Here is a 139,332-nt window from a genome sequence, read left to right as displayed (position 1 = left end):
TATCTATACACATGTGGCTCTATAAATAGGATGCGTGTATAAATAAACCCTTTGCATGCTGGGAAAAGTGTCGTCTGCTAAAATGTCGTCTGCTTAATTATTTTTCTTTTCGTCCATTTTTTTCAAGAAAGTAAAAGAAGTAAATTATGACAATCAAACAGTTCCCTGACAAGACACTGGAGTATTTGTCGTCTGGTCTGGAGTTATATTGTTTGCAATGTCTATTTTGATCACTTTAGGAAGGATATGGGTTAAAAATAAGCTTTAAAAAAGAAACAAAAAAGTCATAATAATTATTCATACATCAGTGAACGTAAATTAACAGCTGATAATATGCAGGTAAATTTATCGTTTTATTTCATTTTTCCGCCAAAGTTTAGTTTGAAAGAAGTTTATTGATAACAAAAAAAAAAAAAAAAGATCGTATATCTTCGGCATATTACGTAAGATATGAATACAGAGAGGAATAACGGAATTTGCCGACTTCATTCGAACACTTGAAATATTTTCAAAATATTCATAAGAATAGCATAAATCTGGAGGCACATTGCTTGAAATTTCAAAGAAATGATAACAATTAAGAAGCCGTATACAAATGAGTATTCTAAAATGACTATTTACAACTTATATACATGAATTGTACTTTTAAAGTACTGGATTATTATGCTATAAATTACATATTTAAATAAGAAATACAGTAGATATCTCGGAAAACCATCCCGATATTAAGACCACTTTGGTCCAGTCAGTTTGGAGGTCTCAAGAGAGGGATTTTTAACTGTAATTCGAATGAATGTTTCTTGGTACAGCCGCTTTAAAACAGTACAGAAATATGCCGACCACTAGCTTATTCAACTAACGAATTTCATTTTGAGATTAAGGAAAATAAATCTTATAACATTATCAAAAAGTTCGCTACTGAACGTTACTGGGATTGAAATTGATTTGCCGTTACATGTTCGAATCCAGAGAAAGGGTTATATTGTCATAACCCCACAGCCTGGGACTTTACTACATTGTGGAACACCTATATCATTTGGATATTATTCGTACGTTTTGAGCGTCAATCTTGGGGCAAAATTGTGACTTACGGATCCTTCTAGAATAGTAGTAACATGTCAATACTCTTTGGAATATATGTTGTATCTTGTTGAAATTGTGAAGCCCATTCTTATCAATAATTCTGGATCAGCGCCGACGTTGCCACATCAATGCAGACTGTCTGGAAAAGTTCAGTTTTACAAAGTCAGCAGGTGAATGTATTGTTTCTGTTTCATGTATTTCTTTATCGTGTTGTTGACGACCAATTTCGACGTCTTGCGTATTTATTCATCATATGGGAAAATTGGTTCCTCACATGACCCTGTCGTGAGAGGAACACTCGTCCTCTTAACTGAGGGTATTTTCTCAATAAATGTTGTGCAACCGCCATTGTGTGCACCTCGATTCGCCTTGGTAGGCGTGGTCTTCTTCTAGACATTTGGCGCATGCGCTGTCGTTGCATTAGAACGTGAGATCCCGGGAACCAGTTTTCGCGCGTATTCGTTGCGTCTGGGTAAAATCGTCTATCGATATCTTGGCGCGGACCAATGTTTACTGGTAAAGAAGGCACTAACTGTCTTATTTCATCAACTGAAAAATCGTGAGTGTCTACTGGAGGGGCGTGTCTAACAGCATTTCTTGCTGATGCCATTCCATCGCCCCGCCTCCACTGCCGACTATTTGGAAATGCTTGCCGAAGTTCGTTCATTTGATTCACGAAGTGTCTTGGAATGTGGCCCAAGCGTGAATTCGCACCTGTTTGTCCATTGTGACGGTTATTCGCTAGACTTCCTGCAACACCAGCCACAGAACCAAGAAGGCTTGTATGAGACCCTTTATCTGTTAACGTTTGTTCCCGATGTCTGTTAATAGCTTGATCATTATCTACATGTTGAAAAGTAACTTCTGAAGGCGGTGGTACACTATTTGACCAAAATCTGCTCATTTGAGATGGATCCATTTGAAATGGAGGTAAGAAGATACCATTGAACGATCCAGGATGTCTTGGACCAAAATTACTCAAACCAATAAATCTTCCTTCGCCATTCCAGTCCCAATTCATACCAGTTCTTTCCTGGCCGTCCAAAGAGGAGCCTAGACGATCATCTCTTGATAGTCCGGGTGTATCTGAGTTCTGCAGATTCGCTAAACGTTGATTCAATTCATTTACTAAAGGTACTCTTGTCCATTGACCTCCATCATTATTCCACCGAGATCTTGGCGTTGACTGACGATTTATTACAGATTCCTTGTTTCTCATTCCGCTATTTTCCCCGCGAGCGTGGTCATGATGATTTAAACCAGGTGTGTCAGGAAATCCATTAGGCATTGCATGAGAGTGGCCTGACAATGCTGTCAGAACTTCTCTCACAGCATCGGGGGATGCATGGTCAATAATGCTGGTCAGGTTCGGCTGCTGTCCAATCACGACAACAGAGCCATCGTTCGGTTGTGAACTTTTGACCGGGACTCGATCTAAGGTTCCACCAATACTTATATCTGCGCAGTTTACAAACGTTTCTTGTACATCTCTCCCAATATTGTTACCTGGACAAAGAGCAAAAAATCCATTATTTTAGGGATGCCAAATAAAACGGGTAAACGTTAAAATTATTAAATCATAAAATATTGAAATATTTTTTTTATTTGTAGGCATTATTTGTTGTAATAATTAACTGCTTTCTCTACAATTAATGCTCTTAAGAAATGGAGATATTTGTTTGTCCTAAGGGAATATGATACAAATATATCAGAAAAAAACCCAGAAGTCACATGCCAACAACATTTCGGTAGTGTTTTTATCTCATCCACAGTGTATTGTCACAAGTGGAACGCCCTATTTTGATTGTTTGCATTAAATAGATATTGTACAAAAATAGCCACTTTTTCTCGTTAGTTTGCATTTTTTGTTGTATTTTTCAAAATGCATGACTAAATAATATTTCTTCAGAATATTAAACTATGCAAAGCCATGAAGCCAAACTATGCATTTGTACCATTAACATTATTAAAGGCACCTCACTGAGGTAAAAAATACGACACTTATTTTAAGCATAAAAATTTAAATTCTTTTATGAATTCTTTTATGCACTAAAAATGAAAAAATGTCTGCAAATAATAATAAAGAATTATGCTCAATTAACTTGAAAATAGATTTTTAATCGAATGTAAGCTATTAGCGTTGCAACTCTTTATACTCATTTTAAAAGTCATTTTGAATAATAAAAATTATGGGAAGAAGAAACGATCACAAAAAAAAATGCAAAAATGCACACAATTTATTGGACTAGAGATACAGCTCATTGGTATACAAACCTCGAAAAATATTTCAAGTCCCGTTCTGTAAAAAACCGTCAGTGGACTCCATTGAGATGTCTTGTTTAGACGGGACTGGAAATAAGTTTTCGAGATTTAAGTTCCATTTGATGTAGGTCTAGTCCAGTAAATTGTGTGCAAAATTTCAGATCATTCGCTCACTTCGCTTTTCCAGAATAATTGTGCTAATTATGAAAATGACCAACATTTTTAAGCGTTACAACGCTTTTCAATCAAATCGGGCTAAGAATAGCACCAACATACTACATTCAATTTATTTTTGAGTATATTTCTTATTTATTGTTTCCATCGTTTTGTTTTAAGTGCCCCAGCTGATCTATGTAAGAAATTCGTTTATTTATTTATTTTTTTTTTCTAACCTCAGTGGAGTTCCTTTAAAAGAAAAGGATACGTGCAAACTGCTCTTAGGAAATTTTTAACATGCTAAATATAGAAGCGGTGTCTCGTAAAATTATATTCGTGTGAAACCGACACGACACTAATTGTCAATCCATTATTTATACGATAAACTACCGTGACGTTCTATATATATGAAATATCAATGATAATTTACTGCCAGTTTACGAGAAATCTGTCAATATGATTGAAGCAAGCATGTTTTATAATATTTGTATTGTTTTTCTGTATTATGATATAGGCGATAACTTATATGATTTTGAATGTGATTATTAATTACGTAAATGCAATACCATTGAAAATTTGATTAATTTCATTAGATTCGTCATCCCTGAATTACCACTTTATTAGTTTAGTCATAACACGTAACATTTGAAGTTTAACAAGAATTTAATTAGACTGGTATTATTTCCCTTGATTAATGCGACGCATTGTTTCAAAAAAGTTGTCTCTCTTTGAACAGATTTGACAAAAACATTTTATCAATCATATATTTAACGTGTGTTTGCTAGTCGGTTTGTTTTCCGGAAGGCCGTCTAAAATCAGTTTGTCTTCCAGTAAAATATACAAGGAAAAACTGAACATAAAAAGAGTTATTATCGGTCATTTTAAAATTACAAACTGAAATCTTGGAATCTCATTGGCCAGTTTAAAAATAAAATGTAAAGGATAGTTCTCGTCATTCTAATATAAGATTTCAAGGATAGTTCTTAAATAAATTATAAAAGATAGTTCTTGCCATATGTTCATGCTATATGTATGTTTATGAGTTTTACTTCGGCCGTGTATCATTTTTAAAGATAATTCTTGTATTATTTTGCGTTTGTCTGAATGTTACTCCTATTTCAACACAATTTGGCTCATATATCGCCTGTGTTGGTCCGTCTAAACATATTTTGTTAAGATTTTTATAGTTTCATACCTGCGGTGTAAGTCCACTGTAATACGCATCGATCACAAGTGACCCCCTGTGGAAGAAGAACGTGGACCTCGCTCAGTTTCGGGTCTTTAGGGGGGAAATATCGAGTAGGGTCACCTTGAAGCCGTCCCTCTCGAATCAGCAATGGATATCTTTAACATAAAACAATGATAAGTATGTAGATCTACTATGATCCTTATTATTTCAGTGATCATTATTTTTGGTTTACTTCCTTTAAATCAATCAGAATTCTTGACAGTAGGATATGACGTAACTCATGAAACCATACATTCTAGATATGTCTTTAAAGTATTCAAAAAGACGGTATTAAATTAACAGACATGTAGATAAACATTTGTACAGAGCTGATGCTGTGTTTATGGGAGTGATGTAATTTTTGTTTCTCACATTTATGGACTTGGCAGTTTTACCTTCATGACCTCTATACTATCTTAAACTTACCTGTCCAAACATGACTGTGTCAGCTCCTCGGCGTTATTCGGGCAGAGTTTAAACTGGAAGTATCCCTTGTGATGAGCGGTAATTTCGACCTTGACCTCTATTTCCCGTAAATCGGCCGGATAATGCCGTACAATAATTCCGGTGTCGTAAATCCCGCCTTTATCGTTCTCATAAGGGCCATCATAGGGGTCGCCACATAGACCACATGTTCCATTGTTCTTTGTAAAGTTCTGTAAATAAAGAGCACAAAAAGGTTGATCTTCATATTCACCAAATTCTTGCATAGCAGTGACCTTGACAGTTACCTAATTCAGAAGTAGCAGTGACCTTCACCTTCACCTAAACAAGTTCTTTATAGTGTCTGCAACCGTAAATCGTCAACTAAAATCATTTTGCTTTGACGTTTATTAATTCACGTTTATTCATGTAATTTCAATGGTTGTTGTTGTTCTTCTTCTTCTTTTTCAGTATTTAAACAGTTAACTTTATGTTATTTCCTGAATAAACTTTTTTATGTTTATCAAGTAAACAGTTACTGTTTACTTTATAACAGTCATTGTTCACTTTATGTAACTTCACCTCGAAATGCATTGCAAATATATATCTTTGTAGTGGCAGCAAGGTCGAGTGGCTAGTAATTTAAGGATTACTGACCGCGTGGGTTCAAACCCCGCTAGAGATAGCCGTTGTCTCATTGAGCAATAAACTTAACACTGATCGTTCAATGCTTGTTGGTTGCAGGAACAGATTCGAAACTGTTTCTATAAGCTTTTAGCTTCCTACACCATCGTACAAAGATAAATTCTGTATAAACGAGTTTAAAAATGTTGCTTCACATTTGACAAGAGTCGGAAATTAATGTATAACCCGACTTTTAAAAATAATTGTCTAATAAACATTTACATGTTTTAGGTTAAAGTGACCTTTACTCCAAAACCGCCGGTTGATTTATCATAGTAATGACACTGCTTTTCATGTACTTTTGGTTCGACCTATTATTGTTAATTTATTACTTAAGATGTCACGATGGGTTTTTTTACGACATTCTGAACACTTCCTGTCTATCATTGAATCAGACGATTGATTTAATACAAAGCGCGAGAGCACGTGCATCAGTTCTAAAAATATGTCTTGTTTACGTCATCCTGAATGATCAAATCGGTGTAAGGAATTAAATTCTCCCATAGAGAAAAAAATTTAAGATATGATACTAGAGAAATAGTTTAGTTGTATTTGCTGTTGCTGCTTTTGTGATAATGCTGTTTAAAATTAGACATTTTATTTTTGAAAATTAGATATCATTATTTTTAAAATAAGATATTTTATTTATCAAATTGAAAATATACTCACATTTAATCCCCCGCAATACAGTGACATCCAGTCGTAGTTAATCGGGGCGTCGAATCCATACTTCCATGCTACACTCCTCATTGGAGGTTCGAGTAACCCTCCGTGGCCATGTCCGACCTCCGTATAAACTACCAGGATAAAAACAGACGTCAGGAATATTGCTTTGTATATATCCATATCTTTTTTGTAAAATTGCAATTCAATTAGAGAAACGTTAAGCCAGCGTATATTAATTTATTTTATCATTTAACTCTGTATTATAACTGGTTAATGAAAGGTATAATTTTGCAAACAATTAATGTTTTATCCAAAGGTTATAGATTAAAACAATTCAAACAACAGCGTCTTCAAAACACGTTGTAGAGTTTAACGTAACGTAAAGTTATAGCACTTTACAACGTTACAGTTCTCTAAGACTCTCTGACAAGCGTGAAAACAGCTACGTTATTTTATACAACATCTGACGGTATTCTGAGTCAGCGTTTAATGCATTATTAGGTTAACGTTATTACCACGTTAAGCGTTCAGCAACAGCGTTAACGAGACGTGAACGCTGTTAACGTCGGGAGAAAAAGGTGCGTCCAAGTATAATCTATCACTCGTTAATTCGATACTGTGATCTTTTTATACTGGCCAATAAATACACTGCCCTTATCATATTCATGAATGTAAAAATAGCAAAAAATCGTTTATATGCGTTAGGTTCATTTTTGTACTTTAGTTTTGTATGTTACCTTACGACATAGAAAATACACTATTTCACTTTGCTTTTTTCATTTATGTCTGAAATTGTTTCGATCTGGATTCTACACCAGTTTGACAACTCTTCCCCGCAAGTATACCCCAACTTCTCTACATATATGTACATATGTACATAATTTAGAGCGACTTTGACCACGAGCTTTAGATAAATTGCGCATGTCAAGTCATGTAGTTGATCAAACGTACTTTTGCTTCTATGTCGCTTGCAACATGGCGAACGAAGATCAAAATAACTTCATAACAATCATTTTCCCGCAGCCATCTCTAAACCAGAAAGTTAGACAATATATTACATTATATATGTGCCAAATTCAGTGCAACAACTGGCCAATCAGACAGATGTGCCTTTGCTTAGCATCTGCCATGTACGTCGATTTAAACACATTTGTATTTATTTGTCGGCCGTCGGTCAATCTAACTGGCATTCCTAATAATGTAACCAGCATTTACCAAATTTTCTGCGAGAGACCGACCACTTCCGTATAAGTGGTAAGACAATTAACCATTACAATCAGACAAACTTGGAAATTGTGACATTCCTTATGCTACTATTTTCTTAATTGTATTAGTCTGATGTTTTATTGTCCTTGTTGCTTGCTTGCTTGCATGCTTGTAGAAATTGCGGAGGGTTTACTTCCTTGTTTTTCACCCAAAATATGTGTGTAGTTGGTGGAACGTTCTTGAAGTACATGTTCCGGAAGTATGCCTGTTAATATGTACACAAATAGCTTTGCAAAAACGGGATGGGAAAGGGTGGGATCTTCTCGGAGCAAATAAGCTGAAAATTCACTATGAAAACATTATACAATGTATAATACTATCAAAATAAATTGATAAAGTAAATATTATTACAAGGCCGTGGTTTTAAATCATTCCGGGAAACAACAAACGTTATTGGGAAAAGTGATTGAATATTTGGTTTTCTACGACGACATGAAACAAGATAGATTACACCATGTTTACCAATTTACATGCAAAAAAATCACTGATGATCGATAACGCGTGAAATGATGAATTGCTCGTGTACTTTCCGCATTTATTGGCACTTTCCGTGTTTTATTGTAATCAAACAAGCGTCTGTATGATCAGGATCAACAACATTTATCGTCTGCTTTTTTTATGTAAGAATAGTACATCGAGCTACTTTCACTATAGCCGGGTGTTTACGACCGCTGACTTCAACTCGCAGTTTGTGGTTTGAGTCTCGGCAGAAATTTAGGCTAATTTGATGTCAGAAAACTAAGGGCGGACTGTTCTTCCCGGAAGCTCCAAGGGGCAATTGAGGCCATTCTCCGTGATTACTTCTGGTTGAATAAAAAACTTGAATTAAACCAAAGTCACGACACCGATGTGATAACAATAATTGTGCAAAACATGATTATATGTAAAATGAATTAATGAATTTTGTTTACTCGTGCTTATTATTTTGTTTAAGAAAAATACCAATATGGCGGCACGGATTTATATTACATTGTAATATAAATCCGTGATGGTGGTTAGTAAGCATACGTGCTCAAAACCTGAGACATTTGTCAATAAAACTACAAATTGCATTGCATAAAAATGATTTATCAAGCAAAATTGTGTGAAAATGCAAACGACAACTGAATAAGAATAAGAACACAATATAACATTCCTGTATTTACATTTACATGTATTTTTAGTTTCAAATCTTTCGCAATCATTTTGCTTTTTTTAATCGACTTGACCTGTTGTCAAGAAAAAAAAAACTAAATTTATTTTCAAGCAAAAACTAAATTTATTTTCAAGCAAAAACTAAAGTTATTTACAAGCAAAAACGAATTACTTTAAAACAAAAAACAATAACTTTCACATTACATTTATTATGAATTCTCGTCACATTTGCATTAATTGCATTGAAAGTTTCAAAAATGAAAATTGAAAGTGAAAAAAAAACTTCATTATTTAAATAAGATTTGATGGTGATGTTAATTAGCGATGTTTATCATTGGGGACATGTATAATTGAAGTATATTTTATGTTTTAAATCATTGTTTTTATTTCAATTGCTGTAATCAGTAAACAAATTAAACATATTGTTTATATGTTTACTTGATTTGCAAGTTCGTCCGTCTGTCTTTCCGTCCATCTGGGCATTTTTGAGCTTCATTCTGACCCTAATCTTAGTTAAAAAATAGTGTTAGAAAAAGCCAAATAAAATAACAAAAAAAAGAAGAAAAAAAACCTTACGAAATCATAATGCTGGCACAACTGTCCGTCCGTTCGTTCGTCCCTTCAATTTATCATTATTTCGCTGACTTTAGATTGAAATTTTTAAAAATAAATCTCTGGTGTAAAAATATCAAATTGACTGATACCCAACTGATTGGAATAAAAGCGCTTCTTTGAAAGGAAAACATCAAAGGAAATCAACAGTTTACTGGCTCATTTAAATAAAAATAAAAACCTTTCTGATTTGGGGTAGTTAAACTTACTATCAGGTTTATAAAAGCGGGTAGTTGACCTTTTTATTTTGAATCGTATTTAACAAAAATGAAAATACCCCGTTGGAGCGTGCGAGATATGGGGTTAGCGGAGTGGGGAATTATTATTACTTCATTATGTCATGGCTGTATTACAGCGGACAATCTTGCACAAGTCACCGTTGCGTCCCCGCTATTTCCACCGAGTTTTTGGGAGGGGAGTACCGGGGATAACTTTACGATTGACCAATGCCCTTTAATATAATGCTACAGTAGTAACCGATGAACTAGATAACCTTTTTTCTAAATATATAAACGAACGTGACAATTAAAATTGAACGCGTTACGTATAGTTCACTTACGTAGAACGCGCGTCCCAATTAGCAGTCAACGTTCGAAACAGGTTTTCACTGACTAGGTGAACAGTTAGTATATAAAAATAACGTCATGTTAAGCGATATGCTCTTATAAATAGTATATTGTTTACATGTAAAGAGGGGTCTTTTTGTTTCTGATGTATTGTTTACAGTAGGGAAATTGTTTATTTAGTTATATCACTTCCTTGACCTGACGTCATTGTGGTATAAATATTTCCATATTTTCAAACATTACGCCTCATTAATAATAAATCTAACCACTTTTCTCATAATATTATACAAAGAATTGTTTTATTTCAAATATAATTCATTTAATCAAACCAGAGTTTCCTTTTTAAACTGGGTCGAATTTAATATGTTCAGTACGATAAAATTAAACCACAAATACTACGGAAACATGGGGAGGACACGCGATTTTGGGTTGTTTCCTTTTCCCCACAGGACCATACAAACTGGTTTTGAGGTATTTCATTTTTACAAATTCTTTACCGACGAAAACATGACGGATGGCAAGCCCAATAGGCTCCCCTTTTTGAGATCTTTTGTCGTTCATGTTGTTATCAGGTGGCACTGATACTCCATTCTGATTGGCTTACGGCATACGGTGTACGAAAGAAAAATATTAATTAAATATGATTAATGCTTAAGCCGGTGCTAGAAGGTATGCGTATACGGTAGCTAGCTTTGGGGCGTTCTCTTTAGTTCTGTTTTTTTCCCCGACCGAAGTCCGTTTTAAAATCAGTTTCACTTCAGGAAAGAACTGAATATAAGAAGAATTTTCATTCTTCACTTCAAAATTACAAAATGATATCTGGGAATTTCATTGGCCGTTCTGAAATTAATATAAAGGATAGTTCTTGTCATTCTATTTAAATGTAAATGATACTTCTTGCCATTATAATAAAATACAAGGTTAGCTTTTAAAAAAGCTAGTAGCGACTCGCTTCGTAATTTTTTTCAAGAGGTGTGTTTAAATGTAAAAATGACAGTTCTGTTAGCTGAAGAGACTTCAGCGAACATCAAAATAAAAGTGAAGTCAACACTGGCCCGGTGCCCGATGGCCAGTGTATATAAGTTCAGGCCAGTGTAAATTTAAGAAAACTTTGTTAATTATTTAGTAGAATAAATTCAAAACTGGAATTCGGGCCAGTAAATTCAAACTCTTAAACTCATTGACTGAAAGTGACATATAAAGTTCTCTCAGTTTAACCAAGATGAGTATGAGTATATATGAAGGTGCATGTAAACAGATTGAATGAAGAACCTATGTCTATGCACATTTACTATATGGCCTGTTGACCTTGACCACAAAATGTTAGATAGGTAGATTTCATAAAGATGTCTTTTTATACAAAATTAAGTTGTAATACATGTATGTTATTTAGTATTGGAATGAGATGCACAAGTCCTAAAGTAAACACAAGTTGTCAATCAATTCAGCCAGAAAAGCCGGGATCCTATTAAAAAATAAAGGGATCCCAGAAATTGACCAGTCTAAGAAGATGTTTTTAAGATAAGCCGGGATCCTATTAAAACATATAGGGATCCCGGGAATTGACCAGTTCAAGAATATAGTTTTCAGAAAAGCCGGGATCGTATTAAAATGTAAATAGATCTCACGGATTGGCCAGTTCAAGTATATAGTTTTCAGAAAAGCTGGGATCGTTTTAAAACATATAGGGATCCCGGGATTTGACCAATTCAAGAAAATAGTCTTTGATTTTTCCAATTAATTAGGCATATAATTATAAGTATTGTGGTTTCCCCATTTTAAGTTTGTTAATAAATAGCTCTAAATATATCTATATTCTAAGTAAATTAATTTAACGTTCATTATATACAATAAAAAAATTAACGTTTAATGGCCTTTCATTACGACAACAATTTAGACAAAGGGCAGGTAATCCAGACTAAAATAAAAAATGCACAGAACCAGATGTACACTTATGTTAATTAACCAAACGAAAACTTACTACAGAGAAAACAGGTGAAATCGCTAAATCAGAAGTCAGTGTAAATATGATTTATTGAAAAGAATTCATAAAGACAAACATTTTAATCATCATTATATCTTTGCGCTCAAAACAATACTTGCTGATTTTTAAAAATGGCGTGAAAATTGAAGGTTTTTTGACGCTATGTAAGATTAAATTTGATTGGCTATATAATTTTGGATCCTAGCCCTGATAGATAAATTTTGTAGAAAGCTGGAAGCCAAGCTTCGATTAAATTTTTGGATAGCTTCGGAGTTTTAGGTTGTTTCCTAGTAAAATCCTACCGTAATACCGGCTCGCCGTGGCGAGCCGGCAAAATGTAAAAGGATAGTTCTAAATTAAAATGTACAGCATAGTTCTTTAACTTTCTAGTTAAATTGCTCTGTTAACCAGTACTTCCTACCGCAAAACAGCCACTTTCAGATCTCATGTAAGAACTTACCGTGTTTATTTTACACAAGGTCAGAGTTTTATATGTTGGCCAAAATAACGAGATTAATATTAGGACCCTTAGTTTATGATGTTCAATAAGTGTCTAATATATTATATGATTATGATTATTGTTGTGATCAATTGATGTAATGTTTATAATTTTCATATATTTTTGCATATTAATCAAGTATCTTTATAAAAAAAAAGTTATCTACCGACTGTATAAATGTTGGTGTTAGACATTGAGTTTACTTACCGAAACACGACAGTTTCGTTTGAAACACAAACTATTTAATGTGCTCCATCAATAGCCCTACAAGAAATTATTATGTAATTTTTATGTTAGCTATGCTAACATTTTCATATGACTTTGCATGGAAAACTTTACTTTAGCCGAGTATCTTTTTTTTAAAGATACTTTTTGTTTTCTTTTTTTCTCTTGTAATGGGAGTGAATATGAGTAAAACGGTTTTCATAAATAATTAAAAATTACGCATGGGGACAATGAGTAGCACATTCGGAACTGCCTCGGCTATTATCTAAAATAACCTTATCCGAAGACTGTCGGAAAGGGCCGAGTAGTTGCGATTGTGAGCAGCAAAACATGACGTATGTTTTCTATGTATAGAATTAATTGATCAAGGTATGTAAATGCTCTAAAATGCACGCGAAAGAAATATGAGGTTGACCTTTTAAAACTTATGTCAATTAAGTATGATGTTTTTGATTATGTAAATTAATAGTGAGCAAACAATAAATATTTGTTGAATTGTTATAAATAGAATCCAATAGCTGATCTGTGATTGGTTACCGGTATGAACTATAATTACATTACCATGACGTAATTATGACGTATTTTGAATCCCTAAATATCAAAACACAGGGAACATTTGATTTAGCAGGTGCCATGTAATTGATTTGTGCATGACTTAACTTGTGTCAGCGTATGTGAGTTTTGTTTGAACTAGCCGGTGCCTAGGTCTTACCAAGGTTTGTAAATTCTGTTTGATTTAGTCGGCGCCAGGGTGTGTGAGTTTAGTTAAATTGAAATGGTGTTCCTAGGTTTGTAAGTTCTGTTTGATTTAACCGTAACTTTGTTTTTATTTACCGGTGCTAGAGTGTGTGAGCGGTGGAAGGTTAAGCTAGGGTGTTGGAATGGTATTAAACTAAACGATTAACATAAAAATGATTTCTAAAATATGATACCATTAATATATGCCAACCATAATTTTATGTCATGATATGTATAAAATATAATATTTTACTAACTTTTAATAGGTAAATAATTTCATTGTGAATATACAAATAACTTTATTGACAACCCTTATCAAGTTGAAATAAGTAAAATATTACTTGTTATGTATATGTTAGTGTTCATCCGTGCTGTTCTACAGAAATTAGAAACTTCGACGGGAGCGATAGCGACAGGAGAATGTTTCTAATTTCTGTAGAACAGCACGGATGAATACTAACATATTTAGTGTCAAGCTTTATTTGGCCTCATTATCATTCACTTTATTACGTCACTATGCGGTTTTATGAAGTACTATGAAAAATAGAACTCGACTATGACGGAATTCGATATAGTATCAACTTTTGTTCGTCTATGAAATTTAATACAGAGTTTTCATTGCATGACAAATAACGTTTGACACTAATGCACATTGCCGTCCAGTCACACTTGCTTCGAAATTTTAACTTATTTGAATAATGCAAACATAAATCAATATAAAAAAGAACTGATTTGATAATTAATTCATTTAATAAATTTATGTATTGACATCTAACAACAAAGATCTCTCAGAATGTCTTCCGCGTTCTGTTAAAATAAATGAGCCGCCAACATAATGGGTTTGCGACCAGCATGGATCCAGACCAGCCTGCGCATCCGCGCAGTCTGATCAGGATCCATGCTGTTCGCTTACCAACCCTATTACAAGTAGAGAAACTGATAGCGAACAGCATGGATCCTGATCAGACTGCGCGGGTGCGCAGGCTGGTCTGGATCCATGCTGGTCGCAAACCCATTATGTTGGTTTTGTCGTGACGCGGCTCAAATTATGTTTGGTATGCGACGCATATTAATTGGAACAAAAAGTGTGTCCGAGAATGTTTAGTTATTTCATTTAATCATGAAATAGCCATCATACGTTCAATAAATATTAAATTAATATGTGAATAAAATTTTATCAAATAATTAGATTGACAGCAAAGGTATTTTGTGGTTAAAATTCAAAAATAGAAATTCGCAACATTTCTCTGCTATTGTCTTCCTTATGAACAGAACAGAACAGAACATATTTTATAACACGTGATCTGTACATTTTCTAGTTATTATAGATATTAACATATCTCAACGATACATATAAAATGAAAATGCATGAGATAAATGATTATTAATTAATGTATTATATAATAATTTATTATATACTTATAAATGAAATATTGAGAAATGTTTTTTGAAATAAAATGCGTATTTAATTTTCTGTATTTTCAGTGTAAAAAAAATATTTTTTCACCGCAGTAAAATACATTTTCCGTATTTCACTGGTATCTTGCCGGACTACTTCTTTCTAATTTCAGCCAATAAACAAAATTAAAGGAAATGTCTTTCGAATCGTAAGGTCAAAAAAGATGAAAGGTATATAATAAACAGAAAATTCAAGTTTTTTTCTCTATAAATACAGGATTTACTTTATCTCATAGTATGAAAATTATCATATTTCACTCGTGGCTACTGCCACTCATAAAATATTTATTTTCATACCACTCGATGAAAATAAATCCTGTATTCATAGAAAAGAAATGAGCGTGAAGACAATAAATATAAAATATTATTATATAAAAACATTACATTACGACTAACGCTTTAGCTTTAAGAATTTGATAGAATTCCTTCTTTTTTATCTGAAAAATCTCAAAAATATATTTACTAAACATATTAATGAAGAGTATTATGTTATTTTTTAAGCAAATATTAAGCAAAATATGATTTCGCTAATGCAAAATATTATTAAACTAATACAAAATATGATTTAACTAATGTAGAATATGATTTAACTAATACAAAATATAATTTAACTAATGCAAAATATGATTTAACTGATGCAAAGCAAGATTTCATTAATGCAAATTAGGATTTAACTACTGCCAAAAAACAACAACGTGATTTAGCTAATGTAATTTATGATTTAACTAATACAGAAAATGATACATAACTGAAGCAAAATATCATTCAACTATTGTAAAATAAATATTTACTGAGACCTGTTTTTTTACGCAAAACATTATTTAGCTGGTGATAAACATGATTTAACTCATGCAAAAACATGTCTTAATTCTTGTAAAAACATGATTTAACTAAACACATGTATACTACGTTCTCTCTGCCATGAGATGATATATTGGGCGATTTTTACGACCGCAACACAGCCCTAATCACCGTTAACCTGCCAATACCTTTGTCACCAGTATAGCACCAGGCCTGCCTTCGCATTATTACCTGTTAAACTTTGAATAGACTACAGGGTTCAGCCATTACTTAAGGGTTTTTAAATTTAATAGTGCATCGGAAACAGGATCAATGAGAATAAAGGTTGTCAGGCATTTTAAAAGCCATTATAATAAGTAATTATATACGCTAAAAGACTTCTTAAAATAGGTTAATTTGCATGAATTCACAATACATTTTCATATATATATAAAAACAACTCTAAATCCCTTTCCGCGTACTTTAAATATTAATTATGATTAACTTGCTAATCTGTTTTAAGAAGAAGTACTTTGCACGCAATTTCATTAAGTAATTAATAGGTCAGATTAAAATTTAAGTAAATAATTCTCTATTTTTATCTTTGAAGATTGAAGATTGATCGTCATTTTGTATTAGATATTAATTATACTATATTATCTCAATTGAGACGTTTTATATGATAATGCACTTACCCTGTTGCAACCGGAAGTGATTTGTCTTGCAACTAGCGTATAGAACCAGACTTATCCGAATATAACGAAGCTTTAAATAGTTGCTACGTTAATGTCAATCGCAACTTTTCGGCCCTTTCTGTCAGTCTTCGGATAGGGCCTCCGCAATCGCAACTACTCGGCCCTTTCCGCCAGTCTTCGAACACAATAGTATGAATGCGGTATTTCGGTCTAACCTACGCTAAGAAACAAATTGTAATTTAATGTTGGAAGTTGTTGCAAAGTTTATTACAAATATTTATTGTAAAAGTCCACCTAAAATAAGCGAATTCATAGCTACGAAAGCAAAAAATACATTATTTCTATATTTATTATTATGGTTGTAGAAACCGAAAGTACATAAAAACAACCTTTTGACATTTAGTCGGATTTGTTTAAAATTGTACACCAGTGGGCATTTTTAAATTACAAAGTGTTGTCAGACATACATGTATTTTCAATCATAAGTGTACCGAAACAGACTTTACTTTTCTTTTGGATGTCAAATTTATACATTCGTTTTACATTATCTCAGTTTCTGTTTACCTCTGAAACCACGTGGTAGAACTACTTTCAATCCGTATTGTTTCCGATGTTATTATAGACACGGATTTATATTACAAATCCGTGTTATAGATAATAGCCGAGGCAGTTCCGAATGGGGCCTCCGACGTTATTATTGATAATAGCCGAGATGGTCCGATTACATAACATGTAAGAAATTAAAAAGTAGATATGAACTTTAAGTCCAATTGAAAGCCAGTTAAGCCTACAAATCCGTACTCTGTTCCATTGGTGGCACGATTGCAGAACATTGCGTTCAGTCGGAACATCTCGACTATAATTCATCCGAAGTTTGACGGAAAGGGCCGAGATGTTGCGATTGCTTTGTGTAACACAGATACACATGATGCAGCAATCAAAAGGCACATGACATTTTGTAGGAAGAGCAAATTAATAATAATGTTGTGAACATGCAAGATGCTCATCACCTGAATAAAATAGTTTTGATTGTGAGATAAATTGTAAGGGTAACAAAATGTAAATTAAGTGGTATTTTGACTTCCTTACAAAATACTAATTCATTATAATTCAAAATAAATTGCACTTATTACCAACACGCAAAATAAATAAAAGTTGGCTAAGAAATATGATCAATGAGTAACGTTTTTGGAACATAAAACAGGACACCAAAAAAGGAGCTTTTGAAAAATGATATTATTCATGAGGCTTAATGGGCCTTTAATACTCGGTATTCAAAAACAAATGAAATTTCCAACAATAAAATGCAATCATTAAAAAAAAGATTTACGATTTGTAATTAAACATTTGAAGCCCGCTTACTTTAACTTATTACTGATGTCATAACAGGAAACACGGTGGTGACCTGGGTGGTGACCTGGGTAGAGCTCGAACCTTTATACAATCTATTCGATTAAAGACCTAAACCTTAACAATTAAGCAACCAATTGCTTTCGAATACATTGAAGTGCACATTGTCTGCTGGTTCTGTCTCGGTGTGATTTTTTATTTTATTTATTTATTTATTTATTTTCTTTTTTCTTTTTTTTTCTTTTTTGTCATTACCACATCTAACAATCTAACCAACCATAAGAACCAATAAAATACCGGGAAAAATGATAAAGAAAACTATCACATATAATATTGGTTGATACCATCAAAATATTAACTAGAAAATAATATTAACTGATTGATTATCTGGTTTCATTAATCGATAAAAGAGGGTAAACTCTTATATCATGGTAAGCCTCAATGACGTCATAAAACAGCGACATCTCGTGGTTTATCAAAATGTATATTCTTGCACGAGACTAGTTCTTTGACGTCATATTGTAGCGGCCTTTATTTGCAGCCAGGGTTATCTTAATCTGGAAGTGGTCTTTAACCCAGGTTTGTAGGTAAATACCATTTTATAAACGAACCGTACGGCAATCATGTTTGGAATATATAGATCTACATGTATGTTGTAATATTTGAGGTATTAATTCGTTGTCTGTTTGGCTTGGTAGAAAGAGAAGAAAGAGCATTCAATTTGGATTTGAAATCCAAGTTGAATGCTCTTTCTGCTCTTTCTACCAAGCCAAACGGACAACGGGTCGCCCGTTCGATTTCCGTAAAAATAATTTTATCCGTAACAATAGATTATGGACATAAAGTCTAATTGACATTAATATTTTGTCTATCGCCGCTGATTCTGAAATCATGTTGGATCAGTAATTTGTCTTTTGCGGAGAAATCGGTAAATACTGGTTAGTTATATAAAGAAAGGCTGATTAGGTGGAGCGGAGGCCGATATATGACAAAAAAGTACATGTACTAGATCTAGTACTATAAAGTATTGACGTAAAAAGTAAAAAAAAAATCAGACAAAAAAGTTAGAATCTAGATCTACTTTTAAAACATGTTTAAAGTAAATTTAAACGATAAATGTAGACACAACAGTGGTATGAATATGATTAAATGACAAAAGATACAATTAAAGATGTGTTCATGATGAAAACAGTGCTGACCATGACCAGACGACACTTGTTGCATGGCATGATGGGTAGATGTGACGTCACTGGTCGCATGATGCAGGCTACAGTGACAGTGTACTAAGTGGTGGTTTTGCCTTCTAAACTTTATTAAGAGATAAATAGAGGATATTTGTTTGTTTTGCATGTAAGATTGAAATATAATTTCACTGAGTGAACACCAGATGCAATATTTTCACGAGTGGCGTAGCCACGAGTGAAAATATAATAGTTGGTGTTCACGAATGAAATATATTTCAATCTTATATGTAAAACAAATAAATTTTCTTTTTATTTCATGCTTTTTAAGTGATTTTAAGTATTTTTACTGATTTTGCTGCGTAACGTCGCGCATTCTCCTTTGTGACGTCATCACATCATGACGTCACATCATCAATTTTGAAATATAGTTCTGTTAAATTTCTCAAATTTTGCTACATCTTTAACATGATGTATGGTGATTTCGACTTTCTTTTCCTAAAGAAGCAAAATTTACGTATGACGGCACTTATTTCAGCCTGTTATTCCATTTAGATTAATTTTCTTTTCATCCGCCTTCAGATATAGTCCGGCTACAGTGAAAATTATATTTTATAAATTTCACTTGTGGTTTATCGGGATATAATCATCTGATATATTAAAATAAAACACTGGAAAGCATGAAATAAAACATATTAAAAAGAAATATTTTCTTTAATTTCTTACCTAGATCAATTATTTAATACAGAAAGGTTTGCAAAAGATAAATAAGAAACATACTCCCAATAAATTGAAGATCATATTTTATGCTATTCTTAGCCCGATTTGAGCGAAAAGCGTTGCAACGCATTTCAATTTGTGTCATTTTTCACAATTAAAATAATTATTCTGGAAAAAAACGGAGTGAACTAACGATCTGAAATTTTGTGCACAAGTTATAAGTCTAGACCTTTATCAACTGAAACATTAATCTCGAAAAAATATTTACAGTCCCTTCATGTCAAAAACCCTCCGTGGGGTTTCTTTAATGGCTCAAATGCAAAAAGATGGTTAAACTTTTTTGATGTTTTTTTAGCCTTTCATTTCTTTAAGTGAATTATCATGTTTTACCTTTATTCGTCATTTTCATTTAGTTCGAAACTTGGTTATAAATTCGCCCAAAATTTTTGTTTCCTTGGACGAAATATTTTCCAATATTTTGAATAAAGATTCCGTTGAAAATAAATGTTTATAGAGAAGAATGCAGAAAAAAATTGTATTCATCATCTTAAAAATAAATTCATTTTTATTTATCACATAAGAGAATAAAACCAACCATTAGCTTCACACCGTATACAAATGTAGTCTGAAATGCGCCTAATTAACATTTGTTTTAATTGTCTTTTTGAATATAGAGTAAGTAACGTACTAATTTAGTTTTTAATGATGTGATTGTGGTTGTTAAATGAATGCAGTTTTCGTGTAACAGTTAATTGATCTAGTTACGTATTTTGTTACGTCAAAAAAAATTATATAAATACGCAATTAACCACTTACAGTAAATAATTCATGTCAATTGTGTGCACTGAATATTTTTTATTTATTACTTTCATAACCAAGTTTAACGACAATACAGATTGACATTTGTTTGGTGAAATTCAAATCTTCAGACAAACAGGAAAGAAAATGAAAAAATATTTAATATAATTATGTCATTAGAAACAAATTAGTCTGTACGAATGAATTGTTTGTAAATGTTAATTTATACAGTATACCAATTTACGGTAATGATCTAAAACTACGGAGATCTGTTTCAGCCATCAAGAATTCTACAAATCTGAACAAAAGAATTAGGTCAAAAAAAAAATGGCTGTTTTATGTCCAATACTTTAAAAATATATCATATAGGTCATATATAATACAGAGAAAGATGAACTCACGATTTCCAATTAAAATCGTTGTTATAAACGTACAGTAGGTATTTAAAAACTCAACAGACGTAAAGCAATGAGAGTAAATATAATGCCTGAAATTTGCTGCCTTGGCAAAAACTCTAATTATGAATATAGTAGCGGTTTTGTATAAAATTTATTTAAAATTCACAATTATCCAATGAGAATCGTCCTTACAAACGGGCAATATTTTAACATAGTTCACCAATGTTTTAGCCGGCAATAAAAGAATACAAAGGCAGTTGTACTTGCAAAAGAAGCAGAATGACATATTTCAGCAAAAATAGGCTTAAAAAAGAGCGGTCGCGTGGATAACTGATGGCTTTGGATTCGGAACTCGCTAGTTATTCTAATTACATTCTTGAGAGGAAATCTATCCGGCCATATTGTGGCCAGCTAAATGAAATATGCAAGGTCTACTCAGATGCCCGCGTATGCTTCATATAGTGAGGTCTTACACTTTTGCCAGCAGCAAACTTCTATAAAAACTGCTATAACCACATAGAGTCGATATGACTTAAAACCCGACTAAATTATTAAAGGGACATCACTGAGGCTTAAAAGTCTTAAAACATAACATTTGAATTTCTTACATAAATGAGCTGGGGCACTTTAAACAGAAATATATGCAAAGATCGTGAAGAACTATACTTTGAAATCAATTGAAACTCGTATGTTAATGCTTTTCTTAGTCCGATTTGAGTGAAAAGCGTTTAAACGCTTTTCATTTTAGGGTCATTTTTTACAATTTGAATAATTATTTTGAAAAAACCAAGTGCGCGAATGATCTGAAATTTTGCACAAAGATTAGTGGTCTAAACCTTTATCAAATGGTACATTTATCTGGAAAAAATATTTTCAGTCCCATCATGTCAAAAAAAACTCAATGGAGTCCCTTTAAGGAAAGTGTTGAATTTAAGTGTCTTTAGAATAAAAAAAAAGCTAATTAAAAAATTATTAGAGCAATGAATGTGCTACTTCAATATTTTAGCATCATCAAAGCCAGCTACTTCCCTGTTTCGGAACACAATAATAAAAACTAATCTAAAATAAATTAAAAACACGCGTGTCGTGAATAATAAATCTAACGTTAATTTTCTGTGTGTACATCAGTCTTAATTAGAAAAAAGCAAGCATCTATCTGTCATAAAAACAGCTTCGTCCTTGTCACAAGACGCTCTTACAAACACGTTGGTTCTGCACGTTCGTTTGCAACACGGTCGGATGAACGTCTGATATTAACAATAACCTGACTTTGTGATTCATGAAACTTTTGCAGTGGTCCGTTAGACAGTGCTACATGCAAAAATGTTAGCCTTTCTTCCATGCGTCACATAATAAGCCCTAAACGTGTGATCCAGTATACTTAGGTTCTCGACTTTGGAGTTTCCGATAAAAAGACTTAAAATTTACATTTTTATCCAAGTATTTTTTTAGCCCTTGTGACCTACTTGTGCACTGGACTGGAACCAAATATATAACTTCTGTAGAGGGACACCAAAGGATTATTCCTGTGAAGTTTCGTCAAATCTCAAAATCTACCTTGTGATTTACGACAACGAGAGACACCAGACAAAACCTAATCCACAAGAATTATGAGGTCCAGTGAGCTAAAATAAATGATTCTTTCCTGCACATGCAAGTAATAAAACAATTTTACAAACCGCTCGAATAACCACGGTTATATATTTGCACTTATAGATAAAATATTGAGAAATAATGATGAAATAAAAAGCGTATTTTTATTTTCCGTATTTTCACTGCAGTGTGCAGTGAAACAAACTTTCCGTATTTTCACTGGTGTCTTGTCGGACTACTTTCTTCTAAATTCAGCCAATATACAAATTTAAAAGAAAATTATTTCGATATATGAGGTTAAAAAGGGAAAAAGTATATAACAAACAGAAAATTCAAGTTTCTTTCTATCAATACAGGATTTATTTTCATCTTGCAGTATGAAAATGATCATATTTCACTCGTGCCACATTTTTTTTCATATCACTCGAAAAAGATAAATCGTTTATTGTTATTCTCTATTTCTTGTACGTTCACATTTCGACATGTTTTAGAATACACATTTACTAATACGTATTTTACCGCAGCATAGAAATGACAAAAACTAAGTTAACGTTAATTAGATTTATTTAGCAATGTCACCTTCTCCCCGTAGTAAACCGAGTTATAGGACTAAAATAACTAAATAATCAGTAATCATTAACTTCTAAACTCACGTATTTAAGTACAATTATTTTCATAAATTTTAATTATAAACTGGCAATAGCCGTGTGTGATTTATTAGCACAAAATGTCAACGAATTCTAATTACAATTATATATTCAGGACATACATTTGAATCAATTAATATGTTAATGATGTGGGAAAATACGAATTATAAAAAATCGTTTGACAAACGAAAATATATCTAATGCTATTCATCACATAGATTCATTCGCACGAAATAACACTTTATTGTGCGTCCTTCCGTCCGTCACATTATTGTCCGGAGAAGGAAATTTATGCAAACTTGACACGCGCGCGCACACACGCACAAGCACACAGACACTAGAGAGAGGAAGTGCAATATCCAAGAACCATAAATCTATCTTGGTGAGGATTTGAGTTTTCTCATTTGATCGTGAACATAGTGCTTGTCTAGAGCAAAATTTCTTAAAACAGTTAGAGAACTACTTATTTTTCTATCAACTCCCTTTATCAAAGCTTAATTTAAAATGCTCTAAATCTGTCGAGACTGTAGATACCTTTGGCGGTCTACTAACTTTGTGAGGAGTAGGTGGTCACTGGGTACAAGGTCAAGATCACTGGTGCTTAGAAAACGTATTTCTTTAATATCTAGTAGGTAGATATATGGTGTGTTTGTTTGTTTGATTGGGTTTTACGTAACACCGACACAGTAAAGATCATAGTTTCTACAGGTCGAGGAAGACCTCAGGTGCCCTTCCGTGATTTATTTCAGGCACGAACGGGTACCTGAGTAGAACCACCGACGTTCCGTAAGCTAGCTGGATGGCTTCCTCACATGAAAGAATCCAAAGTCCCTGTCGGGATTCGAACCCACAGCGGCGAGGGGCAAGTGGTTTGAAGTCAACGACCTGAACCACTCGGCAACGGACGGCCCAGATACATTGTGTAATCTTATGTAACTTTGAGAGGATAAATTTTAGCACTTGCTCATATAGCCCTCATTTCATCGACATACACTGACACACTGGTTCGGGGACCATACATTGCAATACTATTTCTGTTGTTCCTATTTATCAAATAAGCATTTTGATAACTTGGAGCTAAAATCTAACCTGGTTCCCATCCAAAATAAATTAACTATGAACTATGCAGCAGGGAACCAGTCTCGGGCAAAATTTTGACTATTCGGTGCGCCTCGCCAATTACCCATATTCGAACATGATGAAAAGGGGCTGAACAGTTACAACTGCATCAAAACATTTTTTTAACCAATATTTTATTTTTTTCTTCATAAGAACATGTTAATAATATGCACAGATCTTTTGACTAGTTTTTATATCAGACATAAAACAGTCACATTATTACGTCATTCATGAAACGTTTCAACCATTACATATATACAATTTTAAGAGATAAACAAAAACAATTTCAAAATATTAGAAATATCAACCCTATTCTTTCTCTCTTGAATATTCATTATTTCAAATATAGTAGCATGATGATGACCGTCAAGCAATAATATAGCAATATAAGATAAGCTTTTTCTCATTACGAACCCAAAGGAATAAAATACAGTCAAAGTTGTTACAAAGAACCCAAAGATAAAATTAAGTTTTAAATAAGCTTTTTAAAGCAATGGTTAGCTGAAATCTTGTAGTTGTTTCTTTCTTTTTTAAATTTCAAATAAAACACAAACTGGTCAAAATTGCACTTTTACATAATAGCTTTAAAAGGCCCTTATTTCGCAATTAACAAAGTGTAACATTAGTTACGTTCTGTACACCTAAATGTACATCTTGTAAACATTATGAACACTTTTCTTTTTCGAGCCGGGTAACAAATGAGTTTTCCCCTAGGATAAATATAGTAGTAACATAAGTACTAATATGCTCCAAGTCACGAGAAAAGCTGCCAGTAAAGTGTTCATTATCACATTATAAACTTCGTGAACGTCTTACATGTTTGTAACAACGCTTTTCATTGGATATTTGTAACGTTCTTATAAACTATATGTTGCCATATAACCCTCGCCTAGTGACTCCAGTTATATATGCATACAACTATTTATATTGGGCCATATAACATGTAAAAATCTTTATAAATAATAATATAACCATCAGTATGTACTGATTACCGATCGACGTACTGGCAATTTTTCTCATGACACAGCACATTTACATTTTTTGATTTTTTCAATAACTTTATAATATCAAGATAGTTAACTAACCTACATATATACCTGTCATGGTAACCACGGGTAAACAAAGTAAGGAACTAAATCTGTAACTAAATTTACATCTACATGTACATGTTTATCAAAGCCTACAAAACTATTTAACATTTTTTTAAAAGGCAGTCAAAAAGTTACTGCATGGGGGAAAAGAAAATTCTCATCACACAAGTGGAGAAACATTCTATTAATAGATGAAAAAGAATTCTCCGATTATAAAATAGTATACAATAATAATAATGCCAGCACTAATAAATGATGTAAAAAAAATAAATAAAAGCTAATTAATTAACTAAACATGTTTATAAAAACAGCTATACCACTTCATTTACTAACATTATTCTTTCCTTTCAATTTTGTTTTGTTTGTTTTGGTGGTTATATCTAAGGCTTATCCGCAAATTATTGGCAAAACACTTGACAATATGATGACTCAAGTATTTTCACAGTCATCATAAATATTTTCAACCCCTATACCAGCTGAAGTTCTTAAATACTAAGCCTTGCCCATCTTTCAATCTGAACAAAACCATGATAACATTTTAAGGGAGAATTTCAAAATATGTATTTGACTGAATAAAGAAACAGTTCAGACAATGGGCTGATTTTGGTCTGCACTGGACGTACATATAGAATCTGTTTTTGAAGAGTTACCTCCCATTAAAGGCTTTGCTAACTTGAGTTAAGAGTTATCTTCCATAACACATGGACTGTCCCATTTTTCAACTCATGCCTGAACTTGTGAACAAAATATTTTTCATTCTTTTATATACGCAAGAGAATAAAATATTTCAAAATAAATTTGAACAATTAATTCGAGAATTTTTTCATTTTTCTTTTTAAATCATTCACGCACCTATATCAAACAATGCCTGAGACAATATTCTGTACCCCACCCACTCATTCTACTTATGGCAAAACATGAAATCTTAGAAAATAAATGAAATTGCAATTAAACTTTCTTTTTTGGGTTATATAATTGTTAAATTATGAAAATGTTTTAAAGTAAAAAATAAAATGATTACATATGCTTAAGCACATAAAGAGACGAGTCTCCTCAGATTTTCACAAACAAAGTTAAATCAGATATTTTTTTGTGGCCACAAGTTGGCAAACTCACTTTTTTTGGCTTATTTAGGTTAAATAGAAAATTAAATATTCATGAAATTCATGAAGTTTCCTCATTCATTTCTGTTGAACTTATGTGTTACTTATATACATAAAATTATTTTCACAAAAAATCTTAATTCGCGAAATGAGTGAGATTTTAACCCATTGTGAAAATTTCTGACTTTACAATATATTTACATTTTCCCGGCACTCATTCGAAATCTCTGATAAAACAATGCATAATGGTGTAAAAAAAATATGGCATATTCTATTTGTCAAAACATTTTAGCCCCCTCGAGATCTCCAAATAAACTTTATGTAAATGCCAACATGTACACCATATATACTTCTATATCTTGCTAACTCGGCCATCATTTCATTATTGTCTATTATAATGTTTCACAAATAAACCCTCAGAAATTGACCAGTTATAAAAAATATATACGTAATTATGTATTCCGTAATCATACACAATAGTGGCCAGCTGTCAATTCAAGCATATAATTTTTTCATTGGCTTGTTAAAAACAAATATCGAAAATCAATCGCCTGTCACTCAATACCAAAAAAGTAAAAACTTTCAAAACACAGTTCTAACATTCTCAACGTAACAGATATCTACAAAAAACAAAGCACAATAAATAGGAGAAAAATATACAACACCCTTTACCGCTGTATTTACATATTAAAATCTACACATTATTTTGGTAATAATCCAACTCAAAGATCAAATATAAACTCAATGATAGAAAATTAACACAAAGTTCAGAAAATGACCCCCAAAATGTGAAAGGAACTTATTGACAATAAATAAGCTAAATAAGCTGAAATAAGCCCTAAGATCAAAAAATGACCAAAAGTGAATGAAAAATAGCTCAAAGATAACAAATGAGTCAAATGATCAGAAATGAGACAAATGATCTGAAATGAACTCAATGGACGAAAAAATTGTTATCGCCTTTTGATAACCTCATTCAGAGTTGAAGCTTTAACCACGCTGAAAAGTTTGATACAAATTGATGAAAATAATGCAAAAATCACATTATTTTCAGTATACTATAATTCTCACAACCAAAGTTATAAAATAAATTGTTCAACATCCACTTAATTATTCTAACCTTTATATACATTGTAATAAATTCTTAATAACAAGGAAAAAAACTACAAGAATTACTAATATCAAAAAATATCTCAACTTCGATCCAAATTTTATCCAGTACTGTGTAAAATAATTTCACTTTGTTCCTTCTACATTTTTTAACCGATTTGAAAGAGATATGGTTTTCAGCATAAAACAGATAATTTGTGACCAACAAAATGTGGTAGGACAAAAAAAAAAGGAAAACAGGGGTAGGGAAGAGGGGATACATGCATGAAATACATAAAAAAAATGATACATCCGCGTAACACTACAGACAATCTTTACCTATTTGTTATGTATTCATTCAATATTTCAATATCATAATAATTTCACAAAAAAAAAAAAATCAACAATTTTGCAATAAACTCTCCAAATATAAAATTTCCCAACACATATTGGTGACAGAATCTTCTTTTTAACAATCCTTTGGAACGTAATAATACATTCACACATACTTGTCATTTATACACATAACACATGACACCTTTAATTTCAAACTTACAACTTTAATAATTTATTCCAATAAAATAATCTTAATTCAATATGCACTGCAACATCCTATCTCGTTTTATATTTTTTCAATTTGCGCTGTACGAAAGTGGCATTTCAAACACCGTTATTTCACAGTATAAACATAATAATACATAATTTTGTAAGTGTATGAAATTATGTGATATTCTAAACATTTCTAATCAAATTTGTATAATCATTTTCAAAGAAAATAAGAAAATTGCGTAGATTCTTTAATTCATTTAATAGTGAATTGGTCCGTAGAAGGTCTGTTATACCATAAATAGTTATGGGTGATAGTACTGTGTATAATATGTGGCAACAAACTTTGAAATTAGCCGCGTCACGACAAAACCAACATAATGGGTTTGCGACCAGCATGGATCCAGACCAGCCTGCACATCCGCGCAGTCTGATCTGGATCCATGCTGTTCGCTATCAGTTTCTCTACTAAGCGCTCTCTGAAATTGAGAATTATTTTTTTCTTTCTTAAATCCACATAATTTTCCATAACATATGGCCATCATAGTGTAAAAATTCTTATATATCATCCAATGTGATAACAGGTTTCACCATATCTATAAATATATAACCCTCAATAAAACGTTCCAGAATAAAATATTATTATCCATCATATAAATGTGTAAATTAAAACACTAAGAACTCTATCAACATTTCTTTTTTTCAAGCAATATTGAACAAGAACATCTGAATGATACGTTTCCATTTTTTTATCAATATTTAAAATAGTCATATGGAAAACATGCAAACTACAGACCAATTCACTTTAACTCAGTTCTAATTTTAGAATTTTACCAGTCCAGTCTTTGACTAGACTTAAACTTTTTTTCTTTAGCACTTAAAGATGATAAATAATATTATAATTCACTAAAAGCTTTTTTCTTCTTTTAAATATAAATATTACCTAAATAATTTATATCCCATACTTATATACACTGGACAATATTTTACCACATCATTCCATACATACATTTCATGCAAACTTTTAATAACACATTTTACCAATTCTTATAACAACAACTATTTATCATTAACAAATATCTGATATATTGAGTACCTCTCCTCCGTAAAAGCTAAAAATAGCACATCCATAAATTCTAAAAATAGACTTTCCACATACAATCAATTCTAAAAATAGATTTTCCAAACATCCAGTCTAACACATGTACAATAAAAACCTTCAGCATATATGTAATAATACAATAAGAATGATTTCTTTTTTGGTCCAAAACAACCATTCTTAACATAAAGGAAAGAAAAAAACATAGGAATGGAATGGGTAATGTTATTTGAAATGAAAAATGAAAGCACCTTTGATAAGCAAACCATTCTGCATCTATTTTTGCGGACCACAAATTTAATTAATTTTTTAAATAAATTTAAAATTTAATTTTGGTTTTTACTGAAGACAGTTCATAGAAACATTGTCACTAGATTATACAACTCATTATACCAAATTTAGATACTTACACCCCAAGCTTTCCTGAACATGACATTTACAAGAAAAAAATAAAAGTTATTGAAGATTTTTGTCTATCTCAAATCCACACAATTTTCCTTAACTAACATATGGCCTTCATAGTGTAAAAAATTCTAATATATCATCCAGTGCAAAAACATGCTTCACTATATATATAAAATATATAACCCTAAAATTGCTGAAATAGTGTAACAGATTAGCCCTTTAGCCCTGTTTCAAAATATGAAACTAATGGGATTTCGGTATCAAAACACATACAATTGAAGTAATGACCTTACAGAGCTTGGACAGGGTACACAAGCTGAAGGCTGGCCTGGATTTATATAGTGCTATGGTGCTAGCAAAGCACTTCCTGTTCCAGTAGTTGGTTATATGATCTTAAATATTTGGCTGTAAATTTACTGAGCATTCATCTATGAAAGGCAATATATGGCTTAATACATTGAAGTCTCTCAACAGTAAAAAATGTATATATCTGTCAATAATTTATACTTTTGACACTGTTATGTAAAATACTAACATTTAAGTACTACTAATTGATAATATTAATTACTTCTTTTGTCTGACATATATATATCTGTATTATATCTGTAAAGAAAAAGGCTATTTATTATATATCTGTCTTATAAAATATTTGTGACACAGTCCAACTGTTATCAAACTTAAAACGAAATTTAACACCCTGTCAAAAAGAATTGGAGTAGATCTATCATTGGTCAGATTTAAACCATGACTTAATTTTCAACCAATAGGAGACTTTCAAGTTATATGACTGGTTCACAATGCTTAAATTTTACTATTGTCAGAATGTATGAAAAAATGAAAATTTATGACACAGTCAGCAACTCCTTTAAATGCCATATGTATGTTAATTATGACAAATAACAATAAAAATAATGAAGAAATGTTCATTCATATTAGTATCTGCAACAGTAAAACCGGTACTCCTGTGTCACAAAACAGTGTAGTAACTGTAAACTATATGTGACGACCACACATGGATAGAAGAGGGCTAAATATAGAAATGCCAGTGTGAAATATGTAACATACAACATGTTAATATCTATAATGATTATAATACCCAGTAATTCTAAAGTTAAAGCTAAAAGTAATAAAAAGATGCAAAATAGAGCAGAAACATTTTCTGCAGTAAATCTAAAATAATATACTATGAAAAAAATGTAATCAAAACATAGTTCTTTAGTTATCACCTGATGTTTAGATGTCACATAAAAACTAATGATAACTGTAAAATTGGTATGTCGGTGTCACTTATATGTGCAGCATCTTTTAAAAAGCAAAACATGTGTTTTTTTTCTTCCTAACACAGGGGTACATTTTCCCCATTCGCAAAAGTAACAAATAATGGAATGAACGAAGATATATAAAACTAAGTTGCATCTAGAAGAATTTCTTGGCTTGGTTTTCTTTATTTTGTCTGAAAAGAGAAAAAAATATTTTGGAACTGACATTATGTGACAGCATAAGCTCTAGGAATTGTATGCTAGCTGATAAATTGGCCTAGCCACTAGAATATAAAACCTTTCACTCAAATCTTAGCATTTTCATTGGTCAGTGAACATTCAGAGTACACCTGTAAGACACACAGGGGTGAGAGGCAAGTGGTTTGAAGTCAACGACCTAATTATACATAGAACCACAAACTTTCTATAAACAAACTGTATACAACAAGAGCCCGGTTTGAGCCGGGTGATGCTCCCCGAATAGGTTTTGGACACAGGAAAGTACACCTCTTGTAGTTTCAGAGTTATGTCCGTGGAAAAAGTTCAAAGTGCAATAATTCCAAAATTAGGCAAGGCTGTTACAGTTTTTTGCACTGCACTTCTAATCAATGTGATCTATCAACTTACAAAGTTTCATGATGATATCTCTTATGATTTCTGAGTTATGTCCCGGACAATTCAAAAAGTAAAAATAAACAAAGGGCAATAACTCCAGAATTAGGCAAGGTAGAGTTATGATTCTTGTGCACTGCACATCTACCCATTGAGATTTATCTACCTACAAAGTTTCATGTTGATATCTCTTATAGTTTTACAGCTATGTCCTGGACAAGATTTTTCTAAAAGGGGAGATTATTCAAAAATAAGGCTTAACAGAGTTATGGTTCTTTTGCACTGCACATCTATCCATTGAGATCTATTCACCTACAAAGTTTCATGTTGATATCTCTTATAGTTTTAGAGTTATGCCCCGGACAAGATTTTTCTACAAGGGGAGATAATTCAAAAACCGGGCAAAATAGAGTTATGGTTCTTTGACACTGCACTCCCCCTCGATGCCCTCTACCACTGTATGAAGTTTCAACAAATTATCTCCAAGGGTTTTCAAGTTATGTTCCGGACAAAGTTCGAAGTATTAAAATAAACAAAGGGCAATAACTCCAAAATTAGGACAAAAAGAGTTATTGTTCTTATGCACTGCACATCTACCCATTGAGATCTATTCACCTACAAAGTTTCATGTTGATATCTCTTATAGTTTTAGAGTTATGCCCCGGACAAGATTTTTCTATAAGGGGAGATAATTCAAAAACCGGGCAAAATAGAGTTATGGTTCTTTGACACTGCACTCCCCCTCGATGCCCTCTACCACTGTATGAAGTTTCAACAAATTATCTCCAAGGGTTTTCAAGTTATGCTCCGGACAAGACAACGGACGGACAGACGGACGGACGGACAGACGGAAAAGGCGCCCGAAATTTTTCGGGGAGCATAAAAATGTATTTATTTATTTAGTTGATTTTTAGTAACACTGACACTGTATATGTCATATGGTGACTTTCTAGCAATACTGGTAGAAGGAGACAACCCTGTATTATTCCTTCTACAAGCAGGTATCCAAGCAGATGCAACACCTTTCCATCAGCTAACTGGGTTGCTTCATCACATGAACAAATCTCACAGTTAAGTCAGCAGCTGTATTCAAATGCATTGATTCAAAGTGGTTCAAATTCACCTTATATAACAAATAAATCAACACTTCAAGGGAGGTTATCCAGACTGTTTCTGTATCATTTAACAAACTTTCAATTGGGTTACCTCCCTTGACATGTAAAGTTTCTTATCTTGACATGTAAGGTTTTTCATCTACTAATGAATCTTATTATTTTTTTGTTTTTGTTTCGTTTTTACCTTGCTTTTACACATCTAATTTGATTCTATCTCGACAGTCAATTCACATAACCATTATTCCGGGAAAAAGAAACCAGTAATTACCAATTTCTCACCAAGTGACCAACAAATCAATATAACATGGTTTCCGAATTGGCAGTTAAACACACAAATGACTGTTGGACTCAATGTCCGAGATCATGGAGAGATTACACCCAAACGAGGATCAACATTTGAAATTACACAAAAATTTCTTCAAGTATAGTTTGCTATAAGATCTTACCTATATATCATGTATCCTATTAAAACAACACACTGTAAAGCTATGGCTACAAAGAACAACACCGGTGATAAACATGGTGGTGGTACAGGGCAACCTCCAACTGCAGCCTGGAAAATAAATATTCATTCATGATAATCATAATCATACATTTTTGTGAATGGGAAAATGAATATTCATAAACACAAATATTGAATATTCATAACTGATAATCACAATCATACGCTTTTGTGAATGGGAAAATGAATATTCATAAACACAAATGATAAATATTCATAACTGATAATCACAATCATACGCTTTTGTGAATGGAAAGATGAATATTCATAAACACAAATGATAAATATTCATAAATGATAATCATAATCATACGCTTTTGTGAATGGGAAAATGAATATTCATAAACACAAATGATAAATATTCATAGACACAAGAAATAAATATTCATCAACACAAGTAATAAATATTCATAAACACAGGTTATAAATATTTATTAACACTGCACTAGTACGCAATAAACATAGGAACATATTTAAGGGTTTTTTATTCATTTACAATAATTTATAGGACATGGTTCATACCAAATTCTCAAATCAAAATTCAAGGACTTTTCAAGGACTTTTCAAGGTAAAATTGTAATTTTCAAGGCATTTTTTTCCCGATTGATCTTATTTAAAATTATACTTTTACAACCATATCTGTGATATACATTTTTATTGCAATTGATCTTATTTAAAATTATACTTTTACAACCATATCTGTGATATAAAACATGTAAATAAAACATGTGTATTTCAATTTAAGGTTCAAATGACTAGAATTGCAAAACAGTGACTATATTAAGAAAATCAGCACAGTCAGTAGAATATATGAACACCAAAACTGTAACATATAGGTGATTGAGTAAATTCACACAACTCTATCTAGTTTTTCCTTTCTTTTTTGGATTTCTCTTCCAATTTCCTCAACTTCCAGTTTCGTTTCTTTGAAGCCCTTTCTTAGAATGTTTGATTCAGTCACAAATCAATGATTACTAGAAGTGGGTGGGGGTGGTATTGTCATGTCATGCACAGTTTCCGTTGTGGATTGGGATGGCACAATGTTATTATTTGAATCAGATCTACTGCAATTTTCAGTTTTGACATTTATAGTTCCTTCCTGTCTGACAAATGCAAGGCCACACTTCGTCAATGACGACTTGATGTCTAGATTTTTAGGTGCTTTGCACCCCTCACATGCGATGTAAATGCACTCTCTCCCATTTGCGACAAATCGATGGTTTTCATACACATGGTACATTGTGCTTTTCGTGGGTCTTGTATAACTTGTTTTACCCAACTGTATTGTTGAAGCCATTTGAGCTGAAACGTACATTTCTTAGTGTATTTTCCCATTTTTTACTTCGCAATGGAACTGACATTTTGTACACAATTTGCGATGACGTCATACACAAGTGCTTGTTAAAATCCGTGCCAAAACCGTAACGCTGGCTAAACACTACTAAAACAGATCCAAATGGGTGCACTCGATCGGGCTGCCTTCGTTCACATGTCCGATTTGTAGCGGAAAATTTGCCTGACCTTTACAGCGACAGGTTTTATACCCTTTTGGATTTTCAAGGCATTTTACCGAAATTCAAGGGGGTTTACTGAAATTCAAGGACAATTTTAGTGTTTTTTCAAGGCAACCCTGAATTCAAGGACTTTTCAAGGTTGAAACCAAATTCAAGGACTTTTCAAGGCCCGTGCGAACCATGTAGGAGTAAAATAACTCATCCCAAATTTCAGATTTCAAGTTTTACTCATTCATGAAAAAATCAATGAGTAAATACTCATTGCCCTAGAAAATTATCTGAAGCCCTGATATAAGTAACATGTGAGCAAAATTTTAGATCATTCCCTCACTCAGTTTTTCCAGGATTTTTCTTCCACTTGCAAAAAATGACATAATTCTGAGCATATTTCATTTAAGCATATCTTTCTGTTTTGATTGTCCCTGATGATTTATGTAAGAACTTCAAATTCTATATTTTTAGGCTTTTGAACCTCAGTGGAGTTCCTTTAATTAAACAATTTTTTCAAGATTTAAAAACAAACCAAAGGCAACATTTAGTTGCTGTTTTTTTACCTGTGGCCGATTGAACATTTGACTAACATCTGATTTGACAATTCTTAAATTTTCCTGCACTTCATGCATGGCTAGCTGTAATTGTGGGCTAGCCCCGCCTCCTCCTCCACCTCCTTGTTGTACTTGCCCGCCTCCTTGGGCCAAATTACTTTGGATATAATTAGCTCTCTGCTGGACATCATTGACAACTTGTCTAAAATACAGACAACAATATAGAAGTAAAGTTTAGATGGACCCTTTTTTATAGGAAATGTTCTAATTAAAGCCCCCTCATTTACACGAAAAGTTTGTTCATATCAAACCCCCACAATAACAGGAAATTATTAAATTACAATTTGCCTCGTTGACCGGAAATATTAATATTTTACAGAACATGTTCAAAATAACCCCCTCATTTACAGATAACATTATAAAAGCTTAAGTTGTGGCGGCGTGGCCGAGTGGTTAATGCTAGTAATCTAAGGATTGCTGACCGCGTGGGTTCAAACCCTGTCAGGGGCAAGCCGTTGTTTCCTTGAGCAAGAAACTTTACATTCATTGCTTAGTACTGGTTGGTTCCAGGAACGGATTCGAGAGTGTTTCAATAAGCTTATAGCTTCCAACAAAATCGAACTAAAATAAATTTGTATAAACTAAACTAACTTAAAGCTTAAGTTTAGATTTTTTTTTATATACACAGACCCCTCATTTATGGGAAATGTTCATATTAAACCCACTTTTTTACAAGAAATCATTAAATTACAATTTGCCTCTTTTACTTCATATTAATCCCTCTCATTTACAGGAAATTTTCACATCAAAGCCTCCTCATTTACAGGTATTTTTCATATCAAAGTCCCCTCATTTACAGGAAATTATTATAATTCAATTACTCTCATTTATAGAAAATGTTCATATTAAAGCCCCACATTTACAGAAATTTTTTCTACTTCTTTTTTAATATTCCTCCCATTTACAACAATATAATCTGTCTCAGTTACAATGGACAGCATCAAATTAAACATGTCTCAACTCATTTCAACACCAGCCCTAGTGTGTGTAAAACAAAATTCTTAAACACGGTTACACCATTATTAACCCTTTCGCTGCCAGAGGTTTATTGTTTTATTGTTCACCTATTTGCCAGAGGATTTTCTAAGAAATTACTATATTATTAATTAAAATAATTATTATTATTTGTTATAAGTATTATAATAATTATATATGTTTCCAAATCTGTTAGTATAATAATAATTATTGTCGATGGTATAATTTTCTTAATATTTATTACTATTTTTATTATTATTATTATTATTAATTTATTATTATTACTATTATTATTATAGAAACGGTTAAAGCCGTCCATATGGCAAATACGCCGAAAATAACAGGGACGGCATAAGCCGTCCTTATGGCAATGAAAGGGTTAAAGCTAAAAAATCTGGTCTGGTGTGCAACAAACAAAAATATTTTCCTGGTACCTGATTTGTCTTGCCTCTTGTATAATGTCATTCTGTGTGTTGATCACTCTCTCCACCTCGTGACGCTTGATCGTGTCAATCTGTGGGTACCCACCGCCGCCACCTTGTTGCCCTTGCTGTAACAAAAAAATCATTTATTTTCTGGTCAAACTTTGACAAAGATGTTAAAACTTTTAAATTTTTTTAATTAACCCTTTTTTACTACAAAATTATACCATTTGGGACAAGTGCAGCCCAAAGCAAGTTTGGCATGGAATAAATGGTTGCATTTTCCCCTTTTTAAGTAGTACATTTCTAAATTTTTTCGTAAAAAATGTAGATGCATGGTTTTTTCCAATTGTCGGGATAACCACCCAAATTTAAACGCACAAATAACCTAAAAATGCTAATATCAGGGTGTTCGTTTGCCCTGAGACCTCGGGTCTTGATCCGTGAAAATTCTTAAATGCACTTGTTTGACCAGTCATAAAATCAGCTTGTGTGCCATTTTTGTAATATCTTTATTTTTTAATTCTTTTTATTGTAGGCTTCCGGTTACAGTTTCCAAAATGTCATTTTTTTGCTATAAAGCTAAAATTATAAAAGACATGTTTGTATAAAATTTTTCATTATCAACATTAATGAATATTCAAATATATTTACCCCGCCTTGAGGCACAGCCACGCCCCCTGTTGACATCTGAGTGACCTTGGACAACACAAGTTCCTGTCGACCTAACAACTCGTCAAATCTTTTACTAAGTTCTCTCAATGTTTGATGAATAAAGTTTTGTCCCTCAAATATCATCCTCAACTCTCTGTCTGCCTGGTTCTCGTATGCCTGGAATAAGTTCATGTACACTTACAGTGCTAGGTACCAGTATATGTTTCCTTACCAGTATAATACAGCACTTTTGTAAAGTCACTTTTCATTGGATAATTTTCACTTTTATTTATAATATAACTTATATACACGCATGCTGTCATAAAGTAAAACCCTAAAAAATAAGAAATTTTGGTTTATATAGCTCTAGATTTTTGACAGAGTACCCTAAGTCTTTAACTCTGTTAATGTTTCTCAAAACACGACACCAAAGAATTAATACACCCTTTCATTTACACCTTAGTGAACTAATACAATATAGAGTTAATATCCTGCTTTATGAAAACAGCAGTGTCTGTGTTAGAGCTCGAACCCAGGATATTTTGGTCTTAAAGCGTGTCCTACAACAGAACCACTGCAATACCACTAGCAAAATTACCAAAAGTACAACGATCACATACCTGTTCAAGATTTTCACCTCCTTGTTTATCTGGATGTTGTTCATTGTATCTGGAAATAAAAAAAAAGCAAACAAATAAAAATCACAGTACTGTCATACGATGTGCGCCCAGTCACCTGTATATAACCCCACCTTGTCTGTAACAGTCAGTTTTAAAGTCTGATAGAAAGAACTGCCATTATAATATAAGCTAGATATAGGGGTCACTTGTATAAAGCAGTCATTACAGCTCATGCCCTTGCTGGCCACTTTAAACAGGTTTGACTGTATATACTTATATGTTAACCTTTAAGGAACATGTAATGGAACCAAAAGTGATTTGCCTTTTTCTCTAGCATAGACATCTGTGCAGTCTGACCAGGTTCTTTACTGTAGGCTGACAAACTTATAGAGAAATAACTATAATAACATGATTATATATATTAATCACTTAATGCTGTTACACTCAAAAGTGGTACATCTTCACCACCAGTACCGAAACCCGGCCAGCCAGCAAACCCGTGTAGTTTGACCAGACTCTTATAAAGTTGGCTGACCATCCTAATATCCCCAAAATTGATAATGAACAGTTCCCAAAAAATTGAAGCTGGGCAAGCCCATTTAAAAATTTTAACCAACAATCTTGAGAGCTAATCAGATTTATTACTAGGTCACTACCCCCTCCCCCGATCCCATACTAAGTATATCTTGAGGTAAGTATATTCTTACACCCCTATTCTGCATCATAACAAACAAAACATACTCTTTCTTTGCTTTTTCCAACTGCTCGTAATATTCCTCGAATTCTTTCTCATATTTTGCCCTTTCTGCATCATCAACAGTGGACTTAACTTCCTGTCCTGGGGGAACCAATGAGTGAGTAAGGAATGCCAACACATCATGATCATCTGTAACAAGAAAGCTGATTGGTTACAAATGTATATTTCATCCAATGAGTGAGTGAAGAATTGAAAAACCTCATCACAGTCTGTCACAAGAAAGCTGATTGGTTACACATGTATATATCAACCAATGACCGAGTGAGGAATGCTAATACATCATGATAATCTGTAAAAGGAAAGCTGATTGGTTACAAATGTATATATAAACCAATGAGTGATTGAGGAATGCTAACACATCATGATAATCTGTAACAAGAAAGCTGATTGGTTACAAATGTATAATTCAACCAATGAGTAAGGAATGGGAAAACCTTGTAACATTTTGTAACAAGAAAGCTGACTGGTTATAAATGTATAACAAATGGTTCATACCAGCTAGTCCTCCTGTGGCAGCACTGACACCAAAATATCCGGACTTGGGCAGCTCTACGTTCTCCGCCCGTAAACACAGCTCGAAATCGTCCTTATTATTGGTCAATCCACTGTTGAAAAACACCTGCAATTATAATAGGTGTGTAATTAGGTTTTAAATCATACACACACTATAGTACTGTTTGTTTGTAACATCTCTTTTCATTGGATAAGCATGATGTTTATATAATCTATATACAACGCTGCTGTCAAGTTATAATTTTTTTTTTTTTCGTTTTTCCTCAAACAAAGCAATTTTAATGTATTATAAATTGAAAATAAAGATGTTTGACAATTAACATGGCCATGCATAAATGATAGTTTGCAATATAACCCTGGCCTTACGGCAGTATACAGACAGAATGGTTTATATTGAGCCATCCTATACACATCTTTATAACTAATATTATCAAGGTCAGATGAAAATTTTTTCTAACTATCAGCTAGAGATCAGAGACACAATTAACTTTTTGTGTTTAAAGGTATTTGCTTCATTTTTCTTTTCTGGATTTAAAGGCGATTTAAACACAAATTTTTATCATATATCCCCATGGACAAGCAATCTAAGCAACATTCATGGGTAACTAATATAAGTTCTGGAAAGGGACATCTCTTGAAAACATTACATTGAATTACATTACAAGATTACATCTCTCCAGCGTCATAGATTGAACATCATATTAAATACTTACAGTTAAAACTTTGTTGTAATATTCTATCTTAGCTCGGATCGGGAAAGGTTTGTTCCTGAAATCTCTCATACATCCACCAAGCTGCTGGTTGATTCCATCACTGAAATAGATTACAACAAGATTGCATTTGTGAATATTGACCACCGACAAATGGCTGCCACTTTTTGCTAGAAAGGAAAATATTGTAACTATTTATACAAGAAAATTTCCATAATGATATGACGGCCATATACTTTAAAGAAACTTTGGTTCTTTTTTTGAGAAATCATGAGCCACAGAACACAAAATTTAAATTAATAAATTTTGCAATACTTTAATTTCTGAACATGAGACATCATCCAAAACATAAAAATTAAATACTTATTTCAAAATTTCAAACTGATTTATTTGAAGATATTCAATCACTACTTTTGGTTTACAATTGAAATTGTATAATTGAAATTTTTTTTAATTATTAAAATTTAATTATAATTGAAATTGTAAAAGTCTGTAGGCATAATACTTACTTCTGGTGCTCATACTGTTTTGTTCCATCATTCACCATAGCCATGATATAAGGGTTATTGTGCTGCAAAATAGAAAAACAGAGTTTATAAATACATATGAAAATTTTATATCCTCAAAAAATGTCAGTAGTGAAACCCTTGAGAGCATTTCTTTAAAATATCTTTTACATTATCAACACATTTTGGAAGTGGAAACCTTGACCAGAGCCACAATACATCAATATTTTAAGTTTGAAATTTAGATTTCATGAATGAAAAATCTTGTTTTTGTTTTTCTGTCAGTTTTCTTCAGGTTCCCCTCCATGTATTATTTCAGGCAATAATGGGCACCAGAGTAGAACCCCCAACATTCTATTATTTAGCTGGATAGCTTCCTCACATTCGAAAGAATCCAAAGTCCCTGTCAGAATGATGTTATGTTTATTAATACGCGAAACAGATTTTACATAGAACCTGGTCAGACACTGCACGGATGTCATTTTACCCTGTCTCTATAATACAGACAAAGGCTAATCACATATTTAAGCCGGGTAAAAGTTGGCCAACAGAAAACATAACATTTTAAAGGCTTAAGGTCTAAATTTCAAACTTAAAACATTGAAAGACACAATCATGAAACATTATAATTCAACTTTTATGCACAAAAATTTAATACATAGCTTAATATGTTAAAAATACATAACAGAAAACATATAGTACTAAATTGTTAGCAGTTAGTCATCAAATAAAGGTTTTAAAGACTGAAATAAAACATTACAAACACAATGGTTCAAACACCATGTCTATCAGCATAATAAAATTGTTATTAGAATTTCTTGCGTACTTGTACAATTCCTATGTTGTTAAATAAAAAAAAAACACACTTATGTGACATATTGATTTTGTTTGTTTAGTATGATTTAAAACGCCTGATAATTTTTCAGCACCTGAAAATGAAAATGGATTAATGTTTGTGTATGCAACCTTCCCCTTATATACGGTAGGTGCAGAAAATTATACATCACATGTACATGTATAAAAGCAAAAAAAAAAAAAAAAAAAAAAAAAATTATATTTTTCTTTAGTTGAGTCATTATTTGAACCAAGGTCATATACCAGGGATCACGTTTCTAGGCAACTTGGGCCAAATAGTTGACTTGTCTCTCTCAATTCCGCCCACTTTGCTCAGAAAAGTAAAATCCACACACACACTGACTTTCCAGCTTTCCTAAAGGACATAGGATGCCAAACAATTGATCTTAACAGCTCACAATTGAGCACATAGTGCTCAGATAAGCTTAAAACAAAAGCTATTATATTGAAGAAAAAGAAAAGTAAAGCTCTGTTTTAGCTATCATAATTTGCAAGTCCTACAAGTGTTAAGTAAGCCAAATTGTATAAAACTAGTTAATATACATTTTCTAAAAAGCTAAGCAGAGAGTTAAAGTGTCAATACAGGCACAGCTAAAACTATAAAACAACATGACAAGGTGTCAATAAAGGCGGAGCTATAAAATAAAAAACATGACAAGGTATCAGAAGGCTGGGCTTAGACTATGAAACAATATGATAAAGTATCAATAAAGGCAGAGCTAAAACTTTAAAACATGACAAGCTATCAATAAAGGCGGAGCTCGGACTATGAAACCACATTATTAGTTATCTATAAGGTGGAGCTAAAACTATAAAACATGACAAGGTGTCAATAATGGCAGAGCTTGGACTATGAAACCACGTTATAAGTTATCAATAAAGGCAGAGCTAAAACTTTAAAACATGACAAGCTATCAATAAAGGCGGAGCTTAGACTATGAAAACACATTATGAGTTATCAATAAGGTGGAGCTAAAACTATAAACATGACAAGGTGTCAATAATAGCAGAGCTTGGACTATGAAACCAGGTGATGAGTTATCAATAAAGACAGAGCTAACACTTTAAAACATGACAAGCTATCAATAAAGGCAGAGCTCGGACTATGAAACCATATAATGAGGTATCAATAAAGGCGGAGCTAAATCTATGATATAACATGACAAGATGTTAATAAAGACAGAGCTAAAACTATGGAAGTATTCAAAAGTTAACTATGATTGTACAACAAGAGTATATAAACATCCTTAAACATTATATCCTAAGAATGGAAGAATAGACAAAGATCAGCAAGCACATAAATGCTGTCTGATTCATTCAGTACATTTTTCTGAAAACTTTCCCAAAAATTGATGAATGATTTAGTGGACAAGTCCATTTAAAATATTAATGGTGGTACAGGTTAAGTTTCTGTAATGTAAGAACTGTAAGACATTTTTTTGGCAGCTTATCGAAGGTTGACTGCAAAACTGTTGTTAAGTCCTTCATTTCATAACAGTTACTGTAGGTTTGCAGTCAACCCTTGATATAAAGATATGTCACAAGATATGTCACAAATAATTGTTTTTTTCTTGTAGTATACCATTAACGTATGTGCATATTTTTAATTGTAGAATAATAATAGACAATTTATGGATACAAATAAGGTTTACTTAAGCAATTAATTTGTTTTTTATGGGCTTTTTTGTTGTTTTTTTCTTGTGCAATGTTGTCAATACAATATGATGTTCAATTTTTAGGGGTCAATCTTAAAAACAACAACAACAGCAGGGATATTGGACACACTTTGCTTATCAGCAAAACTAGAAATGCTGATGTGAATAACAGCAATCAAAGTACATTTTTGTACTTCCTGCATAAATATACAAATAAATTTTCACAATAAACACTCCTTGTAAAAATGATGAAATAATTTTTAACCAAACTAGCACAAAGTTTTTACTTTTTAGAGAGAAAAAAAACAACATACAAAATATGCAGATAATTTGCAAAATTTGCAAGAAAATATTGCTTACACAAAAAAACAACAGCAAGAACGTATCTATAGATTGTTGGTGACAAATTGTCTTCTATGCCATTTTGTATATAGATAGTTGATAAGAAACTGTCTATATAGATAGTTGATGAGAAACTGTCTACGTCATTTTGTATATAGATAGTTGATGAGAAACTGTCTACGTCATTTTGTTTATAGATAGTTGATAAGAAACTGTCTATATAGATAGTTGATGAGAAACTGTCTACGTCATTTTGTATATAGATAGTTGATGAGAAACTGTCTACACCATTTTGTTTATAGATAGTTGATGAGAAACTGTCTACGTCATTTTGTATATAGATAGTTGATGAGAAACTGTCTACACCATTTTTGTTAATAGATAGTTGATGAGAAACTGTCTACGTCATTTTGTATATAGATAGTTGATGAAAAACAGTCTACACCATTTTGTATATAGATAGTTTGATTGAGAAACTGTCTACGTCATGTTGTATATAGATAGTTGATAAGAAACTGTCTTACGTCATTTTGTATATAGATAGTTGATAAAGAAACTGTCTACGTCATTTTGTTTATAGATAGTTGATAAGAAACTGTCTATCATAGATTGATGAAGAAACTGTCTACGTCATTTTGTATATAGATAGTTGATGAGAAAACTGTCTACACCATTTTGTTTATAGATAGTTGATGAGAAACTGTCTACGTCATTTTGTATATAGATAGTTTGATGAGAAACAGTCTACATCAGTCATGATAGATAGTTGATGAGAATACTTTGATAGTTGATAGAAACTGTCTTACACGTCATTTTTGTATATAGAATAGTTGTTGATGAGAAACTGTCTACACGTCATAGATAGTTGATGAGAAAATCTAAATACGTTCATTTTGTATATAGATAGTTTGATGAGAAACTGTCTACCAACGTGTCATTAGTTGATGAGAAAAACTGTCTACACGTCATTTTGTATTATAGATAGTTGAATGAGAAACTGTCTACACATTTTGTTTTATAGATAGTTGATGGGAAACTGTCTGTACGTCATTTTTGTATATATAGATAGTTGATGAGAAACTGTCTACGCCATTTTGTATATAGTAGTTGATGAGAAACTGTCTCGTCATTTTGTATATAGATAGTTGATGAGAAACTGTCTACACATTTTGTATATAAGATAGTTGATGAGAAACTGTATCTACTGTCTACGTCATTTTGTATATAGATAGTTGATGAGAAAAACTGTCTACACCATTTTGTTTATAGATAGTTTGATGAGAACTGTCTACAGACATTTTGTTATATAGATAGTTGATAAGAACCATTTTGTATATAGATTAGTTGATGAGAAACTGTCTACGTCATTTTGTATATAGATAGTTGATGAGAAACTGTCTACGACGTCATTTTGTATATAGATAGTTGATAGAAACTGTCTACTCATTTTGATGATAGTTTGATGAAAAACTGTCTACGTCATTTTGTATATAGATAGTGATGAGAAAACTGTCTACACCAATTTTGTTTATAGATAGTTGATGAGAAACTGTCTACTACGTCATTTTGTATATAGATAGTTGATGAGAAACTGTCTACGTCATTTTGTATATAGATAGTTGATGAGAAACTGTCTACGTCATTTTGTATATAGATAGTTGATGAGAAACTGTCTACGTCATTTTGTATATAGATAGTTGATGAGAAACTGTCTACGTCATTTTGTATATAGATAGTTGATGAGAAAGTGTCTACGTCATTTTGTATATAGATAGTTGATGACAAACTGTCTAACAACAACATACACTACAACAGTGACACTACAAAACTTTTCAGAAGATTGCATTCTTGAAATATAATGGCAAAATTTCAGTTTCTGAATAAATCTTTGCAAAATCCAGGCAATTATTTAAACAAATTAGGTCAATGACTATTTTTACCACTGTTACTGCAGTAACAGCTGCAGTTGCTGCAGATAAGGTGGTTGCTGAGAAAATGAAATCTAAACAAAATCAGGTCAATAGCTAATTTTACAACTGTTGCTTTCCTGAGTAACAGGCAGTTGCTATGGTAACAAAGGTTGCTGCAACTAGTAAAGGTCAGCTGCTACAGTAACAAAGGTTTGTTTGCAGCATTTAAAACATTGCTATGGTAATTAAGTTTTTTGAGCTAGTAAAGCGTTGTAGGTAAAAAAGGGTTGCTGCAGCTAGTCACAGTTGCGATATGGTACAGTCCAATCAACACAACAATGATGTATAAATCTGTCAGCTTGCTCGTTATTCTGATATTTGATCTAGGATATTCACAATTGCTGCCATTACGCTTAAAGATATATTAAGCAAATAACAATGAAGTGAACAAGAAAACTGAAGTTAGAACTAAATAACAACACAAACTTACTCTTGGTTTCCCGGAGTGTGCTGCGGCTGCCTATATAGAAATAAATGAAAGGAAATGGTCAGACCTAATGGCTTACTCCTGCAAGCTGTTATCTTAACAATCTTAATACTACCTCTAACATCTGAAATCATGTATAAAACTGAAGGAAAGTTACATTTCCCCTCTTCGGCTTTGAGTTAAGCACTAGTGTGCTCCCAATATCCCTGCTGTGATGCCTTCTACATAATTACTCAGGTATAAGACAATCGCGGTCATAAGACTATGGTTTACTTATAATCAGTAAACTAAATAGCACTTAGACTTTACAAGGTACTTTCCCATGCATAGGACTAAACTAGTTATAAGGCTTTTTCATAAATGCACTAAGGCTTTTTTTTCTCATGCAAAAGACTATTTTGGTATACCAAATAATAACACCACTTGTATAAGCATTTACGTCATTCCATGCATAAGACTAGATTGTTTAGGACCACAAAACTGTTTCACATTTAAGACTTAAGTATCTCTATAAGACTATGTTAAGTTATTATTCAGCCATAACGAGACAAACAGTATGTAAAAAATACAAGACAAGAAACAATTTTATAAAATTTTGCTTGACATTCAACCTCCATGATAAGTAATATGATGTTAAAAAAGTGCATTTTAAATGTAAATAAATAATTTCAAATGAACATCAATATTAGGCTATGAGCATCATTTTACCTGATTGTTCACTGAATTATCTTACTTCTCTTTTTTAAGGACAATATATAGTACAACAAACTGGACACCATTAATAAAATGCTAAACTTACAAAAAGAAAAAAAATTGACTTCCAGAGTGGGATCATTTCACATGAATTATATAACAGTAATAACCAAACAAAAATTTAACAATTTTTTTTTTACAAAATTTGAGAAAATTTTTTTTATAAACACTCAGCCATAGACATGTATCTACTTAACTAGTACATAGCATGTTTTGCAGAGAAATTACTGAAAACTTAATTCAGTCATAAAGGGAAGCAATAGACATAAAGGGAGGTAATAATTAAATGTTCATATGTCATAATGTGTCTACATCATGTAATAATGATGATGACCACTAGATTATAAATCTCTGGTTTTCAAAAATTAATAGGTAACATTTGTAAAAATATTAGGGGGTCAAAGTATCTAAGAATCCCATTTCATACAATTCAATTTGTGACAAAAGTATAACTTCTAAAAATAATGAAACAGAATGGGTTTAACAACTGAACCCTGTATTATACTAGATTATAAAATTATAAATGACCTTTCCAATGATTCAATATATGTATATATACAGGATTGTAAGTATGTTTGTATACATGTACCCTGCCAGCAAGCGTTATCTGATTTAGTTTAACCATGACACAGATGCATTTTCTGCCATGACTAGATACCCCCTGCCAATTATAATATATCTGACAGAACTATAACATATGAAGCCAAATGAAAAATGATTTCAGATTCTTAGTTACATTTATTTCAAACTTTTGGGCAAAATTGCAAATCTAAGACAGAGATTAAAAAGATAAAAAAAAAGCTTCATAGAGCAAAACAATTATTGAAACTCTGGATCAACAATGCTTTGCTTTAGAGATTTAATGTTGGAAGAAAAAGTTTTGCTTTAGAGATTAAATGCAACTTTGTAGATTAAAAAAGAAACAGAAACTTAGAGATTAAAGTATAAATTGCTTTTAGGTTTAATGAAAATTTGTGAACTTTGCTTAAAGAATATTATAATTATGAAATCATGCTTGAATAGGAAATGAAATTTGCCAAGAGATAAAATGAAATTTTGCTTAGAGATTTACACATCTTAATTGTAAGGACCTTATTCAGTCATATGGCTGAGTATTTATAAAATGGCTGAAAATAAGAATCTAGAAACATAATTCAAAATGGCTTTTCATATATTACAGTAGTTTCAGTGACTATATGTACCGGTGCATGAGGGTTGTTCTGTAAACAGTAAAAGATAAACAGTTGTAAAAAACATCAATGAATTTTAGCAAATATTAGTGACATACTGGGGATATTGAAGGAGTGTAGATTTAATAGTAAATTAATTACAGATGAATAAAATCATAATATGCCAGCATAACATTGTGTTGAATAAATTTAGTATTGAAACTACACAAATACAATATTCTATTTATCACATATATACAATAAGAATGGTTTACAGTCAAAAGAGTTGTTTTCCGTTGGCACACCTATAGTATTATGCCAACATCAATGCTATGTGCGTATATATCGCATTATGACATCACATTAAGTGTGATTACACTAGTGTAATATCATTTTTATGAAATGGATTTATTACACTCCTGCGCCTTGGTTTATGTGATAAATTTTAATCAGTAAACTTTTACACACTTTTGTTACATTTGATTTAATCCTGTGTATAAATAAACAGTCATTACTAAGGGTGTAACGGTTTACCGGTATACCGATATATTGCAATATGAAAAAAAAATTTTGTACCGCAGTACGATTTTTGGAAATCCCGTACTTTATAAAATTCATAATTTTCAATAAATTGCCTTCTAATTCTGTACAAATTTCGCATAAAATCTTTAATTGGCGAATTTTATTAGCGCCAACATAAGATAACAAGGAACATCGCAATGCGATGCAACCAGGTTTTCAGCAAAATATTTCACAGAAGCTTTGTCATGAAGGGGCATTTGTTTTTTTAATGAACCTTTTGGAGGAATTTATGGCTTTTTAATATTCCTCAAACAAAAATTATGAGAAATTTATGTTTGTCTATTCTCCTTTTTTTCCAAATGTTTTAGAAAGGTAAACAGTACTTTATTTTTGCTTAATTTGCGCTCTCTTGTCATTTTCTTTTGTCAACAATTATTGGGCGTTGTTGGTGTTTCTGGCGATATCAAGAAAAGTATGTTATCAATTTTAAAAAAAAAATACATTGAATGATGTCTTGGAAGAAAACATGGAATTAAGTGAGCCGCCAGTCGGCACTTGATGACAAAGCTTTCTGTTTGAAAGTTTTGGTCAAAAAAATCCATTGAGAAATGTAGGAGAAGTTGCGCACTGTAGAAATTGTTCACTATATATTCTGTATAAGGAAAATATTACCAAAGGGCCATAATTTCGGTCAAATATTATCCAATCACAAAACCCCGACAATATGTGCCAGGCACTTGATAACAAAGCTTCTAAGAAAGTTTGGTCAAAAATCGTTGAGAAATGTAGGAGAGGAAATTGGCGACAGAAGAAATTGTTCACTATATATTCTATATAAGGAAAAAAAAAACAAAGGGCCATAATTAGGTCAAATATATACCAATTGCAAAACCCTGGCAATATGTTCAGGGCACTTGATGACAAAGCTTCTGAGAAAGTTTGGTCAAAATCCGTTTGAGAAATGTAGGAGGAGTTGCGCACAGAAGAAATTGTTCACTATATATTTTATATAAGGAAAAAAAAAACAAAGGGCCATAATTAGGTCAAATATTATCTAATCGCAAAACCCCGACAATATGCGCCAGGGCACTTGATGACAAAGCTTCTGTGAAAGTTTGGTAAAAAATCCATTGAGAAATGTAGGAGGAGTTGCGCACAGAAGAAATTGTTTACGCCCGCCCGCCCGTCCGCCCATCCGCCCGCCCGCCGCGCCGCCGACATACCTCAATCTAATAACCAAGTTTTTTCCTTCGGAAAACCTGGTTTAAAAATATCTAAAGCGCAACTAGTTTTGTTTATCAAATTGTGTGACACTTTACTTTCTATTTATTCCTTACATTTTCATTAAGTTTCTTATAAGAATATATACATATAATAATAATATATAATGTTACTCCATCAAAACATATACACAACAATATATATTGCAATATATTGCAATACGCTTCGACAGAATGGCAATATATTGCAATATGGTTTTTGCTGTATTGTTACACCCCTAGTCATTACTCTCTGGTTGATAGAAATCATGTAAGGCCAGCCTTAAAATAATCTTTTTTTCTCTCCCTGCTAGATGGATAATGACTGTGTGGGTAGGGTAAGTAAGCCATGTGAGTAAAATTTTCTTTTTCATACAATATTTATTTTTTTTCACTTAACATTTATATTGGATTTATATGAATTTCTAAAATTGTGAATGCTTAGCATCTGTTAAGAGTTTATATAGAACCAATCTTTCAGGTTATTTATAAAGTAATGACATGAAACGGCCAAAAAGATGTGAATTTCATTGCCAGACCTACAAGAACACAGCAGTCAAATAAAATTCTAACCACAGCAAACTCATTAATGTCAGCTATGTATGAACATTGCAGTGGTCAAAGAGTCTTAACTTTCTTATCTCTATGGAACTACGACTTCTTAACTATTTTATGTCCTTATTTATCAGACATATTTTTCCAAATTCAAAGAGGGTCAAAACTCCAGACAGCAGGTCTTTTAAGGGAGAATAAAGCTTGAACAAAAGCCACCCTTTTCAATTTCTTTAAATGCAAAGACTGCAGACTTGAATGAATTATTGCAATCATTGGAGTGGTGGCTTAGTAGTTAAGGTGACCGCCTCTTAACCAAGGGGTCATGGGTTCGAGCCATAATCGGGTAACAACCCGGTTTCTTTATGTGACACCAGTTCTGGTTGATTCCGGGAAGCAGACTCAAAAGTGATTTATATAAGCTGCAAGAACTTGTTTTGCAATCAAGCTTAAATAAATATGTTTAAACCAATTGAAATATTAAGTGGAAAGTGCAAGTAAAAGTACTTCAATATTTCTGTAAAAAAAGTCCTCTTCATGAATGATTGTGCAAATATTTAACCAAAATTAAATAAAAATACGGAGATAAAATTTATATATCAATTTTAATTCAACGAAATTTTTGAAAGAAAAAAAAACACCCAGTCAGTCCGATCACAAACATATTCAATTATAAATACCAATATTTATTCTTAACATTCCAAGTCAAGAGTAATTTCATTTTCCCAAAAGTTCCCATATTTTTCCAAATTCTCAATTAGTAACTTTATATAGCCTTCTTAAAACTTTGTTTTTTTTGGTCATTTTTGCACAAACGAGGATCCTGGAAAAACGGAGTGAGAGAATGATCTGAAAATTTGCACACAAGTTCTTGGTCGAGAGACTTCAGACCTACATCAAATGATAAACAAATCTGAGAAAAATACTTCCATCTTGTCAAATAAATAACCTTTCAAGCATAATAAAAATAGTCAACATTGTGTCATGATTGTTTGTGATCAGATTGGACAATAATTCTGGTCTTGGAAAAAAAAAGGTATAAAATGTGCAGCCAATGTAAAATAAAAATAGTGTTTTCTGAATGTTCGAAAGTGATTGATGTTTACCGCCGAGCCACGAGGGTATTTTGTTGAGCTTTGCCGATTTGTGTCCTAAAAGTTTATCACATTAGATAAACATCAAAGTAAATACTGAACAGATAAACATCCAAGTAAAATACTGAATAGATAAACATCCAAGTAAAATACTGAATAGATAAACATCGAAGTAAAATACTGAATAGATAAACATCCAAGTAAAATACTGAACAAATTGAAGTATTGAAGTAAAATACTGACCAGATAAACATGGAAGTAAAAATAGTTAACCGATTCATAAACACAAAAATTTCCTTATCATTCGTAACAAGATTTTGAATTAAAACAGAAATACCAAACGATGACTTTCTGGCTAGTTAAGGATAATCCATCATTTTTAAAGTTGTTTTTTTAAATATAAATATATAACATGATAATTTTCAAATGTTGAAACAAAGCCTTCATGTAGTCTGACTTTGTTGAATTAGTTTCATTTTCCAACAGAAGTAAAAGCATAAAAAAAATTCAAACATATCTTTACATTTAAGCCACAGTTTACAAGTAGGAAGTCGACAAAATATATCAACATCCTGACGATGTGCACACTATAACAGGTACTCTCTTAACTTCCATTTTATGAAATTGAACAAGAGGGCCATGATGGCCCTGAGGTCGCTCACCTGTATATAGCCCCCCCCCTCCCCCGGCCAATTTTTACCCAAGGGCTTTTATTTGAACAGACTTGGTAGACACCCATAAGAAGATGTTTCATGCTAAACATCTAAGTTCTAGCTCATTGGGTTTTTTAAAAGACGATTTTTTAAGTTTTTACTGTACACATATAGTTAAAAACAATAACACCCCTGGGACAGGGCCACTTTTGACCAATGGGCTTTTATTTGAACAATCTTTGTAGATATTTACTTAAAGATGTTTCATGCTTAATATCTAAACTCTAGCTATTTGGGTTTTTTCAAAGAAGATTTTTAAGTTTTTGCTATACACAAATAAGGAAAATCAATGACCCCTGGGGCGGGGCCAGTTTTGACCCCAGGGCTTTTATTTAAACATACTTGGTAGACACCCATTAGAACATGTTTCATGCTAAATATCTTAGCTCTAGCTTTTTGAGTTCTTTAAAAGAAGATTTTTTAAGTTTTTACTATATGCATATAGGGAAAATCAATGACCCCCTGGGCCGGGGCCAATTTTGACCACAGGGCTTTTATTTGAACAAACTTGGTAGACACTCATTAGAAGATGTTTCATGCTAAATATCTTAGCTCTAGCTCTTTGGGTTCTTATAAAGAAGATTTTTTAAGTTTTTACTATATGCATATAGGGAAAATCAATGACCCCCTGGGGCGGGGCCAATTTTGACCCCAGGGCTTTTATTTGAACAAACTTGGTAGACACTCACTAGAAGATGTTTCATGCCAAATATCTTAGCTCTAGCTCTTACAGTTCTTTAAAAGAAGATTTTTTAAGTTTTTACTATATGCATATAGGGAAAATCAATGACCCCCTGGGGCGGGGCCAATTTTGACCCCAGGGCTTTTATTTGAACAAACTTGGTAGTCACTCATTAGAAGATGTTTCATGCCAAATATCTTAGCTTTAGCTCTTAGGGTTGTTTAAAAGAAGATATTTAAAGATTTTTCTTTCGGTTGCCATGGCAACCAGAATTCTGCATGGAATTAAATTCTTTGAACAATTTTTAAAGGTGACCACCAAAGGAACATTCCTGTGAAGTTTGGATGAAATTGGGTCAGTGGTTTATGAGGAGATGTCATTTAAAGCAAAAGTTTACGGACGGACGACGGACGGACGCCTGACGAAAAGCGATCACAAAAGCTCACCCTGTCACTTTGTGACAGGTGAGCTAAAAATTGCGAGCGAAAGATAAAATCACTCACAATGTTCTAAATTCACTCGCAGTTTGCGAGTATGCGAGCTGAAATTTGAACCCCGTACCATACCTTATATTTCTCAAGTTATTCAAGGTTATGTAACAAATGTGTAAAAAAACAATATAATTATGTATCTCTTTAAGTATGATTAAGACTTGTTTTAATGGTTAAACAGAAGATATATAGTGAAAGGAAAATTTCATGAGTTTGCAATTCTGATAGTTTTGTATCACTGTTGTTGCACATGTTATGTTGTATATACCCTCGCCCTGAGTGTGGGCTTTGTGGGACAAAAACAACTTTGCACAATCAATGTGAGTAATACAACAGATTAGAATAGCAGTGTCTATTCCAGGATTCCAAAAACAGAGGGTATTTTTTATCGAAAGGTGAGAATTTATTACACTTGATGATCTTTTCCCTTCATTCTCTATGTAAAATTTCCCCCTGCCTCTGAAAAAATAGGGGGGAATTCTCAAAAATATGAGCGAATGCCCCCATCCCCCCTCCTAGAACAGACACTGGAATAGCATTGTTACTCATGTCATATTCCTTAGGTTATCTAAATAAATGTTAATATACATGTCTATAGTCAGGACAGTGCTAAAAGAAGAAGAGATTACTTTTCTATAACAGATTTTTACATACAAGTTTGTTTTTTTATACACATATACTTCTGATTACATTACAGTGTTTTCTCCCCTTATCTTAATGATTCCAGTTTGGAAACACATCTACTAAAAGATTAGGAAACCATCCGCTAAAACAGAACCCATCCATTTACATATATGTTTTCTTCTTGTAAAATGTTGGTGTATAAAGAATTATGTTTTATTCCATTGTGTAGAAAGCTAGTGGCTAACAGACACACTTTTAAATCTATTCCTGGAACCAACCAGTACTGAGCGCACTGTGTAAAGTTTCTTCTGCAAGTAAACAACTGCTCAGCCATAACAGGGTTTGAACCCACGCACATAACGCATTAACGGTCCTTAGATTGCTAGTCCGCAACGTTGCTCATAACTATTCAAAATTCACAATTTGACTTTTGTGAATACTTAGTATATTTTTTTCCCAATTTTCAATAACTTTGGTTTAATAAGAATCCGATTGGTTGAAAAAACACTGGATACTAAATCTATATTGCCTATACAGTACTGTTATTTTCTATACAAACTAAAAGTAGTCATTATTTGAATTTCAACACTGTGAGCATATTTACCATACAGGAAGTATACAATATACTTGTCTGGATTTAAATTTGTAGTAGTAGGGATGGCAAAATCATTTGTTTGAGTTGCGAAAGTTGTCCAACAGCCTGTGCAGACTAGTGGAAATTTTCAAGAATTGACTATATAATCATAAATATCATACGGACTAGTTAAGAAATACTTCAGATACAACTGACAATTAAGTCAAAATCTGATTTTGCCATCTTCGTAGAATAATTTCTGAAACTATTCACAAAAGCACAACAGTGTTGATAAATGACTAAACTTTTGTTGTTGTTTTTTTCTTTGTTTTTCAGAGAAAGAGTACAGTTTCTATGGTAACATATAAGTGCTGGTACTGTTACCCCTTTGCTTTGTTTAATAAGCTTGCCTTCCTCAAGGCGCTGGAAAACAATGTTATTTAAAAATCAATTCTATGTCAGTATCTTACAGCAAAATAGTGCCAAGGGAAGCAACTGGATAAGACAGTAATTTAGGAGGGGTTGTCTCCCTTGCACTAAAAGCCTGAATAACAAAGTTTAGTGAGTATAACCTACTCAGAAGTATTAATACATAAACTCATCTAATGCAAACTGCAAAATATGACATTCTGGGGAAAATCTCAAAGATTAATTACCAAGAAACTAACCCATTCTGAATTTGTTTTACAGTCTTAAATATTCAACACAGTCCATGTAACCTCTAAACTCCTTTTTTTACTCCAATATTTGTAAAAAAGAGGGTTGATTCCAAAAATGAATGTTTAGTGAACTAAAAATATTATTATAGTGTTTTTTTTCCTATGGACTATGGCACATAATTTTATTATTAATATTACATTTTGTATCCATATCCATATTAGATATGGGAAGAGCTGGAAATATTTATAATAGGGCTGGAAACATTCATATTCATCACAAGGGCAGATAACAATCATATAATCATTCCTAGCAGGACATCTAGCATATTTCTGGTTATTTATTTTGTGCATGTCACACAAACTTACCTGGCCATCATTGTCGAACGAGTCAAAGAGCACCGCCAGACCCTTCCAATAGTCGTTACTTCCGAAAACTGGACCCTCGATTCCTTTCATCTCTGTAAACCAGACTGCCTGTAACAGAAAATTTATTCATAAGATAGTCATGCTTTTCTTGGCTGATTTTATAGTCAATATCTGGTCTTTTATCTTATTGAAAACAGGATCTAGTTTTTCTATTAAATTCTAATGACAAAAATTATTGCCAGTGACACAGTAGTGCAAAATGGTGGTTGTTTTTATCATGAAATGAGTGAAATGTTTTGCACAAAATTTAAGGAAAATATTATGCTACAATTTTGCTATATTTTAATTATTTGGCACCCACAAATTATAGTGTATATATATAATTATATATATTCTTGTACAAGTAAACTTTCTTTTTCACTTTATTCTCAGATATTTAAAGAGAGTTCAATTTGGAATTGTAAGGATTATTAGGAATTATGATTGTTTACTTTCTCTGCTGGCAATATGATCTTATTTGCTATAAATGACACACCTGCTCCCAATATATGTTGATAAACAACAAATTGAATGATAAAAGAGCTGGTATGTATTCAACATCAATTTTAGCCGAAAATGTGATCTTTTCTCTTATCATTTTACATTTTTTATTTTCTTAGCTTAAGGACTAATACTTATAAAGAACAATGCATTAGTTATTGGGCATTGGTTTTATGAAATGTTATAATTGACAGTTTGACAACGGTCTTCTTTCATGTCAAAACTCCTTAAGGCAGAAAAACCTCAAAATCTATTTTGACTGATGTACCCTTGTCAACAATGTTGACTAGTACAGATAATTTACATTTTTAAATATACTTTCCTCTAGTAAAAAGCAACTGCCCTTTTCATACATTTTAAGGTGTAAAAAGTGGCATATTATTCATTTGTTTTAAGAATTAACCCACTGAAATAAAATTAATGCAAATTACAAAAAAAAATTTTAAATTGATTTTGAGGAGTATAAAAGTCTGTCTTGGAGGACAATTTTTTTTAAATTTTTTTTTTCTTAACTTGGGGAAACATCCTATATTCTGCCATACATTAAAAAATCTTATTCTATTTATTCTATCTGAAATGTTTTAAATACCAAGCCATCGGCTCCCACACGACCACGTCCTGTGACTTTGAAAACAACTTCTATAGAGAAATGCTCGAATGATGCTGCATTCTTTGTCCATACTGATCCTGTAATGCAAGAGAGTAACATATATTTAAAAGCTTTTTTTTTCAAGGATTATCTTTCTAAATAATCTTCTGTTAATACAAAACTCTGCTAGGGACCTACGATTTACTAGGTTATTGTGGGGAAACAGGGGCATAACATGATTTATCTAGTCTGGGGTTGGACAGTACCAACTTTTCCCCCCCTAAATTACACACATTTATCCCTAACAAGAAAACCTTTGAGAAGGTTAGCATACAGCACTCAAAATAAGGCAACTGTGCACATTGACTGAATGAATAATTAAAACTGTGATATTTTAGAATTTTTTTTATACAAAACTAACATATTTAACTCAATGGAAACTTCTGAAATTATTTCTGAAATGTGCATCCTATGAAAAATTAAAAAAAATATTTAAACTAGGATTAGGAAATATTTACATACCTTTTTTACTTCTTAATGATGGAGTTATTCTTATATTATCATCACTGGCAATGGCATCTGAAAAGAAAATACATGTTCATTTAACTGTTTGTTAATGGGTACGTTACGATACCGAAATCAACTTGATTTCGGAAAAGTTACCGAAATCACGGATTTATATAAATCCGTGCCGAAATAAACTTTTCCTTACCGAAATCAACCCTTAAAAACAAACTAGTTAAAATATTGCTATTATTTCTTCGTTATTTGATGAAAAATAGTGAAAAAGACTTTCACTTAAAAAATCTATTGAAAATATTTTATTTTAATGATGTTATTTACAAAAATGTAATTATTGAGTTACTTCCCTTTGTTCTAAACAACCCGTTATGTGTTTAGCATTACCGAAATCAACTCGTAAAAACCAAACTAGTTAAAATATTGCTATTATTTCTTCATTATTTGATGAAAAATAGTGAAATAGACTTTCAGTTAAAAAATCTTTTGAAAACATTTTATTTTAATGATGTTATTACCAAAAATGTAATTATTGAGTTACTAGCCTTTGTTCTAAACAACCCGTTATGTGTTTAGCATTACCGAAATCAGCGGTGAAGTTTAAATTATGTATATAATTAGTAGATAGTAGAATAGATAACTCTAGTAGAGCTCTATTTTATAGACATATTTCTGTTTTTAAGTTTCAACCATATCTAAATATTATCAATGTTGAACGGTTTTGTAAAGATCTCACTAGGTTAAGAGTATCATCTCATAGATTGCACATAGACCCAGGTAGATGGACTAAACCAAATAGTACACCATTAAATGATAGAAAATGTTTTTTATGTAATGTCTTAGAAGACTAATACCATTTCATATTAGAATGCATGTATATAATGATTTAAGAAAAAGTCTGATACCGCCACATTAGCATGTTATATATCTGCACGTGATTGTCGTGCATAACAATTTTCTAAATAAAATCGTATTTTTAAAAAGCTATGATCGGACTATGATGGAAAAATAAAATACTCTGTAATATGAGTTAAAGATAATTATAAATTTTGTACATGTTTATGTTTTATGAAGAAAAATATCCAACTTCAACCGGAAGTTTATGATTTTCTATTATAAATTTGAATACAGATATATAATTCGACTGCTCTAAAAATGTTCCATAAAAATTGTATAATGTATCAGGCAGTAAAATTGGAAATTGGAAAGTTTGTGTCTTTCTTTTATTGAACAGTTCAACTATATATTAACAAATCACTAACATATGTTATGGGGACTCTTTATTATAATATTTTTATATTTTTGTCATTTATTTAAATGTTTAATACGAAATAAACAGATGGTTCATTATAATCTTTTATCTTTAACATACAATATATGTCAACTGTACCTCCTGTCTTAATTACTTCACACCTTACTTAATACAGTAATACACAGCATGTCATATCGTACAAGTTGCAACATTTCATAATTGAAATTTGTCAGTATAAAGTGTTCCATTTTTTTCATCATATAAATATATACCAGTCATTCCATAAATTTATGCTGTTTACAGATATGAAATTTAAAATGATTTTAAATCGATCAACATAAAATCATTACTTAACACTTTTTCAATAAGTAGAATATGTAGTTAAGTATCCGGGACATCAAAAAATTGCATACATTTTTGGAACAACTGATATGCGATTTGGTAATAATAATATCAAAGCACCTTGTCTCATATACCGAAATGTTTTTTTACGGAAACGTTTAGCGACCACCCCTACAAATAATTTAAAACCGGTCTTTTGACAATTTATTTAATATAAAATTATATTTTTACCAGCTTACTAGATCTGAAATATGTATAATATAGAACTATATGCGCCGATGAATATTAAAGGATTGCGGTTAACGAGTATGTTAATTATGTCAACTAACACCTCCATTGTCCGAGCACGTGTATGCTTGCTCCTTATTAGTAATTGTGTTATGATGAATGGCTACCGCTACGTCTTTTTATTTTAATCAAATCATAATCATTGGATTTAAATTAAATACTGTGATAATTTCCAATCAACTATTTTAATAGTGATCTAAATTAGGCGAATAACTTCAAACACAGTTTTGTTTAATCTTGTATTTTGAAATCATTAAGAAACATCAAAGAGATGATACGCTGCAATGTTATCAGACTAAACATTGAAAATAAGCGATATGAATTCAAAGTTTAAAACTCACTCAAATACCTTTTTCATAGACTTCTGAAATTCATGCAAATATTTTAGGGGTTGTTCTCATCTTTGAAATGAAATCTGATTTGATTTCGGTAATGCAACACATTAATAACAAGGGAAGTAATCATGATCAGGGAATTCCCCAGGAATTTTTTTAAGCGCTACATTTTTTGAATTAGACGGGGGTGGGTGCGGGAGGGGGTGTTGACCCCCATACCGCATGTCGAAATTTTTTGCCATTTTAGGTGTCAATATACTGCTGTGGGCTGTTTTAAAACAAATAATGAAAGCTTTTCACTTGATAAACATTTTCTTAATTTTTATTATTTATTTGTTCCATATCCAACAATTCAAATAAATAAACAATTATATATAAACACAAGTTCACAACATGTGATCAACATTTATATGTATGTGTGTGTCCCATTTAAATGAGTATATTTCAGTTTTTTTTTCTTCATTAACATCATTAAAAGTGGGCCTGTCATCTAGGTTTGTTGTCCTTCCATGCCTTGACTGCCTTCTCAAAGTTGAAAGATTCTAATGGGGGTCCTTGAAGGGAGACGGCAAGAAGATAGTTTAGAACTTAAACAGAGAGACAATTCCTGTTTTCAGGCAGCTGAATCCTCGCTCACAATCTGAAATTAATAATCATTTATGTTAACCTCATGTCATTTATTTATTTTGTTTGTTTGCTATGAATTTTTGAAAATTTAAAACTTCTAGCCTGTTTAAACTTAACGAAGTCAAAAAAATTTATATTTGAAATGTTGAAAAACTTCTAGCAAAGTGTTACACATCTGCAACTGTCATTGGAATTTCATTAATGTTCAAGAATTAATCAATTTAATAATAATTACCTGCAGTAGAGGTTGGGAGGAGGAGACCCACAGCAGCAATTCTTTAAAGAGCTGGATGACTGGTAGAAAGGTTGCCAGTAATCCAGATCATGGTCTGGTCGGCTGACTGATCAATCCCCTCTAGACTGGCACGTACCTGGTGCCAGTGGCTGCGGCACTGCTCCATATCTACACCAAAGTGCCTGGCCAGCTCCTGTATGTCCTGACAAACCAATGCTAAGGGGCATGGACAGTTGATTGCACTTCACAAAGCTGTCCATCTGCAAAATTATTTTTTTTCACATTTTGGGGATTCAGTTAACAGAAACAGTTTACAAGATATTTTTACTCTTTTTTTTCAATTAAAAAAGAAAATGACCAATGTCTCTTAGTCTAAGTGGGATTGTTGATGTAAAGTTTTTGTTGTTGTTTTCACTCAGTTGCAAGTTGATAATAAACAGTCGTAAATGTTTTCAATGTTAAAGTAGCCATCAACCAAATTTATTCTGAATATCTATGCAGTTTAATCCAAGTAAAATACGATTATCATGTATATATTAAATAGCAAAATGATCCTGAGACAGTTTCAACGACATTGCTCACAAAAACTCTTTAATTGATAGTGAACTAGGCTTCCCTTATTCATGTTAGACATATTATTTTTTGAAATCTTAATACTACAGTACTGCTTAGACGTTACGGTCGTAAGAAAGTGAAAGATGAAATTAAACATTACACTTATATCAAGACAATTAACCCATTCATCCCTAAATATCAAACTGTTATATCGCAAGTCAATTAATGCCAATTATACTATCAAAACAATAAAATGTATTTCACCTACCTGAAACATGTAAATATCACACATGCCGCGGTTCAATCTCATTAAAATCAGATCATCGTTTTTGCTCCGTTACTCTTCGCTACGAAGCGTAGGGTAGTGAAGCGACAGTTAGGATATGATTTTAATGAGATTGGCCGCGGTTAAATTGCACCCATCTCAATACACGGTAATTGACAACACCTGAAAGTGCACCAACAGTCGTCTGCAGACATCGATGACAGGTGTCTGTGACGTCACACAGTCTCAAGGCAATCAGTGTATCGGGTTGTGTATACGCCTCGGGTAATTATCTACACAGGACATGTATATTGGCTTGTTTATTTGGCTAATTGGGGTTAACTTATAGACACAATAGAAAGGAATATCGGTCATTTTTTAAAGCGCTATGATAATTTTAAGCGCATCGGGATTTCTTGTTCTGAAATTTTAGCGCATCGGTGCCGATGCGCTAAAAGCGTCTGGGGAATTCCCTGATGATATATAATATACATATCCGTCTATACAGGTACGTAAATACGTACCTGGTCTATAACATCATCATTTTTTATAATTAAATATTATTTTCCTATGTTTATGGTTCAGTTTGAATGATTATATATTAATTAATTAAACAAGATCTTTGAAAATGTTTATTTTAACTTTTACAAGCCGATTTCGGTATGGTAACATATATTTCGGTTCGTGACAAATCAGGGAAGTAATCTTGATATATAGGTATTTGTTTCTTATTTCATAATTATTAATTATTCCGAACTGATTTTTTGCATGAATGTCAAACTAAACCTATTGTAATACATTATAATGAAAAAATATAATAGAACTCTTAATTGTGATTTTACAAGTCGATTTCGGTATTGTAACATATATTTCGGTTCGTGACAAATCAGGGAATAATCTTGATATTTAGTTATTTGTTTCTAATATCATTATTAATGATTATTTCGAACTGATTTTTTGCATGAAAGTCAAACTTAACCTATTGTTATATATTATAATGAAAAAAATATAATAAAACGCTTAATTGTGATTTTATAAGTTGATTTCGGTAATGAAAACTTGATTTCGGTAATGAAAAGTTGATTTCGGTAACTTTACCGAAATCAAGTTGATTTCGGTATCGTAACGTACCGTTTGTTAATTATGGAACATGAAATTGAAAGAAAATTTGATAAACTCTTCATTAAAGACAGTAGACATTTTTTTTATATTTAATGAAACTATGCGTTTATGAGCAATAACTGATAAGACGTTGAGCTTGACAAACTATAACAAGCCCGTATCATCTGATATATTGAACTACTAGCTGCATGCAAAAAGTTCAAGATTAAAAATGTTGTCAACATTTATATATATTATTATATCTCTTTAATCACCAGCTAATTCCCTACATTTACCAGTACAAGAAACATTATCAGATCACTAATCATAAAACAAAATTCTTTGCTTAAACATTTTACAAGTCTTAAAATAATTGCCACCAATTAAAATGCATAAAACAAACAATATGAAATATTAATGAAATATCAAATGCTTTATTTGCCATAAATGTTAATTAGACAAAAAACATATGGTTCATGCATACATGTATGTTTTGTTTACACGTGTACTTCCGGCAAATTAAAATTCACTTTACCTCCGTTATATTCCCAAAATGGGATGCTGTGGTCTTTCTGCACTAAATGTGGCCCTTTAAAACTGTATTTGTATTCGAATCTTATCTTTGGAAGCTCTGCATTTACGTAAATACATGCTAAAAACAGGAAAATCACAGAATTCCACATCTTGCAACCGTTCAGATAGAAAGCGGAAGTAATGTAAGCGCCCCCTAAAACTTCAAGGGAGGTAATTGAAGAGTAGTGGAAAGCTAAAAGTCGTTTTATTACCGTATCGTAAAAATGCACGGTTAATTTTCCCAACTCCCGTTCACTTTTAAGTATATTTTGTAATTTACTATTCACTGAACCAGAAAATTTCGTACAAAGTATTATATAAACATATGTTGCAACAATAGCTGAAAGTATGTTGAATAAATCAGGGATTTTTAATACTAATCGAAAGAGCTAAAATGTATGATATACAGTATTGTAAATAAGATATACTACTTAATATGTTACCTTCATGAAATAAAGTGTTTATTATTATATGTGAATTTAAATAGTAATTATACTTTAAATACTTTGTTTTGTTTAATTGGAAAATTATATACAAGTACATGTCGCATAAATTAATGAAAATTACAATAAACCGTTCGTTGTTGGGACACTAATTTAGAAAAAAAGGAGTGAAATGTGTGTTGAAATAAATTGCCCGAATGTTTTATAATAATAATGATGATGATGATAATGATTATCATTAGCATTATTATTATTGTTGTTATATAATAATTGTTCGACCCTCGGGAGATGTTTTGGTAGTTTAGCTCGGAGGAAGGTAGTCTAGCTAGTACTGGTGTAACTCTCCAGGAACGATGGTTAGGAAACTACCCGCCAATATGACTGAAATACTGTTGGGAAAAGGCGTAAAATGAAACAAACAAACAAACAAACAAAATATAATAATTGTTGTGTAGAGAATCTGTCTGCAAGTTTTGAGGATAAACTGTAAACAAAGGCATAAATATTGGAGGATCTAAATTGTTACCAAATTTAAACTATTTATAGAAAAAGAGATCATATTATTGACCAAAATACATACATGTATACTAGATTCAGACCGTCTGCCGGACAGGACCATGTACCGGACGATTTTTTCTATATTGACGTAACGTTCGATAAATTTCATTTGGTTATGAAATCTCATTGTAACATGAGCATTCTTTAGATCTGCCTGTACGTGTACTATATTCACAACATCGATGTATAATGTCAATGTCTTAAGATAATCTTAAGATAATCTTTAAGATAAGATAAGATAACCTTCATTTATAGTTGGATACAATAAAACATAATAACACTAGTCTAGGTATAAAAAGCTATTTCCGACATAACAGACTATCACAGTGTCCTTCACACTCGGCTTCGAACGAACTGCAGCGCATTAAATCACCACCTGTTTTTGAAAAACATTTCTCTTACCCCTTTGTGTAATTGTGGGCAAATTGAAACTACCCAACATTGTTTTTTCGACTGCTGTGCATACGATGCCGTCCGCAGAACACTCCTTCTTAACTTGCAAGACTTCAGCATAAACCTTCATAAACTTCTCTATGGTGACCCATCTCTTACATACCAGGACAACGTTATTATATTTAAAAATGTACAAAATTATATAGAAAAAACGAAAAGATTTACTTAGATCCATTCTAATTGAGACTAAATCCTCTCTCACCCTTTTTCTTCTCTTTTCTACTATTTTGTTTTCTTCTTTTATATATATTCTTACATTTTAGACATCTACTTGTAGTTAATCTATTCTATAAAAGTTTATATATAAATATATATTTTTATGTGTGTATAATTAATGCTTATTCCCTTGTCTAGTATATACTAATTATAAACTTATTTAAGACAAACCATATAGTTCGCCAAAGGAGAAGAATTCTATAAGACTTGTCTTTCATTCTCATCCTTTTCCATTGTGTAAAAATGTTTTGTTTGTTATATATTTGTATGTACATTATATATACTTTCGGGAATAAATATGTTTAAACTAAGAAACACTTTCATATATTTTTCTACATTTTATGACAAACACTTTCATATATTTTGTTACTTTTATGACAAACACTTTCATATATTTTGCTACTTTTATGACAAACACTTTCATATATTTTGCTACTTTTATGACAAACACTTTCATATATTTTGCTACTTTTATGACAAACACTTTCATATATTTTGCTACTTTTATGACAAACACTTTCATATATTTTGCTACTTTTTTGACAAACACTTTCATATATTTTGTTACTTTTATGACAAACTCTTTCATATTCATCTCAGCGCTACTTTCTTTAGGTGATATAACGCCATTTTATAAAACTCACGTTTGCCCTTTCTTAAAGGGAAACATATATATATATATATTCCCTTTCTGCCTTTAAAGTTTATGAACATGTATGAAACTCAAAATAATTGTGTAGGCAAAAAATCAGGCACATCAAATAAGCGTTAATTATTTCAAAAACAACAAGAAGAAACACAAGGAACACATACGAACATACACGCACACACAGTGTGAATATTTCTTGGCGTTTTGTCATATAATTGATATCATGACGTCATCCCACTATAACGACACCCTGTTGAGACTTCATGCAAGGCCATTCCGGCGATCTGGCTAGAATATGAAACCCCTTCGAAATTTGAATATCAAATTATATTTTAGCGAAAATCAATCAAAATCTAGAGGAAATCAGCAAAATTTTGAATCAAGAAAAACTATGAAAATAGCAAAGAGCGTTGTTCTGCAGCTGTTTTAAAGTACCATTCGTCTATGCTACTGAATTCTTTGTGCCTATACTTCAATCAAATGAGACTATAATACAGTGTATTTATATACATGTACGTCATTGTAAGGTTTGACTAAGTTTATGATAGATACTTATATAATTCTATTAATCTATGTATTACGTACAATACATTGCATATGTTAATAAAATGAACCCGCAGCCACAATATTTAGTCGTGTATTAAATAATGTCCGGTCACGTGTTTCCTCCCGCGCGCGCAAAAAAAAAAAGAAACACCAACCGATAAAGGATTACAAAAAATGTTCACTTTAAATGTCAGATGAGTAGCTAGAAGAATATTCTCCAAAAAGACAGACGTCCTTACATCATGGTGCACCACTGGCTTGGATATTGTTGTTTGAAATGCTCCATCGGACCAATATATATCCACTGGATCCAAGGTATTTTGTACGCCATTAATTTTTTCACGGAACACCTTTTTCCTCCTACAATATACATGTAATAAAAGAAGTGTTAATTAGCAGCTAAGCCATTAGGTCAATCAAATATTTGCAGAAATTTCACCAAAATCGGATTTACCTCCTTTTGCAATCAATAATATTTTGGCCAATCAGGACAAAGGAGGCAATCTCTTTTAAACCAATCAAAATAAGCCTTACAAAGGGGTGTTCGGATAGAAATTATAAAAAAACAGATCTTTATTTGCTAATAACAAACTTGTAATAAATCTTATGCAACCCAATGTGTGCGTAATTGATAAATAATAAATGAAAACAAAAAAGTTAAAATCAGTGATTCCACAATGAATTGGAAAATATGTTCCTGACATGCCTTTATCGCATGTGAGTATGAGAATTCTGTACCTATACATGTAAATATTAAGCCTATCTTTTAATTAAATCGTCTGTTATAAAAGACGGTACATCTTATAAACGTCTTGGTCCTTTTGATTTGAAATATCTTAATAGTTTTTTTAGGACATAAAGTCTTATCATGAAAAATTGACCAAAATTGAAAAACGTTTCAGGGTTTGAATAGCACAAAAATACGATTTTCAAATTATTTTTGAGTATTTATTAATTATTATCTTTCTGTTTTATGTGCCCAAGCTGATCCATGTTCGAACTCTAATCTCATGTTTTTAGGCTTTTAGACCTCAATGGAGTCCCTTTAATTAGTGTTATTAGGATTGGGCTAAATAAACCTACCGATAATTAGAGCTTCTGACACAATAAGATTATGCTCTGTGGTGTTGATTTTGTAGAATTTGTTGTCGTCCTGTCCACACAAGGTATCATCCTGAAAAATATACGGTATTCGGTTAGGGTCATTGATGTCTCACATTTTCGATCTATTCATCGAGAAGGGCGATAGAACGAAAAGACGGTAAGAAATGCGAAAACGCAAAAACATGTGTGCCTACAGCCCAGATAGTTTTTGGGTGGAAAAAACCCACAAAAAACAACAAAAACAACAACAACAACAACACGATAAGACGATAAGACGATACGCAATAGCGTCATTTCGATGAAAAAAGCAATGTTAATGACGCCATATCGTTTCGTGGTTTGGGGTCTTTGAAACACAGGCTTGCACATCTAGGCATGGTGTTTTCCCTATCTTTGCCCTTCTTAATGTTTTCGGCGAAACAACTATGGCCTTAACGTAATTCTGTGTAATGTAAACAAATACATGCATGCATAATTATAAAACACATGTCTCCCTGGGTAACAGTACATATTAGCAACAAACAACATTTTAATGTAATTTTTCACCAAACTGATTACTGCGAGGGGAGAGAACTAGTAACGTGTTCTTAAATGACTCACCCCTGGGGAATATTTGAAAAAAAAGAAAGAAAAAGATCGCAATAACACCCTGTAGTACAGTCCCTGGGGACCTTTTGTGTGCTAAAAATGGTCCATGGATAAATGTTATACCAATGTAAAGCTAAATATTTGAAGTTTACAAAAATTTTGGGTAGACATGTCAAATCATGGTACGTTTTGAGAAATCCAAGATGGCCACCAAGATGGCCGCCAAATTATTGAAAAATGGCTAATACGCATTTTATATGATAAAATTAGTTCTTTTTTGTATTTATTTTAGTATATATGACGTCACATATTCGGCGACATAGTAAAAAGTTTACGTGAGGTATAATAGATATGGTAATATATTAGGTTGGTCTATTGGACGTAAAATAATAGCTATGTTATTAAAAGAGAAATAATTATTCCAATTAGAAACAATATAAAGTATTGGATGAAAATTCATATAGAATTCCAGTAATATTATTATTGATGATAAAATTTATACACATATATTTGTTTTTTTATATAATTATAACCACCCCTTTTTCAGCTTTGTTTTTGGTCGAGGTCTCTCATTTAAAGAGATCACCAAAATGTGAAAGAGTAACCTGTTAAGTAGGGGTGATGACTCTCGAAGACTTTCCTCATTCATACATTTTTCATATTATTTTTTATTATCTCCCTTTGTTCCGATTCTACAAATAAGATGGAATTGACTAAAAAAGCATAGTTAAACATCAAGTTGGAAAAGAAGAAACGAAGAGACAAGCGGCGTAATAGATGACATGAAAACAGAAGACATAAAAACAGGCGAACTTACCTGGAATATGACTTTGTTATTAAGCTTATCTGGTGACAGTATTTTACAGAGCTCATATAACTGCTTCGTTTCAGCGTCTGTCAGTCGCTGATGACTTTTGTAATTTCTGTAATAAAGAGGTCTAGGTTAATATTTGACAGAATCCATCTTGTGATAACAAGGTCAAGGTTATTATACATGTATTCCATGTTTAAAATATGATAGTAATGTCTGCAGTATTTTACGTGAAAACAAAGAAGAAACAAAATGGTAATGCATAAATAAATATATAGATAAATATACAGATAAATATACAAACAAACAATAAATAAATAAATAAAAAAAATATATAAATGAAACAAATTATAAAAAAACGAAATGAATACACTATAACCAGATAAGAACAAGACAAATAAACTGACAATACACCCCCGCACTCCACATAGGCCAAACTAAAGCTGGAAATTAATTAAACTTTAGTTTACTGAAAGTAAACTGTATCAAAGTTGTTGTCTTTATACAACATGTACAGTGATTTACAATAAATCAATTAATTTCATTGCTACATTTATGTAATATTATGAACATATTGATATGTATACACGTATTTCTAAAAAATATAAATAAATATTGAAAAGCTCGTTATCTTATTTATCAAATTATATGTAAATATCTTAAAATATAAGTATAATGTCATACAATACAAAATACAAATAAATAAATATATAAATAAATAACATAATAAATAAATAAATAAATAAATAAATAAATAAATAAATAAATAAATAAATAAATAACATAATAAATAAATAAATAAATAACATAACATAATAAATAAATAAATAAATAAATAAATAAATAAATAAATAAATAAATAAATAACAAAAATACATAAACAAATAAGATAGAATGTTACATTCCTCAATTTCTGGATGTTTGGTATCGAGGTCATGTCAAGGACGTTGTAGATACTGTGCACATAGTACATGAGTCGTGCCTTCGGGTCACTGGAAACTTGAACGTCATAACCAAACTCTTCCACATCCGTTTGTCTACTTCCTACGACAGCAGCAGTCATTGTTCTGTTGATATGACAAAGTCATAATTAATGAGGGAATTTACAATATAGTGTGTCAATCTTTACAGCCTGGAAACATTGTATTCATACGCCACCTTTTTTTAACCTTTGTATGTCAATAGCGTGTTACCCTTGCCATAAGACCACAGGCCACAGTTATTTGCCCTTTGTTGCCAGAGGATATTGAATGAGTGTAAGTTCAATACAGAATTTATTGAACGAGTTGTATGAAATTATATTATACGAGCCTCTGGCGAGCTTGATATTATTTTATCAAACGAGTTCAATAAATTCAGTAATAAACTTACGAGAATTTAATATTCTATTTATCACATACCATAAATAAAGACCGTTTTAAGTGAAAAACAGTCATTTCTCATTGACGCGCCTATAGTATAACGCAAACATTTAGCGCGTCTTTACACTATATTTTTATAACGCAAATGACGTCACGTCAAAATATATGCACGGCCGTAAGTCGCAAAAACTGCATAGATGTGTGATAGAGAAATAGTTTCTATGTTTCATTCTGATTATTTAAGAAGTTTGTATTGAAAGACATCGCTAAAAAGTCATAATTTACAGAGTAGATATGAAATGATAGATAAATATGAATGTTGATGATAACATATACACACTGTTCAGTTTAATAGGGGCTTTGCCTGTTTACTAATGTCATGACAAAATATCTTTATACGCTGTTCATAAAGGTGGACATTTTGAAAAAAAGGGTAGCTGGTCAACTAGTCATTTATAGCACATACTCGTAGATCTATATTTGTCTCTCTCATAGTTCTACAAAGTTGAGCTATATGATTTTAGAAAATTGCAATTTCTTTCTTAGGCTATATAGAACGTATAGCAAAAATAACTGTGGTCTTGGGCCTTAAGCATTGGAAAAAGCAGGTAATCCAGCCCTTTTTCTGTGTCTTTGATACTAGTATATCAAATAAGCGTCAATATATTCACGAGCAAAAAACAATAATTTGATAACTTCTGTATCTTTATGATTTGGCATACTTTCCTCATGTTTATATTAGGTTAAAAAACTATGTTCGCATTCGTTATAAAAGCAGGATGTTTAAATTCGTTTATGAAATATTGACTGACAATAGATCATGATATATCAGCCGAAGTTTAAATGTAGAGCTTTTAAACTAAGTATTTACATTATAATACATTTGTACTATGTTCATTGATGTATAGAAAACTGTAAACTAGTGAAATATATTAATGTCCCGAGACTTATATCGTGAAGTAGTAAATATAATTTAACTAGTTTAATGCCCAGGGATTTTCATCACTTGATTTTCCAGGGATCCAATGGATGCCGGTGCTTAAATAATAGGGGTCCAACTACAAAGTCAAGTTTGGTTTATCATTAATTCAAGATGTCAAACATCAAAGTTAACCAGTCTGACTCCTTAATTAACCATGACACCATGATACATACTGACTATATCTTACATGTAGCAAACACGGCAAGAATCGAATGTAAGAAGGATTTTCATTGGTCATTTTAAATTACAAACTGAAATCTGGGAATCTCATTGGCCGTTATGAAATCAAATGAAAAGATAGTTCTTGCCATTCTAAAATAAAATATTAGGATAGCTAATTTTTTTATAGATTCTTCTTGTTTATAATGTTAAGCAATATTTATTAAGCCAGTACGTGTATTATATTCTTATGCACCCACTTAGATATAAGAGGAAAAGAATTGTGCATCCAAGAAGGGATTAAGTGAGTGAATGAATGCTGGACAGATCTGACCTCAGTCATCATTAATTATCATCAAGATACTTATCATCACTTTTATTCATCAAAGTCATTCATTATCATAAACAACAACAACATCATCATCATCATCCATAATTCATCATCATCATCATTATCGTCGTCATCATCATCATCATCATCATCATCATCATTAACAACATCATCATCAACAAAAACAACAACATCATCATCATAATAATATTAGTGATAATAATAAAAAAAAAATATAAATAATAATAATTATAATAATGATGATATTAATAATAATAATAATTATAAAAATGATGATGATAATAATAATAATTATAATAATGACAATAATAATGATAATAAACATCATCATCATCCATAATTTATCATCATCATCATCTCATCCATCATCATCATCATCATCACTACATCATCGTTATATTTATTATATTTTTTGCAGAAATTTAATACTGGCTGAAATGAATACTTCCAAAACAGATAAAGACAATTCTGTTCAAAATTGTAACAACATTTTGGGTGAGAAAAAGAACGAAGAAACGATTAAACAGTGTTATTATACTGTCTGCTTTCCATGTACATGTAGGTAGAACTACTTTATACTCACTCCATGGTTTGCAATTTATTATTCCTGTTAATAAATTCATAAAAATAATAAACAACAACAACACTTCAGATATACATATTGTACCACATCGTGAACCCCTCCCCCCTGTGCATACACCACCCTCTTCCTTCAGAATTTGATACAACAATAATCTTAATATTTTGTTCTATATCATACTTGGCTAAATTATGATTTATCATGAAATAAAAAGTTATGAATTTCTCTCAACAAAATGAAAGTATATGTTTTTCGCCAAATATGTTTATATTTTTTTTTATAAACCTTGACGTCATAGGCATTAGAGGATGATAATTAAAACAATCATAAAAATGTACTGTAACTAGCTATAGATCTAGAGTCAAACTATATTTTTCTACTTACAAAACAAGATCTTCACCACCTATAAAACAGCTTGTCTTCTTTCGGTTTTAAAGTATTTTAGATTTCTATCTAAACTATATATATAATTATGTTAATCACAAATCGAGAACAGGTTTTGCATGAATAACTGTTGGCAATAAATAAACTTCCCGGTTATTATGTCGATAGTGGTAGTAGCAAAACAGTTAGTGGTCTGTAACCGAAATCTTACTTATCACAAAAGTGTTTTTAGCTATTATTTTGCTGTCTGTGGATTGAAATGTTATTGTTTTTTTTAATATTTCAAAATTGATGAAAGAATACTTAGAATTAACGAAATTTATCAGAATATGTTATTGAAATCAAGTGGGGCGTGTGTGAAATCATCTACAAAACCTACTAAAAAATAGAAGCCAGGCCATTTTATTCTGTTTACATACAATATTCTTGTTAATTGTATATTAAATAACATAGACATTCTCTGTTACAAATATGTTAAGAAACGGCCACAAGGTTATGAAAGTAATAAACATGTATATATATTCATTGTTTTCAAAATTTTATAAAATATTCCATCAGGTATAGCTTTATACACTTTAAGGTGCCTGTATGATTCCATAATAAGAGCTCTTATTTAATGATGGTATTTCCCGTTGACACACGGTTATGCCCCTGTATGCCCCGTATGATTTTTTATTTATTTTTTAACTTCTCAAAGGCTTTTTTTATATTTGGTTTCCCGTTATAGTTTCCAAAACGTTACTCACTGTTCGACTGATGTACAGTGTCCATTTTTAGATTTTGGACTATACTTATTATTGTTTCAGACAAATTATGCATTTCTACTGTAAAATTCTACCAATCTGTAATAAGGTCTACTGAGTTATATATATTTTCCTATTAACTCAAAGTCACATATAAAAAGTTGTTGTAGGGAAACGGTTTACTACCATTAATTTTTATATTACATATATATAATAAAGTGTTTCTTATTCCTTTGAAAAATAATAATGTTTCACTTTAAACACGATCCCTGCTCCCGACATCGATCGTTATTCCTTCATCAGCGTACGTGCATGCTCTGGTACTTTATTTAGTTCATTTTGCAGAAAATATAACAATCGTTTACCTACTACACCCCGTACACTCGCTAACAGTTTTCCATCTACACCCCGTAGAAAACCGTGCTAGACAAGGCAAGATTGTATTTCGCATATCTTGCTGAAAGCAGCTCGAGTTGATGGGTCAACATTCAAATACAAGTAGAGGAAAGTCTATAGTTTTTATTAAAGACGGATTTTGATACAGAAAAGGCGTTTCGGGCTTAATTTCATGGTAAATATCAACATTGTTCGCAACAAATACGCTACAATTTATCGCCAACTTAACAAAAAGTATTCAATTTGCAGACAAAAGCAAATACTTCCCTAAAACCAGAAACATTCAGCTTCACAAAATTGTTTAGAAAGGAAAAATCGATAAAAATAAGTTGAAACATTACCTCGGTTGAACTCGACGTAAACCTTTTTACTTTCGTTTTCGACCTTTTGAGGGGCTATTTCCAGAGAACGCTGTACAACAGTGTTGTCACTTACCAACTTTTGCAATTAGTTCAATTATTGTAGTGATTTTGTATGAAAGTCAAAATACTAGTTCCTTATTTACATTTTGCTACTTTTATGACAAACAAATTCTTATTCAGCGCTGCTTTCAATGCTGTAAATTATTATTTTAAGGTCATGATTATTATTTAAACTTGATGCTGGTAAATGTCTTTTTCTCTTCATATGTGGCAATATTGATTATTTATAGTATGGTAGTGTAAAAAGTAATCCAGGCGAAGTATCTAGGGAAAATCAAAATTATAACAACACTCAAAATTTTCGTCTGACCATTTTATTCAAGGTAATTAAGTAATAAAAGTCCTTGGTCTATGCTACAGAATTCATTATGCCTATACTTCAATCAAATAGGGCCACAATACGTATATATACACCATAAAGCATTGCAAGGTTTGACTTAATCAAAGATAGATACATATATAATTTCATTATATACTTATGAATGAAAAATTGAAAAATATTGATGAAATAAAATCCATTTTTTTTATTTTCCGTATTTTCACTGTAAAAAATTTTTTTTCACTACAGTGAAACATATTTTCCGTAATTTTCAAATCTGTCTTGCCGGACTACTTTCTTCTAAATTCAGTCAATTTACAAAATTTAAGGAAAAGTCTTTCAAATTGTTGCTTTAAAAAAGAAGAGAAAAATGTATTTAATAAACAGAAAATTCAAGTTTTTTTCTATTAATACAGGATTTATTTTCATCTTGTGATATTAAAATTATCATATTTACTCGTGGCTACCGCCACTCATGAAATATTTATTTTCATACCACTCGATGAAAATAAATCATGTATTTATAGCAAAAAAAACAACAAAAAAACAACTAGTATATCCTCTATTTGTAAATCTATGTATAAATAATCGAAACCGCATTTTTTTGGTGAAATAGATTATGTCCGGTCACATGCTTCCTCCCGCGCAAAAGACCACCAACCAATACAAGATTACAAAAATTGTTCAGATAGGTAGCTACAAGAATATTCTCCACAAAGTCAGACGTCTTTACATCATGCTTCATCACTGGCTTGGATATTGTTGTTTGAAATGCTCCATTGGACCAATATAAATCCATTGGATCCAAGGTATTTTATACGCCATTAATTGTTTCACGGAACACCGTTTTCCTCCTGTAAGATAAAGAAGTGTTAATTTATTCTTATTATTTTATTCAGATAGAAGTGTTATATCTTATATACTTAGGATCAGTAGCCATTAGCCGACTTATCAGAGCAATAACCATAGCCTTTTAAAGTACCAGGAAAGTACCAGGAAAGACGCTGAGTACCGTATAATAAAGCCTCATGTAAGAGTTGTTCACAACCGTTTGTCATTTACCATTTTTAAAGATTTCGACAACATTTAAACAGGTTCGTTTTTTTCCTGGCATGCAATGGGGTTATTCATTGTGAAAGTTTTTTTTAATTCAGATAAACAAATTAACAAAGTGGTGTTTTCCATGGGAGGACCCGTTTATGTGTTTTTAAGAAGCTGAGGGTTCGAATCCCGCTCTTTCATGTGAGGAAGCTATCTAGTCGGCTTACGAAAGGTCGGTGGTTCTACCAATGCAGGTTTCCCTCTCGTGCCTAGTCTACAGTGCAAACCTTTTCCCAGTATCTTCAGTGGTCAAATTATCAGACAATTTCCTAATGGCAAAAATGTATTTAAAACAATCCTAATCAAACTGAAATTTTCGGCATTAAAACTGACAAATTTGCTGACTTTCATTCCAGTATGGTATCAGACATATGTTTTCACACATTTCATTGTCAAATTATTTTTGTGTGTGTGTGTGTGTGTGTGTTTTTTTTTAAAAAATATTATGCAAACTGGGCATGTAGAAATATTTTCTTTCCACACTTCAGCAATTTTACGGCGCAAAATTTCCCAAACTGGGCAAGGTACTTTTTCTCAAAATGGCTAGAAAAAGGCATCCAGTGACGGTGAAGCTCAAAGCCCCTCACCTACCCATAATATGGGAAAGAAAAAACCCAAAATGTTAAACAAACGAAAATCATTTATTTTTTAATCATTCAAATATTTCACAACATGGTTGTTGCACTTCTTGAGATATTTTTGTAAAAGTGTTCAGTACTTTACAAGATTAAGTACAATTTCTGAATGGGTAGTAATGTTCACAAATAACACAAAGGCCACGTGGCATCTCTTAAACCTCACAAGTGATATATATACTTATCATCGTTATCTAATTTGCGCAATTTTTTGCTTGCACGGGTACTTGATAAGAATCACCAACATTTCTGTAAGTTACGCCGGATATCTGAACTCAGTGACCGTAATCACTGGCGAAATGTAGATTGTTAATCCTTAGCCTACAAATGGCAAATTAGTCGTCACATGCAACTGGACGACGTTAGGGTCAATATCATATTAAGAACATGCCGTTTGGTCTGTACTGTTCACTAGTCAGTAAATATTTATTTTCAAATTTCCCCTACAATGATGAAAAAGATCTTTTTCCAGATTGAAAAATGAAAAAGTCCATTTAATTTAAAGCTGCATGCTACCACATGAGCCAAAATATTTCAAGAATATCAAGCTAGAGAAAAAAAGTATTATATTCGGAGAAAAAAAATAGAAATAAAAATTCAAGTACTATTTTATAATTGTTATGTGCAATAATAATCCGATTCTGCAGTACAGTAATAACCATCAATTAAGACCACCATTGGGACTGGGCAAAAGTGGTCTTAATTGCGGGGCGGTCTTAATTGTGAATATTCTTATCATTTCTTACACATTTTATGACCATGGTCTTTTATATTATAGTTTTGTGTGAACAAACAATATGTATCTTAACCTGCAAATGCAATATAAAAGTATGTTCTAATGTTACATATGATTGGGAAAAACAATTATTTCTGAAGAAATTTAATATCAAATTCTATTTGTTCTGATTTCAATATCAATTATTATATGATATTATAATTCACCCATCAAATAAAAATTTATTCTTCTCATAATTAATATGCTTTAAGCAACATTAAACCACTCTTTACTCTACTTTCTCACCTTATTTCATACAATATCCCAAAACCATAAAATGTTTTTGACACCTTGTGAAATCAAGTGTCATGCCTAAGAGCATTCAAGCAGATAATAACAACATAACAAGCAGATCAAGCTAGGTGTTGACTTTAAATCAGTGATCTCAATTTAGTGGGGTCAAATAAAGAATAAAACAAAGAATTTGGACTGAACCTTGTGGTCTTAAAAGTGGATAAATGAGGTGGTCTTAATTCTGGATCATGTAACCATCGACATAAAGAACAGAATATTCCGTTCTTATAAAAAATGGTCTTAATAGCGGGGTGGTCTTAATTCCGGGGTGGTCTTTTGTGGGGATTCTACTGTACTTAGCACCACCTTTCTTATATGTGAATAACGCAGTTAAGGCTATTTTTGCAAAAATGTTTATCTCATTTTGTTAAGTTACATGGATTGTAATAAAATATTACTTTGTTCACATCACAACATTTTGATTTCAAATACATTTTCAAAGTCACATTTTAAAGGTAAAGTGTTATTTTCCAAGAAAGATTATTCTGTTGACTTTGTTTGATTTTAGTCTCAATGTTTGTATAATTATGTCCCTTTGACCAGCTATGGTCACCTAAGGTAATATTTTGTTTATTCAGAAGTTGTTGGTCGCTTTTCTTACTTAGAAATTATTTTTCAAATATTAAGGTTTGATGAATTTGTATGTTTTGTTTATTTGTTCTTGAAAGTTATAATGTCAACTAAATAACGACTTAATTTTTAATACAGTTGTGGTTTTGATAAAAGTTTTTTTTGACGAATTAGTAATATTCTTGAGATACTTTCTTGTCTTACATCTCATATATGACATGATATACCTTAATATTTGAATAATAATTTCTAAGCAAGAATACCCCATAAACATGTCACAATGACAAACACAAAGAATGACCTCAGGCGACCCTAACTTTAGGAGGGAAACGTCATCGATGAACAGATACATTGTAGCTGGCTGGTCTAAGGGACATAATTATACAAACATTGAGACTAACATCAAATAAGGTTGACAGAGTAGTCTTTCTTGGAAAATAAAAATCAACCTTAACAACATCACTATTATGAAAATCTGGAGGTATGTTACTATTATTAATAATATATTTAGAGAGGTAAGGGCTATCTATATAAACATACCGATAATTATAGCGTCTGACACAATAAGATTATGCTCTGTTGTGTTAATTTTGTAGAACTTGTTGTCGTCCTGTCTACACAAGGTATCATCCTGTAAAAATATACGGTGTTCGGTTAGGGTCATTGATGTCTCACATTTTCGATCTATTCACCGAGAAGGGTGAAAGAACGAAAAGACGGTACGAAATTTGAAAACGCGAAAATATGGCGCATTTCTTAAAGTCACACTTGTGTGCCTGAAACCCTGATAGTGTTTTGTGTGAAAATGCAATAAAGATACAAAATATATATAGCGACATTTTGATGAAAAAGTACAATATTTATGGTGCTATAGCTTGTCGTGTTTTGACGCCTTTGATTTATATGCATGTTTGCACATCTTGGCATTGGGTTTCCCCGGTTTCTAATCGCCATATCTTCACTATTCTTAATTGAACAGATCGAAGTTTTTGGTGAAACAACTGTGGCCTTAACTGAATTGTGTGTTATAAAAGCAAATAAATGTATGTATAATATAATAAATAATGCATATTTCTCAGGTTAAATGTGCATATTAGCAATCTTAAAAGTGAAATAACATCCAAGGCGAAGCAACATTCACCAATAAGCTTGATTGCGGTCAAGGGAGAGAAGTAGAACATTTTGTAGAGATTATTCGCCCCTGAGAAAAAAAGATATTGACCAAGTGATATCCTTTACAGGATGACAGATCGAAATGAAACCATGTAACGTTACATTAGGCTATATACATGTAGTAAACAGTTTACTTGAGGTATAATAAATTACTTTAGTAAAGAAGGTTGGTCTATCGGACATAAACAATAGCAATGTTATTAAGAGTTTAACAGAAATTCCCATTAGAAACAATCTAAAAATTGGATGAAAATTCAAATAGAATGTCAGTAACATAATATCATTCATGATGAAAATATCTTATATATTATACACATATCTTTTTTGCTTTGTTTCATAACACTCGAGGACTCACCCCATTTATAAAAAATCATATGATTTTATAATTTTCTCCCTTTGTCTGTACCGTTTTTACAAATAAGATGGAATTGATAAAAAAAGGAGCAAAAACAGAGTTAAACATCAAGTTGGAAAACTCAGAAAAGCTGTTACAACAAGGAAACTAAGAGGCAAACGGTGAAATAGATGAAATATAAACAGACGATATGAAAACAGACGACATGAAAACAGACGAAGTTACCTGGAATATGGCCTTATCATTAAGCTTATCCGGTGACAGTATTTTACAGAGCTCATATAACTGCCTCGTTTCAGCGTCTGTCAGACGCTGATGACTCTTGTAATTTCTGTAATAAAGAGGTCTAGGTTAATATTTGACAGAATCACGAGTATATGTTCTTCTTGTGATAACAACGTCAAGGTTTTTATAATATATCATACATGTATGCCTGCATCATCGGATACCCACAGCCGAACAATTAATATTTCTCAGCCGTGGGCTTTTTTGCAGATATCCAGCCGATAAGAGGTGTTTATTGGTTGCCCCAATGAGTCGATTAAAACCAATCAAAACGATCGTTCTCAAACGACGGTTGGTGAAACCTTGATACATAAAAGATATTGATATTGTGGTCTTTGCTTATGGACTGGTTAAGTTTGGGAATGATTTGCCGGTTATATCGGCAAGAAACGTGAAACAGGTTTACACCGTGAGCGCTGATATTTTGTTTTCTGACAGTTGTTTAACTTTGCTGTTGAAGAGTATGAATTTTGTTAAACACGATTTCAATGGACGACATTTTACGCGCTGTATATCGACGCAATTTGCTTCATTTTACCCACGGTTGATTACATATTATGTTACATGTTAATCAACCGCGGGTATCCGACGATGGTATGCCTGTACATGTAGCATTTTAGGTGAATACAAAAAAGAAACAAAATAGTAATAAATAAATATACAAAGAAAGAAAAACAAATAAACAAACAAACAAACAAACAAATAAACAAACAATAAATAAATAAATACATTAATTAATTAATTAATTAATAAATTGATTAATTAATTAGTTAATTAATAATGAAATACAGTAAATACAATATAACAAGGTAAAAAACAGAACCGAAACAAACAAACAAACAAACAAACAAACAAACGAGAAAACAAAACACACTCCCCCCTTCAACTCTGCTAAAATCGTTTCAAGAATATATTAATTATTGCTTTTCTGTAAGAAATATATAATATGAAATTAGGTGCTACCTATGCCGCGGAAAGCTAATTTTGATTCAATATCCAGCATAGCATGTTCAGTATACATGTAAACCAGATCTTTCTTGCACTTCGTAAATAAGTGATTATAGGTGTTTTGTACCGTAAACAGAAACAAATAAATTGGTGGTGTTCAATCTTTCATCGTAGTGCTCCGAATCTTTCCGGAAACTCCTCACTGTAATTTGATTGGCTACGCTCTGTGAAGGGAAGCAAAGGGAGACCACTGCCTTGGAGTTTGGAAAATCCCGCCCGCCATTTTTTTATATTAATCTCTAATCACAGTTGTTATTAATGTGCTGGTTTATCAAAATGGATATGTAAAAGTAACTTTTTATATTTATCATCGTTACTATCGTTCTTATTCATTTTTTGATTTTGTACATTATTCTTCTACCGGAAGTGCTATTTGACACAGAAGACTAGCCAATCGCAACTACTCGGCCCTTTCCGTCAGTCTTCGGATAAGGACCTCGAACACAATAGTATGAATACACAGAACGGATGCGGTATTTCTGTCTAACCTACGCTAAGAAACTAAACATGTAAACAAATAGTAATTTAATGCTGGGAGTTGTTTACAAGTTTATTTCCAATATATGTAGTAAAAGTTCACCTAAAACAAGTGATATCATAGGTACAAAAGCAAACAATTCATTATTTATATATTTATTATTATGGTTGTAGAAACCGAAAGTACAAAAAACCAACCTGTTGACATTTCGTCGGATTTGCTTAAAATTGAACATCAGTGGGCATATTTAAATTACAAATTGTTGTCAGACATATTTTCAAGCAAAAGAGTACCGGAATAGGCATTAGATGTCAAATATATACATTCGTTTTACATTATCTCTATTTCTGTTTACACCTGAAACCACGTGGTAGAACTACTTTCAATCCGTATTGTTTCCGAGGTTAATATTATAGATAATAGCCGAGGCAGTTCCGAATGAAGACTAGCGCGTCTTCTAGCAATTGTCTGAATTATGTAGACGCTCAAAAGCGCAATATATTTAGCCCGAAATGTTTTCAAATGGCGGCAAGGATTTCAAAATGGCTGCGCCAAGTGCACTCAAACTCGTTACATATATAGTTTTTTATTGATTTTAATGTCATTTCTATTTAATTTATTCACGTCATGTTATCTAAGAGCGCTACAGTCCTACACGTATGAGTATAATGACCGTCATGTACAATACAAAATACAAATAAATAAATAACAATTATAAATAAATAAAAAAGACAGAATGTTACATTCCTCAATTTCTGGATATTTGGTATCGAGGTCATGTCAAGGACGTTGTAGATACTGTGCACATAGTACATGAGTCGTGCCTTCGGGTTACTGGACACTTGAGCGTCATAACCAAACTCTTCCACCTCCGTTTGTCTTCTTCCCACAACAGCAGCAGCAGCAGCAGTCATTTTTCTGTGGATATGACCAAATATTAATTAAAGAGGGATTTAAAATATAGTGTGTCAATCTTTACAGCCTGTAAACATTGTATTTCTACGCCACTAATTTTCCTTAACTTTACAAAATCAAGAGAGTGTCAAATTCAAGAGGTCACAGTTATTTGTCCTTTGTTGCCTACAATAGTTAAAAGAGAAATAGTGCCTACGTTTAACGTTTAATGCTGAATATGTATGAAGTTTAGAATAAAAGACATTGGTAAAAAGGTATAATTTAACAGAGTAGATATGAATTGATTGATAAATGTGAATTCTTAAACAATTTTTATGGAAGCATATGCACAATTTTTACAGGGGTGTTTTGCCTGTTTACACCCGTCATGCCAGTATATCTTCGTACGCTCTTCATAAAGGTGGAAAGGTTGAAAAAAGGGTAGCTGGTCAACCCGTTATTTATAGCATATACATATTTGTCTTTCTGATAGTTCTATAAAGTTGAGCTAAAGATTATTGACAGGTTACACGGTCGTATATAAACGGTTGTTTGCATATATAACAACCGTTTATGTATGGCCATATAACCTATCAGTAATCTTTATAACGAATTTATAATACCGAAACAATCACTTCATTTTTGAAAAAAAAAATCTTCATAAATTATCAGCAGCCGTGTATACTAAACTGTATTACCCTTTCAAATTTGTCCGCCTTTTTGATTGGATATTGAACCGCCAAAAATAATTGATATTACCATGATTACCGAGTCAGACAGGTAATATACATATTGAATTTCCCCTTTTGGTACCCCACGTTATAAACAACATGCATTGTGCCGATGCACCTCCGCTTCGTTGACGTCATTTTGCGGTAAAGGGAATCTTATTTCGACGTTTCATTTGACTCGGCAGGGGAAGGGGAAATAATTGTATTGGTTTTGGAGAAAGTCTGACGGCTCGGATGATATAAAATCTTGGCAGGTAATATATCCACATATATCACTCCAAAACCAAAATAACATATAATATAAACGTTACAATTATCCAATGAAAAGCGCCGTTACAAACGTTATTATTATATAAAATTGTTTAAACAAACGTGCAATATTTTATATAAAACTGTATAAACGTCAGAATTATCCAACGAAAAGCGACGTTACAAACGTTCAGTATTAGAAGATTATATAATATGTATAAATATTTAAAACTATGCGCCAATTTATAATTTGGCATACTTATTACCACATGTTTATATTGAACAGGTTCGCATACGTTTCAAAAACATTGCTCGTTTATTCGTTTATAAAATATTGACTGACAATATAACTCGTTTGTAGCATGTCTTTATATGCATTTTTTGTTGATAGAGGGCATGCCTGATATATTTAGCTATATCGGTCACCCTCAGCTTTATCAAACAACTCATTAAAACATACTGAAATAAATGAAGATAACGGAATATTTATCGCCTCACTAGTTTGTAAATATCAAACTAAACAGATTAACTTTAAATCGAATATATTTTTCTTATATTAAAGTCTTTCTTACATTTGACAAAAAAAACATACGCGGCTATTCTTAAAGATATTACTCTTGGCATATTATTGCGCACGGCGTGACCTCGAGAGGTATTTGACAGGTTTTTGTTACATTTGAATTTTAAAGAAATACACGCATATTAAAATTTCAAACATGATACATATAATGCCAAACAAGTGTCTGATATTATAAAATTGATCAGGTTTGGCACGAAAAACACAAAAGGACTGGGTTTTCTAACCCTTGCCTGATCAATTGTGTAATAGCAGACACAAGCATGGTGTTCTCCATACACCAGTCGAAGTTTAAATGAAAAGTTTATAAACTACGCAATCTATACATGTTCTTTAGTGTATAATAAAACTGTAAATTGTTTACATTCTTCAAGTAAAGATATTGATACCACGTGACTAATAAATCGGCTGTAATTCGTGAAGTAGTAAATATAATTTAAAGTGAAGTAAAACCGATGTATAATGATCAGGGATTTACATCAGTGATCACTCATTTTCCAGGGCTCAAAATTGATGCAGGAGCTTTGATGATAGGGGTTCAACTACAATCTCAAGGTGTCCAATCATTAATTCAAAAATGGTAAATATCTTATTCAACCAGTTGTGACTCCTTACTAACATATGATACTTACTGACTATATTTTACATGTAGCAAACACTTATATGCTGCAAGATTTTGTTAATAATGTTAAGCAATATTTATGAAGTTAGTATTATGTTTTTATGCACCCACTTAGATGCAAGAGGAAAGGAAATGTGCATCCCAGTAGGAATTTTAGGAGTAAATGAATGCAAGTTAATCTCTGAGTCATCATTAATTATTATCATAATCATCATCACTTTAATTCATCAAGGTCATTAAACATCATTATCACTATAATTATATTCATTGAAATTCATCATTATTTTTCATCATTATTCATCAACGTCATTTATAATCATAAACAACATCTTCATCATTATCATCATCATCAATATCATCATCATAACGTACATCATCATCATCATCATCATCATCATCATCATCATCATCATCATCATCATCATCATCATCATCATCTCTGCTCTTCATTTAGTTAGTACCACTTTATACTCATGAATCTTCGCAATTTATTATTCCTGTTAATAAATATATATATATATAAAAACAACACCTGAAACATAACATATCGGGAATGCTAACTCCGCCCGTTGGATGATAATTACAACAATCATAAAAATATACTGTACCTCGTACTAGAGTCAAAATTTACTTTTCCACTTACAAAACAAGAGCTTCACTAGATGTAGAACAGCTTGTCTTCTTTCGGTTTAAAAATATTTTAGATAACTATCTGATATATAATCATGTTAATCACAAATCGAGAACAAGTTCTGAAATATACTTCCCGGTTATAATGTCGATAGTTGTCCGTAGCAAAACAGTTAGTGGTCTGTAACCTAAACTTATACTTACTTTAGTTAAACAAGGTATGATAAAAAAAGTTCTCGGCCCGATATAATTCTAGCCACTACACTGACATTTACACACGATACGTCGATATCGATAGCCCCAAGGAAAACCATGAATACTTCATCGATACACTTGGACAGGAGTCCCCTTACTATAGCACTGTGAAAAAATGGGCTGCTGAATTTAAGAGGGTTAGGGAGAGCATTGAAGATGATGAGCGGCCTGGGCGGCCAAAAAAGGCCACCGACGACGAAACTGCCGAAAATATGATAAACAAGATAAACAAGGAAAGGCGACGTTCAATGGACGCAACATCCACATGACCGAGTAACAAAAACCAGTGGCAAGGAGCCCGGGAGGGTCCCAAACATAAACAGGACAGGGCAAAAGGCAGAGCACGGACAGGCTAATCACTCAAATGATCCATAGACAAAATAATTTGTAACTGATAAGGAATTCAAAGAAAACAAATTAATGATTGAATAATAGGCCCACAAAGTCAAAGGGCACATGGGAAGGGGACAGGAGACCGTGTACAATAAACGGTATGTATTATGCAGACGAATTGAGACTTCTGCGTCAAAAAATCGCGCGTTAATGAGGGGCAAACGCACTCGAGGCGTTCTGCTTCTGCACGACAATGCGCCAGCTCAAACATCCCAAGTTGCGATGGCTGCTGCAACTGACTGCGGATTTGAAATTCTTCCCAATCACCCATATTTTCCGGACTTGGCCCCCTCTGACTTCTACCTGTTTCCGAAACTGAAAAGCAAGATTCGTGGAAGACGTTTTGGAAGCAATGAATGTTTCATGGAGGCAATCAATCGGTTCTTTGAGGACCAAAATAGAGAGTTCTATTTTGAAGGGTTAAACAAGTTAGAGAACATGTGGGCAAAGTGCATTGATGTAGAGGGCGATTATATTGAAAAGTAAGACCATTGGTTGGGTTCTCTTGACTACCGGAAGTACATTGGACCAAGAACTTTTTTTATCAATCCTCGTTTATCTGAGCAATGTCTGTGGATTGTTATTTTATTGGTTTTTTCATAATTATGTTTACAGGATTCGCATGACTAACAGTTGCCAATAATAGTGTATGAAGCTATACATGTATATTTGCTGTTGTTTTTTCTTTTATTTTCAAAATTGATTACAGAATACTTAGAACAAAATTTGTCAGTATATATTATTGAAATCAAGTAGGGGCCTTTGTGAAATCATCTCTAAAACCTAGACGGATTTTTTTTTGTTCCAGACCATTTTATTCTGTTTACATACAATATTCTTGTTCATTGTATATCAAATAACAAACACATTCTCTGTCGACATATGTCAAAAAACGGCCACAAAGTTATGCAAATAATATAACTGTACAGTTCTCAAAATTTTATAACATATTCCATGAGATAAAGCGTTATTCACTTTAAGGTGCCTGCATGATTCCACAACATTAACACCTATTTAATGATGATATTACCTATTTTCAATGCCGCTGGCACCTTGCCAATGTCTCACAAATCACATTTGAATAATGTGAGTATTTTATTTTTATCCGTGCTCCGTGATTATTTTTATGTGTGCATTTGTTAAGCCAAAGAGGAGATTTGGATATTGTTATATGCATCTTAAATGGGTTAACGTTTACTCCACGGTATCGTTGTGTCGTCTCGTAAAAGAGACCAAACGAGTAAGTATCTAGTAAAAGTTCTAGCAACGTCATTTTAGGGTATTTCGTATCAAAACTGCACCCAAAATGATGAGAAAAATGTTCTACGTGGCATGACATTTTTCGATTTTTGAAATATTCTTTAAAAACGGTTATTTAGAAAAATAAAATGTTTACCTTTTTCAGCGCGTTCTTAAACGGAATCGTAGATGCATCTCAAGTACACAAATCAACACAATATGAAAGGGCTACCGTAAGTATATGACATATATGATAAATTATTTATTTAAACCAATCAAAATATGTTTGAAAAACAATTGTTTTTTTAACTAATTTCAATAATTTCATTTTTACTTCCCAGCCTTATGTATTAACTGTGTTCAATTCCGTAGAGGCACCACTACGGATCACATGAAGTCATTGTGATATGCAATATAAAGAGAAACGGAATCCCTAAAGAACGCCAAAAAATGGCTAAATGGAAATTGTTGCAAGCTCAATTTGATTGAACTTGCTCATAGACGATAGTGGAAATTGCATGCAACCGTACACGCCGCCCATAGCCCCGGCTTTAGTATAATTTAACAATTAAACGTGCAATGGCGGCATACAAGTGGGAAGTAAAATTGATTTTTGCTTAAAGATAGAGGCATGTTATGGCTCTTATGATATTCAGAACAGCAGCACCGCCCTATAAACTGGCATATACTTTCGCTTTTTCGCGTGTTAAATTTTATGAAACTGTTTCGTATTTTTTTTTTGAAAACGTGTTTGATGATCTTGATAATTGTTTATTCCACTAGCCTTGTGGTACCCATTATTGTGTCGTTGCTCTGCTGGCTTCGTTACGTGAACATGGCTTCCGTTTTAGGTTTTATATTTATTTCACACATAACTTGTCCCCCTCCTCCTTTCGTCGACCTTATGTCCACTCCCGGTTTTTGTTTGGTGCCCTCTGGGTGCTCTGCTGTGCTAGCATGAATGAGTCGGTGACTATAACCTGTTTCTGGGTGCCCTGCCGTGGTAGCTTGAATGAGTCGGTGACTATAACCTGTTTCTGGGTGCTTTGCTGTGGTAGCTTGAATGAGTCGGTGACTATAACCTGTTTCTGGGTGCCCTGCTGTGGTAGCTTGAATGAGTCGGTGACTATAATCTGTTTCTGGGTGCCCTGCTGTGGTAGCTTGAATGAGTCGGTGACTATAACCCGTGAGCGTTGCTCTTGCCTTGTTAATTTTTATCCTCGTCTTTTTCAGTGGTTAATCTGTATTCACTTATTTTATCATTGTACGAGGCAGGAGTAATGCATGATAAATCGCATCTGATTAAACCTACAACACTACTTTCCGAAAATAAAGCACATTTCAAAAGAACTTTGCGTTTAACTTCTAGAGTATAGTAACAACAAATGTGTTTTAAATGCTCTCTTAATGTGTCGTGGATTATTAATTAAATGTATAAAATGGAATTACAGTTTATGTACCACGGAAATTCAAGAAAGATGAATCCAAATATAGCGCTTTTATGGCTCTGTCTAAAAGGGGAGTTGTTGTAAGAACATGAAATGTCGGCTGTATGTCTGCTTTAACGACACTGTCTGTTTCATTTATTTTGTTTTTTACATATAGTCTATATATAAATATCATACCATTAAAGTATTATACTGCAATAGACCCTACAGTTAATGGTCGGATCAGGAATATTTTTACTACGAATTGTTTTTTTATTTCTTAAAGAAATACGTTCAAACGGATATATATTATTTAAGTTTGCAAGCGGGCAAATTGGTATGACGTCACAACGCAACACAAACTGTCGTGATAAAAATGTAGAAAAGTCCAACTTTGTTGCATGGTTGTGTTTGTGAAAAAAGTGAAAATACGACGTGGCGATAATCAGACATCATAGATTGACGACATTAGTCTATATTAGCTTTTGTAATCCCCAAAAATACAATTAGTAGTGTATGCAAATATGAAAAGACATTCATGGCCAAGTGGTTAAGGATTTTGACTTCAATGCACTTGCTCCTCACCGCTGTGGGATCGAATCCCGACAGGGACTCAAGATTCACTCTTGTGAGGAAGCTATCCAGCTAGACTACGAAACGTCGGTGGTTTTACTCAGGTGCCCGTTCGTGCCTGAAATAATGCTCGGACGGGCACATTAGGTTTTCATCCACCAGTAAAGCTGGAAAGTCACAATGAAAGTGACTTATATACTGTGTCGGTGTGACGTTAAACTCTATGCTTAGCTCGATATGGAGATGATCGGATTTGCAACCCAGTGCCGCTGGTTGGATCCTACGGTGAGGTGAAATGTTTCAGTGACAGTTGACCACGGACATTTAATCTAATGGTCATGTGTCTGTCATCACTGATTCACTTATCATATAGGGTGAATAGAATCGGTCACTTGCAGAAACATTGTTTATTACTGTTTAGTTTTCCAGGAAAACCAGTTAGACTAACATGCCGCCGGGATAATATAATAACTTATGCTACAAAAATCTCGTTAAAACCAGCCAACCAAATAAACGAACTCTTAGACAAAATTACGGAATGAAACCATAAATGTTTGCATAATAAACAAGAAACCTTTGACATTTCTCGGAAATGTTCTATTAATCTTTTGACATATACGTGTACTACATAAGTAAAAGTACGTATATCTGAAGGTCATAATTGTTACTTAATACTTAAGTTACAGAAAAAAATATAGTCATCAGATTTCTTGGTGTCCTATGATAATAACAAAAGCAATTGACCTATACATAACACCATTAAGTTTGACGTCTGCATGTTTTCATTTCAAAACGTGTGCTACATAAGTAAAAGTACGTATATCTGAAGATCGTAACTGTTACTTAATACTAAAGTTACAGAAAAAAATATAGTCATCAAATTTCAAATGTCCCTCCTTTTCGCCGCCCTTATGTCAACTCCAGGTTTTTGTTGGGTGTCTTCTGGGTGTCCTTCTTGGGTGTGTTTGAGGCTATGTCCTTGTTGATCCATATTCTTTTTTTTGATGTCCTATGATAGTTACAAAAGCAAATTAACCTATATATAACGCCATTAAGTTTGACGTCTGCATGTTTTCATATCAAAGACGGTGACAAATCATGTTCTCACATTGTTTCTAATTTTGAATTCAAATACCTTGTATAGTGAGATTTCGCAGTTCCAAGAGTACTTTACCTTGTTTATTCAACGTCATGGACGTCATGCAAGACGTGTCGAATACAGTTCATAAATCATTCAAATCGCCATAACGTCTCATAAGTGCAGTAACAGGTTAACTCCTATTGAATGTTATAAGGAGTTAACCCATTACTGCAATAAGGTGACGATATCTTACTCGTATTTATCCTGTGTCCCCTAGCTTAGCGCAATAGGGAGAAGTCTGAGCGTCTTAAATCCTCATGCGAGGCGTAATTTACAGTAAGAATTGACCTCGGACATTAAGTCTAATTCAGTGTAATGGCCGCATGATTAGTAAAAATATAATGGCTAACTTTGTTAACATTTCAAGGGTGATTAATTAATGTTCAGAATTATTTTTGTCCAATTGGATTGCAATATTTCAAATGAATCATAGCACATTTACTTTAATTATTATTTGAAATTATTTGTTGTCCAATAGGATTGGACTTCAGCATTTATAGACTAGACTTATTCATAGAAAGCCGATTTACAAAAGCATATGTGTTTTGAAATAAGAGAGAAATTTTCTCTCGCAGTCCAATCTACAACAAGGAGAGTTTACTTTAGTATTTGAAATTATTTTTTGTCCAATAGAATTGCAGTATTTCAAATGAATTTTACTTTGGTAAATCGGCAAACTGTAAGTCTGTCTAGCTAATCGACTGTTTATAAAAACAATTTAAAACACTATAAGCTGGTTTAAATTTATAAGTACGTATTTACGAAATTAAATCAAATGCGCCTGACCAATTTAATTTTGTAAATATGTACATATACGTAGATTTATGTAACTATTTCTGAACAAAAAATTCATTGACATTCCAGAAACTTGCTTAGTCGAGCTACAAAAATAAAAGTTCAGTCTTGCACAATTATATGTAATAAATAAATAAAGGTTCTGTTCAGATATGTCTATAAAAGATTATTTCAGAAAGAAAGCAATTTTCTAGAAGTCAGTGCAAAACGCCCTCTTAGTTATTGTTCTATTCCCGGAGGTCACTGTTGACATTTTGTCAAAGACGCATTAATGTAAAACCGTTTCAAAATACAGATTTTTGTTTTATCAGAGATTAAGAAGTGCCAACGTATGTTAAATGTCAAATGTTCCCACATGAACACCAGAAATGTCAAAGGTCTAGCTAACATTTATATAACAAAAAATGTTTAATTTGCAAGAGAGAAAATTAAATCGTGATGTGCGTGATAAACTACGTATTAAGGTGTCACATAAAGACACTCGCCTCCAGGAAAAATATGTGCAAAATTTCTGATGTTAATTGTTATTTTAATTGCGAAGAAAATCACTTAAAATTAAAAAGTGTTGCAACGCGTTTCACTCGAATCGGGCTAATAATAACACAAAAATAAGATGTTCAACAAGTATTCTTAAATACCTTTTGCAAGTCTTTCTGTTTTATTTCCCCAGCTGATCTATTTTGTTGCTGTCGCCAGTGGAAATCATCGCCTGTCAACATTTTCCGAGCGAACAAAAAATTCCTGTGTATGTCACGATGTACTTTACTAATTTCGAAGTAACATGATCTTTAATGAACTAATCTATCAATGAATTTTCTTTTCGGTTGAAGGTTAGTTCTAGCTGTATACATTTTGCGTCACAATGAAATATATCACAGTGACAGTTACAGTCAAACCTGGTAACATAGGTCATCCAAGGGAAAGGCTGAACATGTCTTTTATAGATAAGCGGTATTAATTTGGAGGTTACTTTTTCTTAATAATCTATGAAGTTTTGTTCAAGATGCTTTTTACATAGGGTGACTCATATTAAGACGTGGTCATTTTTATTCAGATCTGGTCTTAACACAGTTTTACCTGAATTTTAATGTTGAACCAGAATCAACATATAGATCGATGATGTCTTAAGTAAATGCATTATTTACTTTATCTGTAAACGCATTATTTACTTTATCTATATCCAAAGTATAAAACACAACAACACAAAGAAAAAAATGTCTAGATGTTATATCATGTCTATGTTTCACTTTTATTGTCTACTTTTTATTCCTTTTCACGCTAAGTGCCCCTCACCGCTTTAAATTTGAATCCCTACGGGGACATTGGATTCGTTTTTGTAAGAAAGCTATCCAGCTAGCTTAAAAAAGAATGGAGTTCTACTCAGGTGCCCGCTCGTGCCTAAAATAGAGCACTTATGCACGGAGGAGTACCTTAGGTTTTCTTCGTAATCATAATGTGTTTGAAATATCATTTGATTTGCATTTTAGATCGTCAGCAAACGAGAGTGGCAAGCTAGAGTTTCTACCTAGAATACTTTCATACTAGTAACAGGAGATGAAACTTGGCTTCACAACAGGGAACGCGATACTAAACAAGAACCTCACTAGCTAAGTCCAATTGAAAATTTTTGTATCCACCAATTAGCCAGCAAGGTAATGGCCACGGGTTACTTTTGGACTCAAATGGGATTATATTGATAAATGACAAGCCTTCTGGAACTTAAGTTAATGGAACATACTATAACAATCTCATTAAAAGATTGCGACATGTTATTAAAGACAAAAGCTAAAGGGAAACGAGCTGTTGGTGTTCTTTTGCATGATAATGCCCCAGTCCAAAGTTGCAGAAGCGTCTATTTGTAAGTGCAAGTTTGAGCAGTCTAATCACTCGCCATACAGTGCAGACCTGGCACCAAGTCATTATTATCTTTTTTTCAAAATTTGAGGCCCACTCGCAAGGGATGAAATTTTGTGATTGACGGTGTTAAGCTAAAGGCTGCTACAATAGCTTGGTTTGGGGACAACAAAGACGAGTTCAAAGGCATAAACTGCTGAAAAGAACAGTTGGCCAAATGCATTTGGAGTAAAAGTGGATCACACTAAAAAATAAAGTTGAAACCTTCTTCCAATCTTCAAATTTTTCCATGAGTTAAACCCTGAGTTCTACGAACTCGAAGCGATCTCGCCTCCCGACACCTGCTTAGGCAGAACATAAGATTTGAATAGGAGATTGTGTTATATTTAAAAATAACAAACGATCAATATTCTTGAATTATTCTCTAACTTTAAAGTATAGGAATGTCTATTATACATAACTTGTTAGTTTGATATTTAGGAAATATTTCGTAGGAAGGAGCTTTTTTGGCTTGCTTTATTATTGTCATTCTTATCAAGTAGTTTCCCATGTGTTCACTCTCATTTCATTATAATTTAATGACACAAGCATCGTGGCAATTGAATTTGTTGATGTTGAAACACTATTATATTGTTTTGTCTCGAGATTAGAAATGTCACATGTTGAAAATGTCACAGCATCGCTGTTACAGGCTGAGTTGGCATTTATATCTTGCTGAAAATATAAATCTACACCATACAAAACAAAACCCATGGTTACGTCTATATATATTACATACAGAGATGATCCCAAAGTAATGAAGTACAACATTTTTTTCTCCCGCAAGATACTCCAATCTTTGAATATTAATGCAACAAGTACTTGTAACAACACAAATCAAAATATCGTTTTCGATTTCGCAGATAACCCCAACATTAAATGCTTCATAAAGATATAACAATTTACAGCCACAACAAACTCAACATATGTTTTTTGAAGTACAAATGTAACTTTAGTTATGGAGGCTAATTAAATATGCAAACTTCTTATTGACACTGATTGAATTCAGTTTTTTTATAACAAGTTATTTATTCTATTAAATAAAAACATAGAAGAGCCGTAAAATTTAATAATTTCAAAACCATACAGTTGCGATGTTTGCATTTTCTATCTTACATGTAAAAATGCCTTTGTTATTAAAGGCAAATAAATTGTAACAAAACATATAAAACGTTCATTAACAAAATATTCAGCTGATCATTTTGGTGTAGAGATTATTTAGCGCATGCGCCATCCGCATGTTCTATCATTATTTTAATATAAGTACTTTGTTATGTTTTTATCAATATGAAATAGTCAATAAACTCGATAAGTACCACAGTATTTACGTTCGACTGACTTTCACTTTCGCGACCTACATTAAATGGACGGTTTCAGTGTCTACAGGTCAGACTCTCACATTGATTTTCCCATAGACTTATGAGAAATTGTTCCTAATTCTAACTTAAAATTGGGTTTTTGTGCTAAAGAGGTGATTTTTCTAGCAAAATGTCTGACACATAAAAATTTACTTGTTACATAGGAGTTGCCAACCAAATTTTTGACAAAATTACCTAAAAAAGGATTACCCCCATTTTCATTGAAATTTTCTGCTAATCACAGGTCTGACATATTCTTTATATAAATGCAAATATCCAAGTCAAAAATTATCACAGAGACTTATGACACATATCATTTTTTAAGAAAACATTATAGTGTTAGTTTCTAAATTAGCTTTTATACTTAAAAAATAAAAAAAATCATTTTCATCCAATCACCTCATGTCCACCTGAATCTTACGGTTTGTCCTGCACTTTTTCCCGCCAATCGCTGGCCGTGTTACAATGCGAAAGCCTGACCTAAATGTTTATGCGCATTAAGTGACAGACCATCCAGTTGCTACACTGAGGAAACGCAAAATCACTAGTTGATGTAGTATACTGCGAAAGACCTTTAGGGCCATTTCAAATTCATGAAATCACGATTTCATCTTCATGATTTCACGATTTTCACTTCATGCAGCTGAAATCGTGACTTCGTAAATTCACGTTTTCAACATACGGAATTCACGATTTCAGCTTCATGAATTCACGATTTCAACTTCACAAATTCACGGTTGTACTTCATGAATTAAACTTCATGAATTCACGATTTCATGGAGTTGAAATCGTGAATTCGTGAATTTGAAATCGTGAATTCATGAAGTTATGATCATGCATTCGTGAATTTGAAATCGTGAATTCATGAAGTTGAAATCGTGAATTCATGAAGTTAAAATCTTGAATTTGTGACGTTAAAATGCTGAATTCATGAAGTTGTAATCGTGAATTCGGGAATTTGAAATCGTGAATTCATGAAATTGAAATCGTGAATTCATGAAATTGAATCGTGAATTCATGAAGTTGAAATTGTGAATTCGTGAAGTTGAAATAGTGAATTCATGAAGTTGAATTCATGAAGTTGAAATCGTTAATTCGTGAAGTGAAAATCGTGAATTCGTGAAGTGGAAATCGTGAAATCGTGAATTCATGAATTTGAAATGTCCCCACCGGTCTGTCGTAGTTTACACTACAGAACGCAGTGCCTCTGTTTTGTTGTCAGCTCTTGCCCTATTTGGCAATTGATAGAACAGGCAGGACTCAAATTTCCACTGCTTAAAATCAATCAAACGTTCATTGTCAATCCTTACTAAAACAATACGTATTCGGCGTTCTAATTGTTACTTATCTCCACAACAATCCCTAGATAATTAAATAAAGTAAACTATATTTCTAAGTTTCGGATCCAAATATCTCATTTACTATGGAACGTTAAGTCTTATTAAGTGATTAAATGTCAACACCTATATAAAAGCAATTTTTCTTAAAACGGCTTGGTTATTCTGATAGAGACATGTATTTCAGGTTTCTTTTGTATTGCCATGAAAATTGTTACATAAAATCTTAATACAAACAAAAATGGAAGATTTGATGTGCAGAAAAAAAGGATTATTGGTCTAAATTATAAGTGTTGCTTTTTGTAAGCCCTTCTATATTTCATACAACTGCAATTTTGCGGACAACCCTCGACCTGTCCAATATGCATAATGAATATAAGAATAATAGTTCATAACCGACATCTGAGGTGCTAAGAGTCACAGTTTAATATTGATTACATTAATTATTTTCTTTTGCATGTCTACTCCCGTTTAAAGTGCTAGATTTTGTCTATTAAAGAAGCTCATTCAATTTAAGGTTCAAATTATTCATAACCAAGTTGTTGTTATGAAACAATTCTGAAACAATTCTTTTAAAGTAAAACATTAAAACAACAACAAAAACAGTAACAACAAAAGAACAAGACCAAAATAACCCCAAACAATAACATTAAGCAACAACAACAAAAAGAAGAAAAAAAACTCAAAAATAACCCTAAACAATAACAACATCATATTTATTCATCATTCTTTAAATGCTCAGGGAACAAGAAAATGATGGCATTTCTTGAAAACAATTTTCCAGAATAACGTTGTAGGCGACGTCCATTATCAGCTCATTTGTGTTTGTCATGAAATAAAATAAACACACCAGATATTCCCTTGTTATAGGATGATATAACAAAGGTTGTACATTGTTAAAAGCAATGTGAAATGTCTGTTTGTAAGCAACATCCTGCAGAGTTAAATTACATGAAACATGACGGTATAAATGTTGTTTATTTGTAGTTGAGTTTCATTATTGTCATGTAGAAATGTTGAAAACTGCTTAAAGGTACTCCACTGAGGTTTTTAGGCATGAAGGGACTATAAATATGTTTTCAAGATTTGTGCGCTGCTTGATGTAGGTTTGGACCAATTAGTTAGCGTGCACATTTTTTAGATAATTCTTTCAACCCGTTTTACCGGAATCATTATTTATATAGTGCAAAATTACTAAATGAAAAGCGTTGCAAAGCTTTTCACTCAGATCGAGGTCAGAATCGCACAAGAGTCGATTTTCCATTCTGGGCATTTATCTTCATAATCATTTGCAGATTTTTCCATTATAGTGCTTCACTTGATCTAAGCAAGAATTTCAAATTTTGTGTTTTTAGTCTTTTTAACCTCAACTTAGTTGCTTTAAGCCGGTTATAGAATGCACGAACAGGCTAAATCATCACGAACCTGCAATTTTTTGCTCTTTTTTTAAAAGCAACAACAACAACAACAACAACAACAACAACAATAATTCAGTGTTTGTCATGCTACGAGTCATATACATGAGTCTCTATAATTTCTCAAAGGAAGAATTTCTTTAGAGCATGCAATCACATGCTTTGGAATGAACGCAAATGCGATTTTATATTTTTTTATATTTTAAATTATTTATCAAAATTCATTTGCCTGAGGTTTCATTAACGAAATTATTAACTTTACACTTGACACATTTAATTGGCACTGTGTGTGTGTGTCTTATAGAGTGTGTATTACATTTCAATTAACGCAGTCGATTTATCATTCACGTCTCATTTCATACATTCGATTTCGTCCAGCACACATAATCCATTATGTTATGTCTGATTTTCATAAAAAATGACAATGTGTTAAGAAGTTATTCATCATGGTCATTATTTAAGGCTCATTTGATAATAATTTCTCAAATAATATGTCGATTGGATTATATTTAAAAGGGATTACTTCACTTGTTTTCTCCAAGACATTGTCGCCGTCGAAGGATTGTCATCACCGAGGCATTGTCGCCGTTGCCAAATTGTCATCAGAGAGGCATTGTCGCCGTCGCAAAATTATCATCAGCGATGCATTGTTGCCGTCGCAAAATTGTCATCACCGAGATACTGTCGCCGTCGCCAAATTGCCATCAGGCAGGCATTGTCGCCGTCGCCAAATTGTCATCAGCGAGGCATTATCGCCCTCGCAAAATTTTCACTACAGAGATATTGCCGCCGTCGCCAAATTGTCATCAGCAAGACATTGTCGCCATCGAGAAATTGTCATCAGCAAGGCATTGTCGCCGTCGCCAAATTGTCACTACAGAGACATTGTCGCCGTCGCCAAATTGTCATCTACAAGGCATTGTCGCCGTCGCCAAATTGTCATCAGCGAGGCATTGTAGCCGTCGCCAAATTGTCACTACAGAGACATTGTCGCCATCGCCAAATTGTCATCAGCGAGGCATTGTCGCCGTCGCCAAATTGTCACTACAGAGACATTGTCGCCGTCGCCAAATTGTCATCAGTAAGACATTGTCGCCATCGACAAATTGTCATTGTCCAGGTATGGTCACTGTTGAAACATTTTTAGAGATGAGACATGGTCATTAAAGTGAACATATTAGAAAAAGATTGACTTCTAGAATTGTATCTACTCTCTTTAAAATAAAAAAGATACAGTTTTATCTTGCAAATAGAAAACTTAAACTGATGTTTATGAATTTGCATTTTCTCTACAATACTAGAAATATGTATGTAAAGCGTTTTTTTGACATTTTGCCATTTTTATTCTAAAAAATAATAAGTAAATAAAATAAAATAAATAAATAAATAAATAAAACAAAATGAAATAAATGAAATAAAATAAACATGTGAAAAAAATTAAAACAAATATCATGCACCAAAACGAAGAATTTTTTGATAAATCACTGAGGCATTTTTTCAAATACCCTATTATGTTAACTAAGTGGTCAGAGTTGATCACGCACACACATGCGCGGGCCGAACACACATACGCTTACAGGGGATTTACTGAAGTCCTAGGTATAGCAAGCCGATATTTCAACAAGGCTTCTTATCAAAGAAAACAAATTGTCATTGTAAATATAGTAAATATAGAACGGGAACATTTATTTGATCAGAATATTTACTGAACTTGCAGGAGATAGATAAATGCAAAGCAATTCAAGATACATACACTATAAGAATATTCTTAAAGCAATAACTTGTTGTCATATGATAGATTAAATGTAATTTCTGAGTTATGAGATTTGATCAAGAAAACCGTGGATGCCGTCAATTATTTGTTTTGTTTTCTACTTAATTCAAGACATATATACGTAATGTGCCTTGTAACGATCCAAATGTGCCTGTTTTTAACGACATTCGTGTTAAAGTAACCTCGTTAAACATTTTATAAATGTATATTCTGAATGAAAGGTAGTTCTAGCTCATACGCAAACTTAGGCCAATTGAAAACAACAACAAATATATATGTTACAATTTTATTATGTTTGATAAAACAGGCATTTAACATACATGAATATTTTGATACGGGATGACTTTTGTCCGCCTTGTTAATTACCTGGGAGGGCTTTTGTCTGCCCAATCATTTTCCTGGGAGGGCCTTTGTCCGCCTTGTCATTTTTGTTCGGGAGGGCTTTTGTCCCGCTATTTATTGCACAATTCTAAGTTATTTTTTGCACGAATTGTGCGTTATATTCACATTCCGGCGTTACTGGATATACACGGCGAAGTTATTGGCTTATAAAACTTGTACGCCAGTGACGTCACGTATTTATAAAAACGCTTACATATGCACATTTACTGACCTTGTTGTACTTGCACACGTCATTGATTTCTAGCCATTTATCAAACCTTTTATGTGCCATCGAAAGCTTTCTTCCACAAGATAAACACACTATTTGTACTGGAAGATACCACATATTTGCAGCTGTTTTCCATCAAATTTAACTGTTTAGCACACGTGCCCTTTATTTTTCATGACATTTGAAATTCTTGTTGAAATGCAATAAAGAATACGTATCTATGCGTAATGATGCTTAAAACATTATCATACATCTGCCTTCGTTGTTCAAAAAATAGAAACAGAATCATAGTGAAAAGAGAAGTGACTATTATTTTATTAGGATTGATATAGAAAGATACCACGCGCTTCTTGACAACGTATAGCATTTGAAATGTATTGAAATAAAAGTAAGATACTACGTTACATTTTAAAATAGTTTTAGATATATTGGTCACACTGTGTTAAGGTGATTGACACACTTTTATACTGCAACAGTTTGTCTCGATGTTTTTACGCTGATTTTAACACATTTTTGGTCATATCTCGGTTAATCTCGGTAATCGGTGATTGGTCCAGCGGCTTTTAGAATAACAAACCAGTTATTATATTTATGACCATCTACTATCCCCACATCATACACGGGTCAGATGTGATTGACACATCACCATTAGAACCAGTTTTAATAAAATATACTTACTCCGCAAAATATAAAATTTTTGGCTTTTCCCTGCTAATCCTAACAAACTTTTACAGTTATAACTCCAAAATAAGCAAAACAGGTTTACTAATCTGTTGTGGCCGGTAGTGAACAGTGAAGCTATAGTTGTAAAAGTATTTTTATTCCGGATGATTCGCTTGGAAAATCCCGTATTTACCGTGTTCCAGATAACATCTATTATCACGCAAAAGTCACACCCACTCGCCTCTCGCCCGAGGATAGAACCAGCGACATAAGGTGACATGTCCGATGCTCTCTCCATTTGGAGCTAAGAGGGCGAATATAGTTATAACTAAAACACAAATAAACTTACTATATTGGTTTCTAAAATAGGACCTGCCTATTTAAAAAAAAATACTTGTGACATCAAAATTAAATATCTGAAAATGGTGAACAAAATCAACTCACTATCTAAAGCAGATGCTTACGGATCCTCCATAGAGACGAGTAACACATCGCTATTATGTCTCCTTCATGGACTTACACTTCTCACTTTGTGCCAAGCTTTAATTGGATGGGATGACTACATTAAAATTATCTAAAATGATTGCAGGCACATTGTTTTCCTATTGTGTGACCATATCTGAAGAAAGGTTAAAAACAAAAAGTCATTTTATATCCTTTCAAGTACCACTGCGCACTAAAACGTAATTGCCAGGATGGCACTGTTTGGCTTCTGTAGAAACCATTTCTGTTTCATAAATTTAGATATGGCCATAACATTGAAACGAGTGAGAAAAACGTGCAATCTAACAAAGAATTGGATGAGAGAAACCTCCGAATACCGTACAGTGGCTCTACCGACTAGGCAATCCAGTCGCTTATACACCTTCCTTAATGACTGAATAGTTCTAGACCGTGACTTGTACTAAGTTGGTACATAATGTATTTAGTTCTATTCTAGAGGAAACTTTAATCCGTTCCTGGAACCAACTCGTACTAAGAAAATGCGTATAAAGTTTCCATCAGGCCTTCAAATATATTATTACATGTATTTCTCTTTCTCAAAAGCTCTTTTTATTGTTGGTGTTCTGAAATTTATGTTACAGTTAAAAAAAACAAACTTTTAATTATAAGCCATATCATGGTGTCACGTTTTGCTTCTTCTGTTCTTTGACAATTAGCATAGTTATTAAGAGTTATCATGTTTAATGAAAGTTAAAATAAATTTTGCTATCTTTAGAAAAATGAAGACATATTAGCATTTTGAGGCTTAATGGGCCTTTAACAATACAACAGGGCTCGTTCTAACAAATACTCTATTGTTCGTCTTCATTATTACTGCAAACATGGCACGTGACTGAAAAGGCCTTCAACTCGTGTTCTTTTATTGGCACAAAATAATATTCACGCTCAAACACCTGCCCTTTATTACACTGAAAACAAAAGATATTAAATTTTGCAAAATATACAAATAATTCGTGACAATATCAAATATGGTTTAAACTGCCATAATTTGTCTGATCTGAATGTCGTTTTTAAATATTTTAGAAGAAAATTAGCTGAGCACACATTTAATTTCATAAAAAATATATTATCTCTATAAATTGTCTTTAAATTGTCCTGAATATGAAAAGTTTAATATTTCACTGGATAAATGAATTTTAATTTGTAAGGAGACAAGGTTTATTTTTCAAGTTATTTCTTATAGACCATCCTCAATCAATTCATTCAAAGGTCGGTAGATGCATAATTATTTATTTCTGCTTTAGTTTTTCATACAGGTATGACAGAAACTGTGTACCTCTACGTCACGTCCACATAGGGTGTATTATGAATTTGTGCTTATCTTTTTATCAATTGAATATATGGCACATGCATATAAAGATTTTAAGGAAGATCTAAAAATGCAAGGAAAAAAGTTGGTCAGAAAATGAAGGTATTGTAAATAATGTGTCCAAGAGGAAAACAAAGATCATCGTCTCCAGCGACCATTTGTACCGTCTTTAAAATGCTTATTTCATTAAGGCCAAGAATGATATTATTAAAGGCCCGTTTTGCCTCAGAAATGCTATCAATTTTATTTCGCAAACTGGTTTATTTTGTTACAGTTTCAAAAATTTACTCATTTAGCCATATACATGTAGATGAACTATCTCTCACTACTTTGGGTCAGTTGGCAATGTGTATAACTATAGTGAATTAGTATTTTATATGGAAGTCAAAATACTACTTTATACACATATTGCTACATTTACGACATATTACTGCATTTTAGGGCTACCTTCTTCAGTTGTTTAACATCTAACATCCTATGAATTCATTATTAAAACATTATTAAACACATGTTCATACGAATGAAAAAAAAATATGGATATCTCAGGCATAATGTGCCTTTAAGTTGGTAATATAGATCATTAATGATATTAAGCCTTTAGCAGCAATAAGGGCTATTTATTGGCCACTGGTAATGTAACACAAACATATTGTTCTCAAATTACTGACCAGAAAAATATTTTACACCAAGCGACCTTAACCTTTGACCTTATGATTTTGTGTCTCTAAAATTGTCCTGTGTCGTCTTTTTGCGACACTTTTTATTTATCTAAAATGGTAAAACGGTACTTTCGGGATGCCGTATATTATCATATAATTGTTGACTTATCAGTCCATAACCTAGGAAAAATGATTTTATTAATAATTGTTCTGTTGACTATCGTTTAAACCAATGGGAGTGCAGCTATATTTAGATAATATGATTAAATACAAGTTTAAACGGCATTGAAACCTCTGTAATTGCCAAGGAACAATAACTTACATAAATTTTGCTTTGCTAAGCTAAATATTATGTAAAACAACCCGTTACAAAGGTTTTATGAGATAACTTGATGCCGTACGTTTTATCACGTTTTTGTCAGATACCTTCCCTATATATTTAGGTTAATGGTTTTACCACATCTTACGTGATCACTGCCATATATGAGAGAATCTGTGGGTAAACCTTAAAGACACATTAGTCACATTATACCACAGAAATATTTTTTTCTTCTCTTAAAGAAGCAAATCTGTTTTAAATATTGATTTATTTATGAATTTAAAACATTCAATGCATATCACTGTGCAACGGTTTCGATAGTCAACCTTATGATTATGGAAACAACATAATTATAATTTAACTTTTTTTTAATTAAAAACAAATCTTTAAATATTGAAATGTCTCAATCGAGAATAAATTAGCCAAGCAATACGAGTAATAGAAGTTATGTTTACTGTAAAAAACAACAACAAAAAAGAGAAAAAAAAAACAAAACAAAAAACACACACACAAAAAAGGAAAAAAAAGCTTAAAAAGTAGACTTGTTGAGAAGGAAATGGAGGATGTAAATAGAATGTTCTAATTAGTGTTTGACACTTAACACCTGCTGTCAAATGCACGAGATGTAGGGAATGCCCGCCGTTTTTATAATTGTTTTCAACTTATTAAATCGAACAAATTGACGATGATATATAAAAGTGGATTTCACGAATATTTATAAATTAAAATACCGGTAATTGTAATGTTTGAAGTGCGTGTCTCTATCTCGTTAAACACAATCTTATTTTAATTACCTCTGATAGTATTTAAATTTGTGATATTGTTAAATTAAATATATATTTAAACACATTTTGAATATTTCTGACAATTTCTACTGAACGTTTCATGTGGACACGTGTATATTCAGAGCAGTGAAGGACCCTGTTTACATCTACATGTATTTAGTTGTTCATTTAGTTCCACGTGACATTGTAGCTCCAGGGGTCATTTAGAACAATTTGAACTTTACAAATATCTAGAAAAGTGGAGAACACTCAAGGGATCGGTTAAATTTGACTTTTACTCCTAACACAGGTTTAGGTATAATTTATTAAATATAGTATAATAAGGAATTTAATAGCGCTCGAAGCCTTCGTAGGTGTTGAGGCAACTGGCAAAATCCATTATAAGCAGCATACGGTGAGTAGTACACCAAACGAAGATGGAATAGAACGAAGTTGTGCATATAAGTAAAACAGTAAAACTCTACTGAAAGTATAGGAACAACCCATATCCTAAAAATGAACATCTTCACAACTAAGCTTTAGAGGTATTTTGAAAGTACGTTTTGTCCAATAAAAAGCTGACAAAATCGTTGCTATATCTGTTTGAGCAATTGACAATTTAAAAGATACCTGCTATATCCTATGGAGATCATGTTTTACGATTCGTGAAGCCAGTATGTTACATATAATACCCAACACTACTATATGATGGCTAATTTGTGCTATGTCGTATTTTCGTTCCGCGGGGCGCCAAACGAATACAAAGTCACCACTGTGTCGTAATATCGTGCTTTTTACCTTTGCGACCCGCTGATCAAAACGTATTTTCGTATGGCACCCCTCGAAGCGAAAATACGACATGGCTCAAATGAACCCCCATACTAATAGCATCTAATGTTCCCTCAATGTATACTTTTACATCTTTTTAATGAAACAAAATATCTTCTATTTATGAATTCTCGAATGTTGTTTCATACCATGGTATCACAAAAAAGCTATATCACGAAAAATGGTCACGTGACTTCGTGTTGCCTACTAGTTATATAAAAATAAGCCACAAGGGGTGTTTTATGTGTTTTATAAGACATAGAATAAACCGAAAATGGCTTTGACATTTACGGTAATTTCGTGTAGGATCGAATTGTTCTCAAATAGTCCTGGGTAATTTGAACATTTACTACATAAAACTCACCAAGAGATTAAATATAACTTATAAGCGCACGTGATGACAAAATATATCAAAAGACAGCGATTTTTTTATTCTATCCGTAAAAGTGATTTTAGGTGAACACACGCGCATGCGCACATACACTCAAGACATAAATAAACAGATACAAGAAGATTTACAGAATGATATCTTCTAATGATTAGGTGACATTTTAGTATTACATGTATATGAGGATTTCATTTCTTCCAAGGGAGTATTCCTTATATAAATTTCTATAAATATGTATAATTATATAAAAGACAAAATAAAATTGGTTTCAATGCGGTCACCCACCTATGGATCCTAGCCGGTAATCCTGTGTTCCTTTTTTGTTTGGGTAATGTTTGATTTAATGCCAACCTTCCTTGTTGGTCTTTGTTTTCATATTTTAAGTTAGGTACATTAAAGATTAGCTGTTGCTCTTCGAACGGAATGGTTAATTTAATGCCACCCTTCCTTATTTTGATCCGATTATTTTTGTATTTGTTTTATTATTCGTCGATTTTTTTTTAAATCAGCATTTTTTACATTTTTAACCTGTACAATTTAATTCTACAAAAAAACAATCTATTTTAGTTTTATAAAACAATCAAAATAATGACAGGATTAGTGAACTCAAGACCTGGGCGTTTAATCTGATGATAATAATATAAGAATCAATCTAGCCAAAACCTTGCTCGTGTGTAGTTTTTGTTCAATTATTACTCCAGCAGTTGTTTAGTTGTTTTCGTAATTAGATATAAAAAGACAAGTAATATTCACAGTACCACACTTGATCTATCTTTTTTCTTTCGGACTCATGTAATAGTAATAGAAATATTTATACTATTATATTTGCATTTCTGACACGTTTCAATCAATGCAATTCAAAGTTGTTTTCCAATTGATTTCTTGTCATTTTACGATGACTATCTTGACATTTCCTAGCACAATGATTAACCCGTAAATTTATTTACGATTGCTGACCTATACTTAAGAGTGATACCACCTAATCTAGTAGACAAATATATTTCAGAGCATTAAGCTAATTTCTGTTATATCTGTTGACATCGGAGAAAAAAGAATTAGATGTCGATTGAGCGTAGGAGTAATGGTTCGGAGATATATATCGAGTATGACTTGGAAAGAAACAAATAAAAAGGCAGGACTTTTTTTGAAGAAAGCATTACTAAGTGACAAAAAACCGGAATCCGTAAAGACTGACGAAAATGGCAAGATTTAAAATAATGCAGATTCGTTCTTTTACTTTTCTTAAAGATGCTGTTACTCATTTTTTATGGTTTTAAATCAAAAATATGTTGCCCAATTGTAAGATCCAAAAAAGTATCATTTTTAAAGATTTTACCGAATGACAATTCATGTAAATAAAGGAAGGTTATTAAAAATTTACTTTTGATAAAGTCTAAGCCAAATTGTTCAATAAGTAATAAATGCATACATTTTAATGATTACTTATAATGCGTATAAACATTTGCAGTACATATTCAACATATTTTTGGATGTTTGGAAATTGTTTTAGAAGAGTCATTATATACATATGTAAAATTTCACTTAAGTGTTGTTTCATCTTTAATTGCAACATACAGGATCTTTAAAAAAAAATTTCTTAATGCTGATTTTCTTGAAATGTCCTGGCTCATCTTGATGCCTATCTATCATATTGTAGATGATTTATATTTGTATTGAGGTCAGTGGGAGATAATCTAATGAAATTATACAGCCAATAGAATTTGTAAGAAAGCTGTATTCTAGATTTTGTTTGTAATTGTTGTTTGTAATTGAATTTCAACGTCTGACTTGCCATCACAGCAAAATGACATTATATCATAAGTCGTGGGTGTTTTCTCAGACATAAAAGACATTGCGCCGTGCCACGTATACCTTACCGCCATATCATTGTTAGAAAGCTGCAAATTTGAAGTAATACATAAGACATAAATAATTCTTGGCAAAGTACAAATCCTGTCTGTTGTTTAAATGTTACCCTTGCATCAAAAAATATATAAAATAAACCAAATAAACGAACAAAATTACGGATACTTGCATAGTAAATAAGAAACCTTTGACATTTCTGGGAAAATGTTCCTTAATCTTCTGAAATACTGTATACAAAAGAAAGGGGTACGTTATCGGGAGTCTTTATTGTTACTTAATACAATAAAAAATTTATTTAAAATTTAATTTTTTAAAACAAATTTTTTTTTTTAGTCATCAAATTTTTTGGGTGTCTATGAAAATAACAAAAGAAATAACCTATATATAACGCCATTAATTTGACGTCTGCATTTTCATATCAAAGGAAAGGTGACAAATCATATTCTCATTTTGTTTTTTATTTGAATTCAAATACCTTAAAATATAGGATTTGGCACCCCAAGAGTACTTCCTTGTTTTTTTAAGACGTATGCAAAACTTTTTAAATACAGTTTAAAACCCTTCTTTTTACTTCGAAATATTTTCTCCTAAGGGGCAGAAACGGAAAATCCTATTAAAATATAAAAGATTTAAAACCAAAAAATTTTTAAAATTTTCCACAAGGGACATATTTTTACTCTTTATTTATCCTGGTCCTAGCTTAGCGCCACAGGGAGAAGCCTGGGCGTCTTAAATTCTCATGCGAGACGCAATTTACAGTAAGAATTGACCTCGGATGTTGAGTCTAATGCAATGTAATGGCCGCATGATTAGTAAAAAATAATGGCTGACTTTGTTAACATTTCAACGGTTATTAATTAATGTTCAGAATTATTTTTGTCCAATTGGATTGCAATATTTCAAATGAATCGTAGCACATTTACTTTAATTATTATTTGAAATTATTTGTTGTCCAATAGGGTTGGATTACAGCATTTCTCGACTAGACTTATAGGTAGAAAGCCGATTTACAAAAGCATATGTGTTTTGAAATGAGAGAGAAATTCTCTCTCGTAGTCCAATTTACAACTAGGAGAGACTACTAAGAATTATTTAGTATTTGAAGTTATTTTTTGTCCAAAAGGATTGCAGTATTTCAAATTAATTTTACTTTGGTAAATCGGTAAAATGTGAATCTGTCTAGTAAATAGACTGTTTAAAAAAACAATTTAAAACAGGCTGGTTTAAATTTTTTAGTACGTATTTACGAAATTAAACTGGTTGCGCCTGACCAATTTAATTTTGTAAATATGTACATATACGTAGATTTATGTAACTATTTCTGAACAAAAAATTCATTGACATTCCAGAAACTTGCTTAGTCGAGTTACAAAAATAAAAGTTCAGTCTTGCACAATAATTTGTAATAAATAAATAAAGGTTCTGTTCAAATATGTCTATAAAAGACTATTTCAGAAAAAAAAGCAATTTTCCAAGTCAGCTCAAAACGACCTCTTAGTTATTGTTCTATTCCCGGAGGTCACTGTTGACATTTTGTCAAAGACGCATTAATGTAAACCCGTTTCAAAATACAGATTTTTGTTTTATCAGAGATTTAGAAGTGCTAACGTATGTTAAATGTCAAATGTTCCTACATGAACACCAGAAATGTCAAAGGTCTAGCTAACATTTATATAACAAAAAATGTTTAATTTGCAAGAGAGAAAATTAAATCGTGATGTGCATGATAAACTACGTATTAAGGTGTCACATAAAGACACTCGCCTCCAGAAAAAAATATGTGCAAAATTTCTGATGTTAATTTTTATTTTAATTGCGGAAAAAATCACCTAAAATTAAAAAGTGTTGCAACGCGTTTCACTCGAATCGGGCTAATAATAACACAAAAATAAGATGTTCAACAAGAATTATTCTTAAATACCTTTTGCAAGTCTTTCTGTTTTATTTCCCCAGCTGATCTATTTAAGAAATTAAAAGTTTATACTTTTAGGCTTTTGGACTTCCCAAGCTGAGTTCTTTTTACGGTGTTTTGTCACTTACATAATTTTATATGAAGACATATTCAGGATACAATATCAATCAACTGTTGCTGACGCCAGTGGAATCATCACCTGCCAACATTTTCCGAGCGAACAATTAATTTCTGTGTATGCTACGATTTCATGTACTTTACTTATTTCGAAGTAACATGCATGATCTTTAATGAATTAATCTATCAATGACTTTTCTTTTCGGGTGAAGGTCAGTTCTAGCTGTATACATTTTGCGTCATCATGAAATATATCACATTGGCATGTACATGTACAGTCAAACCTGGTTACATAGGCCATCTAAGGAACAAAGCCGATCATGTCCTATATAGACAAGTAATTTTTATTTGGAGGCTACTTTGTTCTTTATAATAAATGAAGTTTTTTCTCAGAGTTGCACTCTTATACCTGGTGACTGATATTCAGAGGTTGTCACTATACACAGGGTGATCTTTATCCAGAGGTGGTGTTCTCATAGGTTTGAGATTCATTGTTGGATCAGGATCAACTAATTGTTCATTGATTGATGATGTTCTAATTAACTGAAATATTTGCCGATCGCCTCAGTCAATATCATAACATTTTCCCGTTGAGTGTTACAGCATAAAATGGCTCACTTGTCAGTTATCAAGATATTATTTTATGTCTGTGGTTTTTCTTTTATTGTCCAACTTTCGTTCCTTCTCATGGTCCTTGAGCTTATAATTATCATGAAAGGCGTCCGTGGCCATGAGATAAATATCGTTTACTTCAAACTACTGGCCCCTTACCGCTTTGGATGCGAATCCAGGAATTTTGGATTAGTTTATGTGAGAAAGCTATCCAGCTACGTAAAAAAATGTGTGGTTCTACTCTGGTGCCCGCTCGTGCCTAAAATAATGCCTAAATGCACGGAGGGCTGAGGTCTTCCTCCACCAGAAAAACTGAAACTTCAGTGTGTTGATGATCATAATGTAGTTTGAAATAACAACCATTCTTGGATCGATTCGTCGCGTTGTCTCTCTTAATCCCCTACAAACCATTTTCTTTAAAAATATTTGAAACAACAAACCATAAAAAAATATATTTGGAGTTTTTTTAATTCATTGAAAATGTAAAATTTCTTTTGCTTGGTATTTAGAATTCGAGATGATAAAAACACTACAAACTAATTGGTTAAAGCAGCACGCCTCCAGATTCATGCTAACTTTCATGAAAATTTGAAAATGTATTTAACAGCTTAATATTGTAAAGTCACCGAAAGATTACTGTTTACATATTATCAATGGCACTTACAACCTATGTAAATTACCAAAAAGAGATCAAAATATGCAAAAATAGCCCGTACTGCGGTAGTAACGCAGTAGAAATATAGTAATAAATACTGAAAAATCGGTCATTAATCGCACACAAAATGTAAATTATTGCTAGAATCTTTAATCTTTATACTTTTCCTAAAATCTTAGTACATTTTTCTCAGGTTTGATTTTATCGAAATATTTGTGCTCATCTGGTGGCGTGCAGCTTTAATGATACATGCATGAATTACCAAAATTATTGTGAGAATAAAATACTTAATCGTTTTTGCTTTATATTAAAGGGAAGAATTTTGAAACTGATTAGCATGTAAGATCGTCAGTAAAGGGTAGTGGCAAGCCATGAGCATCCTGCAAACCCAGAATACTTGCATACTTGTAACAGGAGAAGAAACTTGGCTTTACCTCGGGGGCCACGATACTTAAAACAGAGCATATTCCAAGGAAACACACTAACTCACCCAACCTTAGTAATTCCGTATCCACCAATTACTAGACAAGGTAATGGCCACGGATTACTTTTGGACTCAAATTTGATTATATTATTAGGTGATAAGCCATCTGGAAATTCAGTTAATGGAACATACTATGACAATCTTATTAAACAATTACGACATTTTATTAAAGAAAAAGCTAAAGGGAAACAAGCCGTTGATGTCCTTTTGCATGGTAATAACCCTGTGCACAAGTCCATAGTTGCACAAGCGTCCTTTTGTGAGTGTAAGTTTGAGCAGTCTAATCACCCGCCACACAGGACAGACGTGGCAACCAAGTGATTATCTTTTTTCAAAATTTGAAGTCCCACTTGCAAGGGATGAAATTTTGTGATGGGAGGTGTAACGCGCTAAATGCTGCCTCAGTCGCTTGGTTTGTGGGACAACAAAGACGAGTTTAAATACACACATATACGTGTACTACATAAGTAAAGGTACGTATATCTGGATGTCGTTATTGTTACTTAATACAGAAAATTTAAGTTAAAGTTTAAGTTTAAAACAAATATAGTCATCAAATTTCTTGGTGTCGTATGATAATAACAAAAGTAAATCAACCTATATATAACGCCATTAAGTTTGACGTGTGCATGTTTCATATCACAAACGGTAATTCCGGTAATAAATCATGTTCTGACTTTGTTTCTAATTTGGAATTTAAAGACCTCGAATAGTGAGATTTGGCAGTTCCAAAGGTAACGTTACCTTGTTTTTTCAACGTTATGGACGTCATGTAAGACGTGTCAAATACAGTTCATAAAGTTTTCATATACTTCGCCATATTGTCTCCCAAGTGCAGTAAAAGGCTTTTATAAGAAGTTAGCCCGTTACTGCACTAAGATGACGATATCTTTCTCGTATTTATCCTGCTTCTCTTAGCACAATAAAAGAGAAGTCTGAGCGTGCGAGGCGTAAATTACAGTAAGAATTCACCTCAGACATTGAGTCTAATTCAGTGTAATGGCCGCATGATTAGTAAAAAATAATGGCTGACTTTGTTAACATGTCAACGGTAATTAATTAATGTTCGGAATTATTTTTGTCCAATAGGATTGCAATATTTGAATCGTAGCACATTTACTTTAATTATTATTTCAAATTATTTGTTGTCCAATAGGATTACATCATTTCACATGAATTGGAACACATTTACTTTAATTGATAGGCTAAATATTAATCGGTCGAGTAAAACGACTTTTGTAAAATAATTCCTAACACTAAATAGGTAAGTGTTTGTACATCGTCGGTTACCCACGATATATATTCCGTTCAGAAAACATTATCGTCGGTTACCCATGGTATATATTCCGTACATACTACATTATCGTCGGTTACCCATGGTATATATTCCGTACATACTACATTATCGTCGGTTACCCACGGTATATATTCCGTACATACTACATTATTGTTGGTTACACACGGTATGTATTCCGTACATACTACATTTTCTTGATAATGTAGTATGTACGGATTATATACCATTGGTAACAAACGTAAGCACTTACAAAGTTGACACATTTGGCAAAAAGTAAGTAATGAACACTAGCCAATTAAGATGTCTATGTATTTTTAGTGTTTATTAGTAAGTAATGAAAAAGTTATATTGGTAAAAATGGCACAACCTTGTAAGTGTTTGAAATTAGCTTTAAAAAAACTTTCCATTAACTGGACTGACCAAATTTGGCCAATTTAAGTAAATGTACGTGTTATGATTCATTTTAAATACTAATAATAAAAGCAAATGTGTTTTACAAAAAGAGAAACATTATCTCTCGCAATCCAGTTTACAACTAGGAGAGACTACTAAGGCTTCTTTAGTATTTGAAATTTTTTCGTGTCCAATAGGATTGCAGTATTTCAAATGAATTTTACTTTGGTAAATCGGCAAACTGTGAATCTGTGTAGTAAATCGACTGCTTATAAAAACAATGTAAAACACTATAAGCTGGTTTAATTTTTTTAGTACATAATTACAAAATTGAATTGGTTGCGCCTGGCCAATTTAATTTTGTAAATATGTACTTATAAACTTTAACATATACGTGGATTTATATAACTATTTCTGAAAAAAATACTTATTCATTAACATTCCAGAAACTTGCTCAGTCGAGTTACGAAAATAAAAGTTCAGTCTTGCACAATAATATGAAAAACATAGAGGTTCAAATCAGATATGTCTTCAAAAAGACTGTTTCAGAAAAAAAGCAATTTTCCAAGTCAGCGTAAACGCCCTCTTAGTTATTGTTCTATTCCCGTCGGACACTGTTGACATTTTGTCAAAGACGCATTAATATAAACCCGTTTCAAAATACAGATTTTTGTTTTATCAGAGATTTAGAAGTGCCAACGTATGTTAAATGTCAAATGTTCCCACATGAACACCAGAAATGTCAAAGGTCTAGCTAACATTTATGTAACAAAAAATGTTTATTTTGCAAGAGCGAAAATTAAATAGTTATGTGCGTCATAAACTACGTATTAATATGTCACATAAACACAATCGCCTCCAGAAAAAATACGATGTGCAAAATTTCTAATGTTTATTGTTATTTTAATTGCAAAACAATGACCCAAAATTAAAAAGCATATCTGTATTTTAATGCTTTTCACTCAAATCGGGCTAACAATAGCACAAACATAAGATTTTCAATTGTTTCCGAGTATAATTCTTATAATACCTTTTGCAAGTCTTTCTGTTTTAAGTTCCCCAGCTGATCTATTTAAGAAATTAAAAGTTTATACTTTTAGGCTTTTGAACTTCCCAAGCTGAGTTCTTTTTACGGTGTTTTGTTACTTACAGAATTTTATATCAAGACATATTCAGGATACAATATCAATCAACCGTTGCTGACGCAAGTGGAAATCATCACCTGCCAACATTTCACTAGAGAACAACTAATTTCTTTGATGTTACGATTTCATGTACTTAACTAATTTCGAAGTAACATAATCTTTAATTAATTAATCTATCAATGAATTTACTTTTCGGTTGAAGGTCAGTTCTAACTGTATACATTTTGCGTCACAATGAAATATATCACAGTGGCATGTACAGGCAAACCTGGTAACATATGTTATTCAAGGGAAAGGTTGAACATGTCTTTTATAGATAAGCGGTTTTAATTTGGAGGTTACTTATTCTTAATAATCTATGACGTTTTGTCCAAGAGTGGCTTTTTTACACATGGTGACTTATATTAAGAGGTAGTCTTCATACATATGGGGATCTGTATTCAGAGTTGGTCTTAACACAGGTTTACCTGAATTTCAATGTTGAACCAGAATCAACTTATAGTTCATTGATTGATGATGTCTTAATTAAATGCATTATTTACTTTATCTATATCCCAAGTATAAAAAACAATAACACAAAGAAAAAATGTCTAGATGTTATATCATGACTATGTGTCACTTTTATTGTCTACTTTTCATTCCTTTTCACGCTAAGTGCCCCTCACCGCTTTGAATTCGAATCCCTCCAGGGATATTGGATTTGTTTTTATAAGACAACTATCCAGCTAGCTTCAAAACGAATGGGGTTCTACTCAGGTGCCCGCTCGTGCCTAAAATAGTGCATTAATGCACGGAGTGGTACCTTACGTTTTCCTCATAATCATAATGTGTTTGAAATATCAACAATTTGGACTGCATTTAAAAAGATGGCTCTTCTAATCCCCTACAAACCATTATCTTAGAAACAAAAAGCCATAAAAATTTGCATCTGGAGCTTTATTAATTCATTGAAAATGTAGGATTTCTTTTGGTTGATATTTAGAATTCGAGATGATTAAAACGCTACTAACTAATTGATTAATGCTACATGTAAGAATTACCGAAATTATTTTGAGAATATAAATACAAAATCGTATTTTCTATACATTGTATTAAACGGATGAATTTTAATAATGATTTGCATGTAAGATCGTCAGCAAAGGATAGTGCCAATCTAGAGTTTCTACCCAGAAGACTTTCATACTAGTAACAGGAGATGACATTTGGCTTCACCACAGGGACCACGATACTAAACAAGAGCATATACAAGAGAAGCTCACTTGCTTAACCCAATTAAACAATTTCGGATCCACCAATTAGCCGGCAAGGTAATGGCCACGGGTTACAGTTGGACTCAAATGGGATTATATTGATAGATGACAAGCCATCTGGAACTTCAGTTAATGGAACATTATATGGAATCTCATTAAAAAATTACGACATGTTAGTAAAGAAAAAAACTAAAGGGAAACGAGCCGTTTGTGTCCTTTTGCATGATAATGCCCCTGAGTACAAGTCCAGAGTTGCACAAGCGTCTATTTGTGAGTGCAAGTTTGAGCAGTCTAATCATCCGTCATACAGTGTAGACCTGGAACCAAGTGGTTATTATCTTTTTCAAATTTTGAGGTCCCACTTGCAAGAGATGAAATTTTGTGATTGTCGATGTTGAGCTGAGGGCTGCTACAGTCGTTTGGTTTTGGGGACAACAAAGACGAGTCCAAAGGCATAAACTGCTGAAAAGAACAGTTGGCCAAATGTATTTTAAGTAAAGGTGGATCGTATTGAAAAATAAAGTTGAAACCTCCTTCCAATCTTCACATGAGTTAAACCCTGAGTTCTACGAACTCGTAGCAATCGAGCCTCACGACACCTGCGTAGGCGGAACATAACATTTGAATAGGAGATTGTGTTTTATTTAAAAATTACAAGCGATCAAGATTCTTGAATTATTCTCTAACTTTAAAGTATAGGAATGTCTATAATACATAACATGTTAGTTTGATATTTAGGAAATATTTCGTAGGAAGGAGCTGTGTTTGCTTGCTTTATTATTGTCATTCTTATCAGATAGTTTCCCATGTGTTCACTCTCATTTCATTATAATTTGATGACACAAGCATCGTGGCAATTGAAATTGTTGATGTTGAAACACTATTATATTGTTTTTGTCTCGAGATTAGAAATGTCACATGCTGAAAATATCAGAGTATCGCTGTTACAGGCTGTGTTGGCATTTATATCTTGCAGGAAATATAAATCTACAACAACAAAAAGGATAACGTTATATACATTACATGCAGAGATGATTGTATCCCAAAGGAATGAAGTACAACATTTCCTTCTCCCGCAAGATACTCCAATCTTTGAATATTGATGCAACTAGTACTTGTAACATCACAAATCAAAAGATCGTTTTCGATTTCGCAGATATCCCCGACATTAAATGCTTCATAAAGATATAACAATTTACAGCCACAAAAAACTCAACATCTGTTATTTGAAGTACAAATGTAAGTTTAATTATGGCGGCCAATGACAATTGCAAAATTCTTACTGACAGTGATTGAATTCAGTTTTTGTATAACAAGTTATTTATTCTATTAAATAAAAACATAGAAGAGCCGTAAAATTTAGAAATTTAATTTAATAATTTCAAAACCGTACAGTCGCGATGTTTGCATTTTCTATCTTACAGGTAAAAGTGCCTTTGTTATTAAAGGCAAATAAATTGTAACAAAACATAAGAAACGTTCATTAACACAATATTCAGCTGATCATTTTGGTTTAGAGATTATTTAGCGCATGCGCCATCCGCATGTTCCAACATTATTTTGATATAAGTACTTTGTTATGTTTTTATCAATATAAAATAGCCAATTAACTCGATAAGTACCACAGTATCTTTCGATCGACTGACTTTCACTTTCGCAACCTACATTAAATGAACGGGTTCAGTGTCTACAGGTTAGACTCTGACATTGATTTTCCCATATACTTACATTATGAGAAATGGTCCTTAATCCTAACTTAAAAATGTGTTTTATGCTAAAGAGGTGATTTGTTCTAGCAAAATGAAATGCCTGACACATAAAAATGATCTTGTTTTATAAGAGTTTGGCAAAATGACATCAAAAAGGAATACCCCGATTTTCATTGAAAGTTTCTGCTTATCACAGGTCTAATATACACTTTTTATCAATACAAATATCCAAGTAAATAATTATCACAGAGACTTATGAAGTATATAATTTTATAAAGAAAACATTATAGTGATAGTTTCTAAATTAGTTTTTACACTTAAAAAAAATACCCCATTTTTATCCAATCGCCTCATGTCCAATTTATTCATACGGTTTTCCCTGCACTTTTCCAAATCGCTGGCCATGCAACAATGCGAAAGCCTGACCTACAGGTTTATGCACATTGACTGACAGACCATCTTCACTTAGGAAAGGCATTATTACTGGTTAACCTGGTTCACTGCGAAAGACCTATATGGCCATTTCAACTTCATGAAAGCACGATTTAAACTTCATGAAGGTGAAATCTTGAATTCGGGAATTTTTAACTTAATTTTTTTGTGAGTTTTTAACCTCCGGAATTTACGATTTCAGCTTCATGAATTCACTATTTCAACTTCATGAATTCAACCTCTTGAATTTACAATTTCATGAAGTTAAAATCATGAATTCGTGAAGTTGAAATCGTTAATTCATGAAGTTGTAATCGTGAATTCTAAAGATAAAATCGTGAATTCATGAAATTGAAATCATGAATTCATGAAGTTGAAATTTAGAGTTCTTGAAATTGAAAAGGTGAATTCACGAAGTTGAATTCATCAAGTTGAAATCGTGAATTCCTAAATCTAAATCGTATATTTATGAAGTTGTAAACGTGAATTCGTGAAGTTGAAATCGAGAATCATGAAGTTGAAATCATGAATTCATGAAGTTGAAACCGTGAATTCTTAAAGGTGAAATCGTGAATTCACGAAGTGGAAATTGTGAATTAGTGAAGTGAAAATCTTGAATTCATGAATTTGAAATGTCCCAACGGTTTTTAGTAGTTTACACTAGAGAACGCAGTGCTACGGATGTGATTTTAGCTCTTGGCCTATTTGACAATAGATAGAACAGGCAGGTATGAAATTTCCACTGCTTAAAATCAATCAAACGTTCATTGTCAATCCTTACTAAAGCATTACGTATTCAGCGTTCTAATTGTTACTTATCTCCACAACAATCCTTAGATAATTTAATAAAGTAAACTATATTTCTAAGTTTCGTATCCAAATATCTCTTTTACTATGGAACGTTAAGTCTTATTTAGTGATTAAATGTCAACACCGATATAAAAGCAATATTTCTTAGAACGGCTTGGTAATTCGGATAGAGACATGTATTTCAGGTTTCGTTTGTATTGTCATGAAAACTGTTACATAAAACCTTAAGACAAACAAAAATTGAAGATTTGAGATGCAGAAATAAAAGAATTATTGGTCTAAATTATAAGTGTTGCTTTTTGAAAGCCCTTCTTTATTTCATTCTGAGGTGCTAAGATTAACAGTTTTATACTGATTACATTATTTATTTTCTTTTGCATGTCTCCTCCTGTTTCAAGTGCTAGATTTTATCATTTAAGAAGCTTATTCAATTTAAGGTTCAATTATTCATAACCAAATTGTTGTTTTGAAACAGTTCTCTTAAAGTAAAACATTAAAGCAACAACTTAAACAGTAACAACAAAAGAACAATACCAAAATAACTCTAGACAATAACACTAAGCTACAACAACAAAAAGAAAAATCAAAACAACAAAAAACTCTGAAATAACCCTAAACAATAACAACATCATACTTATTTCTTATTCTTTAATTGCTCAGGGAACTAGAAAATGACGGCATTTCTTGAAGACAATTTTCGAGAATCACGTTGTAGACGGCATCCATTATCAGCACATTTGTGTCTGTCATGAAATAAAATAAACACACCAGATATTCCCTTGTTATAGTCCGATATTCCAAAGATTGTACATTGGTAAAAGCAATATGAAATGTCTGTATGTACGCAACATCCTGCAGAGTTAAATTACATTAAACATGACCGTAAAAATTCGTTGTCGAGCTTCATTATTGTCATGTAGAAATGTTGAAATTTGCTTAAGTGTACTCGACTGATGTTTTTAGGCATGAAGGGACTATAAATATGTTTTCATGATTTGTGCGCTGCTTGATGTAGGTTTGGACCAATTACTTAGCGTGCACATTTTTTTAGATAATTCCTTCAACCCGTTTTTCCGGAATCATTAATTATATAAATAAATGCAAAATAACCCTAAATGAAAAGCGTTGCAACGCTGTTCACTCAAATCAATGTCAGAATCGCACAAGAGTCGATTTTCCATACTGAACATGTATCTTTATTATAGCATAAAATCGGCTATTTTCCCCTATTTTGTCCATGTTATAACGGGACCAAAACCATCGAGGGCCTCAATCGCATTAAATACGGCGAGCAACATTCAAGTAACTATGCCGGAAATACGGCGTATAGACATCGCTGCTAATCTTGGTTGTCGCCCTTTCTAAGAAACGGACAGTTGTCAATGTAAACAAATAAATGTCATTCAGTTTAACCCTCCGATTAACTTACAAAACAAGATAACACAAAATGAATATGAGAAAATGTTGTTTCATTGATGTTTATGTTGATAAATGCTCTTTATATTTCTTTGAGAGAATAATGTTTAGTGTCTGATTTTTTTTTATAAACTTGTGTGCTTGAAAAAAAAAACCGATTCTGATGTCACTGATCTTTTTTCTACACATTCTAAGAATTTCTGAGGGTCATGTTTTGTCTTGGGTAGAGGGTAGAGTAATGTAACGTTGTTTTTTCTCGAGATAATAAATCTCCAATGTCAAGCTTTGTTAAATCAATTAAAATTCAAAATTTCGTTCGGTTCTGAGAATTTCCCAAGTTGTTGGCCCCGGAAAAATAAAACGCATACGTAAAACATGTAGAATTGGATAAATACCGTCCAAGCTTGTAATTGTGTTTTGTGTTAAATATACATCATGAATCTGTTTTAAAATTTCATGCTATAATAGCATCAACGCATGTTTATTTCGTGTTATAAAGTCTGCAAAGTCCCTCAGAACTGTTTGAGCCCTCGCCCTACCGGGCTCGGGCACCAACCGTTCCTCGGGACTCTGCAGACGTTATAACACGGAAAAACGTGCGTTAGCTCTATATAATCATTTGCAGATTTTTCCATTTTAAGTGCTTCACATGATCTAAGCAAGAATTTCAAATTTTGTCTTTTAGTCTTTTTTTACCTCAACTTAGTTTCTTTAAGCCGGTTATAGAAAAAACGAACAGACTAAATCAACACGAACCTGCAATTTTTTGCCCACCCCCGCGTTTTTGGCGTTTTTTTTTAAACAACAACAACCACAACAGTTCAGTTTTTTTTCTTGCTAGGAGTCATATACACGACTCACTGCAAATTCTCCAAGGAAGAAATTCTTTAAAACATCACAATTCACAGTCTGTCTTGCTATGAGTCATATACATAAATGCTCCAAGGAAGAAGTTCTTTAGAGCATGCAATAACATGAAAGTTAAAATAAATTGTGCTATCTTTAGAAAAATGAAGACATATTAGCATTTTGAGGCTTAATGGGCCTTTAACAATACAACAGGGCTCGTTCTAACAAATACTTTATTGTTCGTCTTCATTATTACTGCTATCATGGCACGTGACTGAAAAGGCCTTCACCTCGTGTTCTTTTATTGACACAAAGTAATATTCACGCTCACACACCTGCTCATTATTACACTGAAAACAAAATATATTAAATTTTGCAAAATTTACAAATAATTCGTGACAATATCAAATATGTTTTAAACTGCCATAATTTGTCTGATCTGAAGGTCGTTTTGAAATATTCTAGAAGAAAATTAGCTGAGCACACATTTAATTTCATAAAAAAATATATTATCTCTTTAAATTGTCTTTAAATTGTCTTTAATATGAAAATTTTAATATTTCACTGGATAAATGAGACAAGGTTTATTTTTCAAGTTGTTCATTACAGACCATCCCCAATCTCTTTGTATAGAATACTAAGAAAATATCAAAGACTAGAAATTCAAAGGTCGGCTGATGCATATGTATTTATTTTTGCTGTAGTTTTTCATACATGAACTTCACGTTCACATAGGATGTATTATGAATTTGTGCAACTGAATATAAGACACATAAATATAAGATTTAAGGAATATCTAAAACATGGAAGGAAAAAACACAACAAGTTGGTTAGAATATGAAGGTACTGTAAATAATGTGTCCAAGAGGAAAACCAAGATCATCGTCTCCAGCGACCATTTGTACCGTCTTTAAAGTGCTTATTTCATTAAGGCCAAGAATAATATTATTAAAGGCCCATTTTGCTTCAAAAATGCTATCATTGTTATTTCGCAAACTGGTTTATGTTGTAACAGTTTCAAAAATTTACTCATTTAGCCATATAGATGAACTATCTTTCACTACTTTGGGTCTGTTGGCAATTGGTATAACTAAAGCGAATTAGTATTTTTTTATGGAAGTCAAAATACTCCCGATACTTTGTTTACATTTTGCTACATTTATGACATATTACTGCATTTTAGGGCTACTTTCTTCAGTTGTTTAATATCTAACATGCTATGAATCCATTATTAAAACATTATTAAACACGTGTTCACTCGAATGATAAAATGTGGATTTCTAAGGCATAATGTGCCTTTAAGTTGGTAAAATAGATCATTTATGATATTAAACCCTTAACAACAATAAGGGTAATTTATTTGCTACTGGCAATGTAACACAAACTTATTTTTCTCAAATAATTGACAAAAAACATATTTTACACCAAGTGACCTTAACCTTTGACCTTAGGATTTTATGTCGCTTAAATTGTCCTGTGTTGTCTTTTTCGACCAGTCGATGATATCTAAAACGGTAAAACGGTACTTTCCGGATACCGTATTTTATCATACAATATTTGACTAATGAGCCTATAACCTAATAACTTAGGAAAAATGATTTTATTAATAATTGTTCTGTTGACTAACTACCGTTTGAACCAATGGGATTGCAGCTATATTTAGATTATATAATTATATACAAGTTAAAACGGCAATGATACCTCTATAATTGCCTAGGGACAATGACTGACATAAGTTTTGCTTTGCTATGCTAAATATAATCTTTTATAACCTTGTATAAAAAAATCTTTACAAAGGTTTTATGAGATAACTTGATGCCGTAGGTTTTATCACGTATTTGTCAGATACTCTCCTATATATTTAGGTAAATGGTTTTACCACATCTTGCGTGATCACTGCCATATATGAGAACAACTGCGGCTATACATTAAAGACACATTAGTCTCATTATACATCAGAATTTTTAGAAGCAAATCTGTGTTAAATATTGATTTATTAATGAATTTAAGGCATCAACGTATATCACTGTGCAACGGTTTCGATAGTCAACCTTATGATTATGGAAACAATATAATTTTACTTTTTTAAATTGAAAAAAAATCTTTAGATATGGCCTCATGTCCTTTAATATTGAAATTTTTGGATAGAGAATAAATAAGAGAAGCAATATGTAAAAAGAAAACAAAGCAAAGAATCTTAAGCTTAAAAAGTATTATTGTTTAGAAAGAAATGGCTGATATTAATAGAATTTTCATTAGTGATTTGACACTTTACCCCTGTTGTCAAATACACGAGATGCGGGGAACGCCCGTCGTTTTTGTTATTGTGTTCAACTAATTAAATCGAACAAATTGACGACAATATATTTCAAGAATTTTTGTCAATTAAAATAATTGACACGTTTGAGTGCGTGCTTCTATCTCGTTAAACACAATCTTATTTAAATTACCTCTGATAGTATTTAAATTTGTAATATTGTTAAATTAAATATATATTTAAACACATTTTGATTATCAATATTTCTGATGACAATTTCTACTGACGTTTCATGTGGACACGTGTATATTCAGAGCGGTGAAGGACCCTGTTTATATGTACATATATTTAGTTGCCTTCTACTCATGTCGCCATACAATCATGTGACATTGTAGCTTCAGGGTTCATTTAGAACAATTTGAACTATACAAATATCTAGAAAAAAGATCACTCAACGGATCGGTTAAATTTGACTGTTTCTCCTAACACAGGTTTAGGTATAATTTATTAATACAATATAGTGATTGTATAATAAGGAATTTAATAGCGCCCGAAGCCTTCGTAGGTATTGAGGTTATTTGCAATATCCATGATAAGCGGCATACGGTGAGTAATACACCAAACGAGGATAGTAGTACACCAAACGAAGATAGAATAGAACGAAGAGGTACATATCAGTAAAAAAATAAAACTCCTACTGAAAGTATAGGAACACCCCATATATTAAAAATGAACATATTCACAACTAAGCTTTAGAGGTCTTTCGAAAGTACGTTTTGTCCGATAAAAAGCTGACTACAGTATCTGTTTGAGGAATTGACAATTTAAAAAATATCTGCTATATCCTATGGAGTTCATGTTCTACGACGAATTATATTTTTCTTGTGAAGCCAGTATGTTACATAAAATACCAAGCACTACTATATGATGGCTAATTTGTGCTATGTCGTATTTTCGTTCTGCGGGGCGCTAGGCGAAAAATAGAAAATACGACAGTCACCACTGAGTCGGAATATCATGCTTTTCACCTTTGCGACCCTCTGATCAAAACGTATTTTCGTATGGCACCCCGCGAAGCGAAAATACGACATGGCACAAATGAGCACCCATACTTTGCAACTAATGGGAAAATAGCATCTAGTGTTCCCTCAATATATACTATTACATCTTTTAATGAAACAAAATATCGTCTTTATATCAATTCTCGAATGTCGTTTCATACCGTAGTATCACAAAGAAAGCAATATCACGATGATTTAGTCACGTGATTCGTGTTACATACTAGTTATATAAAAATAAGCCACAAGAGGGGTTTTATGTGTTTTATAAGACATAGAATAAACCGAAAATGGCTTTGACATTTACGGTAATGTCGTGTAGGATCAAATTGTCCTCAAATAGTCCTGGTTAATTGAACATTTACTACATAAAACTCACCAAGAGATTAAATATATCTTATAAGCGCACGTGATGACAAAATATATCAAAAGACAGCGATTTTTTATTCTATCCGTAAAAGTGATTTTAGGTGAAAACACGCGCATGCGCACATACACCCAAGACATAAATAAACAGATACAAGAAGATTTACAGAATGATATCTTCTAATGATTAGGTGACATTTTAGTATTACATGTATATGAGGATTTCATTTCTTCCAAGGGAGTATTCCTTATATAAATTTCTATAAATATGTATAATTATATAAAAGACAAAATAAAATTGGTTTCAATGCGGTCACCCACCTATTGCCGTATATTGCGACTTACCCTACACATTTTGTTGTCTTTAATTGTATTTTTAATATCCTTGCCGGTGTCTTTGATTTCATATTTTTAATTAGTTATATTTACTACCCATCCATGCTTTGCCTTTGTAAAGTCTCCTGCGTTTGTTTGGTCTCCTGCCTGCTTGGATCCTAGCCGGTTATCCTGTGTTCCTTGTTCTTTTGTTGGGGTAATGTTTAATTTAATGCCACCTTTCCTTGTTGGTCTTTGTTTTCATATTTTAAGTTAGGTACATTAAACATTAGCTGTTGCTCTTCGAACGGAATTGTTAATTTAATGCCACCCTTCCTTATTTTGATCCAATTATTTTTGTATTTGTTTTATTATTCGTCGATTTTTTTTAAATCAGCATTTTTTTACATCTTTAACCTGTACAATTTAATTCTACAAAAAACCAATCTATTTTAGTTTTATAAAACAATGAAAATAATGACAGGATAAGTAAACACAAGACCTGGGCGTTTAATCTCATGATAATGATATAAGAATCAATCTAGCCAAAACCTTGCTCGTGTGTAGTTTTTGTTCAATTATTACTCCAGCAGTTGTTTAGTTGTTTTCGTAATAAGATATAAGAAGACAAGTAATATTCACAGTACCACATTTGATCTATCTTTTTTCTTTCGGACTCGTGTAACAGGAATATGAATACATACTATTATATTTATATTACTGACACGTTTCGATCAATGCAACTCAGAGCTGTTTTCCAATGGATTTCTGGACATTTTACGATGACTTTCTTGACATTTCCTAGCACGATGATTAACCCGTAAATTTATTTACGATTGCTGACCTTTACTTAAGCGTGATACCACCTAATCTAGAAGCCAAATAGATTTCAGAGCATTAAGCTAATTTCTGTTATATCTGTTGACATCGGAGAAAAAAGGATTAGACGACGATTGAGCGTAGGAGTAATGGTTCGGAGATAGATATCGAATGTGGCAGACATTTCTTTGAAGAAAGCATTACTAAGTGACAAAAAAATGAAATCCGTAAAGACTGACGAAAATGGCAACATTTAAAATGATGCAGATTCGGTCTTTTACTATTCCTTGAAAGATTATGATACTCATTTTTTATGGTTAAAAATTATAAATATGATGCCCAATTGTAAGATACAAAAAGTATCATTTTTAAAGATATTACCGAATGACATTTCATGTAAATAAAAGAAGGTTATAAGTAATTTATTTTTGATAAAGTCTAAGCCAATTTTTTCAATAAGTAATAAATGCATACATTTTAATGATTACCTATAATGCGTGTAAACATTTGCAGTACATATTTAACATATTCTTGGATGTTTGGAAATTGTTTCAGCAGAATAATTATATACACACAAAATTTCACTTAAGTGTTGTTTCATCTTGAATAACAACATACAGTTGAGTATATTAAAAAATCTTTTTTCTTAAGGTTGATTTTCTTGAAATGTCCTGGCTCATCTTGATGCCTATCTATTATATTGTAGGTGATTTATATTTGTATTGAGGTGAGTGTGAGATAATCAAATGTCATTTCACTAATGATATTATACAGCCAATAGAATTTGTAATTTCCTGTTGTTGTTGGAAAGCTGTATTCTACATTTGATTTCAAGTTACGCTGGTGTTGCAGGGAATATTTCAAAAAATCTCTGCAACTGTCTGTGTAAGATCGTAAACCTCCTTTATATGTGGATGGGGTCGTTTTTACATTTACATTAACCTGGTTCAGTCGTCTACGTTTATTTTGTTTATATTTATTTATGAGTTGGTTTTAGCTCTATCACTGGTCTTACTTCACATTGAAGGACTCTTTTCTACCTCATATCTTTAGATATTACAATTGTATCTTCTTGACAGAATCACTATCTTGAAAATCTTTTACAAGCAAGACATTGACCGTCTATGCATTGCCATACTCATACCATATGATTTATGAATAAGCGGTGAAAGAATGTCCAGGATTGTCACGCAAAATGGCCTCATCGCGAAAAGATCAAATTAGCGTCCCCTAGATTTCAAATTCGATGTTCTCATTGTGTAAGCATGCTGCCAAGGATTGTGTTATTTCCAAATGAAGATTAAACTCTTTTTTGGCATGCTGCAAATCGAGTCTTACATTCTTTTCGTAATTGAATTTCAACGTCTGGCTTGCCATCACAGCAAAATGTCATTACATCATAAGTCGTGGGTGTTTTCTCAGACAAAAAAAGACATTGCGCCGTGCCACGTATACCCTACAGTCATACCATTGTTAGACAGCTGCAAATTGAAGTAATACATAAGACATGAATATTTCTTGGCAAAGTACAAATCCTCTCTGTTGTTTAAAGGTTACTCTTGCATCATTAATATATAAAATAAACATAGTCTAGACTGTATAATTTATTCCAATACTGGAACATTAGAAACAATATGATAATGTTTTATAACAGTAGAACTTGCTTATCTAAGGAAATAAGTAGAGAATACCATGCCTGATATATCAAAATTTATCAGGCCAGGCTAAGGAAAACTATTCGTGCAGAACTTTATATCAGACACTTTTTATGTTCTATCAAATCATGTTTTTAATTTTAGTATGCTTTTTGTCTTTAAATTTCAAATGCAACAAAAACTGTGAAGAACCTCTCGAGTTAATGCCGCCCGCAGTAATATGCCAAGAGTCATATCTTTATATAGTAGTCCAATTTTTTTTAGCCAAATGTAAGAGAGATGTAGCAGTCAATAATTCTATTTGTTTCAAACTTTATCAGTGTAATATTTTCAAACTAGTACAAGGTCTAATAAAGCTGAGAGTGACTGATACAGCTAAATTTAGCAGGCATTTACTTTATCATCAGAAATCAATGTAATGATATGATAAAGTACACATCTTTGCTCTCAATGCGATATAGGTTGATTAACGACTATTCTGGAAAATAGACAAAAACAATGAGCAATTAATTAATATTGTTTTGTTATTTGCTCGTTATAACTAAAATATAAAATATAAAATACATGTAGTTGTTTCCGAAGGGACAATCTTTCCAAAGTTGTAAATTGACCATAATTGGCTACCTTCAGTTTTGCCATATCTTACTACTAAGTTTATTGTAAAGAAAGGAAAGACCTGTGACGAGGTATTGATCTGACTATAAAAGAAAAAATATAAAAAATTAGTCGAATGAAAGAAAAAGGTACATTTAGTAAGATTTTGCACTTAAACGGTCATTTATTCTCTATATAATATTTGTATTTAAGATTTTGTACATATGTTGTTATATGGATTTATTTAAACATTTGACAAGGGATTTTATAGCAAACAGCTGGAAACACGTCATTTAACATGCCAAACCACTTCATACTGAATATTCGTTTTCTTTGTATAAAGAGTCTCTACTGAAGATTTTTGACTAGACGGGACTAGAAATAATTTTCCGAGATAAATGTTCTGTTTGATGTAGGTCTAGACAAATAACTTGTATACAAAGTTTTAAATCATTCGCTGCTTACTCCGTTTGTCCAGCTTAATTGTGAAAAAATGATCCAAAATTGAAAAGTTTTGGAACGCTTTTTACTTAAAGTTGGTCCAAAAAGGCACAAAAGTACGATTTTAATCTATTTCTAAACATGTTTATTAATTATCTTTGTGGGTATTTCTGCTGCAGCTGAACAAGGTAAACAATTCAAATGTTTTGTTTTTGAATTTTCGGACCTCATTGGAGTTCTTTTAAAGATTAAGTCTAATTTAAAGTTTGCAGCAGTCTTGTATTATATCGGAAATATAAGCTTTGTGATTGTCCACTGAACAGCAGCGTTACAAACAAAAATAAGTATTATATATAAGATAAATGCTTTATTTTCAGTAACTTATTCATGTAATATAAGATTTTCATTCCTTGTTGAGAACAATTCTACTGGACTCAATATTTATTATTGTGACTGAACTTTGCTACTTTGGGTACAAATGAAGTATCTGATATGATATTTTGGACTCTGAAAATGAAAAAGAGGCTAGAGAAGTGAGATTAAGAAAATAAATCTTTATGAACAGGCTAAATCAAATCGAGCCTGCAATATTTTCAATGATGTCGTTGTGGGCTTTCTTTAGGGATTCAATATACATGATATAGTTTTTATTGAATGTTCTAAAGCATTCATGTTGGCCATGGGAAGAACAAAAAAAAATCCATAAAAAGACCCCAACAAGAAAAAAAACAACAAAAAAAACAACAACAAACATTATAGTAATTTCTAATTAATTAAAGAATATACACGTGTCAGTATCCGGCATCATGTATTGCAATTAAAATAGCAATTTACGGTACACATGTCTAGAACAATTGAAATTCAGGAAACGGAATATTCGTTCAAAAAAGAAATTTATATAAAAAAAGCCTGCATTGTTAACATAATCATAAAACTTTTCCGTCATGACGTCCTCAATTAATGTTAACAATCGAGTTTTCATTTTCCACATACAACCAATTTAGATTGTCAATCAGCCTGCCATTGACGTTAGACCATATCCGAATAACATTACGGTTTAGTTGATATGCGTGGGACGAACGCATCACGCAAATGAACCGGTGTCATTACAAACTGGGTAAATGACCTACAGGAAAAAGAAAACTCAATACTAATCAATAATTGTTTGGTTACATTGAAAATTGCTTTATCGTTCTGTTATGTTTGCTTGTAATTTGCCAAAAATACAAAATAAGATTTTTTTATCTTGATATGTTATTTAGTTGTCTGTAAAGGCGCAAGTCTATTGATACATGTTAAGTAAGTGACAAAACAAGGGGGCAGCCCACAATAATATTGTACGAAATAATCAAATTCAATGTTTAAAATTATTTTTGTTTAACAGAATTGCAGTATTTCAAATGAATCAGAACACAACTACTTTGGTAAATCCGCTACATTTAAACAGTCTAGTAAACAGACATTTTTATATATAAAAAATGATTTGAACCACTAAATTGGTAAGAATGCCATTCTTGACCAATTTAAAAATGTAAGTGCTGACTGATAAATATTAACATATACAATTATCTACTTCACCTCACATGATCGACTACTTGTCAAATATGACATCAGAATCAGCTGTAAGAGATATATGAATATCAGATATATATATATATATATCATATATGATATATATATATTAGAGATAAATTATCGCCTTTCTTGAGGATTAAACTAGCAACCCCTGTATTTCAATTCTTATTGCTCATTATACTAAGCTAAGAGTTCCGAGATGATAAAAAAGTGAAAACGAAGCCCCTAAAAACGCACAAAACGGCAAAAATGAAAATATTATAGATTCGGTTTGATTGAGCCTGTTCATGGACAGCACAGGAAAGTGTAGATTACCCTTCGTGACACGTAGTACCGGGTTAAGCATAATTTAACATTTAAAAACACGAAAAAAGTGACAATTTAAATTGAGAAACATCGGCAGATGTTTTCATACGGCGTATGGTATGGAACCGTCAATGCGACACTTTCGTGACAGCGTATGGTTCCCAAGTAAAATAAAGCGTGTGCCCTAAACGAGAAAACAATATGCGGAACTTAACAAAATAATAGACCGGTACTTTATCAATTATTTCATCCCCATATCAAAAGTAAAAACGTCTTATGAACAATATCTAAAGAAATAATTGTTTTCCTCGTATTTCTGAAATTAAATATTTCCACATTTAGAAAAGCGTAGGTTGAAAGCAGGAAATTCTATTTATACTATTTCCCTTTACAAGAAATGAAAGGAATTGATTAAGAGAAAAAAACTTTCTTTCCAGTTATTGAAATTACTTTTTTCTAAGGGGATGAAGCATTCCTTTGATTAGAATCATACAATTTATTTTTTTCATATCAGGGAAATATTTTTGTTATAAACAATTATAAAATTGTTAAGCCGATGTGTTACATTGTCATTGTTTTGTTTGACTATGTTTTGCTTTGCATTAAAGAATTTTTAAATGTCTTTTGTTTTGGGTTTTACGTCACATCGACACAGTATAGGTCATATCGCGACGTTCCAGCTTTACTGGTGGAGGAAGACCTCAGGTGCCCTTCCGTGCATTATTTCAGGCACGAGCGGGTACCTGAGTAGAACCACCGACCTTCCGTTAGCTAGCTGGATAGCTTTCTCACATGAAAGAATCCAAAGTCCCTGTCGGGATTCGAACCCACAGCGGTGAGGGGCAAGTGGTTTGAAGTCAACGACCTTAACCACTCGGCCACGGACGCCCCAAATGTCAATATTAATGGAAATAAAAGAAAAGCAAACGTGTCAATGTGTCATATTGCCTTTATTGACGTTAAGTTGAATAAAAGAGTCTACTGTAGGATTAAACGGATGTTGGAATGATTCAGGGATGACCAGATTCGTCAGATTCTTTCTCTTTACAGATTCTTTCTCTTTATTATTAAATGACCGTATTAACCGTATAAATAAAATATAGTAATCCGTCTGGACGACACTATAAATCTAATATCACAGTAAATATCTAGACACAGCAATGTATTGTTGTAGCCTTCCACAAAAAAGCGATATCAAATAGAAATAGGAAACGGAACTTTCACGCCAATAAACGAATAAATTGTTGCAGGGTAAGTAATCGGACGACCGCGGCAAGTGCAAGACATCGTCTACGACCCATCTACTTAGCACCGACTGATTCCGTATTCAGTATATAGCAATTTTGTAGGGCAATAAATATACATTTAGGTTTCCAACCAAAGAAATCGTTAGCTTCGGTTTATGGCATGGATAGTAGCTTGAATTTAACACGTTCGTCAAAAAACAGGCTCAATCAAACTAAGCCTGCAACATTAATATTCTCTCTGTTTTCGATGCGTTTTTTAAGGTTCCAATGTTTGACCATTTAGGTATGATCAATCCCCTTTGCGCCATATTTTAACACTATCTCTATTATGGCAACTTGAATAAGATTTTTGCATATTGCGTTATTTGTTCAATTAACAAAGTTTTTATGACTTTGAAATCGTTGTGTTGCAGCATTCAATACAATATAGCCAATTCACTTTCTCTCATTTATTTTTTAGGCATTCATTAATTTAACGACTATCTTGATATTACGAGAGCACATGTTTAAATAGAATGTAATCTGTTAATTTTTTCATTAACATTTGTTTCTACCTCTGTTTAGGGAATACAATTCGTGCAAACAAAATCTCAACTCCTACAATTGAAACATCTTTTTACTACAGAATAAAATATCAAATCTCATTTTTTCTTTCATTTTATCTTTTTTGCTGTAGATAATAACTTTTAACTCTTCATGTTTTATGAGTAATGTTTTTTCTTGTTCCCAAACAATATCTTTTATTAAATATGATACTTTAGAAGTATAACCGTAAACTTTAAAGAGTATCGCTTAAACGCGATACAAACACAAATAGAATATAGCTTTGACATAACAGAGACAATGTCATACTCCGCAAATCAATAATTTCTAAAAAAACTTTTTTAAAAAAAGGCTTTTTGTTAATTCATAAAATTTGAAAAAAGAAAACAAATATTTAAAAAACCAATTGTTTCCTTTTTTCATAAAAAACGCTAAGAAAAATTGAAATCAATGTTTAGAAATAGGGGGAAATGAGTTTTTAAAAAGCAATAATTTAGGAAAAGGGGCCCCATTAATTGTCACAAAATCTTAACTTGAAGAATTTGGGATTTTTTAAATTTTGTTTTTTCCCCGCGTTTTTTATGAAAGTTCGGGGTTTTATTTACCTTTGTTTTTTTCCCCCGCGTTTAAATTTTTGGAAGTCATTTTTAAATTTATTGCATCTGTCATTTTCATGGGCCCGTTCTCAGAACAAATTTGTTAAAAAAAGTGTTTGGTTTTACGTCAGTAAAAGAACAAATTATAAATTGCGATATGCTTATAAAGACTCCCCTTGGTAAAGAAGGGAGACAACTTGTGCATTTGTGATTTCATAAAAGTCTGATATTGATCTTTAAGAAAGCCGGTTTGGTGGACCGTATTCTGTTACTTAGGGTTTAATGTGCCGCTTTTATTTATGTCTGTAATCAAATTGCTTCGACGTTTATGTTTATTTGTTTAAAACTGCAAAAAGCCGGTGCTAGGGGCGTGGACGATTGCTTGCAAACGCCACTTCTTTCAACGATCATGCTCAAGGTTAGCCAAATTATTTCAGGCAAAGCAAATTTGAGGAAAAAGGACTTAAATTGAAAGTAAAGTAAACAGATTCAAGGTCCAAGGGATAATTTATAAGATATTGTCAAATAATGACTAGTTTGTCAGTATTTGTCATCATATTTTCTATTGCGTGACTAGCGCAATAAGGATTGGTTTTGCATAATGTGACCTTCTCGTTTTAATAATATACATAGATTGTACGTGCCATTTTCAATGTCTAAATTCCTTTTCTTGTCCATTTCAAGATTTGTAACTTTTAAGAACGTTTTAAGACTTTTTATGAAATTAGCATATTGTTGCTTGCTGCTTCCAGGGACTTCTCCTTTTTTACTTTAGTCTATTGATTTATGATTCACCAAAACAAAGTTATGTTCAATTGCTGAATGTTATTTGGAATAAAGAAATATTTATCGTGAAAATATCAGACTTTGCGCAAAAGAAATTGATTGTCTTAGACAAATTTAGAACATATGAAAATAGGTAGCATTATTCTGTACAGGGTTATGGAAATCAGTCTATTTCTTTGCTTAAGAACTCGGTCAATGCGTGTTGTGTATTACATGGTTTACAGCAAGGAGTGTCGGTCATCATGGTATCTCAACATCTCAAGTGGAGATAAAGATGTCCGGTTTCCGGCCTATTTATGGAAACATATTATGACTTTTTCGTAATATGTTTTGCAAGCTTCAATACCAAATGCCGTGATTCTTTTTTAACAATCTGTGGCTTTCTGAGGGGGAATATATATATTTTTCCATTCCATATTTAAATTTTACTGTTTTTCGAAGTTTTTTTCTGCAGTTAGAGAAATTTTATTCTGTGTTAAGGGAAAGCATTTTACCTGCAAGGTCCAATACCAAGATTTAATTGATTTTTTCAAAACAACTTGTGACTTTCTGATGGGGAAAACATATATTTTTCATTTCATATTCGATTTAAATCTTTTCTCTTTTGAGATGTTTATTTGTTTGTTTATTACTGCAATTACAGATTTTTTTTCATGCAAGGTGCAATACCAATGCCATGTTTGTTTATTTTTTTTCCTTTTTGTTGTTGATTTTGAGGTTTTCTAAAGGGGAAGGGGAAAAGCTAATGTAAACAGCAACAACTGAGAATGTCACATTTCTATATTTTCAAATGTAGCAAGTTTGTTTTTCAACCTCAACAATTTTATTGCAGAAATAAAATCAATATTTATGCGTAAAACATCTTATGTTTTTTTTTGTTGTTGTTGTTTTTGTTGTAGTGTTTGTAAACAGTATAGCCATTTGCAATATTTCATAGAGAATAACTGAATCCCTAAATAACGCCATAAGCGACAAAATTGAAAATGTATCTTCAATGCATCTATTCTATGATATCTTAATTGTTTGTACAATAAAGGGAACAGTCGGTTTTGTTAATCTATGCGTTACTGGTTCAATCCTTTGGCAAGGCGAAGATCCAGCTTAATGACCACAACTGGTTTAGAAATAATGTGGAATTTGTATTCAGTCGAATGCGGAAAAATTGTTAATATCTTATTAGTTATCACGACAAGCCGTTTAGACGGACGGACTGCCGAGATAATGCAAATTAGAGCTTAATTTAGAAAAAAACAAACAACATAATGGCGTGGCTATATTTAGCTCAGATGTTCTTTTAAAGTTATCATTGGCTGACGCATACAGGAATCAAGGATAGGAGTGTCTGCCGATATTGGCAACAGATATTCAATATTGACAAGCGTATAACGAACGGGTCCTATGCACCTCGCTTTTATAAACTCGCGTTTCAACGTTTTATCTTTGATATGCAGGCTTCATATTCAAAACCATTTTATTTAGTTCCGCCCATTGTTTTCTCGTTTAGGGCACATCTTTCTTTGGGACCATACCCCGCGATCATGGAATGACACGATAGTGTAACATTAAAGTTTCCATGATAACTAAATTCAAAATTTCACTATTTTCATGTTTAAATGTTGAATTATGTTTAAACCGGAGCTAGGGGGCATAGAAGGTAACTTGCACTATCCGTTACCGTCTATATACAGGCTCAATCAAACCGAGTCTGCTACATTTTCAATTTTGTCGTGTTGGGCTTTCCTTAGGGATTCTTTGTTTTCCTATTCCATAACCTCTGATCCCCTTTCAAAATTCCATTATTTAGTTCCGCCCACAGTTTTCTTGCTTAGACAACATGCTTTCTTTACTTGGGGACCGAACGCCACTTTTCATGGAATGGCACGATAGTGTCACATTAAAGGTTCTATAACAATCACCGTATGAACACATCTGTTGATGTGATTTGCACTATCTACTACCGTCCATGTACCGGCTCTCTGCTTGAACTTCAATGTTTCTAAATTCAAATTTTCACAATTTTCAGGTTTTAATATTTAATTCTGCTTAAGCCGTTGCTAGGGGGTGTGGACGGTAACTTGCACTATCAAGTACCGTCAATGAACCGGCTCTCTGCCTGCAACATCTTAAATTTTGCCCTATTGGGCTTTCTTTAGGTATTCTGTTTTTTTCTATTTTACATTTTTTTTTCTGAAACGGATTGAATTTTAAAGACATCGACGGTGTTAATTGCTAAGCATCAATGACAACAAATTTTCCAGATTAAATATATAGTTGTGTTATTTTTGTTTTCTTGTTCATAACATTTCTCTTAAAGTATAAAAGCTATGGACTTGAAACTTCATAATAGGATGATAGATCTCATTAAGAAGAAGTGCAATGCACAAGAACCTGTACTCTGCATTTCTTATTTTTTGAGTTATTGCCCTTTGTTAATTTTCATACTTTATTTTTGTCCAGGCCATTTCTCCTAAGTGTAAAAGCTATGGTCTTTAAACTTCAAAGGATGATAGATCTCATTAAGAAAAAGTGCAGTGTATAAGAACTGGTACTCTGCATTTCTTATTTTTTGAGTTATTGCCCTTTGTTAATTTTCATATTTCATTTTTGTCCTGGCCATTTCTCCTAAACTATATTGTTCACAAGGCGACACATCCGAATCGCGGAGTTCTAGGTTTTAGAAGTGGTGGCTTGGAATTATTTTTTCGACATTTTTATACAATTTGATGTTGGTGTAAACACAAGTTTTCAAGTTATTCGTTCAATTGGTTCTTTATTATAGTCATTTTTATTGCAAAAGAAATGCAAAAAATTGCAAACATGTTTATCATATCTCATCCGATTGTTGTGCCCCTTTGTAAGTAAAGGGTTGCCTTTAGGGATTGAGGCATCAGAATAGCATGGTTTGAAAAGGCGACAAAAGGTGATGTGGTTTTGACCCCTTTGATTGCTTTTACAGTGTAACACCCGAGGTTAGCCAAAGTCATATTTCCTGTTTCGGCACCATATCACGTAAGTTGGTGCGCCGTAAAAAGGATCGTTGTGTTGCTTCAATTGAAAGGATTCTTGTGTAACTATAATTTGTATGCACGCAAGTTGGTTATTAAGGACTTCAATTGCAAAGATGAAATAATGTAATAGACAGAGTTGTAAATGATTGAATGCTAAGAATGTATTGGTTCGTCTGAAGTATGATGAATTGCCTTGTCACCGTTAATTTTATAAATTTTCTTATCAATACATTGAATTTTTTTTATTTTTGAGGTCAAGTGTTTGCTATTTCGAGAGTTTGAATTAAAGGGGTAAATCTTGATCAAATCAATATATGAAACGTCAAATTAACAGAATTAAATTGATATATTGTTTAACATTAAATTAGAGAACGGATTTCTCCTTCAAAAGTGATTTCTCCATATTTAGAAATATTTGACAAATATGTTAATGAATGACATACTAATGTTTTTGTTAATTTGTTCTAATGTTAAATGTACGTGTGAATCTCAAGGCTCTAATTGATTTACAGCTTAGCCTCGCGATTTTTTTACTATTGTTAATTCGGTATATGACATATATTATGACATCTTTATAAATTGCATGGTATGTAAAATACTTTGTAATACATATTGGTATTATAAGGCTTCTTGCACCTTCTTAAAAGCCCTAACTTTGCTAATTGTGATTAAATAATGCATTAATTAAATATCCTTAACTAATCGAATTACTCGGATTAACAGTAGTGATGTCAATGATTTTATTTCACAATTTTCGTTGTTAATACAGTAAAAAAAATCGCGAGGCCAACATTTTGCGAAATCAACTATTCGTTTTAATTGCCGAGATAATATTTCAGTACGAGCAATTCTCGGTGTTTTGCAACATAAACAATTTTGTGATTGTTGTGAACGAACATGTTACTTCTATGCTTCTGTATGTTAAACATTCCTTGAGGGAAAGAATCTCGATAATTTTAAAAATTGCGGATTTTTTACAAAAAGAAATTGATAAAGTAGATCTATCATGTACAATAAACAGAACAACTGAAATTCAGTTCTCGCCATATTTAATAATTGAAACCTTTTATCTTAGTATACTATTGCTTTTCTTTTTCAAACATTTTTGAAATCTGATCTGAAATATCTTACTCCCTATTTTTTATTAGACTTAACAGAGAAACTTGCTTACATATAAGCCTTAATTGTACTCCAATTATTATCTTTATGATCTCTTTTTGATATATCTCTTTCATTGCATATGGGAAATAAATAAAGTAACGTTGAAAAAGAAATGATTGGAACCTGAGGAATTCCTCGACCTGTAAAGATTCGAAGTCTGTGTCGATACGAGATAAAACCCGGCTAACAGAAAGCATATTTAGTTTGAGATATGAAAATAAATGTGTGTCAAATAAAACAAGTATTTTGATATCTTAATTATATGTAAGGGTATGATTATAAAGTTTGTCAAAGCACGTTATGTATACCGTGATGTATAGGTTTGTCTTGAACATTCTATTTTTAGAAAATATCGTGTCTGTCTCTCCACTTTTGCGTTATTACGTTGTAGTTCTCTATATCTAAATTACCATCACTGTGAAACATGATATTTTGTTATTTTTAGGTCTGAATATTGACGAAACGACAGTTTTGACTAACAATGTAAGAGAACTATTATTTGTTATTTAAAGACAATAAATGGGCATTTGTTATTTGATTTATTTAACACAAACTTTCGAGTAATTAGTTTTTACAGAATTTGATTTCGTTCGTTTAAGATTATAGACACTCACGAATCCGTTCCTGTAATCATTCAGTACTGAGCAATGAGTGCAAGTGTCTTGCACTAGGAACAACGGCTTGTCCTTAAAGGGGTTCGGACCCATGTGGCTAAATGTCTTTAGATAACTGGTCTGACGCGTTAACTGCTCTCCCTTCTAGTCATAAAAACTGAAATGCTTAATTGTATCACTTTTAATATTTTGATGTCGAATTCATAAATACATGTAATTCGGACAGTTATATTTGGTTAGCTTACATTTACTTCTATTGATGACAACAGTATGTTTCCTTGTCTAAAACATTACGTCCATATATTACAAATTATATTTTAACATTTCCACTTAATTATTTGTATAATTTAGTTTTTTTTAATTATGTGTTATTAAAGAAATAATATCGGTCTTAGTGGTGTTTATCGGTTATTTAAAACCGGTTTGGAGTTTTGATGCGTATAAATTGACCACGGAGGCCGTAATGTCTATTTCAAGCAAGAATTAATGTGAACAATTGCAATTTCCATTAAATATGCTTTCAAAACAGACTACTGAAGTATTTAAACAAAGGACGTCCTTGTTTTCTCCTTGTGTCTTTTTTTGTGTCGTAAGGTGCCAAGCTTGGTTCCGTGTTGGAGGTACTAACGGCGAATTTATAAGCGGTCACCATTTTACCGGACAAGGCGCTTGTATGATAAAATGCCAAAATCTTGCCTTTTTACCCAGCGGAATGAACTTTAATATGTCTATTTCATCTTTTCACACCGATTTAGGTACGATAATGAATGAAAAATGTAAAAATGTAAAAATCGGCGAGAAAAACGGTATTTGTCTATTTTGTGATCATGATTTCTGCAAGCGTCTATAGGTACTGGACCAATCCTGTATTGAGTTAAATCCCAAATTGAACGCTTTGTCTCAAGTATGATTAATTACCTCATCACCGTTACTATTTATGGAATTTTCTATTCAATGCATTAATCTTATCTTTTGAGGTCAATTATGTGTTATTTCAATAGAGTTTCAATTAAAGGGTTGTACCTTGATCGAATCAATATAAAAAGCGCCAAATCAATATAATTACACATAATTGTTTGTTTAACAAAAACGAAACACATTAAGGAAACGGCTTTCTCCTCCCAAAAATTAGAAACATTGGGCTATCAATAGCCAATAATTTTCCAATTATTGAGACAATTATTGCCATAGTTAATATTACAAGTAATTAAGATTTTGATAGTCATCAGCTCTTTTCTGAAACAGGAATACATTTCGAGAGAAGTCTGCAATCTTTACTTTATTGAGACTTGATGGTATACGTTTTTTTTTCAAATATGTAAAAATTGTTTGAAACCCAGTTTTATCTTTGTAACAGATGTCACATATTTTTAAAAAGAGTGTTTACAGAGGCGTATCACGTAAGCGGGTGGAGGGGTCAGGATCTGAGCCTAAGCGTCTGTGCTTAAGGTCAATTCAGTAAAACACCGACGTTCCCTAAGCTAGCTGGATAGCTTCCTCACACGATGAATCCAAAGTCTCTGTAACCACCTCCGTGGTCGAGGGGTTAGAGTCGATGACTTCTAAGAAATCCAGTTACCTCTCTGACGTGGGGTCGATCCCCGGGAGATGCTTTGGTAGTTTAGCGCGGAGGTAGGTAGTCTAGAACTGGTGTCACTCTACAGGAACGGTGGTTAGGAAACTACCCGCCTATATGACTGAAATACTGTTGGGAAAAGGCGTAAAATGAAACAAACAAACAAACTATTCGCTTAGTTTCTACTAAATTTAAATGTAAAATGTCCATGTACGTTTGTACTTAAAGGCGCTTAATTATGGATTTAGTGTGTAACATTTTTCTTCCCGCTGTTATATCAGTATATATGGAAAAAATATAATATTTAATTACAAGTAAAATAGCTTTGATTACACAGACATACATGTACACATAAAGTATGCAAATCAAACAGTACAACTCTGGGAACGGCACGTACTTTGATAAACAACATCAAGTTTCATGTTAATTACATGTCTCGTATTATCAAATATAACAAATTAAAGTTTTGAATATCATAATCTTCACAGACAAACCTTTTTTCCTCAAAATATCTTCTTTCGCGTAATTTAAGTTCCATTATGTGGATGTAATGGTATGAAATTGTAGGGGAAAGGCAAGTTTTAAGTCCTGTTGTTTTCACAAGAAAGCCATTCGTTAGGTATGACATACTTGAAATTCTATATGATCGATATATGTGAATAATGATAAATGAATTACATTGTATATTGATATATTTTTTGTATGTAAAGGTAGTCTTACTGTAATGCTTTCCCGCGAAAAACTCTTGCATCGGCCAATATCGTAATAACTTGGTCATTTCCAGAACGTTATTTTTCACAATCTTTAGTACTAGTATTCAATGATTTTTATCCTTTTTTGTAAAATAAGAGAAATGCAATCTTTCGTATAATATATGACTTAAAACTAGCAAATAAAGAACATGTCTGGAAGAACAACAATCACAAGTTTGATTACCACCCAGAATTGCACATAGAAATCAGAACTATAAGTTCTCGTCATATTCAATAATAGAAACAATTTATCATTATGAATATGAGAAAAAAAGTAAAGAATGGGATAAATGGATTGGAAATCTAATCTGAAATTTTACTCCTCTACTCCACATATAAACGATTATTGGCTTAACTTTCTGGAAACAATCTTTGGATATAGCCTTTATTACATTTTTATTATCTCATTTTCAAATGCCATGCATTGAAATGATTTTCCCTCAGGGGAAAAATGAATGAAGTATATAGTCGAATAATCTTTGGAAACTCTCTGTCGAAAAAGATTAGGTATTTCCATGAAGTGGAATGTTGTTTGAAGTTGTCATATAAGATGTATGGATTGGGTTTTTTGTATTGGGGAAAAATTCTATTTTAGACACTATCGTGTCAATCTTATCTCGCCTTCGTGTAAAAACGAATGGCTTATGAAGTTCGAAATATTTCAAAACAATATCACGCGTGAAACATGATATTTTTGTTATTTTTAGGTCTGAAATTTTGATTGAAACAATGTACAAACATTTATTATTTGGGGGTAATTAAAACACTTTTTAAATAATGGTCATTGCTTTTTTTGAAATTTGGACATTCAATGCTTAATTTTTCTCATTCCAAAATTCACCTGAGTGGCCGGAAATAAAGGGTTTTTTAAAAAAACGTTTGGGAATTTGTTAAAAAACTGTGTTTTCCCAACATTTTTTATTGTGGAAATCTTTGGGAAAAAATAAAATATCTTTTTAAAAAACACTCCCTGCCCCTTTTTAAAAAAATAATTAAGGTGAAGCCCGGGTTATTTTTACGGTGTGGGGCTTGTTTGTTCTTTGAAAAGAAAAATTAAAATTTGGGCAAAGGGGTATGGAAAAAATGTAAATTTTATTCTTATTTTTTTAGTTTACGGGGGAGCGTAATGTCTTTTTTTGTTTACAGTTAAACACAACTTTTTTGGCAGTAAAAATAGGGTCAACAGAAATTTTTTTTTTAAGGTATTTTAAAAAGGGGGAGGTTTTTTTGGAAAAAACCTTTCATTAATTTTGGGGTTTGAAAATTATTTTTAACCCAGGGAAACAAAAAATTTGCATAAAGGTTTTAAAATTTCGGGAATTTTTTTAAACCCAAATTG

At 32.3% G+C, this 139,332-nt stretch overlaps 4 protein-coding genes and 1 long non-coding RNA gene across 8 annotated transcripts in view; all 5 read right to left on the bottom strand.

Annotated features, from left to right (window-relative positions):
- The window catches only part of LOC132754081 (uncharacterized), an 8,407-nt gene extending 1,372 nt beyond the window's left edge, over positions 1–7,035 (bottom strand). The window contains exons 1-4 of the mRNA XM_060744677.1: positions 6,506–7,035; positions 5,156–5,385; positions 4,697–4,845; positions 1–2,589 (exon numbers count right to left, since the gene is read on the bottom strand). The exon at positions 1–2,589 is cut by the window's left edge and continues 1,372 nt beyond it. Coding sequence (XP_060600660.1) covers positions 1,286–2,589; positions 4,697–4,845; positions 5,156–5,385; positions 6,506–6,682 — 1,860 coding nt within the window. The 5' untranslated portion in view covers positions 6,683–7,035 and the 3' untranslated portion in view covers positions 1–1,285. The remainder of the gene's footprint in view (positions 2,590–4,696; positions 4,846–5,155; positions 5,386–6,505) is intronic.
- Positions 7,036–24,780: 17,745 nt separating this feature from the next.
- Positions 24,781–62,443, bottom strand: LOC132754079 (protein ERGIC-53-like). Of its 4 annotated transcripts, none has more exons than XM_060744673.1 (15): positions 62,253–62,443; positions 56,721–56,777; positions 56,199–56,296; positions 55,070–55,177; positions 54,429–54,467; positions 40,366–40,427; positions 39,860–39,959; positions 39,129–39,252; positions 38,618–38,762; positions 37,877–37,925; positions 37,257–37,433; positions 36,615–36,730; positions 35,155–35,347; positions 33,031–33,137; positions 24,781–31,051 (listed from the first exon to the last, which is right to left on the bottom strand). In XM_060744673.1, exons 1-15 carry the CDS (start codon positions 62,398–62,400, stop codon positions 31,015–31,017), a joined length of 1,560 nt encoding a protein of 519 aa, XP_060600656.1. In that variant the 5' UTR covers positions 62,401–62,443; the 3' UTR covers positions 24,781–31,014. The 4 variants fall into 4 exon arrangements, with proteins under 4 accessions (XP_060600656.1, XP_060600658.1, XP_060600657.1 ...); XM_060744675.1 differs by lacking the exon at positions 54,429–54,467 and adding an exon at positions 47,567–47,584; XM_060744674.1 differs by lacking the exon at positions 54,429–54,467 and adding an exon at positions 45,615–45,644.
- Positions 59,070–61,096, bottom strand: LOC132754084 (uncharacterized). Its single transcript, XR_009629039.1, has 3 exons — positions 60,785–61,096; positions 59,797–60,656; positions 59,070–59,574 (listed from the first exon to the last, which is right to left on the bottom strand). It is a non-coding gene; the product is annotated as an uncharacterized LOC132754084 (long non-coding RNA).
- Positions 62,444–65,360: 2,917 nt separating the features above from the next.
- On the bottom strand, positions 65,361–71,630 carry LOC132754078 (uncharacterized). The gene is made up of 5 exons (XM_060744672.1): positions 71,477–71,630; positions 68,566–68,725; positions 67,665–67,772; positions 66,239–66,329; positions 65,361–65,515 (listed from the first exon to the last, which is right to left on the bottom strand). The coding sequence occupies exons 2-5, from the start codon at positions 68,719–68,721 to the stop codon at positions 65,391–65,393; spliced, it is 480 nt and encodes a 159-aa protein (XP_060600655.1). The 5' UTR covers positions 68,722–68,725; positions 71,477–71,630; the 3' UTR covers positions 65,361–65,390.
- A 2,136-nt stretch (positions 71,631–73,766) lies between these two features.
- On the bottom strand, positions 73,767–83,898 carry LOC132754077 (uncharacterized). Its single transcript, XM_060744671.1, has 5 exons — positions 83,747–83,898; positions 80,780–80,948; positions 78,485–78,592; positions 77,272–77,362; positions 73,767–74,210 (listed from the first exon to the last, which is right to left on the bottom strand). The coding sequence occupies exons 2-5, from the start codon at positions 80,942–80,944 to the stop codon at positions 74,101–74,103; spliced, it is 474 nt and encodes a 157-aa protein (XP_060600654.1). The 5' UTR covers positions 80,945–80,948; positions 83,747–83,898; the 3' UTR covers positions 73,767–74,100.
- Positions 83,899–139,332: the final 55,434 nt, after the last annotated feature.

Source organism: Ruditapes philippinarum, unplaced genomic scaffold, assembly GCF_026571515.1.
Source record: "Ruditapes philippinarum isolate M1 unplaced genomic scaffold, ASM2657151v2 ctg971_1_1_1_1, whole genome shotgun sequence".
In the NCBI taxonomy this organism is placed as follows: Eukaryota; Metazoa; Mollusca; class Bivalvia; order Venerida; family Veneridae; genus Ruditapes; species Ruditapes philippinarum.
Note: the sequence above shows the minus strand (reverse complement) of the source record. Positions and strands in the feature narration are given on the sequence as shown.

What these genes read in the sequence shown, in the direction of transcription:
- LOC132754078 (XM_060744672.1), bottom strand. Translation starts at nt 68,721, where the DNA reads ATGACTGCTGCTGTCGTAGGAAGTAGACAAACGGATGTGGAAGAGTTT. An exon ending in TACCAAACATCCAGAAATTG is followed by an intron (nt 67,773 to 68,565) that starts AGGAATGTAACA and finishes CCTCTTTATTAC; the next exon opens with AGAAATTACAAAAGTCATCA. An exon ending in GTCAGAAGCTCTAATTATCG is followed by an intron (nt 65,516 to 66,238) that starts GTAGGTTTATTT and finishes TGTATATTGTAG; the next exon opens with GAGGAAAAAGGTGTTCCGTG.
- LOC132754077 (XM_060744671.1), bottom strand. Translation starts at nt 80,944, where the DNA reads ATGACTGCTGCTGCTGCTGCTGTTGTGGGAAGAAGACAAACGGAGGTG. An exon ending in TACCAAATATCCAGAAATTG is followed by an intron (nt 78,593 to 80,779) that starts AGGAATGTAACA and finishes CCTCTTTATTAC; the next exon opens with AGAAATTACAAGAGTCATCA. An exon ending in ATGATAAGGCCATATTCCAG is followed by an intron (nt 77,363 to 78,484) that starts GTAACTTCGTCT and finishes ATATTTTTACAG; the next exon opens with GATGATACCTTGTGTAGACA.
- LOC132754079 (XM_060744673.1), bottom strand. Translation starts at nt 62,400, where the DNA reads ATGTGGAATTCTGTGATTTTCCTGTTTTTAGCATGTATTTACGTAAAT. An exon ending in TGCCACAGGAGGACTAGCTG is followed by an intron (nt 38,763 to 39,128) that starts GTATGAACCATT and finishes TTCTTGTTACAG; the next exon opens with ATGATCATGATGTGTTGGCA. An exon ending in GAGGTGAAAATCTTGAACAG is followed by an intron (nt 37,434 to 37,876) that starts GTATGTGATCGT and finishes AACTTATTCCAG; the next exon opens with GCATACGAGAACCAGGCAGA.